The sequence below is a fragment of the Coregonus lavaretus genome (genome assembly GCF_964263955.1).
Source record: "Coregonus lavaretus genome assembly, chromosome: 21".
NCBI classification, from domain to species: domain Eukaryota; kingdom Metazoa; phylum Chordata; class Actinopteri; order Salmoniformes; family Salmonidae; genus Coregonus; species Coregonus lavaretus.
The window spans coordinates 40,875,642-41,019,820 of record NC_140008.1 but is presented as its reverse complement, the minus strand read 5'-3'; the positions used below and the strand labels follow the sequence as shown (position 1 = coordinate 41,019,820).

The 144,179-nt window shown below is 43.5% G+C and overlaps 2 protein-coding genes and 3 long non-coding RNA genes across 5 annotated transcripts in view; 2 read left to right on the top strand and 3 right to left on the bottom strand.

The window, feature by feature from the left end:
• Positions 1 to 29,451: 29,451 nt before the first annotated feature.
• On the top strand, positions 29,452 to 131,396 carry LOC311148544 (VWFA and cache domain-containing protein 1; the record flags this gene model as incomplete). The annotated part of the gene is made up of 26 exons (XM_084185527.1): positions 29,452 to 29,703; positions 66,337 to 66,399; positions 75,205 to 75,353; positions 90,086 to 90,192; positions 103,563 to 103,689; positions 106,560 to 106,704; positions 106,980 to 107,196; positions 107,444 to 107,593; positions 109,213 to 109,446; positions 109,846 to 109,995; positions 111,451 to 111,574; positions 111,834 to 111,951; positions 115,392 to 115,560; positions 115,733 to 115,875; positions 116,361 to 116,542; positions 116,947 to 117,057; positions 117,720 to 117,842; positions 118,856 to 119,072; positions 119,377 to 119,537; positions 119,757 to 119,843; positions 122,555 to 122,671; positions 123,191 to 123,342; positions 123,744 to 123,905; positions 124,314 to 124,382; positions 126,828 to 126,929; positions 128,683 to 131,396. 26 exons carry the CDS (start codon positions 29,452 to 29,454, stop codon positions 128,922 to 128,924), a joined length of 3,873 nt encoding a protein of 1,290 aa, XP_084041653.1. The 3' UTR covers positions 128,925 to 131,396.
• On the bottom strand, positions 79,361 to 80,563 carry LOC311148645. The gene is made up of 4 exons (XR_014614939.1): positions 80,515 to 80,563; positions 80,252 to 80,423; positions 79,991 to 80,118; positions 79,361 to 79,864 (listed from the first exon to the last, which is right to left on the bottom strand). It is a non-coding gene; the product is annotated as an uncharacterized lncRNA (long non-coding RNA).
• Positions 80,570 to 81,116, bottom strand: LOC311148644. The gene is made up of 3 exons (XR_014614938.1): positions 81,029 to 81,116; positions 80,827 to 80,938; positions 80,570 to 80,738 (listed from the first exon to the last, which is right to left on the bottom strand). It is a non-coding gene; the product is annotated as an uncharacterized lncRNA (long non-coding RNA).
• Positions 82,837 to 84,883, bottom strand: LOC311148586. The gene is made up of 5 exons (XR_014614922.1): positions 84,808 to 84,883; positions 83,742 to 83,830; positions 83,343 to 83,489; positions 83,077 to 83,222; positions 82,837 to 82,968 (listed from the first exon to the last, which is right to left on the bottom strand). It is a non-coding gene; the product is annotated as an uncharacterized lncRNA (long non-coding RNA).
• An 11,497-nt stretch (positions 131,397 to 142,893) lies between the features above and the next one.
• Positions 142,894 to 144,179, top strand: part of LOC311149155 (uncharacterized protein) — a 42,757-nt gene continuing 41,471 nt past the window's right edge. Inside the window, exon 1 of the mRNA XM_084186241.1 lies at positions 142,894 to 143,146. Within this exon, the coding sequence (XP_084042367.1) occupies positions 142,898 to 143,146 (249 nt within the window). The 5' untranslated portion in view covers positions 142,894 to 142,897. The remainder of the gene's footprint in view (positions 143,147 to 144,179) is intronic.

Sequence of the window (144,179 nt, the reverse complement as noted above, 5' to 3'; positions counted from 1 at the left end):
TAGGTCAATGGAACATTTCATTTTCTTATCATAGCTCAAAATCATATATTTATCAAAGTGTATACACAAATCTTAGCCCTAACTGCACAATTATCAACACCACTGAATATAGTTGGTTTGATTGTATGTTTTTTATATGTTTTACTTTAAAATATGTGTTGTGGTGGAAATGACATGGCGTGGCGGAAGAGACAGTGTGTGGCGGAAATGACAGATAGGCAACTTCCAATTAAAAACAATTTTTCTACTGCTCTATGTGGTGAACCAGAGCAAATCAATAAGCAACAGCATTTGTGAACAAAAACATATCACCAATATTTTTAAATTAAAAACAATCCAAAAAATGAAAAAACATGAATTTGTGTTAAAAATCAGCAAATCATTTCTTCACTGTTTTCTACATGCTGAACTAGAGCAAACTAGTACAAACTAGAGCAAACCCTTTATGTCATCATTACCTTAACATAACCTTAATATAACCAGTTGAATAACAGATAAAATAGGCAATATATTTTGAAATTGAAAACTTATATGCCTATGCTGAACCAGAGCAAACACTCTGTACTTAAACATTACTGTCATGTGTGTTATATCGTAAATCCATGTACTGTCAAACGTAATCATGTGGAATAACAAGTTGAATCTGACTAAATAGACATTGTATTTGCTAAATACTGTATCTGTCAAACTTGCATATGGGCCAGAGGTTCAGTTATGTTTCATGGTCAAGAACAGAGCATATTTCTTTCCAAACTGTTGGCTCCACCATCACATGCCTCTTTGTTACTGGTTGAGGCTCTGGGACCAGCCTGATCACATCTTCTGGCCGGTACCAAATAACATCGTCTCTCATAGGCCAGAAGAACTTGTTTTTGCCAATATGACTCATGGTTCTCACCAGAGCACAACCCTCAGGGTCCACATCCTGTATAATGCCAGGGTAAGGATCCCCATCATACCGTACCACACACCAACTTCCAATCAGTCCCTCATGCAGGTCTATGATGGGTTGAGATGTGCTGGTAAGTGTGCTTGTTATTCTTTCTCTGTATGATCTTGACCTCTGTGCTGTGGTATTGCTTGCTATCTTAAAGAAAGAGCCAAGACATCATGTCAAACCTACTTATCTATTGTTCTCTTATTTACCAACAATATTGTAATATTGTTAAAACTGTTTTTGAATTTAGTATCAGTATTATAGCCCAAATAATTTGCTGTTTAGCACGAACAATGTCATTTCCACCACAACCTGTCTTTACCACCACAATGAACACCGTGGTGGAAATGACTGTGGTGGAAATGACATTTCCCCACTTTCCCTCTAAAATCTCATGCTATGTTAGCCTGCTAATATTAGTTTTAGAGTTAGCATTAAATATACACAAATTACACATTATTAAATTAAATGTATCCAGTTATTTTTACGTCCATGTGAAATATGAGCTGTTTGGAAATGACGACCAATAAACATACTCTCAGTTTTACTCATATTTACCTTGATTTTTCTTCTTTTCATTACCCCCTGTAGAGGACACCATTTCATCCAGCCATGTGTTCCACTGTGGAGTTTCTGTTGCTATGGTTACTAAATATACAAACCTAAAACACTGATCCCAGGATTCTATTTTGTACAGTGTGGTGGAAATGACAGTGACCCCAAGGGACAAGGGTTCTATTTATGAAAAATATAGGAAAATGTGAATATGTATCACAATATATAATATGTAGAATTGAAATAAATGGTATTTTATCATTTGTACTTGAAATCTACATTATTTAAATATTTAATTTAGAATTAAGCGAGGTTGAAGATACAAAGTCTGGCTTAGGGACAGAGGGAAAACAGTGAAAACCATGCATAAAAGGCCTCATATTATATAATAAAAAGAATGATTGAGCCATGATACATTTTTTATAAGTTCCCCTTAGGGTGGAGTAAGTATGACAAAAACAAAAAAGAAGAAATGTTTTTTAGTTTTTATTATTTCATCCAGGGACAAGAAAAGTACCATAGTTAAAGAATCACCCATATGTATCCACACACATACTATTAGCCATTCGCCTTTATCAACCCTAAACAGCAGGAAAGCCAAGCAGGCTAATCATCTGGCTGTGGTTTGTAGTTCTGCACTCCCGCACGCGCACGTCAGAAAAAAAGCACACTGTTCCAAGTAGTCCATGGGGCATCCTTTTTATCCATGCCAAACTTGGTGCAATACGACGCCCACGAGTAACCTAGCAACATTCAAAGACGCGCTGATAGGTCAGAGTTCGGACGTTCCCTGTGACGAAGGAAATGCGCGTGAGCGAGGAAGAACCCTGGAGAGAGAATCCCCGCGAACGGGGAGTTCGGAGTTTGCTGTGCCTGCGGTGCCACGAAGCGCGGGATATGCGCAGTTTTGCGGCCTCGTTTGAAATGAGCTAAACGAAAGGCAAGCAACCAGTGACTCTGTAGATAGCTAACATTACATGATTGTCAGTAATATTGAATCAATGGAGCTAGCTTTGCCCATTCAGCTAGACCTAGCTATGCAGCATCTGTTTTAGTTGGCAACTAAAACAAATGTCATGTAGCTAAGTATCTCAATAGTCCTTTTGTAAACACTTACATAACCACACTAAGCTAAGGCTAGAAGATGCACACTACTAGACAGCTTCAGCCCAAAATGGATTTACACATGTAAATATTCATGGCTGTGGGCTGATTAAAATGATATACAACCTTATCCTATTAACTGTTTTCATAAAACAGAGGAATAGAAACGTGTAAAATTCCATAGGAATGCCAATACGTTTTAACCTAATATCTTGATGATGAGCAGCAAACCATTACACATAGTTAGTCTAAATGAAGATGTATTCTTACTATGGGGCCATAGCAGGTTTGTCTGTTAGTAGAATACTAAAGTATGAAGTAATATAATTGGCCTCAACAGGCCCAACATTGGATTTTACTACATTGTAATGTACAGGGCAGGTTTATAGACCCCATAGTGAAAACTGTTAATAGGATAGATAACATTGAATATAATTTTAATCGTCCCCATCCATGAATATTAACATGTATAAAACCATTTTAAATGTTTAAAGATGACCTATTGCAATTATGGATTGTAACATCTTCAGAAATCAGCGATTCTGACAGCTTTTTGGGCACATTCTTAGGACAATTCTGTGAATAATTTAACACCTTTATACACTGAGTGTACAAAACATTAGGAACACCTTCCTAATATTGAGGTGCACCCCCTTTTGCACTCAGAACAGCCTCAATTCATCTGGGCATGGACTACAAGGTGTCGAAAGCATTCCACAGGGATGCTGGCCCATGTTGACTCCAATGCTTCCCACAGTTGTGTAAAGTTGGCTGGATGTCCTTTGGGTGGTGGACCATTCTTGATACACATAGGAAACTGTTGAGCGTGAAAAACCCAGCAGCGTTGCAGTTCTTGAAACACTCAAACCGGTGCGCCTGGCACCTACTGTATTACCATACCCTGTTCAAAGACACTTCAATCTTTTGTCATGCCCATTCACCCTCTGAAAGGCACACATACACAATCCATGTCTCAATTGTCTCAAGACTTAAAAATCCTTCTTTAACCTGTCTCCTCCCCTGATTGAAGTGGATTTAACAGATGACATCAATAAGGGATCATAGCTTTCACCTGGATTCACCTGGTCAGTCTATGTCATGGAAAGAGCAGTTGTTCCTAATGTTTTGTACACTCAGTGAATATCTGGCACACCTGGCTCATTTGGTTGTGTATTCTAAATCACTATGAACATTTTAAGACATTATTGGGCATACTACAATTATATTTTCATACAGGTATGGTCATGCAAAATGGATCCTATAAGACCTAATTGGGTTGTTTGGTGGCCATATTGGAAAAAGGCTTCTGTGGGGTTAATGCGTGAATCCTGTGATGGCCCTCTATCTACAAACATTCCGAACATGTGTCTGATGGATAGCTGTGAATCTAAGCTTTCCAATTATACAGTATATGATTAAAGGGTATGTGTGTTGTATACTGACATTGTTTGTCATAGGGTCAAATCCCAATGGGGGAAATGAATGGGATGGAGGGTATTTGGTATTTTGGTATTTTATTAGGATCCCCATTAGCTGTTCCAAAAGCAGCAGCTACTCTTCCTGGGGTCCATACAAAACATGAAGCATGACATAATACAGAACATTAATAGACAAGAACAGCTCAAGGACAGAACTACATACATCTTTTTTTTAAAGGCACACGTAGTCTACATATCAATACATACACACAAACTATCTAGAGGGATGAATGAAAGAGTGATAATACAGAGATAGCTGCCATTGCTGCACTGCTATCACACATTTTCCAACTCTAGGGAGATAGACCTTCAAGAAAATCCCTATGAGAGAACACCACCCTAAATGAGCCCGACTGCCCAAATCTGGGGGTCTGGCCCATGGACTAAAGCCAGAGCCTCGGTCTTAAATACAGACAGATTATAGCAATGGCTTCGACTGGGAATCGGCTTAGTCTTCAAAGGCAAATGCTGATGTAGATAAAGAGAGGGGGAAATGAGGGGATCTGGATATATTCTTCTGTAAAAATATAAAATATTTTAAAAAGATCCAGAATCTCAAAGAATCGCATTGTCATGGCAACTGGGCCTGCTTTCCTTTAAAGTGTCCCTCCCCCCAAAAAATATACAAATTGAGGGTAATAGAGGATATTTTGTGGGGCACAGATTTGTCCTAAAAAACCCTCAGACTGACTCGGATACTTTTCCACTCTTCCTCCACAGCAGTACTTCAACAATGTCTAAGCAGATCATATCCATGTGTGCATTATTTAAGCCTAGCGTTGCGGCTAACTCAAACCCATAGAGCAGTAACTCCTCCAGTTTCCCCTTTGAGGTGAGCAGCTCTGCAGCCCTCTCTGATCTAGCAGTGGAATGGTTACTGTCTAGGGATGTACATCTTTCCCTTTCGAGATGATTCGGTATGTATCTAGATACATGGTCTCCGATACGATGCAGGAACGATACGTTTTAGTTTGAAACAATTCGGTGTGATTCTGTTTGATTCGAGGAACGAATCGATGCGATTTGGTTCAATGAGATATGAGTCGATGCACTAACATTTGTTGCATAAACACATTCATTATTCCATTCTAAATTAAAACCTGTTGCTGATGGAGCTCATGAGCTGCGCCTCTCTGAGCTGGATCTGTCTGAGCTGACTTCTGTGTGTGTGTATATATAAATATGATGTATATGTCTATGGTGTATGTAGACACCTGAGCTGAGCCATAAGGGAAACTGGGCATCTACCACCCCACTATTAGTTAGGAGGGGGGAGGGGGGTGGCAAGGACAGACTGAGTTTGATTCTCTTCTCTTGCTTTGACCATGCAGTGCGGGTAGCAAAAGTGATTGCTGTCCTCTTTATGAAATTATCAACTTTAGCCTGTATATCTAATGACCATATATACTGATTGTTTAAAGCAAAACTACCAAAACTATTGCTGATGGTGAACCTGAACAATTAAAATAAAATCTAATGTAAGCCCCAATCAGAACGTAGCCTACCTATAGCCAGATTATTCCAGTAAAACAAAAGTTTCAACAGCGCATTTGATAAAAAGAACATAGCAAATGAAATTGGTTGTCACTCAACTAATAAAGCCTAATATTGCGCAAGCCATTTTACAAACATTTGAATGCTGAAGGTGACGCTCAGATTTCCCAGATCAGGAATAGGCCTGCCTCTCGTTAGACAGCGTGCGAAACAGCGCACAGCGCGGAGTTTGACTAGGCTACTGATTGATATTGCCTGGGGTTGGTCGGCATGCAAAGATCAATGACTGTCAACATAATTACATGCTTAGTTTGACACTGAAGGAGAGGACGCAGTTGTCACAAAAGATGAGAGGTATTTTCAGAAGAAAGTAATTTGAGAAAAAAACGTTAGCATTGGTGGAAAAAGTACCCAATTGTCATACTTGAGTAAAAGTCAAGATACCTTAGTATAATATTACTCAAGTAAAAGGGAAAGTCACCCAGTAAAATACTACTTGTGTAAAAATCTAGAAGTATTTGGTTTTAAATAAACTTAAGTATCAAAAGTAAAAGTAAAAGTATAAATCATTTCAAATTACTTATAGTAAGCAAACCAGATGGCACAATGTTAATTTAAATTTTTATTGATAGCCAGGGGCACACTCCAACACTCAAACATCATTTACAGATTAAGCATGTGTGTTTAGTGAGTCAGCCATATCAGAGGCAGTAGCGATGACCAGGGATGTTCTCTTGATAAGTGCATGAATTGGACAATTTTCCTGTCCTGCTAAGCATTCAAAATACTGTTGGTGTCAGGGAAAATGTATGGAGTAAAAAGGACATTATTGTCTTTAGGAATGTAGTGAAGTAAAAGTAAAAGTAGTCAAAAATATAGATAGTAAAGTACAGATACCCCCCAAAAAACTACTTAAGTAGTACTTTAAAGTATTTTTTACTTATGTACTTTCCACAACTGAACATTAGTGAACCAGTGATTCCTAATGTTTGAATCGATTTTCTGACCGATGCATGCTACATTTGAATCGGTTTGGGGTCCTGCAGACCAATCCCACTGGGCACAAACGTCAATTCAACGTCTATTCCACATTGGTTCAAAGTCATTTCATTGAAATGACGTGTAAACAACATTGATTCAACCAGTGTGTGCCCAGCGGGATGCACTCATATCTTAAACATTTGAACCAGGGACCGATGCGTTTTGGTGAATTGTTACATCCCTATTACTGTCCCATATAGGCTTTTTATTGTATCTGTCTGGTTAGATTTGCCCCCTCCTAAAATCTGAGTTAAATCAAGGCTTGGACCAATCCCTCCCTAGACGAAAATAATAATCCTGATACCTAATGGAGGACAAAAAACCCAACTGAAAACCCAACCAGTGATAGAGCGCTGCATGCCAACCAATGGCTGCTGATTTTGATACTGTACATGATTGGCCATGATCCCAGATGATACCAGCCTTACTATTGGTAACTGTGGCTGTCACTCAGCCATGTTGTTATAAGGGGAACCTGTCTGAAGGAGAGGGGAGAGGTCATTTTTAGGAAACCCTCCTCCCTTCCATTGCCAGGAGGAGAGGACACTGTGCCTGTCATCTATTAAGTCCTGGTGTCCTCTGAGGTTTTCCTGTCTGCTGATGTATCACCACGTGGGAGAGTCTGAAGTACTGTAGTCGAAATCTGATCCCTGGCCAGCTGAGAAGGAAGAGGAGGAGGATGGCTCATCATCATGTCTGTGGCAAAGAAAAATACTGACCGACTCAATGTCTATTTATTTTGTGATTACTGCAATCCAACTTCAGATATGTACTGTATACAATGCAGTTCTGCAAATCATAAATCCAATTTGTAAGTCGCTCTGGATAAGAGCATCTGCTAAATGACGTAAATGTAATGTAAATGTAAATAAATGACTTGTCTCTAGCTCTCTAAAAGGTTCACTCAAACCAACTGTTTTGGTAAACATTGCTTTACAGAGCCTCTATTGACTAACTGTCACAACTTCTCTCTAGACTGGGATAGTGAGTAAGACAGAAATAGAATGAATGGCTTGGAAACTCTAACCCTAGCAATTTTACTACATTTACATTTTAGTCATTTAGCAGACGCTCTTATCCAGAGCGACTTACAGTTAGTGAACACATATATATATATATATTTGTATACTGGCCCCCCGTGGGAATCGAACCCACAACCCTGCCGTTGCAAATGCCATGCTCTATCAACTGAGCTACATCCCTGCCGGCCATTCCTTCCCCTACTCTGGACGACGCTGGGCCAATTGTGCGCCGCCCATGAGTCTCCCGGTCGCGGCCGGCTGCGACAGAGCCTGGATTCGAACCAGGATCTCTAGTGGCACAGTTAGCACTGCGATGCAGTGCCTTAGACCACTGCGCCACTCAGGAGGGTACACTCGCAATGTATGGGTACACTCGCAATGGCTGCCTGGTATTGTGACGCCATAATTTCCATGGTAATGTGGAATGTTCATTCAAATGATGCTAACTGATGTGGCTCATGCAATGGAATCTATTTTTTGTAATGTCAGTTGATTTAATTCAACAAATCACAGCACAGATTGATGGGCACAGATTTACTTCCTGCTTTTACTTCCCGCTTTCCCACATAAAAAAATATTACAGTTTACTATAGAATACTACAGTACTTACTATAGAATTCAATAGTAAACTGTAGAATACTATACTACACATTGTAGTATCCCTCGATCATGTATAGTATTTACTATGAAATATTGTAGTATACTGTAGAATACTATAGTAAATACTACATACAGTATTATCCACACAAAAAACACTGTAGTAAATACTACATTAGTGTTCGCAAAAACACTACAGTCCGCAAAAACACTTCACTTTTTAAACTATAGTAAATACAAAAGTATTTATTTTCATATACCCTGCCCATTCCCCTCCCCCATATCGCAATTTGTGCCACCCATAAGTGAAAAACCTATGTGCCAAGTATATACCATATATTGTGTTCCCTACAGGTTATAGAAAAATGTGCTCTTTTAATATTTCTCCAGTAGGTTTCCTGAAGGAAAAAGCTTCCACTTCTATGTCAAAGATAGTAAAACAAAAACACTATAGCAAATACTACGGTAATGTCTGTAAAAACACTGCAGTAAATACTACAGTTTGCAAAAACACTACAGTATACTACAATCTGCAAAAACACTGCATTATTACTATAGTATATACAAACGTTTTCTTTAACTACAGTTTTTATACTATAGCTAACTGTATATACTACAGTATACTACAGTAAATACTACAGTATTCACTGTAGTGTTTTTGCGGACTAAAGTCTGAATACTACAGTAAAGTCCGCAAAAACACTACAGTGAATACTATAGTATTTATACCATAGTATACTATAGTATTTTTTTTATGTGGGTTGCTCCTATGGGTACATTCGCAATGGACACCAGACCACCCATTATGCCATCATTGACTTGAATAGTGACAACCGTTCTATTAATTATATTTCTATGGTGTTACAGACATCCCAAAATGTATCCACCCCTACAAAAAAACCATGAATTATAATCCACATAATAATTCACATTTCCTGTTGCTGCAGGATTATTTTCCTGCTGTAGCAAACTATCTCAAATTAAGATCATACATCTGTAGCTGGGTTGGTAGAGGTAACAATGGAGCATTCAAGCAGTCACAGCACCATGATAATACAAGGTCTAACAAGACTCTACTAACTGCTCCTATAAACTCTCCTAAGTATATGTCCTACTGTGGTCAGTGGTCCGCTGCTTTTGTTATGATGTCTGAGAGAGAGAAAGATAGAGAGAGAGAGAGAGAGAGAGAGAGAGAGAGAGAGAGAGAGAGAGAGAGAGAGAGAGAGAGAGAGAGAGAAAAAGATAGAGATAGAGAGAGAAAAAGATAGAGAGAGAGAGACAGAGAAAGAGAAAGAGAAAGCGAGATAACCCCATCCCTCCCAATCTTGATTATTGTTGTTACTGATTGTTTTTGACAATCTTGATTATAATTTTGATTATAATGATGTTGTTATTGATATTGTTAATGAATCATTATCACGTCAAGCCATTGAAATGTAATTGAGAAAGAGAAAGAGAGCGATAGAGATGAGCAGAGCAGTTTATTCTGCCATTCCATGACTGCCTGTCCGTCTCTCCTCTCCTCAGATCTGGGCTAATGTATTCACGGCTCTAGGATCCCGTGCTAATCAGCCACACTTTCTCTCTCTCACTTCTTTCTCTCGCTCTCTCCCTTTATCTTCCCCAACCAGGTGGCTTTGTAGCCGCGCGGGATAATTACAATTATGCAAATGAGATAATCCTACAAGACAAATCCCTCCCCCTTAACGAGGACCCCTCCCTGGCTTCTTGTGTAATTAAGTATTTCCCCCCAAATAAACGACTCGTCAGTCGTCTGAGAAGATAGGCCAGCCAGACATTAGGATTAGTGTTTTATACACTACACTCTTAGAAAAGAGGGTTCTGAAAGGGTTCTTCGGCTGTCCCCATAGGAGAACACTTTTTGGTTCCAGGTAGAACCCTTTTGGGTTCCAGGTAGAACCCTCTGTAGAAAGGAACCAAAAGGGTTCCACCTGCAACCAAAAATAGTTATCATATGGGGACAGCTGAAGAACCCTTTAAGGTTGTAGATAGCACCTTTCTTCCCTAAGAGTGTATTTAGGGAGTGTGTTGCTGTCTGAAAACTATCCAATTTATAAACTGTCAGTAGCGAATAACTCCAATGTATTAATGAATAGTGAAAGGGATATTTGAATTGACTGTCAAACATTTATGACATGGTTGCTATTCAAATCATGTACTGTAGATCACTGTAGCAGCAGTTCAAAGGCAGGCTGGCATTTCTGTTTCATGTGTGTTCCAACTACCAATCAGTGGAGTGGAACTAATGCAGGGGCTGGAAATTGTGCTTTCTAAAGGTGATCGTGAGATCCAGCTTGTTAGTGGGACATTGTGTGTGTGTGTGTGTGTGTGTGTGTCTGTCTGTCTGTGTGTGTGTGTTTCATCTCTTCTGAGAGAGAAAGTGAGGTCTCTGTGTGTAAAGGTGCTTAGTCCAGAGGATAATCGTGTGTGTGTCATAATGTGTGTGTTTGCTCATATGTGTGTAAGCTTGGTGCAGAGGACATCACACAGAGACCCCAGCATGCGACAATGCACAGATCCACAGATCCTATGTTTGTACATGTGTTTGTCGAATATGTGTGTTTGTGTGTCACTGTGTTTGATGTGACCCAGTCTTGGAGCGATAGTACTGGCTAATTAGGCATGGGGTGTATAAGGTGTACACACGCACACACACACACACACACTGGTTGTGCTGTGTCCCATAAGGGTGTGTGATTAAGTGTGTGTTTGTGTGCGTACGTCCGATGTGTCAAAACAGTGTGTCTTCACTGTCTTCATCTGTCTTCTAGTCAACAATAAGCATGCACTCACAATTAACACTAACTATGTGCATACAATAATGAATGTCAGCCTCTTCCTATCTGACACAGCCTACAGCTGTAAAGTCCATGCTTTGGTCTTGGTCTGGTGCCTACACATCCACTGGATCAATCCCTGATTCACTGGAATCCACAATGGAGCAGGTCTCTCTCTCTCTCTCCCTCTCTCTCTGGGATGCACTTGACTGGCTGGGCTCTTTTTCCATAATATACATGATCTGTTTCCACTGTTGTTTTGCCTTCGGTGTGACAGCCTGCCTGTTACTGACATGTCTCAGGCTCATACAGCTTGGGTGGCTTGACACTGGAGGTACAGTGAGGGAAAAAAGTATTTCATCCCCTGCTGATTTTGTACGTTTGCCCACTGACAAAGAAATGATCAGTCTATAATTTTAATGGTAGGTTTATTTGAACAGTGAGAGACAGAATAACAACAAAAAAATCCAGAAAATCGCATGTCAAAAATGTTAGAAATTGATTTACATTTTAATGAGGGAAATAAGTATTTGACCCCCTCTCAATCAGAAAGATTTCTGGCTCCCAGGGGTCTTTTATACAGGTAACGAGTTGAGATTAGGAGCACACTCTTAAAGGGAGTACTCCTAATCTCAGTTTGTTACCTGTATAAAAGACACCTGTCCACAGAAGCAATCAATCAATCAGATTCCAAACTCTCCACCATGGCCAAGACCAAAGAGCTCTCCAAGGATGTCAGGGACAAGATTGTACACCTACACAAAGCTGGAATGGGCTACAAGACCATCGTCAAGCAGCTTGGTGAGAAGGTGACAACAGTTGTTGCGATTATTCGCAAATGGAAGAAACACAAAAGAACTGTCAATCTCCCTCGGCCTGGGGCTCCATGCAAGATCTCACCTCGTGGAGTTGCAATGATCATGAGAACGGTGAGGAATCAGCCCAGAACTACACAGGAGGATCTTGTCAATGATCTCAAGGCAGCTGGGTCCATAGTCACCAAGAAAACAATTGGTAACACACTACGCCGTGAAGGACTGAAATCCTGCAGCGCCCGCAAGGTCCCCCTGCTCAAGAAAGCACATATACAGGCCAGTCTGAAGTTTGTCAATGAACATCTGAATGATTCAGAGGAGAACTGGGTGAAAGTGTTGTGGTCAGATGAGACCAAAATGGAGCTATTTGGCATCAACTCAACTCGCCGTGTTTGGAGGAGGAGGAATGCTGCCTATGACCACAAGAACACCATCCCCACCGTCAAACATGGAGGTGGAAACATTATGCTTTGGGGGTGTTTTTCTGCTAAGGGGACCGGACAACTTCACTGCATCAAAGGGACGATGGACGGGGCCATGTACCGTCAAATCTTGGGTGAGAACCTCCTTCCCTCAGCCAGGGCATTGAAAATGGGTTGTGGATGGGTAATCCAGCATGACAATGACCCAAAACACACGGCCAAGGCAAAAAAGGAGTGGCTCAAGAAGAAGCACGTTAAGGTCCTGGAGTGGCCTAGCCAGTCTCCAGACCTTAATCCCATAGAAAATCTGTGGAGGGAGCTGAAGGTTCGAGTTGCCAAACGTCAGCCTCGAAACCTTAATGACTTGGAGAAGATCTGCAAAGAGGAGTGGGACAAAATCCCTCCTGAGATGCGTGCAAACCTGGTGGCCAACTACAAGAAACGTCTGACCTCTGTGATTGCCAACAAGGGTTTTGCCACCAAGTACTAAGTCATGATTTGCAGAGGGGTCAAATACTTATTTCCCTCATTAAAATGCAAATCAATTTATAACATGTTTGACATGCGTTTTTCTGGATTTTTTTGTTGTTATTCTGTCTCTCACTGTTCAAATAAACCTACCATTTAAATTATAGACTGATCATGTCTTAGTCAGTGGGCAAACGTACAAAATCAGCAGGGGATCAAATACTTTTTTCCCTCACTGTAATCTGCAATGAGTGTTCAGCCAGCTCCCTCACCTCATTCACACTGTCAGACACACAACATTGCTGTAGCCAGGACACAGATACACACATTTTTTGGAGTTTTAAATTAATTATATGTACCCAATGATTCTTGAAGAATATAACTTATAAATGCCTGATACACCAATGTTTGTAAACAAAGTAACTGCAAACAAACACTATATAGGGCTCTATTTTTGGCTGTCGTTAAGGTGCTGCTAGTGTCAAACGCATCCTCTTTGGCAATTTCGACTGGTAAAAGCCAGCGCTCTGCTATTTTCCAATCCTGGCTCCAGCATTGGTAATTTACCTGTCGTATATCAGCTCACTTGTGCTGAGGTGGGAGGGGTGGACATATTTCAAGTGTGTCCTTAAAAACATGCGCCAATGTGCCAATTTCAAGCAGCGCTACTGGTGATATTTTAGCGGTAACGCAGTTGGTTATGACATCGATGTTGCCTGCTGAGGTGCACAGTAGCCTAATAAGTAGCCTTTAACCAATGTTTTATTAAAATATCATGAGCATCAAAACAGTCAACAGACATTCCCGTTTTTTCTTTATATTGGACATCATTCTTCTCCATGCTGCTTCTGTGAAAGGTTTGGACTCATTAGGCCTATGTGTAATGTCCATCAAATGAAAGGTGTCAGTGATGGTAGGAAGTCTGTTTAGGAACATCAAGTTATTATAATATTATATTACAATAGAATGCTTACTGTTTTTCCTTTATCATTTTGGGAAAGAAATTGCATCTTCCACTTTCATCTGTTGGACCTAACTGTCAAATTGTGGGAATTCTGATTGCTGTCTTTGGTGCTGAATCTGCTTGTAGCCTAGGCTATTTGCCTGTTCCTTTACTTACCTTTCACGTGGTAAAGTCACTAACAGGCCATATCAGGCGATGGTAGACTAACCTTATTATAACATTTGCGCAATGTCAAATTGTTCATGGCTCAAATTGTTCATGGCTCAAACATGTAGAGCAGTTTTGAAATACGAATGCAATGTGTATACATTTTACATTTACATTTACGTCATTTAGCAGACGCTCTTATCCAGAGCGACTTACAAATAGTATAGACAAATATTTCCATGTTGAAGCCAATAAAAAAAACTAGATTTGCTACATGTTTGTTATAACTAGGCCTATTGTAGGGTTAGTGTATAGGGTACTAGGGGGTAACTAGCCCCCTGGGGTAACTGCCCCCCCCACCCCCTGTAATTCACATTAAGACCACAAGATGTCACCAAATTAGTTTCTCAACACTTTCCCTGGCTGCCACTGCTCTTGCTCAACAAAAAAATGTCCTCTGTGTCAGCACAACATTTGGAGATATTTCAACAAAACGATTTTGTGGTAAATTCATCAAATTTTTTGAAATGTTGAAAAAGTTGTAGATATATTCCAATAAGGTTATATCTAGAATTGTTTTAAAAATATACAAGTAGGAAAGCCTTAAGATAAATAATCCACTTGTTTAGAGAGAAAAATGTAGATCATTTTTGAGTAAAGTAGTAATATGTTGGATGAGTGTGTTGGGTGCAACTTTTCCATTGGCATCTCTCCCCCTGTTTTCAGTCACAGGTGGGGACTGGATTAGGTGTGAGCAGTGCAGGAGGTGGGCTCATGAGTTGTGCTCCAATTTGACTGGAGATAGCCTTATTTGTGACCTATGTACAAATTAGATACGTGCATTAGCAGAGCATAAGAGAGTTGCCACATCAATGTTACTGTGATGCGTGTGATAGAAGGAGTCAGGCGCAGGAGAGTAATACGCATCCAAAGAGTTTATTCCGTCGATAAACAGTTGCACACGCATGCGACAACAACACTCAGGCACAGGGGAAAATACTGTCATGTGAATTTCTATCTCTAATTCAACCTAAGCTTGAATCATTACCAGAGGTTGTAAAGCTCTGGTTTTAATCATCAATGATTCAAGGTCCACAATCCACAAGTAATTATCGGTAACTTTTATTCAAGGAGAGCTCTGCTCAAAAACACAAATATCCTGTTTTTTATACCCCTTGACAAACAAAGACACTATGCTCCTCCCACCTTTAGGTGGCTTTCTTAAACAGTTCCCGCCTTCCCCCTTGAATGGTTAGTAACGCCCCCTCTGTTAGTGGGTTGACACTACATGATAATTCTAACATTTATACTGTGTTTGGGGTGAAATTCTTTAGTCATTATTCTTAAAATCCAAATTAATCTAACAATCCACCCCTTTGACTAAATATTCCCACATTCAGGATAAATGTATTTTACAAGCATGATTAATCTCAGAGATCACATCAGAACTAATAAACATTTCATCCAATTGCGGTCTTTCAGGGTCCAAATCCTCGTCATCCACCAAGCCTGGAGGATTGTTTTTCACATTCCCCTGGTCAGAGTCCGGAGTCAGTCCATCTCTCATCATTGTTTAGATACTGCATTTCACCAACGCCTGACTCACCAATCCTCGGACACAGGGAACAAGACAACAACCACATAATACAAGAATACCCATACAAACACTGATCGCTCCTAAGATGGTGGCTGCTAGGGTTTTCCATTTACCAAATATTTAATCAAACCACCCTATCCACAATGTACTAACTTCTGAGTTCAGTTCATCCTTCACTTAGTGCAGTTAATTCTGTAAGAGCTCTGGTGACTGTCCCATCCGGTGTGGTGTTGTTAGGGATAAATATGCAACAATGGCCTTTACTGCATCTCTAGTCTTGTCAATAAATCGCTGTTGGTTGTAATATATATAATTTATCCAATCCATATTTTTGTTTGTCCCCCACCAGAAAAATGTTGTAGTAAAACTCTCCCATATTTGATTTATAGCTTTGTATTAGTCTGGAACACCCCTGGGGATGCCTATACCATCTATCCAAATTGGGCTATTTCCTTCCTGACTCATTTATTTTTCTCCTAATTATTCTTCCTGTCACTGGTCTTTGATGACCAATTCTTACAGGTTGGACCAACAATACTGGTGCACAAGTACCCACCCATCCCTCTGGTAATGTCTGCCGAATGCTCCCTTTTTTAGTGCATGCCCACCACACATCAGTCAAAGGGATGGTTAGGTTCCTAATTTTTTTCCCCTTCCTTCCTTATCTAAATCAGTCACATTAATTATCTCCTTACAGCCATCAAAATCACCCAAGTTACGGGTGCCATTTCTATGTCTGTAACACTGGTATTCGCCAGGAGTTAAAGTGAATCTAGGTGGGCTGGCCGAGTATGTCAATTTTGCCAGCCCAATCCCTGTGCAATTTGGCTCTTTTTGATTGGACCCCAGGTCTAATACACAGAGAAACATTGCCTTTGGCATTGGGGCGGTCAACATTGTTGGTCGCCCAATGGAGCATGCATAACAATTGGTCTCCCCCAAGGCCCTAGCGGTGTATTTCATCCACTTTAACCAGAGATTCTCATCAGGGACCCCCTCCACTTCCCCATTGTTCCATTCTTGGAGGAGAAAATCTTTCATAGTGGACGGGTTAGTCGAATTGACTCCGTCATCCCTTGACTGATTTACTCGGTCTATTGCTGTTAGTGGATTAATGACAGTACCTGCTCCCGCTATATCTTTTGACTCCATCAAATGTAATCTTAGACAAGTATCCCGTCCGTATTCGTCCGCGCAAGCCCAGTAAGTTCTTCTCATGTCCTCTTTAGTGACTTTTACTATTGTTACTACCATTTCCGTGGGGATGTAGTTATACCTTCTTATCCTCCATCTTGACGTCCAGCCCCCCCCCCCCCCCCCCCCCCCCCCGTCTCATAACTCCGTCCCCCAGTATATCTAAATACCTGAGCCCAGGAACAATCTGCCGAGGGAGCTGAACATAAATACAACGGGATCTTATAATCCCCTGTTGCTTGCTTATCCGCTCTGATAAGATCCCTAATCCTAATTTTGAATCTTACTCCCCACCCCTCTCTGACTCCTATTTTGTAGATCACTCGCCCTTGACGGTCAGTATGTCGGGTCGCTTCCCTTTTTTCTTAATAATGGTAAGGCCATAGCGTAATTGGTGCGAGGTGGTGGTGGATCTTGACATACCACGACTATTGCCGAGACTATGATGCAGCTCAGGGTCACCCATATTCCCCAAAACCGCCAACCCTCTCCTGTCTTGAGTCCTTCTGCTCGGTACCACCCCATACTCACACCCTAGGAACACACTACAGTGATGATAGGTCTGGGTAGGAGATCTTCGTTGACAGAGATGACCCCCGCACCCTGTGGCGCAATTCCGCTCGTCAACTCTGCGTGTGCTAAGCGGTGCTTGTATGTGGTCCTACCTTCTTGCAGTGGGTAACATGGACCCAGGTTCCTCTCTCTGCTATTCTAATGGCCAAGGTGGTTACCAACATAACCTGATAGGGCCCTTCCCAACAGGCCTGCTTCCAGTTTTCCTTCTAGTGACTGGATGCTCACCAGTCACCTGGTTAGATAGTGGGTCACCTTCTCCTTTAGTTCACCTGTGGGGCACAAAACCTCTGACATACGGGTGTGGTTAATAAACTATCTTCACACATGTTCAGATTAATGTAACAATTTCTGACTGCATTCTCTTTTTAGACTATCTAAAAAAAAATTTTTTTTTAAGTATTTTGTCCTCTCCTTCGTATATTATCTAATACAATTAGCCTCTTCCCCCCTCTTGACACATAGTTCTGCTTATGTGTCAATTTTTTCCACCTTCCTAAACATTCCCTTAGGTTATTTATCAACCAATTGCCATGCCTTTCATTTTTGAGATTGTCTTTTGCTTCTTTATTGCTCCTCCCACTTCCTTTGTCTTTATGGCGGCTAAATTCGACTTTCATTCAGTTCAGAATCAATTAGTAATCCAATCAAACAATCTCTTATCTTCTAAAAACACTTATGTTTAGTTCAACCTCTGTTCTACCCCGGCTCCCCCGGGCTTGACCTGAAGACTGATTGTTGGACATGACAAGTCCATTTTTTTTTTTAGGTCACCTAAGTATTCTGCCTAACAACAAAGAATAAAAACCTCTATGTTCGTGATTAACCCAGTTATCTCTAATAGCCAACCAAAAAAAAACTCATCATCTTTAAACCACGACCAATGTCATCCCTCTTTACTCTCTACCATTTGGGTAACATCCCTGATATATTTATGAAAAGCTAAGACTGTTTGGGAAGAGAGCAACAACATAACCTGTTCTTCCTCCTCAGAGTTCCAAATGATTTTACCATGGGCTGCCATTGCCTTCCCATAGATAAGATCACTTAATTTACCCGTATGCAGTACATAATGACGACCCAAGCTTTACAGCAGTCTATCCTTACCAAAAAGCTCATCATTCTTCATCTAATTTTTTTTTCCTTTTTTTTTCTAGTCCTTATCTACCTGACCCTATTGCTAAATCAATGATCTAGGCAATAGTTGTCTCGCCTTAGATTGTACATTCTTCTGATTACTGCAGCTTATTCCATGAATTTAGTTTCAAATATCACCCAATAAACCGTTCCATCCCACAGCATAGTAAACACCACCTATGAACTGTTGAAAATTCCCTAAATTCAACATAACAACCCTTTATAAACATCATGCTGGGTGTGTTTTTATTTTATTTGAAAAACCCAATTGAAAAATAACAATCAAAGATAGTTAGGCTCAACTTAATTTGGTAGCTCCCTCTTATGACCTAAATACTGCCTAACTTCATAAAATCCCTCAAAATTCCTCGAGTATACAATGATTATTTAATTGATTACTCTAAATCTGCTACATGTGATCTCATTCAAATGATCCATTATCAATTATTTGATCCACCCCCTAGTAAAATCTCTCTCCCCTCCTATCCTGGAGTTCTACCTCTCCCAGCTATTTCCCCTAGTGGCCATTAAATACTCTGCTCTCGTCTGTTCCTTTTCTTACTCTGTTAGTCTCTGCTTTTCAAGCTCCAGAAACTGTTATCTCTGTCTCTGAGCCTGCTTGTTTTTCAAACCTAAACAGTTTCCTTCTCTCTTTTTCTTTTATTCTCTCCCTCTCTAACTTCCTCTGTCTCTCTAAGTCTGTCTCTGCCTCTCCTTTTTCCCGCCAACCAGAGCCACAAATCATTATCCTTGTCCTCAACTCAACCCTCACAGCTTTATCGCTACTTCCCTCCTATCATTACTGAATCAATGATAATACATTTACATTCTAGTCACCCAGCAGACGCTCCTATCCAGAGCAACCTAGTGAATACATTTTTATTATTTTAATCTTTTTTTTTTTTTTTACTGGCCTCCCCCCGTGGGAATCGAACCCATAACCCTGGCGTTGCAAACACCATGCTCTATCAACTGAGCTCCATCCCTGCCGGCCATTTTCCCCCCTACCCTGGACGACGCTGGGCCAATTGTGCGCCGCCCATGAGTCTCCCGGTCGCTGCCGGCTGCGACAGAGCCTGGATCCGAACCAGGATCTCTAGTGGCACAGTTAGCCCTGCGATGCAGTGCCTTAGACCACTGCGCCACTCAGGATAATAATAACTGCAATAACTATCAATAATAATTATAATAACTATTACGAATTATATTGTCCTTTTTCTGATGTTCCAATTGTAGTCTATTCATTTTAGTTTAAAATATAAAGTTATTTATAACAAATCCAGAACCCACCACAGGCTGGCGCTATTCCCCCAGCACAACAGCCAATGCCACTTGCTTCCTTGTAACGAAAATAAATTATCGTTTTAAAAATTTCCAATCATTTGTATTTCATGCCTTTCATTTTCAGTTCGCTATTCAATATCTTTAACAGTTTTCTCTGATTCGGCCCCAATCAATAAAACAAATGCTTGATATTATTTATCAGCATACACTTAATGACATTCCTACCATTTGAACGATGTCCTGTCTCTCACTCCTCCCCCCCTCCTGCTCCTTCCTACATTATGGGGGAGGCGCGGGAAACTTCCCTACAATCTATCTTCTTAGGAAATAATGTCATTCGTACTTGTAACATATTTTCATAGATTATTTAGAATACTACTAAAGTTATCTTATGCAACTTTTAATACACGTAAAAACTCTCTCTCCACCCATTCTCTATTGAATAAGTGCGTCTTCCTAGTTACCCCATAACCACGCCTCAACTCTTTTATTTAGCATTTAACCAACCAAATACTAAGTAGTATCCGGTTATCATTCATACCCGCCGTTGAATTTCCTCATACACACATATTTCACCTTATGCCATTCAAATGCCCAACACGACAGAATAGTTCCATGCAAACCTCTATTGGCTCTTCAAATCGCTCCGGATTAGAGCGTCTGCCAACTGACCAAAAACGCAAATATTCTCCACCTTCTCACCCATTACGTACGTCTACGTTTGAGTGCGAAAGTTCAGACACACGCATAATAATATGCCATCTAGCAGACGCTTCCATCCAAAGCGACCTACAGTCATGCGTGCATACATTTTTTATTATGGGTGGTCCCGGGGATCGAACCCACTACCTTGGTGTTACAAGCGCCGTGCTCTACCAGCTGAGCTACAGAGGACCACATCGTTGGACTTTATAGGTACCTCTCAAATAATCGCTTTGTGGTGTTTTTAGCCAATTCTTAATTGACACGAATCATTTTTTCAAACATTTGTTCGAACCAAAAATATTGACTGTCATCCTCCTTTTCCCCTGCAGTCACGATAGTTAAATATTCCTTTGTCCCCGTTAAAGCATTTTCGCGCTTAAAAAAACACACTCGCTGTCTCTAGCCCCTCCTTTCGCTGTTCTTTCAAATTATTTCCAGTCTACATGCATCTGTTTGATCATAAATTCTAATTTTTCTACTTCGAGATGCCCAATAAATTCATACCTCTTCTCCCACATGGATCCATAAAACATATTTCTTTCATCTCCCGTTAATTCTCGGACTTGTTTAGAAGATGTCTTTCCCATGGCGGAACAATAAGAAATCCCTCCCCCCCTTGTGAGAGGGATTAAGTCTCACACATATACGACCTTATCATCTGTTAAACTTGTTTGCAAAGTTCTAGCAAATGCCCAGTCGCATATAGAACTCCTGACACATCCCTCTCACACGATGATAATTATTTCCCTGTTTATACTGTCATACTGCAATTCGTACAATGACAATATCAACTAGTTTACATTTGTGATTGCAATTCACTTTCATGTCATTTCGGACTAGTTTTTTTTTGTAATAGCTATTTACCTCTAGGATCAATTGCGGACCCTCCCTGTCGTAATAATTATTACCTTCTTTGACTTTGGTAACTAAGTTCAACTCATTTTACCAAAATCCATGAATTACTGACCTTTTCCTCGCAGTCTGGATTAAAATGCTTTTTCAAACTTGTTAACGTCTTTATCGTTCATAAAGAGTAATCACCGGCCTGTCTTATAACCTTAACGTCGAAGGCCAGGACTATTTTTCACGGATGCGATCACCCGGCCGTGCACGGATTTCGGTGTCTCTAGAACGATAAAGATGTATTAAGATCCGGCTCGAAGGACCAATCTGTCATGTGAATTTCTATCTCTAATTCAACCTAAGCTTGAATCATTACCAGAGGTTGTAAAGCTCTGGTTTTAATCATCAATGATTCAAGGTCCACAATCCACAAGTAATTATCGGTAACTTTTATTCAAGGAGAGCTCTGCTCAAAAACACAAATATCCTGTTTTTTATACCCCTTGACAAACAAAGACACTATGCTCCTCCCACCTTTAGGTGGCTTTCTTAAACAGTTCCTGCCTTCCCCCTTGAATGGTTAGTAACGCCCCCTCTGTTAGTGGGTTGACACTACATGATAATTCTAACATTTATACTGTGTTTGGGGTAAAATTCTTTAGTCATTATTCTTAAAATCCAAATTAATCTAACAAATACTACCCTGGCAACAACAAGATAATGGTAGCTCAACCGAGCTACACACAGCTCACAACAAACAATCACCCACACAGACAAGGAAGCAGAGGGAACACTTATACAATGACTAATTGGGGATAAGGACCAGGTGTGTGTGATAAATTAGACAAGACAAGTGGAGTGATGATAAATGGATCGGCAGCAGCTAGTAAGCCGGTGATGACGAACGCCGAAACCTGCCCGAACAAGGAGTGGAGGCAGCCTCGGTGGAAGTGGTGACAGTACCCCCCACCCCATTGACGCGCGGCTCCAGCAGCACGCCGACCCCGGCCTCGGGGACAGCCAGGAGGACGCGGAGCAGGGCGAGCCGGATGGCAACGGTGGAAATCCCATAACATGGAGGGATCGAGGATATCCCTCACCGGGACCCAGCACCGTTCCTCCGGACCATACCCCTCCAACTCCACGAGGTACTGAAGGCCCCCCACCCGACGCTTCAAATCCAGGATGGAACGGACCGAGTACGCCGGGGCCCCCTCGATGTCCAGAGGAGGTGGAGGGACCTGCCGCACCTCAGACTCCTGGAGTGGACCAGCTACCACCGGCCTGAGGAGAGACACATGAAACGAGGGGTTAATACGGTAATCAGGGGGAAGTAATAACCTAAATGTGACCTCGTTGACTCTCCTCAGGACTTTAAACGGCCCCATAAACCGCGGGCTCAGCTTCCGGCAGGGCAGGCGGAGGGGCAGATTCCGGGTCGAGAGCCAGACCCGATCCCCCGGTACAAAGACGGGGGCCTCACTGCGGTGGCGGTCAGCGTTGGCCTTCTGATGACGCACGGCGCGTTGGAGGTGAACGTGGGCAGCATCCCACGTCTCCTCCACGCGCCGAAACCAGTCATCCACCGCTGGAACCTCGGTCTGGCTCTGGTGCCACGGTGCCAGAACCGGTTGGTAACCTAGAACACACTGGAAAGGCCAAGACCTGCGGATCGAGAGTCTGAGAGAGGAGGCCACCACGTTACGGGGGCTGTTAGATCAGAGGGAGCAGGGGGTATCCGTTCAGAGGGAGGCGCTACAGGAGGCTCAAAGGGAGAAGGAAGTAGTGGAGGCAAGGAGAGAGGAGCTGGTCAGGCAACAGAAGGAGCGTGTGTTCATAGAGGAACCTAAGTATGCGGAGATACTCACTGTGTCGCCAGTGCGCATGCACAGCCCAGTGCGTCCTGTGCCAGCGCCCCGCACGTGTCGTGCGAGAGTGGGCATCCATCCAGGACGGGTTGGGCCAGCTGTACACTCCAGACCTCCAGCACGCCTCCACGGTCAAGTATATCCTTCTCCGGTTCTACGCACTGGGTCACCAGTGCGCCTCACCAGCCCGGTAAGCCCCGTACCTGCTCCCTGCACCAAACCAGTGGTGCGTGTATCCATTCCAGTACGGCCCGTACCTGCTCCCCGCACCAAGCCAGTGGTGCGTGTATCCAGTCCGGCACGGCCCGAGCCTGCTCCTCGCACCAACCAAGTGGTGCCTGTCGCCAGCCCGGTACGCCCCGTACCTACTCCCCGCACCAAGGAAGTGGTGCGTGTCGCCAGCCCGGTACGCCCCGTACCTGCTCCCCGCACCAAACCAGTGGTGCGTGTCTCCAGTTCGGCACCGCCCGTTCCGGCTCCTCGCACCAGACCTGTGGTGCGTGTCCCCAGTCCGGCCAGGCCCGTTCCTGCTCCTCTCACCAGACCTGTGGTGCGTGTCTCCAGTCCAGCCCGGCCCGTTCCTGCTCCAGAGATGGGGATGGATACGGGTCCGGAAGTTTGCTCCACTCCGGAGCCAGAGCAATCCGCTCCACCGGTGCCTGATCCAGCTCCGGTCGGTTGCTTCACTCCGGCGCCAGAGCAATCCGCTCCACCGGTGCCTGATCCAGCTCCGGTCGGTTGCTCCACTCCGGAGCCAGAGCAGTCAGCTCCACCGGGGTCCAGTCCTGCTCCGGTCAGCGTCTCCACTCTGGAGCCAGAGCATTCCGCTCCACCGGTGCCCAGTCCAGCTCCGGTCAGCGGCTCCACTCCAGAGTCAGAGCAGTCCACTCAACCGGGGACCAGTCCAGCTCCGGTCAGCGTCTCCACTCCGGAGTCAGAGCAGTCCGCACCACCGGTGCTCAGTCCAGCTCCGGTCAGCGGTTCCACTCCTAGGGCAAAGCAGTCCGCTCCACCGGGGTCCAGTTCAGCTCCGGTCAGCGGTTCCATTCCGGAGCCAGACGTCAGCCCTTCTCCAGGTTCGGGGTCTCCCACACCAGGGTCCAGACAGGGCCTGGTGCATTGTGGAGGGATTGCCGATCCAGGTCCAGACGTCAGCCCCTCTCCAGGTTCGGGGTCTCCCACACCAGGGTCCAGATAGGGCTTGGTGCATCGTGGGGGGATTGCCGATCCAGGCTCAGACGTCAGCCTCTCTCCAGGTTCGGGGTCTCCCACACCAGGGTCCAGACAGGGCTTGGTGCATCGTGGGGGGATTGCCGATCCAGGTCCAGACATCAGCACCTCTCCAGGTTCGGGGTCTCCCACACCAGGGTCCAGACAGGGACCCCTAAAACTAATACTACTACTTTGAATGTTGTAGCTATCAATTGTCTCATTAACGTATGCACACATACACACACACACACACTGAGAATGCAGCTGTAGCTCTCTCCCCATGCAGGTGTGAAGCAGAGAGCTGTCTGTCTATGTTCTAATCCTCTCCATTAATAAACACCTCTCCCTGACATTAAAGCTCAGATGAGGTCTCCTCACTGTGGCCTGGACACACAAGGAGAGGAGAGGAGAGGAGAGGAGAGGAGGAGGAGGAGGAGGAGAGGAGAAACATTTTCCTGTACTGCCTTTGTTAAAATGGACCGATATTTTTGCCATGGTTTGTTTACTGTTCAAATATATGCTACTATGCACTGTGCATATATTTGACCCTTCTTCAGCAAACATCCTTCTGTTTGGAAGTGTCTAAAAGCATCTCACGACTATGAAAACATCTGACAGGTTCTCAGGCCAAGGACACAAAAACAGACGTCCCATTCATGCTGCGTGTCAGTGCTCTCCATCTGCCCACCGGCTGACTCCCCTGACCCCGGCTCTGGCCCTCCCACAGCAGGCTCTGAGGAGTGGGGCTGGGACTTCTCTCCCTCTCTGGGCCTGGGCCAGGCAAACACTTATCAGATCACTTGGAATGGGAGAGAGGCTAGTTCCAGGCTACACTCTTAGGAAAAAGGGGTCCAAAGAGATTATTTGGCTCTCCCTATAGAATTACAGGTACAGTAGAACCCTTTTTGGTTCCAGGTATAACTATTTTGGGTTCCATGTAGAACCCTCTGTGGAAAGGGTTTTACATGTAACACAAAAGGTTTCTATCTGGAACCAAAAGGGTTCTACCTGGAATCAAAAAGGGTTATTCAAAGGGTTCTCCAATGGGGACAGCCGAATAACTGTTTAAGGTTCTAGATTGCACCTTTTTTTCTAAGAGTGTATATCCGTATAGACTGAAAAATGTCCTCCCCTCCTTACCTCTGACCATGGATGGTAGCTACTGTATATGAGCAAATTGTTGAAGACTTATAGATAGAGCATCCACCATATTTGTGTCAGCTACCCAGTCTTGCTCAGTGTTACTTTTTATCATCCAGACTAAAGGGCAAAGGAGGAGACTACAGTTGAAAATTAGCTGGCTAAATCTGGCATATTTACAAAAATGCTGATTAAATGTAACAAAGTAGCCTAAAGTAAAATCCCGATTAAGACATGGCTTCATTGTTGAAAATACACTGCTCAAAAGAATAAAGGGAACACTAAAATAACACATCCTAGATCTGAATGAATTAAATAATCTTATTAAATACTTTGTTCTTTACATAGTTGAATGTGCTGACAACAAAATCACACAAATTATCAATGGAAATCAAATTTATCAACCCATGGAGGTCTGGATTTGGAGTCACCCTCAAAATTAAAGTGGAAAACCACACTAGAGGCTGATCCAACTTTGATGTAATGTCCTTAAAACAAGTCAAAATGAGGCTCAGTAGTGTGTGTGGCCTCCACGTGCCTGTATGACCTCCCTACAACGCCTGGGCATGCTCCTGATGAGGTGGCGGATGGTCTCCTGAGGGATCTCCTCTCAGACCTGGACTAAAGCATCCACCAACTCCTGGACAGTCTGTGGTGCAACGTGGCGTTGGTGGATGGAGCGAGACATGATGTCCCAGATGTGCTCAATTGGATTCAGGTCTGGGGAACGGGCGGGCCAGTCCATAGCATCAATGCCTTCCTCTTGCAGGAACTGCTGACACACTCCAGCCACATGAGGTCTAGCATTGTCTTGCATTAGGAGGAACCCAGGGCCAACCGCACCAGCATATGGTCTCACAAGGGGTCTGAGGATCTCATCTCGGTACCTAATGGCAGTCAGGCTACCTCTGGCGAGCACATGGAGGGCTGAGCGGCCCCCCAAAGAAATGCCACCCCACACCATGACTGACCCACCGCCAAACCGGTCATGCTGGAGGATGTTGCAGGCAGCAGAACATTCTCCACAGCGTCTCCAGACTCTGTCACGTCTGTCACGTGCTCAGTGTGAATCTGCTTTCATCTGTGAAGAGCACAGGGCGCCAGTGGCGAATTTGCCAATCTTGGTGTTCTCTGGCAAATGCCAAACGTCCTGCACGGTGTTGGGCTGTAAGCACAACCCCCACCTGTGGACGTCGGGCCCTCATACCACCCTCATGGAGTCTGTTTCTGACCGTTTGAGCAGACACATGCACATTTGTGGCCTGCTGGAGGTCATTTTGCAGGGCTCTGGCAGTGCTCCTCCTGCTCCTCCTTGCACAAAGGCGGAGGTAGCAGTCCTGCTGCTGGGTTGTTGCCCTCCTACGGCCTCCTCCACGTCTCCTGATGTACTGGCCTGTCTCCTGGTAGCGCCTCCATGCTCTGGACACTACGCTGACAGACACAGCAAACCTTCTTGCCACAGCTCGCATTGATGTGCCATCCTGGATGAGCTGCACTACCTGGGCCACTTGTGTGGGTTGTAGACTCCGTCTCATGCCACCACTAGAGTGAAAGCACCGCCAGCATTCAAAAGTGACCAAAACATCAGCCAGGAAGCATAGGAACTAAGAAGTGGTCTGTGGTCACCACCTGCAAAACCAGTCCTTTATTGGGGGTGTCTTGCTAATTGCCTATAATTTCCACCTGTTGTCTATTCCATTTGCACACCAGCATGTGAAATGTATTGTCAAATAGTGTTGCTTCCTAAGTGGACAGTTTGATTTCACAGAAGTGTGATTGACTTGGAGTTACATTGTGTTGCTTAAGTGTTCCCTTTATTTTTTTGAGCAGTGTACATTTTCCAAAGGTCAAAGAAACAGTGATGACTAGGAGGCTAATGGGGTGTTCACATGCTATAGGAGTTATCGGAAGTTTGGAGTTCCGACTGGGAAGTTTCACTTGAATGACCCTCCAAGTCGTAATTCCAAGTGGGAAACTCAGAGAAAATCTTGTTACCCGAGTTGCTGAATTGTGACGTTTCACCACTGACCTTTCAACTTTTCAACCAAAAGATGACCACGAATCCATTTTTGACAATTACAATGTCAATGTGGATAATGTGTAGCTTGTTTGACCTTTTGTCAATGTTAAGCAAACTTTATTAGTGTAAAAGCCGATTTATGCTTGATCCAGCAATGAGGTCCGCAGGCTCCGTACGGAATTGTATGCAAATGCTGAGCCTCCGGAGTCTTGCGGAGGCCATTTCAAGCTCCGTACCGCATCGCTGTGCGCCTCCCAAATTTTGTAACAATGCGGAGGGCTCCGTATAGCGCCATATAGCTCCGCGTTAACATGATTGGTTGACGGTAGGTGGGGCGGTATAAACACAAACTTCCTTCACAACAGCTCTGCAAAGCGCAATAAGTATGAATGCCCTGACATCTGCAGAGGCCGCATCACAGTAAATGTGGCAAATGCAGAATCCGGATAGACCACACTACATCATGGGAGCTCTGAATGATCTTCTACCAAGAAGCCCTTGATCTAATACAGGAGCCAATTAGAATACAGGTATGGATGCATGTCACAATAAAAGTCCTATACACATATAAACATCACATTCCAGTACCACTTTAGCAACGTTAGCTAGCTTATCAAGCTAGCTAAAATATTACTGGTTGAAGAATTGCCTGACTTCAAAAGCACTTGAACACAATTCGAACTTAGGACTTTCCATGAGCACATGAATGTCCCAAAAGACCTCAGCTGGGTCAGAATTAGTTTGCGTTCCCCTGCTCAGACGTTGCATGCATCAACCAATGGTTGCGTGCCATGTCATCGACTGTGCAGTCGCCAGTCGGGCACCAAATTGCTATAACATATAATGTGGTTAGCTGATACCTAAAATACCTATCCAGACATTGTACGATCTGGCATGCGTCAGCAACGTCTGAGCAGGGGAACACGACTTTACGCTCAAGTGTACTATTCTCCAGTCAGGACTTGGAACAGAGCAAGGCCCTTTTTAAAGGCGGCTGCTGATTGGAGGTCATCAACTGGATGGAAGTAGGCATGTGGCAGCCCTTCTAAAGAATCACATGAAATGTATATTACTCTGAGCAGGCCTTTACTGTCATTAGAAACCCATATTCTTCCAAACACAGACACGTCTTACTATCAGATCTCAGTTACAATAATAAAATAAAATAAAATACAGAGATCGTTTAAATAACATACTGTATATTATCTGGAGTAGCCTAGAACCCAGTGTGTCTGTTCTGTGAATTACATTATGGACACTGAAGACATTGTGTTCTATGGGAGACTCTGGCCCTGGTTTTACTGGCTTGTTTCAATTTCACAAATGAGAAATGTAGCCTATGGGTGAGTTCCAGACCGATTAGATAAGGCTCCTGCACAGGCAGTTGGCCCTCCCTCACATGCTGCCTGCCTCACCTGGGACGACTTTAGAGATCACTGTTTTTCTACAGTCAAAAGACTACAATAGCCACCATTACTGCAGTGACATGGCAGTCAACCTATTGAAAAAAGAGCTTTAGCTCTAGAGAATGCAATTTCTATGTGCTTGATGAACATTTAAATAAAAACGACATTCCACAGTGTTTGTTGCTTTATAAAATACTATGTTGCTTCTGCAGTAGCTATTGGTAGATCATATGTCCAGCATATTGTTTTACAGTAGCCTAGTTGTTTTGGGAGATGTTCTCCAAATAAAATCCCAATCCATTCCAAACTCAAGCGCCATGCCGTTGTTTTGCTCGCGTCCTCCTACTTTCACCCCCATTGTGGATCTCCGGCTCACGTTTTACTGGAGTTGGTGCGGAGTGAGCAGGATCTATCGAAAAATGCGCAACTATCAGCGCTTTTATGGATTGTAATTCTTCTACCTTCGTGGATTTCCAAAATATGCATTGATGTCGTCGTTTAAAGTCGAGGATTTTTTTCTTGAAAGAAAGGGCAGGTTTAGCTACGAAGTTGTGAAGTAGTTCCCTTGAAGTTTTTCTCAGGGCTGCAAAGCGAATTTCCAGTTTACTATTCAACTACACCAGCCATCATATGGCGAGGCGAGAAGGGGGAGAAGGATCCGTGATTTTAACACGAATTCCATACACGAATTGGAATAATCACTCGAGACTCCACTGGTGTAACTTCATGGCTGTTTTTTGGAGCTTTGTGGCAGTCTTGTCGCTTCTATGTTGTGGATTTTGTGGCGCTGAAACTGAGTTTTCGATCTTGAAGGAGGCACAAGTTTTAGCCGTACAAATGAATAAACTGTCCTCGCAGGAGCTTGGAGTCTTCACCATGCAGGTAACCACAATTTTTTGTTTCGATTTCTATCAACATTCGACATTATTTTTTAAACATACATTCGACAACATTATTTTTTATATTTTTTATGTAGTCCTAATTGCACATTGTATCATGAATTGGTTCAATTACAATCACTAGGGTACAATTGTTAAATTATTTTTACATTATCTTTAGTTGGTACATTGTTGCAGTGCTGCACTATTGTAACTTTGTTGTCAGAAATGTAACTAATGTTCCATCAAACTATATCAATTACAACCACGTTCTTTCTTAGCTTGCGGCATATTTGCCTTTGAATGGCTCAGTAGCAACCATTCTGAAAGGCGCTCTGTTTGAAGGATATTGACAATGTCGCAGTGTAACAGCATCTTGAAATAGTTGGTGTTGGGACACATTATCTGGAACTTTATCGCTTATAGGAAGGATTAATTGAAGGGTTCAGAGGATCAATTATTCTGATAACATTGTTTGCTCGCAGGATTTCAACATTGGTTAGCCGCATTATCTTCTCAGAACCTTTTTATTGGCGTGACAAATGTTTTGACGGCCTATAGCATAAAACAGCCAAATTGGTGTGTGTGTGTGTGTGTGTGCGTGCGTGAGGAAGAAGGTTTCTTTGAACTTCAGACACTGGGTTCACATTTCCCCTGTCACCACTGCTCCTATTCTAATGAATAGTATGGCACTGATACATATTAATGAATTAGAAATGCCGTTAATTTGAAGAAAAAAAACAATCATATTTTTGCTGGAAAACATTTAACAAATTGATCGGCCTATACTTATTTTCCATTTGCCTGATAGTAGGCTATGGTGAGAACACCAGTAATTAGCTTGGTTGTTTATTTGATTGTTGTACAATTTAATTATAGATGGTTTGAAATTAGTAGGCTACCTTAATTTTGCCTCGACATTTTTGTGGACTGTGTAGTTATTTTTTGAATACAAAGTGTATTGTACACAATAGCACACCATTACAGATTGATTCTTAATTTTTTATAAACCTTCCTAAATATCCCAGAAAATAAATCTGTGTTATTTTAAATATAACCCAGGCTACTTCTGTAATGGGAAACACTGTTTTGTGTTGTTAATTTTGAAGGTAGTCTCTCTTGATCAACAAATGGCTAACCAACTATACTACAGTGGTGGCTGTGAGAGGTATGGTGGTGGTGCAGGGGGTTACTTCAGAGGCAGGGCCCATAGTTCTGGTCAGTAGGGGGCCCAGCCCAAATTGTGTTTCATCTCCCCACTACCCATCCTACCACTGAGACCCAGCTTTCAGGCCTGCTCTGATCCCCAGAGCCTCCTTAGTCACGATTTCTCTCTTCTTTCTCTCTCCTTCTCTTGCCCGCTTCACGATTTCTCTCCTCTCTCGTTCTCTGTTTTTATTTTGCTCACTCTGTTTCTCTCTCTTTCTCTAATTGGCCTCGCAATATCATATTATCCATTTTATTTATCCAAATATTCATGCCTTAGCTGTGGTGTACTTTTAATGAGTGCACTGAATGAAAGCTCATATTCTCTGTCTTGTGGTTTGAGGCGGAGGTCTGTTAGTTTCTGATTCATCCCACCCAATCATTTCATGCCAAATGTATTTTCAGCATTTCCCTTTAAAAAAATGCAATATTCTACGTTGACTCATATTATTTTCCAAGCTGTGAAAATCTAACTTGGCATTTAGCTAATTTCACATTTAATTCAGGCGTTGCTTTGCTATAAAGCTGTGTGTTTGGTCAGACCTCTTTGACCACACAGCTAGGTGATGTGAATCCAGTTAAAACAGGAATCTGCCCATGTAAATAAATGCAGAGATGTGGCTATGGGATGGCAGCTCTCTGCCCTGACACCTGTGTGTTTGCTGCTCAGTCAGACATGCTCTGGCCCGGGCCTGTTGCTCCAGGTGTGTAGAGCGGTCTCTAGCAATGCTAGGCTATGGCTAGGCTGGGATTTTCCATATACTGTGGTTAGGATGAGGTGCTCCAGCCAAGGGGAATATGAAAGGAAAAAAAGACACGATGCACAAAATAATCGGATAAACTGTACAAAATTCCTGTGCTCATGGTTTGGTTTCTAACAGTGGTTTAGGCTAGACCATTCTTGCTGCTCTTTAATTAACCAAACCTCACATTGTCCTCTTAACTCCTAATCTGTGGATGTAATGCAACACCAACCAAATCCCCAAACCCTGGTCTTGTTTATAATTTGATGTGTGCCACTGTGCTGTCATGGTCTCTTGAGTCAATGGGTCAAATTGATACAATCTGTCAGTGAGTTATTCAATTATCAAGGGAGCCTGGTTGAACAGACAAACCCTATGTTCTCAATCGTGTTTGTAACTCAATGCGTAGATAATCAAGTGCTTCTGTGGGTAGAAGAGGAGCTTTGGTGATTAGTGAGTAGGCCTACCCCTACAAGCATTTGTAGGGCATTCAATGGTTGAAATTGTTTTAATTTAGAATGAAAAATTATTGATCCAATTTTAGCTGGTTTTGAAGTTTAAAATCTAAAGTTAAACAGATGTTGTGGTTGATATTTTATATACTAGTGCAGTGGTCACCAGCTGGCCGATCGACTGGTCGATCTTCAAGGCATTCCTAGTCAATCACCAAACAGTTCTGTAGAAAAGCCAACGTTAAAGGCTTGTGCTCCCTTTCTTTTTTTGTGTTGTGCTGTTGGTGGTAGGTGCACTTAATTCGGAAACCCTGGGTAGGCAAATTGTTCCCATTTTTAACCATTTAATTTGTCTGAAAGACAAACTTCGCCTACCTGGCGGACTGGGAGAGCTGTGGCTAAATCGGATAGCTCAAATCACTGTGCCTACAGCTTTCCCAACCCCAGCCACAGCTAAGTTTGTTACTAGCCTACTTGACATTTCATAACTTTTAAAATGATGACCGCTGTTTTTATGAGTGAGTTTATGTTAAGTTTTTATTCAGCACTGTCAACACCGTTTTTATTCAACACCTTTACAAAACATAAAACACACTTCTCCCTACTTCAACTCGCGCTGCAAATGGAATTAATGAGTAGCCAAGTGTATCGATATGCCTGCATTTTTATTATTAGCAGCTCATCGTGTCTATTTTAATATCGAAGAGTATTTCACTTTCTCTGGTCAGAGGAACAACATGAATTTGTGCATAAGGCAGATGCGGTCTGAATTGAGTTTCGCCATCAGGTGGAGGACAGTGTCCCCTATGGTCAGTCTCACCAGAGAAAAGTAGTGAGCAGGGACTGTGAGAGGCAGACCCTCTGCTGCTCTCTCCCTCCGCTCAGACTAATGCTGTGTTCAAAACAACTGGGAACTCAGAAATCTCAGACTTCAGTGCGTTCAAGACAACTGGGAACTCTGGCATCTTTCTAGAGCTCCGACCTGAAGATCTCGGACATCATGATTTGACCTCGTTTTTTTTCCAGAGTTCCCAGTTGTCTTGAAAGCACCATGACCATCAGATGCAGGTACCATCAGACCAGTAAAATACCAAAGCAAATTATTTCAATTTATGCTCAGCTGTGCCTCGCAAGTGCTACCTGAACTGATCTATTTTGTTATCAAAGCTCGAGTTTTGAAATATGATATGGTCTGAGAAGAACAATATTGGCGGGCCAAGCATATAGCCAATATGTTGTGATAATGTATTCCTACAGAACAGTTTTTAATAGGTTAATGGAAAAAAAAATTAAAGTCATGTTTTTTAAAAATTCAGAGCGGTAGATCTCTGCTTGCTTTTTGACTGCGAACGTGATCTTGACACAGTAAAGTTTGGTGACCACTGCACTAGTGGATGTATTCTCTCTCAACTGTTGAGACACACCAACCCAGGCCTACAGTATAGCCTTTAGTTACAGCTAGGACTAGCGACCAAAGCAGAGCAGAGGGAATGCATTATAAGCTTGGTTAGACCTCTGTCGACACGTCTATCTCTCCTCACTCTCTTTGTCTCTCCCATTGGTCAAAAGACAAACTAAAATAATAAAATGCACCAAAATAATCAGAATTGCTGATGTTTCTCTGCAGAGCAGTTTCAAAGCTGGCTATGCTGCTCTTGTAATAGCTTAGGTTGCTATCGACCCTGCAGACACAAAACCCAGTGCTAAGCTACATGTGAAGCCCTGGTGTGTTTTGCTAGTTATTAGGAACGCCTCTCTGTGTGTGCATGTTCTGTTGAGGAAAAAACATCTATTGCTTTAAATTATGACACATTCATTTTCTAAATTGCAATGTAGTAGACAATGCAGAAATGTCCCCCCCCAAAACGCCCACGTACACTCAGAAAGATGGCTTCATCTAGACCAGTATTGCCTGATCCTGTGGTGACTATGTTGCCTTGGTTCTGGGCTCCTTAGTCAGTGTCTGGGTGGGACCCATCTCTCACGATGAGGAGCCCCATTGAGAAGGCCTCTACTAACCAGCCACACGGTCCGGACGGTTACCGGCCCTGGCCCTCACATCCATCACACTTAGCCGTGCTGGGGTGGCTGGGTCTCTGTGGTGGGCCTCCGTCTGTTGCCCTCCTCCCGGCCCCCCGGCTACTTTACTCCCTGGCGCATGTTTCTATGACAGGATGAGCTGCTACTCCTTTGTTCCAATGCCTGAACTCCCACTGACCTCCCCTCTTAAAAGCTGTGTTCTGTTTTTTCACAAGTTCTAGAACGTTGTTATGGGGTGATCTTCCTTTTCGGTTTATGGGCTCTCTGTCATTGTACAGAAGTCTCCCTTCATATTCTATTGATTTTACGTTTAAGCAGTTGTTTACAATTCCACATAGCATTTGTTCATAGGCAAGGTTTTGGGACCAGGGACCAGTCTTGTTTACTTATTGGAGCACTTTAAGAAGTGTGTAAAGATGTTTGACGTGTCCAGAAGAACCTAGTGAAATAGCTCAGCTCTGAAGCAGTATGCTTCCTCGCTTCCAATGCTGCAGGAGACTAGCCATGGCAACATTTTCATTACCTGTGGGTTGTTTTGTGTGTTTTAGCCTTGCTCCAGGTGGTGAGGTACTCAAGCCCCCTTGTTTCAGCCCCTTTTAACTCCCCATCTCCCCTCGCCAAGGCCAGGAATGAATGAAATGGTGAACAGCGTTGTTCCAGATGAAGGACTGACGGTCCAGTCTCCAGAATACGGCTGTGTCCCAAATGGCACCCTATATAGGCCCTTTTCGATGTACTATAAAGGGAATAGGGTGCCATTTGGGACACACAGTATATTTTCTCTTCTGGTCTGGACAACAGTAGTGAGTTACAGTATTTCCCTACAGTATGACCACAGAGTTGATCTCCTTTCCTTCCCTCCTGAGTTGACTGGCCTGGGCCAGCTGCTGGGTTTAAATCAGTTGGTACACTACGGCGTGGTAGACTAGATAATTTATCTGCTCGGTTCTAATGGGATTCCCACATACCTTATTTGTAAAAGTATTTTTTTGTATGTTCTCAGACCAAATCGGCTTTCAGTGTTTATAAGTTAGCTAGCTACCTCTCCTTCTGTTTTTGCTCTTATCCTCTTTCTTTTTTTTCGCTCTCCCACCTTCCTGGTCTCTCGTACAAACCTTCCCCTGGGATGCCATGCTGAGAGTTAAAAATCAGGAGGGAATGTTCCTCTGCAACTATCTCACTTAAATAGACCAAAACATTGGGCTACAGTTATGTTTTTCCTTAGTCATAGAACACCACTTTGGCCTCTTCACTTCCCTGAATTTCCCGACTTTTATCAGTTCCATCAAAGCTATGGTCCCTTAGAGCGTCAGGTGGTCAGTTAGTTAGGCCCAGAAACTGAAGTTGTACGGCCAGTAGCAAGAAATGGAACAACCCAGTTAGCCTAACACTCTCCTCTCGCTCGCTCTCTATCTCACTCTCAGAAAATGAGCTTTATGGTAGCCTGTCTTTGTGTGTGTCTCGGGGGATCCCTGTGTGTAAATCCAGCACGCATGACCCAGTATAGCAGGGCAGAGACCTCTCCATACCCACCCCTTCACTCATCACAATGGGGTCGGCTAAAATGAACTGAACTCCCCCAAAAAATAAAGAGGCAAAGAATAAGGAAGGGGGGGAAGAAGAGGCACACTGTTGAGGGAAGTAGGGAGATCAATGGCTACCCTCCCTCCTCCTACAGCCCTGTATGTTTGTTAGCTCTTGAGAATTCCCCCAACCCCCTCTTCTATTCTCTTCTCACTCTTCTGCAGCAGGCTTTGCATTCCCAATGAGGGGAGAGTTGGAGCCCCTACTGTTAACAGGCTGGTTTTCAGTCGCTAGCTTTGGCTCTATTCTCACGAATGAAGGAGAATTTTGAGAGATTCTAGAGGTATCGATTCTCGAAAGACATTACTGTAATGTAAACTTGCGTATTTCTCACGTCTCAAATGCTACCTCCGGAGGTCGCGCACAACACTTGCCCGGCAGTTGCCCCCCTTAAGCAGGGCAGTGTAAACAGAATTGTCTCGTTCAGCTCAACATTCATAAAGCAAAAATACTAATAGAGCAATTTTTTTCAAACAGCTGTAATGTATAGACATTTTCCCTATATTTGAGAGCTGTAATGTATAGACATTTTCACAATATTTGAAACTTGTTTTATTAAGTTTTACCTGAAATTGCTGTGACAGCCTGTTACGTTCTAAAATTGTTGCTGTATCTTAATTGATGTAAAGTCCCTGTTTAGGGGACCTGCGTGGTTCTGGTACCGGTTAAAACAATTTTGTGACGTATGATGTGAAACCACTTGAAGCTGGGATGTCCCTGCTACCATTTTATTCGGTCTTCCGACTGTGCATCAACTCCTGGCTTAACCCTACCCCACAGCCACTGACAAAGCACATGCCTGCAGTCCTTACATCGTAACTCAGCAGGAGAGAGTGGTTTCATCACTGTAACACATCCAGAGATCGATTTTATAGCCATTAATCTAAAGTAGTTCATAGATTTATGTTTGTCATAGATTAACATGAGATCAAAGGCGAGTTTCTAACGAGTTCAGGAAGCCAAGTTAGAGCTCTGTGAGACATTCACAGCGATGAGGGCAGATGTTTTGATCAAGAGAGACCTTTAGAAAATATGCAGATTTTCTCTAAAACTAAACATACATATATGTATTTAACAGTTATAAGGAAGGTGACATCTTATAGTTAGTCATTTTATAATTAGATTATACTATATTCAGAAATCATATCATATATGTAATTTCAAGCAATAATAATAATATGCCATTTAGCAGACGCTTTTATCCAAAGCGACTTACAGTCATGCGTGCATACACTTTTGTTTATGGGTGGTCCTGGGGATCGAACCCACTACCTTGGCGTTACAAGCGCCGTGCTCTACCAGCTGAGCTACAGAGGACCTTATCAAGCCTTATTCATAGTTTTGTTGAATAGGAAATACGTCATATAAAATATTTCATTTTTTATTTTTATCATATTTGTACTGTGTACTTGAGCTTGTGTCCTCAAAAGTGACTACACCTCAGACATTTTAAAAACATTTGACAAGAAAGGTGAGATTTTAACCTTTCTTGGAGTATGCAGCATTACTAGTTATTGTTTATGGCCCTCATGATAAATAATTACTTTTGGGGATTACATATGACATTTTCAATTACATTTAGTTACATTTAACTGGTTTTAAGAAAGGGTGTTTTCCCCCCCTTTGGCTGCTCTGAGCCCCCATCCAGGTAAGAAGCATGCAGCAAGAAGCTGATCAACTCACCTGGGGAATTAGCGACGTTTTCAGTCACAGTGTTGCATTTACCTCCTAAAATGAAGCCTGGATTGTTCTAAGTTAACTTAAATACACTGAAACTGTACTTTCATATTCGAATGAGAGGGGTAAATGTTGATGTTTGATATGGTAACGTTATTAGCTAGCATAGCTAGTTGTGTTGTCTTGCAAGCTACATTTAGCTAGGCTAATGCATTTATGAACGAAAAAATAAACCCTTTAATTGTCTGAACATGCTTGTGAATTGTTGCATTATTCAAGAATGTAATATGGTTTCGTTGCATTATTCAAATGTAGAGAGTGTTGTAGAGGAAACGCTGCTCGCATTGTTGAATAGTTTGCAATCTTACTGGCTAGTCAGTGGCTACTGATATTTATGGTAAATTTGGAGCTGCAGAGCAAGAATGTCACGTTGGCAGGCAGGTAAGGTAAGGATGTTATGTAAATTGAAAAGTTTATGTACATATTATGTAAATGTAAATCTTGTTGCGCTGCCTCTCCTTAAATGTTAATCAATGAGAATAGCCTCTTTCTCTCCATTAATACCCTTCTTTCGTGCTATTGCTCTCTTTTCAAATTCCACATTCAGTCAATAAAGCTAGGCCTACATAAAAAAGGTTGTTCTTGTCTTAGATTTAAATGTTTGTTAAAGGTCAACTGCCCCTTAGGCCATTTTAAAACCTGAGAAGTTGGGTCTATGTGGCATTGATATGAGTCAGAAATGTTAATTCTAGTGTCAAAATGGAACGATGGAGGCGGCTTATGGTAGAGAAATTAACATTAAATTATCTGGCAACAGTTCTGGTGGGTATTCCTGCAGTCAGCGTGCCAATTGCAGGTTCCCTCAAAACTTGACAGTGTGTTGTGTGACAAAACTGCACATTTTAGTAGCCTTTTATTGTCAGGAGGGCAGCTCCCGCTCAGTCGAGTCCAAGCTCTTCTCTGTCCTGGCACCCCAATGTTGGAACCAGCTTCCCCCTAAAGCTAGGACAGCAGAGTCCCTGGCCATCTTCCGAAAACATCTGAAACCCTACCTCTTCAAAGTATCTTAAATAGGAAGTGACCCTGGCTGATGTCTGAACTCTGACCCCTTGTCTCGCTGTAGCACAAGGTTGTTTGGCAGATGAAAGGATAAAAGGAGGGGTGGTCTTTTCTTTTTTAGAAAGGAGAGTGGGGGGAAAAAATAGCTCACTAATTCGGAGTACACAAAGTTTCCAATAAGTTACCACGTCTGCTTCTTTTGAACTGCTTTTTGGTATAAAGGGGTAGGGGCTAAAAGACCTCATGATTCCTGCATTTTCAGAGTCTTTAACCAAAATACAGGAATTGGGTCTGAGTGAATGGTTCTCTGCTTTTAGGCAGTAAATTCATTAACACTTCAATTGTTTAACACCTCCCTAATTTGAAATGCAAACAGTCCAAATGGTTTAACAACACCTCCCACCACTCCCAATTTTCCAGTTTCCCACTGGTATGTGTATATATGGCATATACATACAAGAAAGTGGGAAATAACCGGCTGTTTGAAATGGGGTCATATAAACATTGCCTTCTATTTGGTAATATACCACATCTTCTTTCTGAAATGGGTAAGACCTTTGTGTTGGGTGCTTTGAGTGAGAGGGGAGACCAGGTGTGAGAGAGACACCCACCCACACACACAGCAGCTGTGTTTGGCTATCAGTGTCTCTAAGCTCAGAGCTCTGTCTGCTGAGGACTGGGTCATGTTATCTGGACTGACTCACTGGCTGGTTGGGTAATGCAAAACGGGCATTAGCAGCACCAAACGGGCCCTCTGCTCAACATTACACTGTACATTTCCTCTTGCTGCTATGTCAACATTACATGACATGTCTCTCAGAAGAATACAGCTCCTTTTGGGTTGGACAGTATGGTCTGGCTGCTTTGTGTCCCATTACGATCTGCTGGGTTGAGACTTTTCTCTTTCTGTGACTGTGTGTGTAAGTTTATGACCTGACGAGTGAGAGGTGTGATTTATTTAGATGCTGAAAATATATTTGGCGTAGATATGCCTGTGTGGCTGCTTAGTGAAAGTGTGGTTATACCACCCACCCCTGTGTTTTATTGTCCTACTCCAGTCTCCCTTTCAGCACATTTATCACCTGATTTACTTAACAAAAGGCACATCTCAGTAGGTGGTCCAGGTATCCTCAAGGCACACGTGGGTAGGGAGGCATTTCCTCTTATGGTCCTCAAGCAAGAGGGAGGCAGATGACATCAAGAATTCCCATCAGACAGTCTCCTTGAATGCCCTATTCCTTGAAATGTGCAGTTGTGTAAAAAACAACACTATTTTGCTTTTCCCCTTTTACTGTGTGTACTTTACGGTATTTATACTTGGGATATCGTTTTTAAAACATTAAAATTGATGGATGTCTTTAAGTACCAGGCTGTGGTAAACTGGCAGTATATGGGTATAGCCTGGTACCCAGAACTACCCTCTGTGTCATTTATTTTCAGTATGTGGGTTGAGTAGGCTCTGAGTTGGGTTGAGTACCCAGTCTTTAAGAGGCTGGCAGGGCAGTAGTTAGGTAAAGCAGTGTCTGTGACTAGGCTGGCCAGCTGGCAGTGGTGTGGGCTGGCTGGTCCTGTGCCAGCGTGCCTCTAGCAGAGCCTTGGGGACAGCTTGCCTCAGTTCCTGGTCCCTGGCGACTGCTGAAAGAGGTGGCGTGTAATGGAGGTCTAGAGAAAGAGGGGAATGATACACTGTGGGAATACAGGTGGGCAGTAAAGTGTGTGTGCGTGTGTCTCTGTGTTCCTTAATGAGGCCTCTATCCTGGTGTTTTGGTTCATTGCAGTGTGAGGGACAGCCATATGGAGTATTCATACATGAGAGGCTAGCTGTCATATGTTTCCTGCATGATCAGAATAGAAGCACAGGCTTGCTGTCTCTCCCTCCTCCTCCTCTGTCTCTCCCTCTCTTTCTATTGCTCACAGTGTGAAATCCTTTCATGATTTGCATTCCAGAAATGTGTTGATGTCCTTGGATTCCCTTTTGGTGCATTTACATTGAGAAATGTACTCCAGTGTTTTACCCAAAAGGCTTAGACTTTTCTTTTCCATCTACGCGGGCCGGCAGCCGTGTCTCACTGGGCCATGGGTCCAGCGGACCTGCTCGAACTTGGAGTCAAGGCAAGGTCCTGGGAACTTTTCAGCTGGCATTTACATAATAATTGCTAGCTCTTCAGCTCCACTATATGTGCCGCATCAATGTGACGTTTTACCTGCTACACAGAGTGCGTTGTTTTGAAAGCGGAAGAGCATCTTTATTCTATTTTGCCTACTGTACTGTAGCATATTCAACGATTATACGCAAGTACAATAGCTTTGGTCCAGTTTTTCACAAATACTCATTCAGTTGTTGCTAGTGGTTGTACTAAATTATATTCTAATATCACAAGTTGCTTTTGTTTACATTGTGAACTTAGTCGATATAGCTAGCTAGTAGTAGCTTCTTGACTTCGAAAATCTTAGTAAAATAACCAGTGGTGTATAGTCGAGGCTATATACAACCAAGAGAGAAACGCGCGTGTCATCCATCGAGAATTTAACCTCTGTGCTTCTTGAGCATGGACACTGCCATTGGACGTGACGCAACACGGGCAGTAATGCAGCTTTGATTGATTTTGAAGGGAAGCATTTCCTCAATGGCTGATGGCAATGCCGGACGCCCGATGGCTATAGTGTAGAAGGGCTGTAACTGTGAACTTTAACACCTTACAAAGCAACAGTCTTGAATGATGCAGAGGTTGTTGATTCTGCTCGCCACAAGTCTTTAGTGTCATACTCCTGATGGAAACAATAACACTAGAGCTTACATTAATATAAAACACTGGTGTGGGGGTAAGTCTCAATGGAAAAACACAATTTCTGTCTCAACTCACTCTCTCTCTCTCTCTCTCTCTCACACACAAACCCACACTGACAGTGTACCCACAATAATGATTGTGACTGAATAGCGGAGAAAACACTGCCTATTTTGGGAGATTTCCCTGTATGCTCGCTGTCAGTAGACTGTGTTTGACACATGTAGACACAACAACAGCTCGCTTCGGCTCACATATCTCATGCCACATCTTTGTGTGTGGGTGCGTGTGGTGAAATTATTCATTCATTTATTCCCCCTCGCTTTGCTCCCTAATGTGTTCTAGCTACCTGGAACGTAGTGAAACACTACTTCTCCATTCAGCTGGTAATCCAATGTTGAAGGACCTTAGCCATGGGGTCTGGTGTGGTGCTTTATAGATTGTTAGTCTGTTTTATTTGCCTCTCTTTTCTCTGCATTGGTTATCTCAGCCGGGTCTGGCTCCCGCTGTGTTCAACTGGGTTAAAACCAGGATTTGGCAGGTCTTACCGTCCTTCATCCAGACGCCATTGTTGTTTTGGTTTAGAACAAAGGATTAGGTGTGAGTGAGTTTGTCAGAATGCCGGTGCTTCCAGTGGGCATTTCAACTCACGCCAAAACCAACAGCTGGTCATTTCCATGTAAAAGGACCCATGAGCACCAATGTGAAGTTAATAGGAGAATATCAAATTGGGTGTCAAATGAAGCTAAGAGTCTATATTTTTGAGAAATTAAGGCATAGATACCATTTTTCATCTGAAAAATGTGGCATAAGTAATGGCTTTGATTTCTGGTCAAACAGATGGAAAAGAGGTCTTAGAAAATATCTACCAGAAAATCACAATAATGTTGAAGTAAAGACCACTGCCAACTAATATCCACACTTTTTTTTGAGAAATGCGTTGTGTTCTGTAAGTTAAAGAAACATTGCCTTGTAATGCGTTACCAAAAACCCACATAAATGTGAAAATATCTTAAGGTATCTCTCTCATGAGAAGGGAGGATAATGAAAGTTAACAGAAGTAACAAGTAAAGGTCAACCTACCAATTAGTTAGTGTTTTTACTGATCAAAATTTTCGTTACAAAATCGGTAACAGAATTACTGAAAAATCAGTAACTGAGCACCGGATGTCCATGGACGTTGAAAAGTAGTTATTTGGTCAGTCCGGACCAGCCTTGATTTCAACTTGTACAGGCGTTGATTTTAGGTCCGGACCAGCTATAGATTTGGCCAAAACATAGACGTCATGATTGGTGACTGGAACCAAATCTGAACCAATCATAGACGTCTATGTTTCACAAAGTTTGGATAGCACAGTACAGCAAAGCACAGTAGAGTACAGTAAAGAAACGTACAGTATGGTAGAGTTCAGTACGGTAGAGCACACTAGAGTAAAATATAATGTACTGTATTGAACTGTACTCTGCTGTACTGTGATTTCCAAACTTTTGAAACATAGATGTCTATGATTAGTTCAGATTTGGTTCAGTCCGGACCAAACAAATTAGTTCTTGTTTGGGTGCGGAGCTTGTTAGAATAATAGCCAGTGTGTAGAATAATACCATATACACTACCGGGCAAAGGTTTGGACACACCTACTCATTCAAGGGTTGTTCTTATTTGTACTATTTTCTACATTGTAGAATAATAGTGAAGAAGTCAAAGCTATGAAATAACCCATATGGAATCATGTAATAACCAAAAAAGTGTTAAACAAATCAAAATATATTTTATATTTGAGATTCTTCAAAGTAGCCACCCTTTGCCTTGATGAGAGCTTTGCACACTCTGGGCATTCTCTCAACCAGCTTCACCTGGAATGCTTTTCCAACAGTCTTGAAGGAGTTCCCACATATGCTGAGCACTAGTTGGCTGCTTTTCCTTCACTCTGCGGTCTGACTCATCCCAAAGCATCTCAATTGGGTTGAGGTCGGGGGATTGTGGAGGCCAGGTCATCTGATGCAGCACTCCATCACTCTCCTTCTTGGTAAAATAGCCCTTACACAGTCTGGAGGTGTGTTGGGTCATTGTCCTGTTGAAAAACAAATGATAGTCCCACTAAGCCCAAACCAGATGGGATGGTGTATCGCTGCAGAATGCTGTTGTTGCCATGCTGGTTAAGTGTGCCTTGAATTCTAAATAAATCACAGACCGTGTCACCAGCAAAGCACCCCCACATCATAACACCACCTCCTCCATGCTTTACGGTGAGAAATTCACATGCGGAGATCATCCGTTCACAAACACCACGTCTCTCAAAGACACGGCGGTTGGAACCAAAAATCTTTACATTTGGACTCCAGAACAAAGGACACATTTCCACCAGTTTACTGTCCATTGCTCGTGTTTCTTGGCCCAAGCAGGTCTCTTCTTCTTATTGTTGTCCTTTAGTAGTGGTTTCTTTGCAGCAATTCGACCATGAAGGCCTGATTCACACAGTCTCCTCTGAACAGTTGATGTTGATGTGTCTGTTACCTGAACTCTGTGAAGCATTTATTTGGGCTGCAATTTCTGAGGCTGGTAACTCTAATGAACTTAACCTCTGCAGCAGAGGTAACTCTGGGTCTTCCATTCCTGTGGCGGTCCTCATGAGTCAGTTTCATCATAGCGCTTGATGGTTTTTGCGACTGCACTTGAAGAAACTTCTTGTAATGTTCCGTACTGACTGACCTTCATGTCTTAAAGTAATGATGGACTGTCGTTTCTCTTTGCTTATTTGAGCTGTTCTTGCCATAATATGGACTTGGTCTTTTACCAAATAGGGCTATCTTCTGTATGAAGAATCTCAAATATATTTTAATTTAACACTTTTTTTTGGTTACTACATGATTCCATAAGTGTTATTTCATAGTTTTTGATGTTTTCACTATTATTCTACAATGTAGAAAATAGGAAAAATAAAGGGAAACCCTTGAATGAGTAGGTGTTCTAAAACGTTTGACCGGTAGTGTATGCAAAGGATGATATTGTATGTTTCTATATTATCCTGTTCAAGATGCATCACTTTGAAGAGATTTACGTTCATATCCATAATTATGCATTTCTGTATAGTGCAGATCAGGGAGCATTATGCAATTCCATTACTGTAATTCTGTTACTGGGTGTAAATCACTTCACTTACTGTTACACTTGTGTATGATGTAATATTAGGGGAATCGTTTCCATAGCTGGAATTGTTTAGAGCAGAATCAACAACCTCTGCATAATCAAAACAGTTGCTTTTTGAGAAGGTGTTAACCATCGAATGTGTAAACTCTTGTTCACAGTTAGTCATTGTTATGTAAATGCAGCCTGAAAAGCCCCAGAGGCCTTGACTTTGCCTCAAGTCAGAGCAGGTCCACTGAGGCCATGGCCCAGTGAGTCCCAGGAGCCGGGCTGTGGAAGTGGAAACACGAAAGTCTGACACCCCGTTCTTTCTGCAGACATCTTTTGAATCTTAATTCGGACCAGATATTTAAAGGGATACTTTGGGATTTTATCTACTACCCCTCAGTCAGATGAACTTGTGTGTACCATTTCTATGTCTCTGTGTGCAGTATGAAGGAAGTTATAGGTAGTTTGGCGAGCCAATGCTAACTAGCGTTAGCACAATGACTGGAAGTCCATGCTAGCAGATACCCATAGACTTCTAGTCACTGCGCGAACGCTAGTTAGCAATTGCGCTAGTTAGCAACTTCCTTCAAACCGCACGCAGAGACATAAAAATGGCATTCCCTGGGGAATTGGATAAAGGGCCTCATTGGCAAAATCCCAAAGTATCCCTTTAACAGAGTTTTTGGGAAACTTGGTCGCATAAAAAACTGAGGGAGATTTTGACTTTGCATCTGGACAGTTCTGTGTAAGTTGTTTAAAGTAGTCGTTGTGCATAGTTGTATGGTTTGTTAAACTTTAAAATTACTGGTTTTTGTTTGGAATACATTTTAAAGTGCACATTTACATTTTAGTAATTTAGCCGATGTTCTTATCCAGAGCAACTTACAGTAGTGAGTGGATACATTTTCGTACTTTTGTGTAATTCCGTTACCATGGAATTTCCCAGCTGCAACACCTCTCTAGGCTCCCAGCTCTCCCGCGTTCTCTCTCTGAAGGGAGAAAAGCAAACATGAGTTTATTTTGATTGAGAAGCCTGGTAAAAATGTTGGGAAATGTTGTTTCAATACTAAATGTCTCACAGCCGTGCAATATGGAGCTGTGTGGTTTGGTTGTTATTGCTGCTGTACTAGTTCTGAAGCACAGGCCCCTTCTCTGCCTCCAGCTCTTCCCCTGCCTTTCTCTGTCCTTCCTTCCTCTATCTCCCTTTGTTGTAGCATTTAGGTTGGTCGAGATGAAGCTCATTGTCCCATAGGAAACAGTACGGGTGATGATAGTTTTATCTTTGTACGACCATCCCCTCAACATCTGTCAATGTTCCTGCTGTCTGGCGGGTGACTGTGAAGTAGACAGGTGTCTTTCCATGCAGTTGCTTGGTTGATGAAGTGCTTCTCTCTGCTCAACCATGGCCGGGTGGATGGAGATTCTGTGTGTATGCGCATTCATTGAGTGTTTTATGTGTGTTCATTGGCATTGTGGTTTCCTGCCGCATACGGAGCTCGCCGCTCATAAACCTTCTCTGAAGCTCTAATTCATTTATCTGTGTGTGTAGATGTGTGTGTGTGTAGATGTGCCGCCAACAGCAGTCACAGTCTAGTGGCTGCATGAACAGGTCAGAGTTGGAATGACCAGCAAACGTCTTCTAGTGATGTCTAAGGTCTTCAAGTGATGTGTGTGTGTGTGTGTGTGTGTGTGTGAGCGGTGCGTGCGTTTCCTTTATTTGCCTAGACTGGGCTGATGTTTTCCTTCCTCGCTCACCACAGTCCCTTTCCTTTCCCCCTCCGCACCCTCGCTAGCCAACACAAATCTTATGGGGAGTTAATCATGTCTTGTACAGTGCTAGGCTAATGTCAAACTAGGGCATGCAGCAAGGCAAGGCCAGGCCAGGAAATGCTATGCTAGGCTATCGAAGGCCAGGAAATGCTACAGTAAGCAAGCTTTTGCTATCAAGGCCAGGGAAGGTTGTCTATGTTTTGGGAATTTCTTGCAGGCTAAGTCACAGTAGGTTTAGTGTTGGCAATGCCAGACTAAGTATGACGAAGCAGTCAAAGCTCCTCTGTAGGGTGGATCAACTCTTCTCGTGATCATCAGCGTCCAGAACTTCATTACTGGCCTCACAGTGCGTGAGTGAATCCTAAAGAACAAAGACCCTGAAACTACAGCCAGACAAGATCTCAAACCACACACTGTAAGTTGAAGACGAGGACCACCCCAGCACTACTGCTCATCCCTTTCTTCTCTCCCTCCCTCTGTTGCTCTTTCTCCTTCTCACATGTTCTGATGATCTCTGTTGGGCTTCAGAGAGAGGGAGAGAGAGAGAACTTTAGGCCAGTACTGTGATAGAAAGATCTGCCTTTCTACTTCAGAAGAAGCTAAGTGTTGATATGGTAGGAGAGCTGTTAGTTTTGGCCTCTGAGGTGGTTTGAGCCGGGGCCATTAACAAGCCTTCAGACACTGATTGCCTTGTTAGACTGGTTTTAAACACATTATCTGGGACATTTGATCAGAATTACTCTTTATCTGTAAAAATGCTTACTTCCTCAAAGTATGGTGAAAAGTTACATTTCCCACGTAGGCCGTATAGCATGATGGATAAATGCCATTTCTGTTCTCTTTCAACCTCTCATTCCTCCTCTTTCCCTCCATCCATCTTTACTCACCTTTCATTCACCTCTATCTCTCTCACACACATACATTATCTCACACACTTTCTCTCTCCTTTCACATGTACTCCCTCTCTTCACAGTGAAAGTCTTCAGTATAAGGCCTCTATGGGGTGTGTCACCAGGGTGTGACTGTCTGGCACTGCCAGGGCTGCTGGCTGGCTGGCTGGCACGGGGTCTAGCTAGCGGCTGGACGAGGTCTCATCTCCAGGAGGTGTGGGTGAAACACTGAGCACAGGGTACCCTGACCTGGCGGGCCCTGGGCATAGTTTAGTCAGAGCCAGGAGGTGCTGGGGTCAGGGCAGGGATCAAGAGAGAGTGACCCATAATGTCAAACACATGCGCTTGGTCAGGCATAGTAAGTGTGCACATGCTGAACACATGCGTCTTATCAATCACAAAAACGGATATATACACTTAAAAGCTGCTCTGCAATATAGTATCATGTGAAATACACACCCTAGCATATGGCGTGCAACGTCTTTTAGCCCTGCTGTGCTAACAGCAGACACACCTTTTTTTTTTTTTTTTTTACAATTCTTGGCATTCCAATATCCAGGACAATATTATACACGGCTCCTTGTAAAAAGTGCCAAGTAGTCTCATTATCTTTGCATTCCTAGATTGTTGCCAAACTCCATGCAGTGGGAGGTTGTTTTGGCCTCTCAACGATTTTATCAGCTTAATGGAAGGGCTTAGGTATTTGGTTTTGATCTTGTATTGGAACAGTTTCAACTCTGTTACACTTTAATGACACGCTGTTATTCCCATCCAGACTTGATCAGTGTGTGATAAAGTCTGAGAAGTTGGACGGAGTTCAGTTGTTGTTAGACTTTGAGAGCCGTAGTGGAAAAGTGCAACGTTATCAATAATAAGTTAGGGTGTGGAGTAGGGGTCTATATTAGGTCCCCATCTGTTAGGTCCCTTACCCTGACATGAAAGGGATATCTCTGTAAGGAGCATGGTAACCCTAACGGCCTGTAGGCTGTCTCTAGTAAAAGAGCACTTTAGCAGAGGACGACCCCAGACATTACAGAAGCCTCAGAATTCTAACCTCACCAGCTGTGTCATGTGTCCTCCTTGAGAGCACTCCCTCTTATTCCAGAACACTGTATTATTTTATATATATATATATATTATTATTTTTTAACTCTAGGCTTAATGGATTGTTATGTAGCCTATTTATGAGAATAGTCTCTTCTTCCAAACCACTAGGGTTTATGTTACGATGGTACAGATTAGCCTGACTCCCTCTGACTTCTCTGCCTGATTGCAGACACACTCTTTAGATTACATCCCTACTCTGAGAGATAATATGGCTGCCTTGATCACTCCTCTATCTCTCAGACATCTTCTAGACCACTGCACTGTTTTCTCTTAACTCTGTCACTCACTTATTTAAGTTTATCATTCAGATCATTGGATTGGTTGATGTATCTTTTAAAAAAAGTCCTTGGTTACAGATTGAGGGCTAGGTCTGCCCTTCTCCCCTCTCAAATGGCAAGCCCAGGGGGAAGGGTGGAAAATTCCCAGGATGAGGTAGAATCCCTCCACTTTCCACCCCTCTGCTCCAGTTTTACAACCCCTCATCTATCTACACCTCTCCTCCCCTGGCCTACACCCACTACAACCAGCCTGGTCCTCCCTGTTGGCCCCCTTCTACAGCACTGCTGCTATCTGGGTTTGATAGGATCCCCATCCACCCAAAGCTCCTGACTGCATGGTAACAGACAGTAGTTGGATGGACACTACGGTAGGGGGGTAGTCCTGGCCCAAGCCCAGCCCGGAGCTCTGTCTGTGGGGCAGGATGCAAGGGAGGGGGGGCTTTGTGATCCATCCGGAGAGATTGATGAGCACGGGGAATGTCAGACGGAGATGTGAGCTCTCTTCGTTCTCTCTCATTTTCCATTCTCTCCACTTGTCGCCCTATTGCGAGCAGTGCATTTCTCTTTGAAGCTCAGAATTCGGCACTGGCGCAGAAGCAATGTTCACCTTGCAATTTCTAACACCTTCAGAAGGAAGAGATCAGACGCAGGCGCCGCTGCTTTCACTCTCCCATCAGCCACTGCAGCAAAGCAGCCTTACGACTCACAAATTCACAATGTGCTATTTTTGGACGGGAGCAGAGAACTATTAATCTCATTTGTGTTTGTGTGTCTGTGTACACATAAGACAGCCTTATAGGGTGTCCAGTAAGACTTTTAAAAAGTGAATTTGAGCTCCAGAGAGATGGAACACTGAGCTGTTAATTTGGGACTGCAGTTGGCATTTCTCTTCCATGTTTACTGATCATTCTCGCTCTCCCTTCTTTCCCTTCTCTCTCCTTTCTCTCCTCATCTCTGTCTGTCGGTCTGTGTCTGATCTTGAAAGAATGTGTGGATCTTGTTAGGGTCAACATTCACATCACCCCATTTTTCTGTTCATATTCAGTTGCCACCAAATAAAAGATGACAAAACATTTTTATTACCACTACAGTTTCCCTTGAGGACAAATTTTTTTGCTTGTAGATTGAGTCTTTTGTTTCTTTGTTTCTGAAATGTCCCTGTACACATCCTTTCTCAGTTGGACACAGTTTTTCCACTTTACAATAAGCATGTGTAGCTGCAGAGAGATGTGAATCGGGAGAGATGTGGATAGAGAAAGATTGTAATAAAACACCAGCCTCCACTGTTGTCGTTGTTCTCCCCCCTCCTTTCCCTCTCTCCATCCATCCTTCCCCCGCTCTCCCTCACATGTGGAAAGCATTATATTCTTTCTACTGGAGCAGAGCAGTGAGTAGAGCAGCAAACAGTGTCTGTGCTGTGGGCCTGGGAGGCTGGGACATGTCTGGGATCAGTGTAGGGGATCTGCTCTGTGCTGGGTGTCCTGGCCTCTCTAGGGCCCCGCTGTTTGCACAAAAGGGGGTTTGTTATTTCAAAACCGCACACTCTGACAGGCCTCTCTCTCTTGACTGGGGGAGGAGAGGCAGGGGGAAGGGAGGCCCCTCCAGAGTTCACCAAAGTAGAGAGCAGGCCTACAGGGCAGGCTAGTCTAGGCTGCTACATGGGTGTGATCATGATATAGCTTGATTTCTGCTGTGGTTATATTTTTAGGAGCCATTTAGTTTTTTCAGGGAGCCTGTATTGCTATATACTGCATGCTCTATTCTATAACCGAGGCTCTTAACATGGTGGTTTATGAGGGTATCCCCATGCTGAGATGCCATCATATGTGGCTACTCGGAGCGAAGTGGTTCTTTGGGTCCGAGGCCTTGGAATGGCATGGTGTAATTTATGGGCTTTCAATGTTTAGGCCATGCCACAATAGGTTGGCGTAGCAACGAACTGGAATCATTATTCTACCAGACGTACTCAGTATTTCTGTACTTAACCATGTTTTTCAACCTAAATTGAGTTTTAGATTTTTTTTCTCTCCAATAAACAGCCACTTGACCTGTCATCTATTATGGTTCAGTCAGAGTACCATGACAACTGAGCCATATTTTCAACAATACAGAAGCAAATGTGGAACTAATTGCATGTGAAACTAATTTTGCTGTGTTTTCTTGCCCTCTCTGCATAGCTACACACACACAGTACTCCGTACTCCGACATTGTCCTAACATTTCTATATTTCTTGATTCTATTGTTTTACTTTTAGATTTGTGTATATTGTTAGATATTACTGTAGTGTTGGAGCTAGGAACACAAGAATGTCGCTACACCCGCAATAACTTCTGCTAAATATGTGTATGCGACCAATACAATTTGATTTGACACACACCCCACACACACACACACCGTTCCCAAAAGCCTCCTTCTTCAGTGCAGAGACAAAAGGGGGTGTGGATTTAGAGAAGTGGTCAGAGGGTTCGTTAGTAAAAGCTCAGACACATCGGTAGGATTGTTAGTAATACCTGCCGACATTACTTAGCACCTCTGAACAGTGTCGGCAGTCAATCTCTTTTGTGTTCACACAGCAAAGACCTTGGAAGTCGTCAGCCACTCAGCCTTGCTAAAATACTCCAAACCAGAACGTGGCAATTGCGTTGTTTGGCAATGCATATCCGTGCGTATTGCTTATGGTTTAGATTCCAAGCTATCTGCCCTAACACCCTTGTTGATACCTAGCAAGATGTCGAAGAAACAATTGAATTCATTCTCCATACTGCCATTTCCAGCCCATAGCAAAATGTTTAGCTAGCTAGCTAACATTAGCATATTCACTAGCTAGCACAACATAGCTAGCTAGCTAAGTACACTGCACTAACTTGGCAGCTATGGAACGCCGTTTGGGTGTTTGCGTGTCAAAAAAGATACACCTCAAATAACACTATTTGACGCGTCAAATAATCTTGTTGACCAATTAGGACCTGAATATGACTGTACGTCACATAATAATTTAACACGTTCATAAATTTTTTCCCGTAGTTATTACACATTGATTACACTATCACTCGTATTTCATATGTCACAACAATTCACTGATACGCATGCTATGATGCTGGTAAAGTTTTGTCTCGCGCACCTGCCGCACGAGCGCAGACACACTTCCCCAAGCTCTGGACAGTGCTGGTCATAAAAAAGCTAGGTAGCTGATGGATGCAAACAATGTTCTTCCCCCAAAACTTAGCAAAACGACAAGGTTGGAAGGTTCTTTATATAAATTCAACTATTGTGGCTAAAGTTATTAGACTTTAGAATTGCATTGGGGGCAAACTTATTTCACTGTACAGCCTTACCTATGGATTGTGGATCAATGACATGGGGTATCAGTCTACTCAATGACACCCAGAGAACATTAGCGTCGTAGCTCTTATTGCGGGACTCTGAAACCACTGTGAATTGAGCCGCATTTATTGTACCAGTCAACCTACTATGTGTATTGAACACTATTCCAGAGGAAAAACGGTACAACATGGATGTTTTGGAGTCTGATAACTCTGAGGAGGACTTTGAGGAAAAAAGCACTTTAGTACTGAGTAGACTGATACCCCATGTTATTGATCCCCAATCCTTAGGTAAGGCTGTACAGTGCAATATGAATGTCAATACAAACAATAGGCTGACTGAGGAGGTGATTTCCCACAAAGTTCCGCAATAAGAGCTATGACGCTAATATTTGCGTAAACTCTTCAGTTGTGTTCTGTGGCTGTCACCGAGTAGACTAATACCCCATTTTCATTGCTCCACATTCCAACACTCCAACCTTGTTTAACATAATCTAGTCTAAATATGGCATGATTCCACCAATTGTAACCTTCGGCGTCACTTTCAAAGAGGGACTTTTATTTTGAAGGTGAAACGCAAATTCCACTATTGTGGCTAATCCTTATTGTGGCTAGCTTCACAACACTTAACCTGGTCCGTTCAAGCCAAACTAGCCAGATGATGCTAGGTGGCTGCTTATAATGTTAGTTTTGGGCAACAGTGTTAAGTAGTTGGATAGCTAGTTATTTCAATAGGAGAACAACAAGTGCTAATATTACTCACATGGATTTCTAAATCATTTCTAAGAATATTGAAAATGACTGCAGTTTCTACTGGTCATTGTTTTCAGGCTGGTTGCATTGGTGCTAGCTAGGTACCAAGCTAAAGCTAGCCAGATACCCCAGAAGTTGCACATGCAAATTCAGCACACACAACATTCTATAATAGAATCGTGTTATTTGTCAAATTAAAAGCTAGTGTTTGACGTGTATCTTTTTTGACACGCAAAGACCCAAACGGCGTTCTATAGGCATCTAACATAGGCAGCTGTTTCATGGAAACTAGCTAATCCATTGATTTAATTATGTCAATACTAGTTACAGTTGTTAGCTATCTTGGAGGAAGTATTTAGTATTGTGCGCATTGCATCTGTGCACTTAGCTAGCTACCATCCCATAGCCTACATTGCATATGAATTGTGACTGGCTCATCCGTGGATGTATGGAGAAAATGCCCTCTTTTTGCTTTTTGTTGTTTACTCCCCCACGTGGGGGTACCGCTTTTGATTTAGTAAGAGAAGGAACGCCCTCCGACTGTGAAAAGTCCCTATCGGCAGTGAGATTCTCGGTGCGTTTCATACTTAAGATTGACCAAATTAAATTGATTGCAGCCTTAATACATCTGGCATTTTGCTGACAGGCAGGGACACCCAGTCATTTAATTAGAAAACCTGCTCTGTATCTGTGGTGCTGACTTGAAATGCAGACAAATTAATAAGCTAGAATATGTTTTGATGAGGTTTTTAAATGTCGCATTTTGGACTTTATGGACACGTTCTCCTATAGTGAACCCTTTGGTTTCTCCAATACTCCCAAGATATCGGCATGTAGAGATAGAATGCTCCAAGTAACAACTTCACTGCAATATGGAAATTAACCCTACAATCAAAATGGTGGATAGCAGTGAATCTAAGTTATAAACTCAGCAAAAAAAGAAACGTCCCTTTTTCAGGACCCTGTCTTTCAAAGATAATTCGTAAAAATCCAAATAACTTCACAGATCTTCATTGTAAAGGATTTAAACACTGTTTCCCATGCTTGTTCAATGAACCATAACAAATTAATGAACATGCACCTGTGGAACGGTCGTTAAGACACTAACAGCTTACAGACGGTAGGCAATTAAAGTCACAGTTATGAGAACTTAGGACACAAAAGAGGCCTTTCTACTGACTCTGAAAGATGCCTAGGGTCCCTGCTCATCTGCGTGAATGTGCCTTAGGCATGCTGCAAGGAGGCATGAGGACTGCAGATGTGGCCAGGGCAATAAATTGCAATGTCCGTACTGTGAGACGCCTAAGACGGCGCTACAGGGAGACAGGACGGACAGCTGATTGTCCTCGCAGTGGCAGACCACGTGTAACAACACCTGCACAGGATCGGTACATCCGAAAATCATACCTGCGGGACAGGTACAGGATGGCAACAACAACTGCCTAAGTTACACCAGGAACGCACAATCCCTCCATCAATGCTCAGTCCGCAATAGGCTGAGAAAGGCTGGACTGAGGGCTTGTAGGCCTGTTGTAAGGCAGGTCCTCACCAGACATCACCGGCAACAATGTCGCCAATGGGCACAAACCCACCGTCGCTGGACCGGACTGGCAAAAAGTGCTCTTCACTGACGAGTCGTGGTTTTGTCTCACCAGGGGTGATGGTCGGATTCGCATTTATCGTTGAAGGAATGAGCTTTACGCCGACGCCTGTACTCTGGAGCGGGATCGATTTGGAGGTGGAGGTTCCGTCATGGTCTTTGGCGGTGTGTCACAGCATCATCGGACTGAGCTTGTTGCCATTGCAGGCAATCTCAACGCTATGCGTTACAGGGAAGACATCCTCCTCCCTCATGTGGTACCCTTCCTGCAGGCTCATCATAACATGACCCTCCAGCATGACAATGCCACCAGCAATACTGCTCGTTCTGTGCCTGATTTCCTGCAAGAAAGGAATGTCAGTGTTCTGCCATGGCCAGCGAAGAGCCCAGATCTCAATCGCATTGAGCACGTCTGGGACCTGTTGGATCGGAGAGTGAGGGCTAGGGCCATTCCCCCCAGAAATGTCTAGGAACTTGCAGGTGCCTTGGTGGACTAGTGGGGTAACATCTCACAGCAAGAATAGGCAAATCTGGTGCTGTCCATGAGGAGGAGATGCACTGCAGTACTTAATGCAGCTGGTGGCCACACCAGATACTGACTGTTACTTTTGATTTTGACCCCCCCTTTGTTCAGGGACAAATTATTCAGTTTCTGTTAGTCACATGTCTGTGGAACTTGTTCAGTTTATGTCTGTTGTTGAATCTTGTTATGTTCAAACAAATATTTACACACATGTTAAGTTTTCTGAAAATAAATGCAGTTGACAATGAGAGGACGTTTCTTTTTTTGCTGAGTTTAGTATGTGTAGAGAGCCTGAAAAAAAAAGTTCACATCAGATGCAGAACTAGGGTGCCTCACTCCCAGCTCTAGCCCTTTCTAGTGCAATGAGCGAAGCGTTTCTAAGAGTGGTGATGGAGAGGAGAGAACCAGCGTACCAGCAGCAGGATGCAGCAGCTACCTCAATTTATCTCAGCCTCCTAAAGGCTGTCTTTTCATCTGTTGATGTTTGTACCATGCTTCGCCCGTCTGTCCTTCCTGCCGCCCCCTGGGCTCCCACATGCTCCCACCCCTGCCTCACTCTGCAAAGCATGTGGAAAATACACTCCCATACACTCACATGCACACATACATACAGGCACATACAGGCATGTACATACAGGCACATACAGGGGGAACTTGGTGCACCACACCGAAGCAATGCGTTCACCCCTTCAGGGTGTCAGACAGACCGATAGACGGACAGACCGACATGGCCAACCAAACCCTGGTCCACTGATCAGTCAGCCCTAAAGAGAGGATTAAATCCTGTAGTTGTCTGTGACTGCAAACCCCCCCAACAACCCACTCGCCCCCTCACCCGTCCAATCTGAAATGACTGTGGCTCAAGGCTCCGGACTGGCCTTTGAAGATGACTGAATTGCTAATAGGTTTATTCTCCCCACTCCACCTCAACCTTCCCTGGTCACACCCTTCTAATGAAAACGCTTTGCCGCCTGTGTCCGTTCCCTATCCCCAGCCTGGATGATTTGAGAGGAATCTCTATTTTCTGGCTGTGGTGTGTCAGCTGTTTTTAAACTGTCTGCATTGTTGTGTGCATGTAACTGTGCTCAATGTCAGATTTGAGTTTTCACTGAATCTCCCGTTTGGAAATTGGTTAGGCTACAATTAGACTGTGGAAATGTTAGCTAAGTTGAGGTGAGTGCTGCTCATGATTATATTAATCTAGTTGGCTCATTTATTAGCACTGATCAGAACATTTTGCTATCATGTTATGTAGCTTAACACGTGGATTATTTTGCTCTTCACTTGCAGTCACTTAGTAGCCTACTCCCGATCAAAAGCCTGTGACTTGTCTGATAATCAATCAAAGTGACTTTGTTTCACTGAATCTCCATCTGTATATATTTTGTTAATTGGTCTCTGGCTGGGCAAATAAGAGGTGGTATAGCTCATCTATTAGTTTGCTCATCTGTCACTGATCAGAAACATTTAGCATGCAATAATATAGCATAAATCAAGTGTAGGACTATTTTGCTCAATTGTGTTTAGGCAACTCCAAAAGCCTGCGGAGGTTGTGAAATATGAACATGAGACTCAATTGCATTTGAAAATATAGATTACTTTTATTTTCTATTGGTATCATGAAGATACTCTCAATTTAAGACCCTAAGCCTGCTCCCTAACAAAGTGGAGTGATGGTAGGACATTTTGTTGTTGTTTACTTTCTTAAATTATCCTACAGAGGCTCATCCAGGTCAGATGTTTTGTTTCTTTACATGATTGGAAAGAGCAAATTCTAAGGTTTCTAAAGCAAATACAGGCACCTAAAGCCTCTAAAAAAGGAGAGGGCATTTTTGTTATGACAGTGTTTCCACATGTTCCTGTGACACAAGTTGTGTGGAGAAAAAAAAATATTTTATTATTTTATATTCATTATACTCTTACTATAAAATATATGTGTGTTGACTGATCAGGGCAGGGGAACGTAATTGTGTCTTGTCTATTTAATGAAAAAAAACCATAACATAATTTAACTCAAAATATGCTATATAAAATATGCTGTACACATATTTTTTTTTTAATGCATTTTATTAGTCTTATGTTTCTTAGGAACTGCCTTTGTGATGGTGTACATTCAATGGAGGGTAAATCCATTTTAATTCAATAACTTTTTTGCAGCACCCCTTTTGATTTGAACGAAATCTTCCATACTTGCACTATATATACTCAAAAGTATGTGGACACACCTTCAAATTATTGGATTCGGCTATTTCAGCCACACCCGTTGCTGACAGGTGTATAAAATCGTGCACACAGCCATGCAATCTCCATAGACAAACATTGGCAGTAGAATGGCCTAACTGAAGATCTCAGTGACTGTCAACGTGGCACCGTCATAGGATGCCACCTTTCCAACAAGTCAGTTCGTCAAATTTCTGCCCTGCTAGAGCTGCCCCGGTGAACTGTAAGTGCTGTTATTGTGAAGTGGAAACGTCTAGAAGCAACAGCGGCTCAGCCGCGAAGTGGTAGGCCACACTAGCTCACAGAACTCATTACGGAGTTCCAAACTGCCTCTGGAAGCAACGTCAGCACAATAACTGTTCTTCGGGAGCTTCACGACATGGGTTTCCATGGCCGCACACATGCCTAAGATCCCCATGCGCGATGCCAAGCTTCGGCTGGAGTGGTGTAAAGCTCGCCGCCATTGGACTCTGGAGCAGTGGAAACGCATTCTCTGAAGTGATGAATCACGCTTTACCATCTGGCAGTCCGACTAACACATCTGGGTTTGGCGGATGCCAGGAGAAAGCTACCTGCCCGGATGCATAGTGCCAACTGTAAAGTTTGGTGGAGGAGGAATAATGGTCTAGGGCTGTTTTTCATGGTTCGGTTAAGGCACCTTAGTTCCAGTGAAGGGAAATCTTAACGCTACAGCATAGAATGACATCCTAGTCGATTCTGTGTTTCCAACTTTGTGGCAACAGTTTGGGGAAGGCCTTTTCCTGTTTCAGCATGAAAATGCCCCGTGCATCAAGTGAGGTCCATACAGAAATGTTTTGTCGATCGGTGTGGAAGAACTTGACTGGCCTGCACAGAGCCCTGAACACCTTTGGGATGAATTGGAACTCCGACTGTGAGCCAGGCCTAATCGCCCAACATCAGTGCCCAACCTCACTAATGCTTTTGTGGTTGAATGGAAGCAAGTCCCCCCAGCAATGTTCCAACATCTAGTGGAAAGCCTTCCCAGAAGAGTGGAGGCTGTTATAGTAGCAAAGGGGGGACCAACTCCATATTAATGCCCATGATTTTGGGATGAGATGTTCTATGACCAGGTGTCCACATACGTTTGGTAATGTAGTGTATTTGCTAGGGATGTGCATCTTTCTCTTTCAAGCTGATTCATTACGTATCTAGATACTTGGGCTCTGATATGATACAAGAATTATACGTTTTTTATTTTTCGGTTTGATTAGAGATTCGATGCACTAATTTATTTTGCATAAACACATTTTCCATTCTAAATTAAAATCTGCTGCTCATGGAGCGCATGAGCTGGGCCTCTGAGCTGAGTGTGTGTGTGTGTATATATAACAATTATGTACAGTGTATTCGGAAAATATTCAGACCCCTTCACTTTTTCCACATTTCTTTACGTTACAGCCTTATTCTAAAATGGATTAAAAAAAAGAAGTCGTTATCAATCTGTACACAATACCCCATAATGACAAAGCAGAAACAAGTTTTTATGAATTTCTGCAAATGTATAAAAAAAATACCTTATTCACATAAGTATTCAGACCCTTTACTATGAGACTCAAAATTGAGGTCAGGGGCATCCTGTTTCAGTTGATCAGCCTTGAGATGTTTCTACAACTTGATTGTAGTCCACCTGTGGTAAATTCAATTGATTGGACATGATTTGGAAAGGCACACACCTGTCTGTATAAGTTCTCACAGTTGACAGTGCATGTCAGAGCAAAAACCAAGCCATGAGGTCGATGGAATTGTCCGTAGAGCTCTGAGACAGGATTCTGTTGAGGCACAGATCTGGGGAAGGGTACCAAAAAATATCTGCAGCATTGAAGGTCCCCAAGAACACAGTGGCCTCCGTCATTCTTAAATGGAAGAAGTTTGGAACCACCAAGACTCTTCCTAGAGCTGGCCGCCCGGCCAAACTGAGCAATCGGGGGTGAAGGGCCTTGGTCAGGTAGGTGACCAAGAACCCGATGGTAACTCTGACAGAACTCCAGATGTTTTTCAGCGGCACAGTGTAATTTACTTATGTAAATGTACTTTGTTTTAAATGATATTTTAGGCATTTTCAAAAAAAAATCAAAACCTGTTTTTGCTTTGTTATTATGGGGTATTGCGTGTAGATAGATTTTAATTGTTTTAATCTATTTTAGAAGAAGGCTGTAACGTAACAAAGTGGAAAAAGTCAAGGTGTCTGAATACTTTCTGAATGCACTGTATGTGTTGCCACCCTAGGGTCACGCACTACTCATAAAGCAAATGTAGAACTTTTATTACTCAAAACATAAAATACCGTCATATACGTTATACTATATATATATATTTTTTATACTTTGATATGATATTTTGGCCATATCTCCCAGCCCTAATTGAAATGACACCTACCCTGTATTCAAGAGCATGTTGTGTCTCAACCGATGGCGGCCACAACACAAAAACCTCAAAGGTCTATGCTACAACATATGCGGATATGACAAAAAATCTGAGGTGAAGCATTTTTTGATAATTGACGTTAAAGGTTTGAAAATGAAATAATTTATTATAAAAAATCACGAAATAACAAAATAGTTTGAAAACACTAAGCTTTTAAACGATATCAAACTAAACCAGTTCTCTTTTCCAGTGATGAAGACATGGATGTCTTATGGTGGGGTATGGGCATTTCCATTGAAAATAACCTGTGTGCACCAACATGTGAAGTTCATTGAAGCATGTCAAATGAAAGCTTATAGTCTGTTTTGGGGAAATGAAGGCATAGATAAATGTTTCTACAATTTTCCATCTTAAAAATGTGGCATAAGTAAAGGCTGATTTCTGGAGAAACAGATGGAAAAGGGGTCTTAGAAAACATCTACCAGAAAAAGTTTTGCAGCATCAGAAATGTATCAAAACACATTGTTAACTGAAATACCCCTGCCAACCAATATCAACACTTCTATTTAGTTTTGGAGGTATTGTTTACCTTCAGTAAGTTTAAGAAATATTGTGATGTGCCTTCTAATTCCGTTACCAAAAACCCACATATCTTTAAGATGTTTTCTAATTTCTAATGAAGAGGGAGGATAATGAAAGTTCACAGCTCTTACTGCCACCTACCCATGAGCCCCCTCTTTCCATTGACTGTAACCAGCATCCTCGCCCACTGAGCACTGACAGACACCGGACGTCCATGTAATGGTAGACCTACCAATTAGTTATAGTGATTTGACTTATACCAATTTTGTTTGAATTATTAAGTGTTTTAATACTCGTAATTCCGTTACCAAATTGGTCATGGAATTACCAAAAAATCAGTAATGAAATTACTGCAACTGAATTTGCTACAATGAGAAGTCAGTCACAAGCCACAGCCCGGTCACCTGCTACTGTGATCTCTTCCACTGGCATACTGTTATGTTCAGCTCATAACAGTTTTCTTTGTCTTTCTGTCATCGTGGTCAAACCAAAAGTCTGGACAACCTCTTTCTCTCTCACTCTCCAGTTAATGTCACCTCTTACAGCTCTTACTGACACCTACCCATGAGCCCCCTCTCTTTCCATTGACTTTAACCAGCATCCTCGCCCACTGAGCACTGACCGACACCGGACCTCCATGGACATCAAAAAGTAGTTGAAGTTTGGTCAGTCCACCCTGGCCTTGATGTTAACATTCACAGACGGACCGGACTGGACCAAATCTGAACCTATCATAGACGTACACTACCAGTCAAGTTTGGACACACCTACTCATTCAAGGGTTTTTCTTTATTTTACTATTTTTTACATTGTAGAATAATAGTGAAGACATCAACACAATGAAATAACACATGGAATCATGTAGTAACCAAAAAAGTGTTTATATTTGAGATTCTTCAAATAGCCACCCTTTGCCTTGATGACAGCTTTGCACACTCTTGGCATTCTCTCAACAAGCTTCATGAGGTAGTCACCTGGAATGCATTTAAATTAACAGGTGTGCCTTAAGTTAATTTGTGGAATTCCTTTCCTTTTTAATGCATTTGAGCCAATCAGTTGTGTTGTGACAAGGTAGGGGGGCTATACAGAAGATAGCCTTATTTGGTAAAAGACCAAGTCCGTATTATGGCAAGAACAGCTCAAATAAACAAAGGGAAACGACAGTCCATGATTACTTTAAGACATGAAGGTCAGTCAATACAGAACATTTCAAGAACTTTGAAAGTTTCTTCAAGTGCAGTCGCAAAACCATCATGCGCCATGATGAAAATGGCTCTCATGAGGACCGCCACAGGAATAGAAGACCCAGAGTTACCTCTGCTGCAGAGGATAAGTTCATTAGAGTTACAAGCCTCAGAAATTGCAGGCCAAATAAATGCTTCAACATCAACTGATCAGAGGGGACTGTGTGAATCAGGCCTTCATGGTCAAATTGCTGCAAAGAAACCACTACTAAAGGACACCAATAAGAAGAAGAGACCTGCTTGGGCCAAGAAACACGAGCAATGGACATTAGACCGGTGGAAATTTGTCCTTTGGTCTGGAGTCTAAATTGGAGATTTTTGGTTCCAACTGCCGTGTCTTTGTGAGACGCGGTGTGGCTGAATGGATGATCTCTGCATGTGTAGTTCCCACCGTAAAGCATGGAGGTGTTGTTATGGTGTGGGGGTGCTTTGCTGGTGACACTGTCTGTGATTTTATTTAGAATTCAAGGCACACTTAACCAGCATGGATACCACAGCATTCTGTAGCGATTCGCCATCCCATCTGGTTTGGGCTTAGTGGGACTATCATTTGTTTTTCAACAGGACAATGACCCAACACACCTTCAGGCTGTGTAAGGACTATTTTACCAAGAAGGAGAGTGATGGAGTGCTGCATCAGATGACCTGGCCTCCACAATCCCCTGACCTCAACCCAATTGAGATGGTTTGGGATGAGTCGGATCGCAGAGTGAAGGAAAAGCAGCCAACAAGTGCTTAGCATATGTGGGAACTCCTTCAAGACTGTTGGAAAAGCATTCCAGGTGAAGCTGGTTGAAAGAATGCCAAGAGTGTGCAAAGCTGTCATCAAGGCAAAGGGTGGCTACTTTGAAGAATCTCAAATATGAAATATACTTTGATTTGTTTAACACTTTTTTGGTTACTACATGATTCCATATGTGTTATTTCATAGTGTTGATGTCTTCACTATTGTTCTACAATGTAGAAAATAGTAGAAGTAAAGAAAAAACCCTTGAATGAGTAGGTGTGTCTAAACCTTTGACTGTTACTGTATGTTTGGATAGCACAGTACAATACAGTGGGTAGAGTACAGTACAATACAGCAGAGTATAGTACATGATAATGATAATATAATTTGGGGGGTGGGGTGTGTGTTTGTGTCCTGTTACAGTGTGAGACATCTGCAGGGAGTGGGGTCACGGCCAGGGTCGCCATTGTATCTCACCCTTGGAGCAATTAGGCTCAAGTGCCTTGCTCAAAGGCACAGCAACCGTTTTTTTTCTAACCAGCAACCTTTTGGTTACTGGCCCAACGCTCGAAGCTAATTGCTGCCCCTATAGAGTAGAGTACAGTATTTTGTGCTGTGCTGAACTATATTTACTGTACTGTTATGTACTGTACTCTACCCTACTCTTCTGTGCTGTATTGTACTGCACTGTATTCTACTGTGCTCTACTGTGCTGCACTGTGATGTCCAAACTTGTGAAACATGAGGAGAATGACATTAATACCCAAAATTATGCATTTCTGTGTAGTACAGATCAGGGACCCATAATGTAATTCCATTACTGGGTGTGAATCCACTTCACTTACGTAGTTCAATAACCAAAATAGATGTATTTAAACTCAAGATGCCATATCATAGCTGACACACCATTCTTTCTGCAGACATCTTTGAATCTTAATTCGGAGCATATATTTAAGAGTTTTTGGAAAACGTGGTCATATAATAACCTGAGGGAGATTTTACAGTAATTCCGTTACCAAAGTTTGCATCTGCACATTTCTTCCACTAAATTAGTTTTTTAAAATGTTTCAGTGGAAATTGTTTAAAGTAGTCCTTGTGCATAGAGTTGTATGGTGTTCTAAACTTTGAAATCAATGGTTTTTGTTTTCAAACCTTTTAAAGTGAAAAAACTGAGTCAAAGCGTAATTCCGTTGCCTTGGAATTGCCTGTATGCAGAATGGGTCTACTTTGAGCACCTTTATCTCCTGAATGTTTTGGCATTCAGGTCCAAAAAGTAACTTTCTGGCCACTTCTTCAATGTGCAAACATGTATGGACAGTTTTGTTTAAATCAAAAGGGATGCTGTCAAAGTTATTGATTTCAAATGGATTTACCCTGGATTTAGTAAAATAGACGCCCACCCACATCTGCACACCTCTCCCACTCATCGCCATCATGGCATGTATAAAAGGCTTATGTGGTAAAAATTGGACATTTTGAAAGGGGGTCATATAAATTGTAACACATTTTTTTACAGGCAACATACTGTAAATCCTATGTGAAAGGTGCATGAGACTCATTTGGGCAAATGAGGCCGTGGGTGGGTTTGGTCATTGAAGAGGCCTTTCCAAGGTTTGGTATAAGTCAGAAATAAGGGGTGTCACATCAACTACCCAGATATCCAACTTTGTCACACTAATTTGTTGATATTGAATTGGCTTTCCAGGCGCACCTTCTCAGAGCTCACCCTGCCCTAGTAGGATCCTGACGTGTGTGTGTGCGCCTCTAGTCTGTTTCCCCATGGACTCTCTGGGTCAGGGGAGCCCCGGTGGCCCAGCCAGGGTGAGCCGTATTGAGTTACAGATGGAGGCATTCCTCCCTGCCCAGGGTATAGCTGGACCACATCCAAAAACAAACAGCCTGCACGGGGGAAGATAGCTAGCCGTGGTGGTGGTTCAGTTTTGTGTTTTGTGCTTCATGTGTTTATTTCACAATTTAATTAAACATCCAGGGCCCTTTTCCACGAAGGTTGGGGTAGTTTTCCAAATAACACTGTGGGTAAAATGTGCAGCTTTTTGACTTTAACTACAGTAGAGAGAATAAAACCAGCTCAGACAGGACTATTCTGTACCTGACAGCCGGCTTTCCAGCTTTCTCTTCTGTTGATATTTAGGAACCTAGTTCAGCGTGACAAGTCTCCTCTTGATTGTGTGAGGTCCCGTAAATCATTCCTTGTTTTGACATCTGGGGTGGTGGTGGGTTACCATGGTAATGCAATAAAGTGGAGTGAACTCTGGGCAGAGTGGAGTGAGGCATGCTGGGTAGTTGGTGCCCCTCTATTCTGTAATGTGTCCTACAGTAGGTGTGGACAGGACTGGACAGGGGGTGGTCTGTATCTGTAGTGAGGCAGTGGAGAAGCTTACAGTGAAACACCTGCCACAAAGTCAACATTTATTTAACTGTTGTTTTAGTGTGCCTCCCTGTGTGTTTGTATCTTGCACTAAATGTTGTGCCAGATGTTTGGGGGGTGTGTGTGAGCGCCACAATGTGTATACTACTCAGGAGACAAGCTTGCTTAAAAAGTTTTGTTCGTGGGTGTGCGTTTTTGTATGTCAGTGTGCATATAGCGAACCAAACCATACCAGTGCAGGTGTTAAGTTTTCTTGTGGGATTATGGAGTTTGTGTTGGTGCTGAGGTCATAGGACGTCTATTATTGCTTCAAAATATGGGTTTATGCCTAGGCTTACGTGTTTAATGATTTGTAGAAGATGTGGGGCGGCAGGTGGCTTGGTGGGTAAGAGCGTTGTGCCAGTAACCGAAAGGTCGCTGGTTCTAATCCCCGAGCCGACTAGGTGAAAAATCTGTCTATGTGCCCTTAAGCAAGGCACTTAACCCTAATTGCTCCTGTAAGTCGCTCTGGATAAGAGTGTCTGCTAAATGACTAAAATGTAAAATGTGTATTGTACAGTATGTTGCCTACAGCAAGTGTGTTGAATGGGTTCAGGTTATTTTGCAGTCAGTCAGCCTGTAGGCAGCATTTTACCAAAGTGGAAAGCATTTGATAATGGTTGTAACATGGCAGAACTGACCTATGAGAGAGTAAAATTCCTTGTAACCAATTATCTTCAATGGGCAATAGCAGGCAGGTTTGATTTCTGAAGGCATAACACAATCTTATTACTGTAATTTACAGTGAGGGGAAAAAAGTATTTGATCCCCTGCTGATTTTGTACATTTGCCCACTGACAAAGAATTTATCAGTCTATAATTTTAATGTTAGGTTTATTTGAACAGTGAGAGACAGAATAACAACAAAAAAATCCAGAAAAACGCATGTCAAAAATGTTAGAAATTGATTGGAGTTTGAATGAGGGAAATAAGTATTTGACCCCTCTGCAAAACATGACTTAGTACTTGGTGGCAAAACCCTTGTTGGCAATCACAGAGGTCAGACATTTCTTGTAGTTGGCCACCAGGTTTGCACACATCTCAGGAGGGATTTTGTCCCACTCCTCTTTGCAGATCTTCTCCAAGTCATTAAGGTTTCGAGGCTGACGTTTGGCAACTCGAACCTTCAGCTCCCTCCACATATTTTATATGGGATTAAGGTCTGGAGACTGGCTAGGCCACTCCAGGACCTTAATGTGCTTCTTCTTGAGCCACTCCTTTGTTGCCTTGGCTGTGTGTTTTGGGTCATTGTCATGCTGGAATACCCATCCACGACCCATTTTCAATGCCCTGGCTGAGGGAAGGAGGTTCTCACCCAAGATTTGACGGTACATGGCCCCGTCCATCGTCCCTTTGATGCGATGAAGTTGTCCTGTCCCCTTAGCAGAAAAACACCCTCAAAGCATAATGTTTCCACCTCCATGTTTGATGGTGGGGATGGTGTTCTTGGGGTCATAGGCAGCATTCCTCCTCCTCCAAACACGGCGAGTTGAGTTGATGCCAAATAGCTCCATTTTGGTCTCATCTGACCACAACACTAACCCAGTTCTCCTCTGAATCATTCAGATGTTCATTGGCAAACTTCATTATTGTGGGTGTAGCAATGCTTGTAAGTACCTTATTTAAGTACCTTACTGTGATTGCTTTCAATTAAAATGGTCAAAAAGAAACAAAAATAGCTTCTTATCAAAGGGCAATTTCTCAAGCAAGAATTTTGCTAGGACTTTCTGGGAGTGGTCTGACTGGGGAGGGGAAAACTGAAAATGTGCTGTTATTGGCAGAGAGGTTTGGAACTCTTTCTTATTGGTCTATTAAGTTATTTACCGCATAGTGATGTTACCATGGAAGGCCAAAACCCCATACCACCAAAACAGGCTGAAATTTCAGGTGGTCTTTTTAAACAGCTCTTACGCTAAAAGTTTCGCAGTATTATTCCAACCTCATAGTGTGGAAATATACATAAAACACAGGAAAAGCATGTTTTTGACTGCAGTGGGCCTTTAAGCTATCAGAAAAAATCCCATGTGGATTTGCATCTGTATGCAGTGATTTTGTTTTTAAATGAATGACTGCAGTAAGTCTTTCTACAGCATACTAACAATGTTTCTCTCTCTCTCTCTCTGCAGAGAATCTTCAACTCGTTTGTGTACACAGAGAAGACATCAAACGGAGAGACAGAGGTACAGCAGGTGAGTCACTGGGTGCTCTTGCTTTTATAGGCTTGTGCTATCTTCCTGTGTGTGTGTGCACGCGTGCGTGTATGTGCGCTTGTGATTGTCTGTGCGGCAGTAACACACACACACACACACACACACACACACACACACACACACACACACACACACACACACACACAGCCATCATCAGAGGAAAGGAGGGCTTATTAAAATTCTACAGCTGCCGTCACATTGGCTTTGAAGTTCTTTTTCTGTTTTTCACTCCTCGACTCCATTCTCTCCCCCATTCTCGCATGCACTACACAGTGTCAGTGCAGTAAGGCTTCACTCTGACAATTTGATGCTGGAATAAAAACATGGCTCCTCTACCTGTACTCTAATGCAGTATTAAAGACTGAAATAATGTCATTTTATCTGCCCTCTCCCATTGTTGGCAATAAAGAGGCTACATTAGAATCCTAGATCTGTTTAAATAAACTTTATTAATCCCCTGGAGCAATTCAGAAAGGCAAAGTCCACTGTGCCCAGCCCAGTGTGTTGAGAGCACCGTAATATACTGTGGGCTCCAAAAGTACAATGACTATGAGGTTAAAGTGCGGACTGTCACTTATATGTATTAAAGTAGTTAAACGTTTAGTATTTGCGCTATGTACGAAAGTGTGTGTATATATTTGTATATATATGTACAGTGCTATGAAAAAGTATTTGCCCCCTTTCTAATTTTCTCTACTTTTGTGTATTTGTGATACTGAATGTTATCAGATATTCAACCAAAACCTAATATTAGATAAAGGGAACATAAGTGAACAAATAACACAACAATTACATATTTATTTCATAAACAAAGTTATGCAACACCCAATTCCCCTGTGTGAAAAAGGAATTGCCCCCTTACACTCAATAACTGGTTGTGCCACCTTTAGCTGCAATGACTCCAACCAAATGCTTCCTGTAGTTGTTGATCAGTCTCTCACGTCGCTGTGGAGGAATTTTGGCCCACTCTTCCATGCAGAACTGCTTTAACTCAGTGAAGTTGTGGGTTTTCAAACATGAACTGCTCGTTTCAAGTCTTGCCACAACATCTCAATTGGGATTAGGTCTGGACTTTGACTAGGCCATTCCAAAACTTCCAATTTGTTGCTTTTTAGCTATTTTCATGTAGACTTGATTGTGTGTTTTGGATCATTGTCTTGCTGCATGACCCAGCTGCGCTTCAACTTCAGCTCACAGACCTACCATTAAAATTATATATGTGTATGTATGTACACTGCTCAAAAAAATAAAGGGAACACTTAAACAACACATCCTAGATCTGAATGAATGAAATAATCTTATTAAATACATTTTTCTTTACATAGTTGAATGTGCTGACAACAAAATCACACAAATTATCAATGGAAATCAAATTTATCAACCCATGGAGGTCTGGATTTGGAGTCACCCTCAAAATTAAAGTGGAAAACCACACTACAGGCTGATCCAACTTTGATGTAATGTCCTTAAAACAAGTCAAAATGAGGCTCAGTAGTGTGTGTGGCCTCCACGTGCCTGTATGACCTCCCTACAACGCCTGGGCATGCTCCTGATGAGGTGGCGGATGGTCTCCTGAGGGATCTCCTCCCAGACCTGGACTAAAGCATCCACCAACTCCTGGACAGTCTGTGGTGCAACGTGGCGTTGGTGGATGGAGCGAGACGTGATGTCCCAGATGTGCTCAATTGGATTCAGGTCTGGGGAACGGGTGGGCCAGTCCATAGCATCAATGCCTTCCTCTTGCAGGAACTGCTGACACACTCCAGCCACATGAGGTCTAGCATTGTCTTGCATTAGGAGGAACCCAGGGCCAACTGCACCAGCATATGGTCTCACATGGGGTCTGAGGATCTCATCTCGGTACCTAATGGCAGTCAGGCTACCTCTGGCGAGCACATGGAGGGCTGTGCGGCCCCCCAAAGAAATGCCACCCCACACCATGACTGACCCACCGCCAAACCGGTCATGCTGGAGGATGTTGCAGGCAGCAGAACGTTCTCCACGGCGTCTCCAGACTCTGTCACATGTGCTCAGTGTGAACCTGCTTTAATCTGTGAAGAGCACAGGGCGCCAGTGGCGAATTTGCCAATCTTGGTGTTCTCTGGCAAATGCCAAACGTCCTGCACGCTGTTGGGCTGTAAGCACAACCCCCACCTGTGGACGTCGGGCCCTCATACCACCCTCATGGAGTCTGTTTCTGACCGTTTGAGCAGACACATGCACATTTGTGGCCTGCTGGAGGTCATTTTGCAGGGCTCTGGCAGTGCTCCTCCTGCTCCTCCTTGCACAAAGGCGGAGGTAGCAGTCCTGCTGCTGGGTTGTTGCCCTCCTACGGCTTCCTCCTTCGTCTCCTGATGTACTGGCCTGTCTCCTGGTAGCGCCTCCATGCTCTGGACACTACGCTGACAGACACAGCAAACCTTCTTGCCACAGCTCGCATTGATGTGCCATCCTGGATGAGCTGCACTACCTGAGCCACTTGTGTGGGTTGTAGACTCTGTCTCATGCTACCACTAGAGTGAAAGCACCGGCAGCATTCAAAAGTGACCAAAACATCAGCCAGGAAGCATAGGAACTGAGAAGTGGTCTGTGGTCACCACCTGCAGAACCACTTCTTTATTGGGGGTGTCTTGCTAATTGCCTATAATTTCCACCTGTTGTCTATTCCATTTGCACAACAGCATGTGAAATGTATTGTCAATCAGTGTTGCTTCCTAAGTGGACAGTTTGATTACACAGAAGTGTGATTGACTTGGAGTTACATTGTGTTGTTTAAGTGTTCCCTTTATTTTTTTGAGGTGTGTGTGTGTGTATGTATGTATATATATATATATATACACATGTATATACATATGTATATGTATATATACACATATATGTATATTTGTGTGTGTGTGTGTGTGTGTGTGTTCTTATGGGTCTGGTTACCGTTGGCAGAGCAAATAAGCTGGCACTGTTAGCTTACTGCCCATTCCCATTCCTCCACTGCAGTGGTCGGTGATGTTTCCACTGCATGGTTTGGTAGACTTGCTACTACTATTTCCACTGGCTCAGTATAATATACAGTGCAGTGGTTGGTTCTGGATCAGTTTAATCAATAGGTCATTTGATACATTGTCTTACTCTCTGTTTCTGCCCCACAGCTACTGTTCTCATTCATCTAATCCATGCTCATTAGGTAGAGGGAGAGAGGTGAAGGTTTATTTCTGATCGTTTCCAAAACCTATGAAGATGTCCAGTGAAAGCAGATATGCAATTTGTTGACACTACAACACAGTAAATATTTGGATACACATTCTCCTGAATGCTAGTCAATAAAAACGTCTGTTAAATTCACTGCTCTGTTTAGCTTGTTTTCAGCAGGTCCTTTCATTGGGAATTGTTGGAGGCACTCTCCTATTGTTACAGCACCAACAGTCCAAGAATAAAGTTCTATATGGGCGCTAACTTGGCAGCCATTCTAAAACCTGGCCTAACTCTCTCTCTCTATATATGGCTCTGGTAGTATCCATCTGTAGACTGCATAGGTTACCACTCCTTGTGTGTGGACATTTAGTAACAGTATGTTTTTATTTCAAAGGTTCCAGAAACCATGCTAACGCAACCGGCCAGTAGATACCTCGGTTGATTAGAATGTTTTCTGTCTTGTCCGTTTCCTTGGAGGTAGGCTGGAGACTTTTCCATGTAGCAGTCTTCCGTTTTTTGTTATTTTCTTCAAAGAATGTTTCTTAACCTGTTTGAATTCATAAAAAATATTGACATGAAGTACGATAGCAATTGCATGCCTCTAAGCCTCCTGACAATTTAGCATTACTAAGACCAGACGGTGCCAGCCCTGGCATTGCTGGCATGGTTCTCCCTGGGTAGGAGGCAGGAGGGAAATGACACTTTGGCACCATGGCAGCCAAACAGCACCAATTAGAGTTGAATCCACAGTGGGGAGGAAGCCGAAAGAAAAAAGACTGACAGAAAGACAGGCAGAGAGACAGAGCCTGGCTTTGAGACTGGCTCCCCTTCTACCTCCCTCTCATTACTCAGCCAGGAGAGGAGCAGGGAGAGGACATCTGCCACTGAAAAATGACGTAGGCTGGCCCTCGCCACTCATCCCAAAACGTTTAAAGTGTAATGAACATGATTGTAGATGTTTATTTGGGTTAGGAGGTGTTTTTACGGTAATTGTATAGTGCAGGTTACTGCTCTCTTCCCCGAGAGCCGTGTAAGGAAGTTGTGTGTTATCAGGAAATGAATCTCAGACCAAAATGAAGAGGGGGTCTTTGAAGAGCCCACTCGGACTGAGCCAGACAGTGGAGTGGACATTTCCTATTAGAACTCCTCAGTGTTATTGTCTATTGTTTGGTCCTCTGGGGAGATGAGATGGACTCAGCAAAGCGAGAGAGACGGCAGACGATGGCAGCTAGCCTAAGGTCAAAACGGCCTGTAGATGGACGCATTGTTGTATGTACGTGTGTGGTAGCCAGTCTAATAGCCCAGTCTGTCTATCAGAGTGTGCCTGAGCCCCCAGGGACTCAGGAGACTAGAGGTGGAGGCAGTGGTCTGACGGTGACATTTATGTAAAAGGCCAGTCGGGGCTAGTGGAGGGGTTTCTGTGTTTTCTATTCAGTTCCATGGAATGACCTTGATGGGCTATTTATTCTCTAACATTCTCCCAGTCTACCCTGGTACTGACACAGGTCACAGCTCTCCTCCCTAACCCAGACCTAGCCGTAACCGTCCTGAACCAGAGCCACACAATAATACTGCATGGTCTGGGACTGGCTGGGCAGGGCCCAATATGTGTTATAGTGAAGGTGGGAGGAGTGAGCGGTGAGACCGGGGTAGGCGGGAGGGTGGTTGGGATTTGTGGGTACAGAGGTGGCAGGTGGGGAGGGAGGGTGGTTTTGGCTACAGAAAAGTAGTCCTAATTCACTAAACCTGTGCCTTGCAGGACTTTGGTTTCTAGTTCCTCTGGACTCATGAATGGGTATTTCTCAGTCTTACCCCCACTGTGCTGTGGCTAGGGCTGTGAAGGCACTTGGACAGCTCAACAGTGATTGAGACACACCTAATAGAGAGTCCACATTGGGGCTAATTGCTGTGTGAGCGTGCTGTTCCGGCCCAGTCTGTGAGGGGGTGTACAGTATGTCGGCGAGTGTCCCAAATTGCAACGTACTACCTACATAGTGCACTACTTTTGACCATAGCCCTATGGGCCCTTGTCAAAAGTAGTGCACTATATAGGGGATAGGGTGCCATTTGGGACTCGTGTATCGGGTGGCTGTGTAATTCAGGGTGACTCAGCTGGCCCTGTATAATGCCATAATAGGAGCAGCGGCTGGGCTGTCGGATTAATAGGAATAGCGACTGGCTGATTAGGTGTAGCGCGGTCAATGGGTCACAGCACATTTCCCTGTTCCTGGCCTGGGCCAGGGCTGTGTTGGCAGGTATGCCTCATTATGGGATGTGGACAGACATGGAGACTGGTTGCAGTAGTAGAGACTGGTTGCGGTAGAAGCGGTTCTTCCAAGTTCTTTTTTCTCCAGGCAGTGAGTGAATGTAGTGACTTGATGCGATTTTAGTCTTTGAGTCTTGGTAAAGCCTACTGTACAGTGGGTTGCGAAAGTATTCACCCCCCCTGGCATTTTTCCTATTTTGGGGGTTTGTATCATTTGATTTACACAACATGCCTACCACTTTGAAGATGCAAAATATTTTTGGGTGTGAAACAAACAAGAAATAAGACAAAAATAACAGAACTTGAGCGTGCATAACTACATCAATACTTTGTAGAGCAACCTTTTGCAGCAATTACAGCTGCAAGCCTTTTGGGGTATGTCTCTACAAGCTTGGCACATCTAGCCACTGGGATTTTTGCCCGTTTTTCAAGGCAAAACTGCTCCAGCTCCTTCAAGTTGGATGGGTTCCGCTGGTGTACAGCAATCTTTAAGTCATACCACAGATTCTCAATTCGATTGAGGTCTGGGCTTTGACTAGGCCATTCCAAGACATTTAAATGTTTCCCCTTAAACCACTCCAGTGTTGCTTTAGCAGTATGCTTAGGGTCCTTGTCCTGCTGGAAGGTGAACCTCCGTTCCAGTCTCAAATCTCTGGAAGACTGAAACAGGTTTCCCTCAAGAATTTCCCATGTATTTAGCGCCATCCATCATTCCTTCAATTCTGACCAGTTTCCCAGTCCCTGCCGATGGAAAAACATCCCCACGTGATGGTGTTCTCGGGGTGATTAGAGGTGTTGGGTTTGCGCCAGACATAGCATTTTCCTTGATGGCCAAAAAGGTCAATTTCATCTGACCAGAGTACCTTCTTCCATATGTTTGGGGAGTCTCCCAAATGCCTTTTGGCGAACACCAAACGTGTTTGCTTATTTTTTTCTTTAAGCAATGGCTTTTTTCTGGCCACTCTTCCGTAAAGCCCAGCTCTGTGGCGTGTGTATGGCTTAAAGTGGTCCTATGGACAGATACTCCAATCTCCGATGTGGAGCTTTGCAGCTCCTTCAGGGTTATCTTTGGTCTCTTTGTTGCCTCTCTTTTTAATGCCCTCCTTGCCTGGTCGGTGAGTTTTGGTGGGCGGCCCTCTCTTGGCAGGTTTGTTGTGGTGCCATATTCTTTCCATTTTTTAATAATGGATTTAATGGTGCTCCGTGGGATGTTGAATTGTTTTATAACCCAACCCTGATCTGTACTTCTCCATAACTTTGTCCCTGACCTTGTTGGAGAGCTCCTTGGTCTTCATGATGCCACTTGCTTGGTGGTGCCCCTTGCTTAGGAGTGTTGCAGACTCTGGGGACTTTCAGAAAAGGTGTGTAAATATACTGAGATCATGTGACAGATCATGTGACACTTAGATTGCACACAGGTGGACTTTATTTGAACTAATTATGTGACTTCTGAAGGTAATTGGTTGCACCAGATCTTATTTAGGGGCTTCATAGCAAAGGGGATGAATACATATGCACGCACCACTTTTACGTTATTTATCTTTTAGAGTTTTTTTAAACAAGTTTTTTTTTTCTCCATTTCACTTCACCAATTTGGACTATTTTGTGTATATCCATTACATGAAATCCAAATAAAAATCAATTTAAATTACAGGTTGTAATGCAACAAAATAGGAAAAACGCCAATTGGGATGAATACTTTTGCAAGGCACTGTATGTTCTGAGTTTGTGAGTTATCAGTGCTTGTTTGTGTTAATTTCTAACCTATCTTGTCCTATGCAGGCTATGTAGCCTGTGCTTGAATGCATGGGAGTGGGTGTGAGTTGCCACGGTCCCGTAGGTTCTAACTAGGTTGGTTCTCTGTGGGGGTTTTCCTTGGCTCCAGAGTAGGAACAGGAACCTGTTGTGAGGAGCTGCTAGTGCGCTGGTTATTAGTGTCCCCCAGGTGGGAACCCTTTTTGAGTGAGGCTCAGAGATGCGTGCAGTCAGCCATAACTCCCCTTCTGAGAGCTGTAATGTATGCCTAGCGTTAGCTGACACACTAACACAGGACAGACGGGGGCCATAGGGGCCTAGTCAGGCCTAACACTAACCAACACGATTCAATTATCTGCCCCTTTTTTAAGGAACTACATTTTCCTTTTGAGTGATTCCTTACGAAACCTTGACAAAAAAAAGACCATGGGGATTTTCACAATTTCATCCATAGAATGGTCTTTTGGGGGAAGGATTGTTTACATATATTTTACATTTGTATCTAAAAGCATTTATGACATTTTGGCCTTACCCAGGGCTCCTTTAAGACTCCATAATGTTTAATCTGTAGGTGCTACAAAGCAAAAATTGGTGTCATATGAAGCTGTACTGCTTGCTCTGTAATATGACTAGTATTTTTATTTAATACGTTTGGGGGTGTTGGAGGGCCAAGAGACCAGAAGTGGCAGAACAGAGTGCTCAGGTTGGGATTTAGGGTTTGAGCATAGCCTGAAGGTAAGGCAGGGGTAGTTCCCCTTGCTGCTCCGTAGGCAAGCACCAGTTTGAGATAAAGGGAGTTCCATGTGATCATGGCTCTATTCAGCGTTTCCCAAACTCGGTCCTCGGGACCCCAAAGGGTGCACGTTTTGGTTTTTGCCCTAACACTACACAGCTGATTCAAATTATCAAAGCTTGATGATTAGTTGATTATTTGAGTCAATGGTGTAGTGCCAGGCCAAAACCAAAATGTGTACCCCTTGGTGTACGTTGCCTTGAATTTTGGGTTTGGGGACTGTAAAGAGACCCCTGGTGGCATGTCTGTAGGTGTAAGTATGTCTGTCAGAGCTATATGTAAGTTGAATCATGGTCTTTTTTTGTCCTGGTTTCGTGAGGAATCACTCTTTTTCTTTTCTTTTTGGTTTGCATACATTTGACTGTGTAATGCAGGCTTATTCATCATGATTTCTTCTTAAGGTTGACAGCTTTCACACAGAGTCTGGTTCTGAGGTCTTTGATGTTGTTCTCAGCTCTTTGCCTTGGTAATTCAACCAGAATGTATGAGGACTTTATGTGTGTTATACGGGCCTTGCTCAAATCGGAATAAAGAGGAGTAGCCTATCTGACTGCGTTTAGACCTAGGCCTAAAGAATGTGAGGGTACTCGTACGTGCTTCAACCCTGCTTGAATAAAAGGGAATAGATACTCAACAAAAACATAATCGTATTAATCGTGTGACTGTGTGTGTGTGAGTGCTATTGTGTTTTCCATAAGTAATTCCACCATGATAAGGAGAACCTTACGTATGATGTGTGCTATACAGAATATATCTAACTGTGTGTGTGTGTGATTGGTTGTAGCTTGCGAAGAAGATCCGTGAGAAGTTTAACCGCTACCTGGATGTGGTGAACAGGAACAAGCAGGTGGTAGAGGCATCCTACACAGCCCACCTGACGTCCCCCCTCACCGCCATCCAGGACTGCTGCACCATCCCCCCCTCCATGATGGAGTGAGTATATACACACACACACAACCCCTTACCCGTTTCCTCTGTTTACATGTATTTTAATCCTTTCTAACAACAGTCATCTCCATGTGTGCAAAATCTGCAAATAGAATTGACATTTTAGTCATTTAGCAGACGCTCTTATCCAGAGTGACTTACATGAGTAATTAGGGTTAAGTGCCTTGCTCAATGGCACATCGACAGATTTTTCACCTAATCGGCGCATGGATTCAAACCAGCAACCTTTCATTCACACATGCATGAGCAGCAGTGGTGGGATGATCTCCACTGCGCTGCTCGGCGGCCATTTAAATCTCCCAGACAGATGTTTATGGGTAATGGAGTTGTCTGAAGGCCTATTTCCACCAATCTCCCACTACAGCAGGAGCAAACGCACCTCAAACGAGCGAGAGATAGTGGCGAGAGAGAGAGCGCTACTTTCAACCCTAATCTCTACAGCTCCAGCTGTCTACATCCCGCTCTCTCTCTCCCTCTCTTCCTCTCTTTTTCTGCTTCTCCCTCCCTCTATCTCTCAGTCCTAATGTAGTTTTGATGGTGTTTTCTATCTCTCTGAAGTTTCTCCACTGACTTATCTGGAGTTGAAGGGTCTGTCTCTGCTTCTCCCACAATCAGTCTGGCTCCGCTCCAGTATAATACCTGTGGAATTTAATCAGAATTGAGTCCAGTCCAGGCTTTTCTCTCACACACTTATTCTGGAGGAGAGAGAGAGAGCTGGGGTGGACTGAGTGTGAAGAAGATGATATAAGATGATGGGGTGTGGAGGGAGGCAAAGAGGGTTGCACAAAATTGAGGCTCACTTCTGAGGGCTGTCTGATAGCAGGGCATCGCTCCTACAACTTCAAAGGATCCCACTGGGAAAAAGCTGACAGCTCTCACTTTGAGAAAGTTCATTTGGGAGCATGACCGTTTGGAGGAGTGCAGAATAACCTTTCCTCTCCCAAGGCTCACCCAGTCCCAGCCAGGGAAAGTTAAAGAGCCATACATCTAATCTGTGCCAGTGCAATACCATAGGGCCTGTTTTCAGACTAACTCAGTGCCGTGCTGGACCCTCCAGAGAGGCTGGTGCCAGACCCACGCGTCCTTCAGTGGGCTTAAAGTCAGCTGCTGCTGCCTGCTCCTGTGTCAGATGGCGGGTCATAGCTGGCGGTGTCAGGTGGTTCACAGGATTTCCCATGTCACTCAGCCATCACGCGACCACTGGTGTCAGCTAGCCCATACACAGTAAAAACAGAAGTGTTAATTTAACTCCTATCGAGTTGAATTTAACTCTGTTTCAGATAACATTTGGTCCCACTCAAAATCAGTGTAAAATGTACTCTTTGGTCAGTGTAAAACTTTTAGAGTTAATTCTACTCCATATTGTGTAAAAAATAACAATGAAATGTGTCAAAATATTTAACACTGTAGTTTAATCACACTGTTGAGAGTAATATGATTACACTGTATAGAGTTAAGTCAACTACAATTTTACTTTAAAAAATGACACTTTAAAGTGTAATGATATTTACTTTTCATTTCTCTACAGTGTTTTTTTTTTTTAAATTTAAATCATATGATGTAGTGTTACTGAATTATAGAAATATCAATACTATCAAATAAAACAAAGCACAATAATACAAGATGAGAGCACCCACATTTATTGAAAAAAAAAAGTATAATTTCAATGTCCGTGAATTTACATTGTACACCCATTGCCTTGTCTATGACAGAAGTATAACATCATAAAAATGTTCACCAGAGAAAGCAATATGGCACAACAAGGAGAGCTGTGTCATTTCCTCCATATGACCTTTGTATGTCAAAAGGTCTAGGGTAGTGCAGGTTGTCGACATGAAAAAAAACTAAATCATGCTTTGATCTGATCACCTCATATGCATGGAAATGTTCTTGAAAAGTTATGTAACTAAAGGCACTGTGAGTAGTAACAGTTTTTCACACATTATCAGAACTGACTCAATCTGATAAAACAAGGGCACTTCAGAGTCAACTTCGCCACAGATAACCAAGTGTGGGCGATAAACATACCCATTATGTTTAGCCCAATTAACCTTCATAACCTGAATGCTACTGGGCACTTGCATTGCCAAAGCAATTTCAGAACCTCCTTTTACCATATTTAAAGCCACCATTTTTCCTGGACCAATATCTAACCGACTAAAAGTTGTTGATCTTCGCCAACTATATGCCATATGATTCTGATGCTTTTTTGCCAGCGTTTTGGTAATATTTTTAAACGATTTAAGCTGTTTTTTGAAAAAATTATGTTTGCCTTCATACACCAACTATGAAGTACAGGCCCTATTTTCTGGATGCAGCGGGGATAGTGGATAAGAAAATGGTGCTTTGGTAAAAGTTTTTTCTGAGGATACAACTTCTTAAACAGTGTATGGTGATCAACAATCAAATGTTTTAAATATACATATAGACCTTGAGATAACATGGGCGAGAATATAATGTTAATTATTTGCAATAATAAAAGAAGCAGGCCCCAGTGTTGGTCAGTAGAAGTTACCAAATCTCCAAAGATAAGAGGAACATTCCTAAGTAAGCACCAGGACTGAATTGCATTCAGTCCCAGATCATTAGATCCTTCACTTAAATTAACAGTCACAGGCCTGTTATTTCTCTCTGTGAAACCATAATCAAAACTTTGTATTCTTGAATGTATTTCTCCTGATGTAACATGTTTTTCATTCAAATACAGAAATAATAACTTCAATTCGTACTGGCCAACCCCTTCTAACACATCATGCATCACATCAACTGAGAAGTTCTCAGTTGTGTGAAAATACCTCAATGAATTTAATATGCATGAACTTTTCACACCAAAAACATACGGAAGGGATGGATTACAAGCCATTTCTTGACAGTGAGCAGTATGCATATCTTTGGTGCGTAAAACTATTTTGGAAGAATCTTCAGAGAATTCTGTTTGAAAGTCCTCCTTTTCTGCTAAACAGAACCTGCAACAGTACCTTGCACTGAAAGACTCCACCAGACCAAACAAACTATGCAAACCCAAATTATCACCTGTTACCTGTACTACAGTGCCACGTACATAACCACTGTATAATGGAATCTCAATACCATCGCTCTCTAACACTTTAATGTCTCGAACAATGGGAGCAAAAATTTCACTAAAACCATATCGTTTAACATCTTGAGTATGAAATAAGGCGCACAGGTGTATGTTAGCCAAAAAAGAATTCCATTTTGGAGAGAAGTTTCTTAAAGTAAAATATACTCCACCCAATTTATGAATACCTCGCTTGGAACCCAATGGGTTGGCGACCTCAAAATCATCATAGAACATCTGGACCTGTATTGTCTGCTTCTCAGTTGAGAACAGGGGGTGACTTTTAAAAAAAGATCCATCACAAATATCTCTCAGTCTAGAGTTGCTGGTAGCTGAGCTTTGCAACATTTCTGCAAAATACTGACTTTTAAATATTGACTGCAGTGTAGATACAATTGGAATATACATGAATTTATCTTGAACTACTACCTGATCATATGTTCCAGTCTTTTTATTTCGTCTTGTGTCAAATCTTGAACCAATCACACATTCAACTGGTTCTACTATTTCCCACTTGGCAGTCATAAATTTTGATCGCTTGTATTCCGAATTTAGAACTGTGAAAGGATTCTCTAACCCCTCAAAACACGCCTCAACTTTCTTGCACATTTCTGTTTCTCTTTCATTACTAAATACATGCTTTATCACTGTTTCTTTAGCATGCTGATGAATATCTTGAACAATCTCTTCCATGGAAATCACTACAGTATTTACTGTACTTTGACCAACACCTGCTGCCTTTAGATCAGAAATAACAGCTGCACAACTATTTACAATGTATGGCGAAGATAACTCTGACTCAGCCTCTAAACATTCAGTCGACACTTCAACATGAGAAATATTACTGGTGTTGACGGTACTTTGAGGGTCTGAAAGATCATCTTCTATAGAATCTACTAAACTTTTTCCGTGGCACTTGTTAAGATGTTTTCTAAAACCAGAAAAGCTACCAAAAGAACGTGAGCATCCTTCTTGACCACATTTCAGAAAAAGAGTCCTGCCTGTACATAGCCCATGAATTATCTTAAGGTGCTTAACAAGGTTGTTTGGACTTCCATGGTCACTTTTGCAAAGAAAACACTTCATAGTTTTATCTCAACTAACGCACCATTCTTGCTCGCAACTCAGCAACTCTAGGAGTCTCCTTTGTTTCCCCCATGTCGATGTTATAGATGGTTGTTTGCACAAAAGTGAAAAAGCTGCTCAAGGAAGAACTGTATGACGTACCAAATACGTAATGGGCTTTAAAGACTTCGTCAAAAGCTCCTACTGAACCTGTTGCCTTGCATGGAAGAGCATGCTTGTCAACCACAATGAAGTAGGAGTGAATGCTGCTCTGTGTGGATCCCTGGGCGAGAAGGTAGGGCTGACTGCTTTGGGTGATGTTGTCAAGATGCTGCTGCACACTGGTTCCAACCTACAAAAAAAACACATTCAACAGAATTGTTTTGGTGACTAACCTCTGACAATAGATAAGATCACCTCAAACTGTGCACAAGATTGAGATGATGGAATATATATTTTAAACAACTGTTAAGCATACCTTTTGAAATCTGATGAGCTGATCTACAGCTTGATATGCAGACATCTTTCCCGGCCTCTTTCTACCTTGTGCAGATGGTGGTAGCAAATGTAGCAGCAGCAAGATGGCAGACATGTCACTGTCCCAGCCTACAAATAAGTAAATAAAAACCTGGTTAACATTGTGCCGTAGCATAACATTCTTATTCACAACTTGCACCATTATGGACATATAATGCACACCTACATTATCCACATAAAAAGTAAAACAGTTCATTCATACCATTCTCAACTTCAGCAGCTGACTCAGCATTGCGCATCAAATCCAAGAGTTCTGTGGTGGATACAAGTCCATGGCTTTCCTTTATTACTTTTGCTTTGAAAGTGGTTGGCCACTTCTCCAAGAATTTGTTGGCTGTGGCCTCACCAAACAGAAGTCTGAAATCTTGTTCTATCTGCAATGTAACACACAAAGACAGAAATAATGAGTGTTACCTTATTCTTCATTGGATATTTTTGGTGATGCAGTGAATTAAGTTGTCATACCAGTCCTGGTGTGTCCAGAAATCTTGGGAAGACCGAGAAGACATCTGATGATTTGGCTTCATCGTTGACCATTGCTTGCCGATATATGAAGGTCATTTTCATCTTCTCACGGACAGTGTTTTCATCAGCAGAGTGTCTCAAAACAGCAATAGCTGCTTCCACATCCTCATCAGATGGCTCTCTGTCATAGGTGAAGGGCTGACGATCACGGCCTGGCCCACCAACTTAAGACAAAATACAGTGTTAAGAAATCCTTTCTGTACAATTCACAGGTCACCATTATAATTACATGTCACTGATCAGAAAACATACCTTTAGGAGATTTGCTGACTGAGGCACCTCTTTCCTCTGCTGTTTTTCTTTGTATGGTCTTCAATCGCCATGCAAGGTATCCGGAACCACTCTCCGGATCGTAGTAATGATCCTATATTATTATAAATAAATTATAAAGGAGTACTATTCCCATTTCATAGAGTGAATATGTGCATAATGTTGCAATAACCCATTTACTTACATATCCATGTTGTGAGTATGGGTCTTCTAGATAGGGAAACAAAGCTACTATCCCCTGTGCATACATCACTCTGACACTTTTGGGGGGGGGATGTCCTAGCATATGAATTCAAAGTTAACATCACACTGAATTGATATTGCACAACACATTTTACATAATTAATAACCGGAAAATAATAACAATGTTTCTTTACAGCCCATCTACAGTGGGGAAAAAAAGTATTTAGTCAGCCACCAATTGTGCAAGTTCTCCCACTTAAAAAGATGAGAGAGGCCTGTAATTTTCATCATAGGTACACGTCAACTATGACAGACAAAATGAGAAAAAAAAATCCAGAAAATCACATTGTAGGATTTTTAATGAATTTATTTGCAAATTATGGTGGAAAATAAGTATTTGGTCAATATCAAAAGTTTCTCAATACTTTCTTATATACCCTTTGTTGGCAATGACACAGGTCAAACGTTTTCTGTAAGTCTTCACAAGGTTTTCACACACTGTTGCTGGTATTTTGGCCCATTCCTCCATGCAGATCTCCTCTAGAGCAGTGATGTTTTGGGGCTGTCACTGGGCAACACGGACTTTCAACTCCCTCCAAAGATTTTCTATGGGGTTGAGATCTGGAGACTCCAGGACCTTGAAATGCTTCTTACGAAGCCACTCCTTCGTTGCCCGGGCGGTGTGTTTTGGATCATTGTCATGCTGAAAGACCCAGCCACGTTTCATCTTCAATGCCCTTGCTGATGGAAGGAGGTTTTCACTCAAAATCTCACGATACATGGCCCCATTCATTTTTCCTTTACACGGATCAGTCGTCCTGGTCCCTTTGCAGAAAAACAGCCCCAAAGGATGATGTTTTCACTCCCATGCTTCACAGTAGGTATGGTGTTCTTTGGATGCAACTCAGCATTCTTTGTCCTCCAAACACGACAAGTTGAGTTTTTACCAAAAAGTTCTATTTTGGTTTCATCTGACCATATGACTTTCTCCCAATCCTCTTCTGGATGCACTCTAGCAAACTTCAGACGGGCCTGGACATGTACTGGCTTAAGCAGGGGGACACGTCTAGCACTGCAGGATTTGAGTCCCTGGTGGCGTAGTGTGTTACTGATGGTAGGCTTTGTTACTTTGGTCCCAGCTCTCTGCAGGTCATTCACTAGGTCCCCCCGTGTGGTTCTGGGATTTTTGCTCACCGTTCTTGTGATCATTTTGACCCCACGGGGTGAGATCTTGCGTGGAGCCCCAGATCGAGGGAGATTATCAGTGGTCTTGTATGTCTTCCATTTCCTAATAATTGCTCCCACAGTTGATTTCTTCAAACCAAGCTGCTTACCTATTGCAGATTCAGTCTTCCCAGCCTGGTGCAGGTCTACAATTTTGTTTCTGGTGTCCTTTGACAGCTCTTTGGTCTTGGCCATAGTGGAGTTTGGAGTGTGACTGTTTGAGGTTGTGGACAGGTGTCTTTTATACTGATAACAAGTTCAAACAGGTGCCATTAATACAGGTAACGAGTGGAGGACAGAGGAGCCTCTTAAAGAAGAAGTTACTGGTCTGTGAGAGCCAGAAATCTTGCTTGTTTGTAGGTGACCAAATACTTATTTTCCACCATAATTTGCAAATAAATTCATTAAAAATCCTACAATGTGATTTTCTGGATTTTCTTTTCTCAATTTGTCTGTCATAGTTGACGTGTACCTATGATGAAAATGACAGGCCTCTCTCATCTTTTTAAGTGGGAGAACTTGCACAATTGGTGGCTGACTAAATACTTTTTTCCCCCCACTGTATATGCTTAATGCTTACCCATGTGTTTCTGTCATCTCAGCAGCAAGTATGTTGATCATCTGTCTTCTGGTGGCATCTGTCAGAGATTTGGTTTTTCCATACTCTTGCATAATGCGTTCACCACCAGGCTTTGATGTTAGGATTTTTTCAATCAGCTATAGGTGGAAAGAAATGTGCTTTCCGTAATTGTAAAACAATATGTAATGCTGTCACATGATGAAACAACATTCAGATTGGACTTAACAGCAATGTTCACCACTTACTGCTTTTGCCTCATAGTTTATGTGGCATGGCCTTTTAGGCTGGCTTCCTTCGCCAGCCGCTACTTCTTCAACATCGTCACACACAGTGAAATTCAGAATGATGGTGTCATCAGATGTACCCGAGCATGATGATGAATGAGAGGTATCTGTTCATTATGAAATTTGTGCAAAACATAGAAACATATTACAATAAACTGTTATTTTTAAGACAATAAAGGTTCTCATTCTGGCCTTTAAACTAAAAAACTAATTGAATGAATGAATACCAAGTCCATTGCCCAGCATGATTCTGAAAGTTCCAGGTGACTCCTTTACTAATTCTTCAAAAACATCTGAGTCAACTTCTGTGTCAGACTGGTCATACACCTTAATGTCTGGCTTTCTGCTTTCTGGTATGTTGAATTTTAGACACACTGTTAAAAAAAGAAGAAAAAAAAGAAAAACATGCATTCCCTTCTCACAAGAATCCAAGTTCATACTTAAGGTTGCCTCATGTGTTCACAAAATGATGAAAGACAAGGATCTGCACCTGATTTTATGTTACTGAAAATATAAAGGACAGCAGAAATGACTATAGACCTAAATAGATATCATAAGATAATAGCTTAATGCTGTATTATTTTGTCATTAGGGTGATATGTATTGCTTTAACCTATTATACCTACCTTCTTTCAAGAAAGCATTGAATGTCAGCTCAGACAGCTTGACGTATTTCTGCTCTTCCCCGAGCTGAACACGCAACAGCATTTTGCCTCTGTTAACAAAGAAAATATATATTCAAAATCATCATTTAGTGCTGGTTCAACTAAGCGTTAGCTAACTATCCATTTATCTCAGTAGTACTAGCTACGCAATGCACTATGCATTACTTAGACGTTACACTGCAATTACAAAGGCTGAAGTAGACAAAGTTGTGCTGGTTGAATATAACGTTAAGCTGCCATTTTCTGCAGCAAATGGGTGTAGGCTAGTTCAAGTTTAGAGGCACATTGTCCCATTAGCTACCAAATAACTAGCTATGTGTCAAAGTTAGCTAGCTCATTAGCCATTTTAGTTCGAACAGTAGCTAACCATTAAAATGGTTAAGCAATGTTAAACAAACCCGTCATGCAAATCAGTGATCTAAGTTATCGTTTTATAACACCAACATTAGCTGGCTAACTATCAGAAGCATGCTAACATTACCGTTATATATAGCTTTATAAAAAACAGTTAACGTTAGTGTAAGGAAGCCTGGGAAGCTATACAATAACGTTAGCTAACAATACTATCTGTATAAATGTTTTGTTGTTAGCGAACGTTATTTTACGTATTTACCATTCTGACAAACTTCATTCGTGAAAATATTGCAACACAAAGAAAGACAGTTACCGATACTGATTGCAAGCTAGCTAACCGCATGACAAGCACAATCTGCGCTCATGCCAAACGGTGGTGTCCTTCAAACGAACTGATTAGCTAAGTTAACGTTACCTATTTTTAGACATATGAAACAGCAAGCCATTCACAAAAATATCAAACATATTCCATGGGTATATCATATAACAGTTATTACTGTCAACCATCTGAACTTACAAGCTAATTTAGCTGGCTGATGACAAGCTCACTGCAAGGGGGACCGCCGCATGGAACTCGTAACTTAAAATATGACCTTGACATCAGCACAACTCTAAAATTATGTAAAGTTAAAAAATACCGGTTTGGTGTTGAAAAAACGGGGATGTAACTTACCTAGCAATATCTGTGGCCTAGCTACTCCTTCGCAATCTTCCTCCACCAACGTACGTGCCAAACTTCAGCAAAGCAGTGTGGCGGGTATTCATCACTGCTGTAGAGTTGAAATTGTCACTGCGTATCTGCAGATTTTTACACTCACTTTTAACTCCACTGATAGAGCAACTTTACTCTCAAAAATGTTGAAAATACTCTATCTGGGTTAAAATAACTTTACTCTGAAATATTAACACCCCATTTTTTACTGTGTAGGCCACCACACACACACCACGCTGCAATGCTTTCATCAGTGTTTGGTCTGGGGGCCAGGTTCCCGGTCTCTCCAATCAATGCCTGAAAATAGCATGCGTTTCGGTTTTAGTGACTGATCTTCAGGTACCAGCTAGATCATTTTGAGGTGTGGATGACAAGATCCATTGGCACGTCTGATAATTCATCATAGCCATTCATTCCTGCCTCCAGTGTAAGCTAGCTGAGTGTAGTGTACATGGAGGTAAAGCTGCCATAACTGTCACTACTACCGCAGCGCTGTCCCCAGCGCCAGTCAGTACAGATACACATACACCTCCTCCACACACAATGTAGGCCTATACACTGACTATACAAAACATTAAGAACACTTGCTCTTTCCATGACATACTGTAAACTGACCAGGTGAAAGCTATGTTCCTTTATTGATGTCACTTGTTCAATCAGTGTAGATGAAGGGGAGGAGACAGGTTAAAGAACGATTTTTAAGCCTTGAGACAATTGAGACATGGATTGTGTGTGTGTGTGAGCCATTCATTGGGTGAATGAGCAAGAAACAATATTTAAGTGACTTTTGAAATGGGGTATGGTAGTAGGTGCCAGGCGCAACGGTTTGTGTCAAGAACTGCAACGCTGCTGGGTTTTTCATGCTCAGCAGTTTCCCGTGTGTATCAAGAATGGTCCGCCACCCAAAGGACATCCAGCCAACATGACACAACTGTGGGAAGCATTGGAGTCAACATGGACCAGCATCCCTGTGGAACGCTTTCGACACCTTGTAGAGTCCATGTCCTGACGAATTGAGGCTGTTCTGAGGGCAAAAGGTTGGGGTGGAGATAAGAACAGGCATTTAGCTGGCCAGCTGCGTGTTTAGATAATGGCAGGGGTTATACAGGGTTGTATTCTTATAATGGGTATTCCTTCCAGGTTGTCATTTACTACTACTACTGGAGGAAAGCCTGTAGTCCACCCAACCATTTCTGCTGTTCTTGTCTGGCTACAGTCTCCAGTGAGGTGGTACAGTAGGGATGCTTGAGGGATAATATGAGGACACACTACTTACTGTGCATTGTTATGACTTTATAGTCAATGGGATAGGAAATGGCTGCAAAATGGTACAGCTATTCAATGTTTGGATTTTGTTTTATTCCTAGAATTGCCCACTGGTGACTGTTGAGCCCCTCTCCTCTGGCTGTGTTGTGTTGATCCTGCACTGATCTCTGTGAGGGAGAGCCAGAGCTGGGCTCTGGTCTGAGCTGAGATCAGGGATGTGGGGTCTGCTTGGTTTTCCGTTTGCTCCGAGTGAACTAATGAAGCTTCTGTTTGAGCGTGAGGTAGCGTGAGAGAGAGGGGTGAGAAAAGAGGAGAGAGTGGCTTAACAGGCTTTAAACCCTTGGCTGATAGGAGCCCTCTCTCTCTCTCTCTCTGACCAAATGCTTCTGTCCATATCGGGAGACCTTCCTCCCCCCTCACTCCCTGCTCCTCCGCTCCCCAAATCCCCATTGAGCCCCCCTCTTAGCCTCCCCGACGGCTACACTAATGAAACGCAGTGCTATGTGCACTGATAGATTAAAAGAGGGAGCAGGCCTGGGAGAGGAGGGCTTGGGAAAGGGGGGCGTTGGGTTGCTTTCTCTCGGCAGGGCTATAGCAATACTGTAACTCACTGTGGAGATGTAGAACACTCTTGGAGAAAAAAATAAACCGTATTCCTTACGGTCAAATTGAATGCTGTAGCACAGCAAGATCTTTAGAAGCAGTAGTGCATACTGGCATCATACTGTAATACAATCAAGTATTTCAATGTTCGTCATGCTAAACTCTCTATAACAGCACTACAGACTTTCAATACAATGGTTTGGTTGATTCAGTACCAATGGTTCTAAATCAAATGTTACATACAGTGAGGGAAAAAAGTATTTGATCCCCTGCTGATTTTGTAAGTTTGCCCACTGACAAAGAAATGATCAGTTTATAATTTTAATGGTAGGTTTATTTGAACAGTGAGAGACAGAATAACAACAAAAAAATCCAGAAAAACGCATGTCAAAAATGTTATAAATTGATTTGCATTTTAATGAGGGAAATAAGTATTTGACCCCCTCTCAATCAGAAAGATTTCTGGCTCCCAGGTGTCTTTTATACAGGTAACGAGCTGAGATTAGGAGCACACTCTTAAAGGGAGTGCTCCTAATCTCAGTTTGTTACCTGTATAAAAGACACCTGTCCACAGAAGCAATCAATCAATCAGATTCCAAACTCTCCACCATGGCCAAGATCAAAGAGCTCTCCAAGGATGTCAGGGACAAGATTGTAGACCTACACAAGGCTGGAATGGGCTACAAGACCATCGCCAAGCAGCTTGGTGAGAAGGTGACAACAGTTGGTGCGATTATTCGCAAATGGAAGAAACACAAAATAACTGTCAATCTCCCTCGGCCTGGGGCTCCATGCAAGATCTCACCTCGTGGAGTTGCAATGATCATGAGAACGGTGAGGAATCAGCCCAGAACTACACGGGAGGATCTTGTCAATGATCTCAAGGCAGCTGGGACCATAGTCACCAAGAAAACAATTGGTAACACACTATGCCGTGAAGGACTGAAATCCTGCAGCGCCCGCAAGATCCCCCTGCTCAAGAAAGCACATATACAGGCCCGTCTGAAGTTTGGCAATGAACATCTGAATGATTCAGAGGACAACTGGGTGAAAGTGTTGTGGTCAGATGAGACCAAAATCGAGCTCTTTGGCATCAACTCAACTCGCCGTGTTTGGAGGAGGAGGAATGCTGCCTATGACCCCAAGAACACCATCCCCACCGTCAAACATGGAGGTGGAAACATTATGCTTTGGGGGTGTTTTTCTGCTAAGGGGACAGGACAACTTCACAGCATCAAAGGGACGATGGACGGGGCCATGTACCGTCAAATCTTGGGTGAGAACCTCCTTCCCTCAGCCAGGGCATTGAAAATGGGTCGTGGATGGGTATTCCAGCATGACAATGACCCAAAACACACGGCCAAGGCAACAAAGGAATGGCTCAAGAAGAAGCACATTAAGGTCCTGGAGTGGCCAAGCCAATCTCTAGACCTTAATCCCATAGAAAATCTGTGGAGGGAGCTGAAGGTTCGAGTTGCCAAACGTCAGGCTCGAAACCTTAATGACTTGGAGAAGATCTGTCAAGAGGAGTGGGACAAAATCCCTCCTGAGATGTGTGCAAACGTGGTGGCCAACTACAAGAAACGTCTGACCTCTGTGATTGCCAACAAGGGTTTTGCCACCAAGTACTAAGTCATGTTTTGCAGAGGGGTCAAATACTTATTTCCCTCATTAAAATGCAAATCAATTTATAACATTTTTGACATGTGTTTTTCTGGATTTTTGTTGTTGTTATTCTGTCTCTCACTGTTCAAATAAACCAACCATTAAAATTATAGACTGATCATGTCTTTGTCAGTGGGCAAACGTACAAAATCAGCAGGGGATCAAATACTTTTTTCCCTCACTGTATAGGGCTCCATTGTCAGGAGCGTGTAGAAGATGTCTGTCAAACAGCGCAGTGCTCTAGTACCAATACTATCTGCAGTATTCCTGTATCTCCCTGATATCTCCCTGATCGAGGCAAGGAGAACTCCTCCCTGTGGGATATTTAAATAAAGCATAGCAACCCCTTCATTATTGAACATTATGCAGGCAGGGGCCTCGTCATAAACCAGCTAAAGCTTCAAGTAATGGAAGAGCAGTATTATATGTAGGTCTACGTGGTTCTGGTATAAGGAAATGCTCTGTATGATCTGTGCAGCTTCAGGGGTTATTTCATATATATATATATATTAGCCCTTTTAAAAGCAGGGATGTTTTTCAAGACCCTCATTTGCATGTTGAATCCAAATCAGGGCTGGAAAGTTTTCCTTCTTGCTCATTCCCCTTTCTCTCTCGCTTTACTCTATCTCTCCCTACTCCCCATCTCTCATCCATTCTCTCTCCATCTATCCCTCTCTCCTGCGCCACTCTCGTTCTCCTGGTTTTGATGTCAAATTCAAAGCGCTTGCAAATGTATTTTTTATCCGGCACATTTGCTTAGCCACCACATGTAAAGTGTGTTGAAGTAAAATAATAATGGAAGAAGCCTAATGGGAATTTTAATGTCTGAAGTTCAAAGCAGCTGCTACATCAGAGCAGCTGTCAATCAAATACACTCTCACAAGCTCCCGAGGGGAGAGGGGGGATGAGAGGAAGGAGTGTGTGTATATGTGTGTGTTCGGTGAGGATAGCGGCCTACTATGTGTGTGCGTCTGCAGGCATGCATGGCTGGATGTGCATGTGCATTTGTGTGTGTCAGATAGCAGGTTACTGGTGGTTGGTTGTGTTTCCTGTGTGCAAGGAAGGGTGTAATGTGAGCCAGCAGGGGGACGGGGTTTAGAGGGGGTGGTGGATTTGGGGGGGGAGGTCAAAGCGACCCAGCCATGGTGCAGTGTGGAGCAGGCTACTCCCCTAAGACCCCCCCCCCCCCCCCCCCCCCCCCCCCCCCCCGCCTCTCCTCTCCCCATCCCTCTATCAGCTCTTCATTAGTGAAGCTGAGGCACTCTGGAAGCTAGCTGCTATGAGATGGGCTCCTATGACTGCATGGAGGTACCAGGGGGCTGCCCAACCCCATGTAATACTGTGATATGGGATCTACTGGGCTTAGAGGAACCAGACACCCACCATCCCCCAGAGGACACCACGCACGCACACACTACATGTACCCCACCTATACATGCAGGGGGTGCATTACTGGAAAGATGAGAGAAGCATATATTCCACACACAGCATGGGCAGCATTGAGATGGTTGCTGCAGTTTGCATCAGCCCTCTCTATGCATCTCAGATTCAGTCCTCTCCTTGATGTCCTCGCTTTCTTTTTTCTGTTTCTTGTCTCTCTCCATCTCCCTCGCTGTTTCTGAGAGATATTACTTCTATGGTAGACAAGTGAAATATACTTTGCGGTAGTGCTGTTGTAAATGTGATGTGTTCTGTCTCTTTTCAGGTTTGACGGTAACTTCAACACCAACGTGTCCAAGACCATCTGCTGTGACAGGCTGTCTCCCACTGTCAACAGTCGAGCCTTTAACCCTGGACGGGACCTCAACTCAGGTGGGTCATCCCCTCTTCATGTTTATCTCCTATACATCCCCATTGAGACCTACAGTACAAGTCAAAAGTTTGGACACACCTACTCATTCAAGGGTTTTTCTTTATTTTGTACTATTTTCTACATCAAAACTATGAATTAACACATATGGAATCATGTAGTAACCCAAAAAGTGTTAAGCAAATTCTTCAAAGTAGCCACACTTTGCCTTGATGACAGCTTTGCACACTCTTGGCATTCTCTCAACCAGCTTCACCTGGAATGCTTTTCCAACAGTCTTGGAGTTCCCACATATGCTGAGCACTTGTTGGCTGCTTTTCCTTCACTCTGCGATCCAAGTCATCCCAAACCATCTCAATTGGGTTGAGGTCGGGGGATTGTGGAGGCCAGGTCATCTGATGCAGCACTCCATCACTCTCCTTCTTGGTCAAATAGCCCTTACACAGCCTGGAGGTGGGTTGGGTCATTGTCCTGTTGAAAAACAAATGATAGTCCCACTAAGCCCAAACCAGATGGGATGGCGTATTGCTGCAGACTGCTGTGGTACCCATGCTTGTTAAGTGTGCCTTGAATTCTAAATAAATCACTGACAGTGTCACCTGCAAAGCACCATCACACCACCTCCTCAATGCTTCACGGTGGGAACCACACATGCGGAGATCATCCGTTCACCTACTCTGCGTCTCACAAAGACACAGCGATTGGAACCCAAAATCTCAAATTTGGACTCATCAGTCTAAAGGACAGATTTCCACTTGTCTAATGTCTATTGCTCGTGTTTCTTGGCCCAACAAGTCTCTTCCTCTTATTGGTGTCCTTTAGTAGTGGTTTCTTGCAGCAATTCGACCATGAAGGCCTGATTCACACAGTCTCCTCTGAACAGTTGATGTTGATGTGTCTGTTACCTGAACTCTGTGAAGCATTTATTTGGGCTGCAATTTCTGAGGCTGGTAACTCTAATGAACTTATTTTTTACATGTAAGTCATTTAGCAGACACTCTTATCCAGAGCGACTTACAGCAGAGGTAACTCTGGGTCTTCCTTTCTTGTGGCGGTCCTCATGATAACCAGTTTCATCATAGCGCCTGATGGTTTTTGCGACTGCACTTGAAGAAACTTTCAAAGTTCTTGAAATTTTCCAGATTGGCTGACCTTCATGTCTTAAAGTAATGATGGACTGTCGTTTCTCTTTGCTTATTTGAGCTGTTCTTGCCATAATATGGACTTGGTCTTTTACCAAATAAGTCTATCTTCTGTATACCAACCCTACCTTGTCACAACACAACTGATTGTCTCAAACGCATTAAGAAGGAACGAAATTACAACAATTAACTTTTAACAGGGCACACCTGTTAATTGAAATGCATTCCAGGTGACTACCTCATGAAGCTGGTTGAGAAAATGCCAAGAGTGTGCAAAACTGTCATCAAGGCCACTTTGATGAATCTCAAATATAAAATATATTTTGATTTGTTTAACACTTTTTTGGTTACTACCTGATTCTATATGTGTTATTTCATAGTTTTGATGTCTTCACTAATATTCTACAATGTAGAAAATAGTAAAAATAAAGAAAAACCCTGGAATGAGTAGGTGTGTCCAAACTTTTGACTGGTACTGTAAGGCCATAAGGCTCCCTTTACTTCCTGTCCACTTCTTCCTCTTACCCAAACCCCTGCCCGAACCTTCTAACCCACCATTCATACAGCAGTCTTCCCCTCTAACATGGACAGCTATGGCCTTGCTTATGAACAATTGCCATGCCAACAGCAACCCGTAGAAGTTAATATTCCTCACCATATTGTTCAATCTTAAAAGGAAAAGGTCTTTGGACCCAGATAGAAATAATGATCTGTGCCTGTTTCACGCATTATAAGACCACTTTGTATTCTGTTTTCTCACTCCTACGCTCTCTTCCTCTCTCTCCCCTCCTCTTTCTCCCACTCTCTCTCTTTTTCTCTTTCATTCAAGAATAGTGATTTGTTTTCTACGCTGAAAATTCTGATGTCAAATTAGATGTTTTTTCCCCCCTTGATCTCTGGTCTGCATCTCCATTTAGTAAGAGGTTGTTTTTCATTCTACATTAGGAGGCTTTGTCGAGCCTTCCCATCTGCCCCTGCTGCACCACTGTTGGCCAATCACTCGAAATCATAATCAGACGTGATTGACGTCCTACATTTTACCTCGGCATGTGAACACTCCCAGTCAAAGTCCCTACTCCATTCAAACAACAATGATCACTATTAATGCAGTTAGATGTTCTGTTCTTTAATGACATCTATTCATATCATGGCAGAATATTGCTGACTGTACTGAACCGGCTGCAGCATTTGACCAATATTTTCTACTCCTAATCCCACTCTCGCTAATGGTCATTTTTGTCTCGATGGGGAAACACTGGCAAAGCAAACCGCTCTCTCACATACACGACCCCTTCTCCTCTATTAGGACTGTAGAAACTCTTAACAGCCCCTTCTCGTACCTGTCTCCTTGTCTCTCACACCCTCTCCGTCCAAATTCGAGGCCACTCTGAGCAGATTAGGATGATTCATCATCATCCCATAGTTTATTTTCTCAAGGCAGCCATCAGGAGTTCATGTTACCACCATGCCTCCATTTCTCAGGCTGTCTTGACCTCAAGCCTCTGCTAGCATTCATCGTCCCCATTTTGTCTGGACCCAGTCTAAACAACCAGGGAGGGAGGGAGAGAGGGAGGAGGAATAGGTGGATTATCCAGAGGAGGACAGAGAGGATGGTTGGGAGAGAGAAGAGGAGAAGGACCGTAATAGAGGAAAAAGAGAAAGTTGGAGTGCGAGAGGCAAAGAGAAGGAATAGACAAATTATCCAGGGAAGGAGAGAGAGAAATGACTGGGGGGGGGGGCAAGAAGTGAGTGAATAAATGAGGGTAGAAAGAGTGAGAGAGGTTGTGAGGTGAGAGATGGCACTGGTTGTAGTAAATACTAAGAAGGTGTTGGGTGAAGTTTCACATCTGTTTTTCCTGGACTCGTCCTTTCCTTCTTGTTCTCACTCCTTTCTCAATCGTAGTTCCCACGTTGCTCCAGGCACTGGTTTGATGTGAGTGTAGTTTGTTTTCCAGCCCTGCCCAGTGGACACATTAACCCCTCTGCACTTAGCCAAAGTGTTACTGAGCTGTGAGGAGGGGAGCTGGGAAAGGGAAGTGTGATTGAGTACGGATGGAGAGGGTTAGAGGAAGCGGCGGCCCCTCAGCCTGTCTGTGGTTCTAGTGTTTTCTAAACACTGGTGGCAGGATTAAGCGCTGCAGCCTAGCAGATGTATACATACTATTTTAGACTGTCAACATCCCAAGTGGTTCCTGTTTATACCAGGCCTGGAGATGGATGAAGTGGCCTAGAGTGCAGATATATGGCAAGCTAGCATGCCTCTGGTCAATAACCAACGCCATAAGAAATACTAGCATGCCTCTGGTCAATAACCACCGCCATAGGAAATAGTAGCGTGCCACTAACTCGTATCCATTCTCATGTTCTAGAGTGTAGTGTTGGTCTATATTGGGTACTGTGTGTTCATGTTGTTGATTCTGTATGGTTAGTGTTGTAGTGGTCTGCTTGCTAGTTGTTCTATATTGGGTAGTGTGTTAGGAAAATACTGATGAGATTGGATTAGCATGTGTGGAGTGGGGTAATGAACTCTAGTGTGTCGCTAGCGCCGACATGCCTGTCTTTTATAAGGTAGCGCGGCTAAATACTTTCAACGGTGACATGTTTGCTATTATCGATCTTAAGGGGCCTACTTTGTAACACATACACACACACACACTTTTGTTGACACGGGTTAAGGAATATGGCTCTATTTGTCTCTCTCCCGCTCTCTTCTGTCACGTTCATGTGATTGGCTGTTTTGTGTTCCTCTTTTTCTCTGCTCCCCCCAGACAGGAAGCTGCAGGGTTTTGTGATCGGATCTCTCTGAAGATTCTCCTGACTCCTCTGACCCAATAAAAGTCTGTTTGTTTAGGCAGCTACTTTGGCCCTGTTCCCTGGCAGATGCTGCCGTTATATCAGCCTGTAGTGCAGTAATATAAGGAACCACTGAAAGTTATTATATCAGCCTTTATCTGTTGATAGTGAAATTCTTAAATTCTCTTGATCTATTTAAAGTTACATTTTGTTGATACTCTGAGTGAGAAAGTGTAGCTTAAGTTGAGACTTATTAAAATAGCTAGACCTTATGTTGTCGTGTGAGCATAGTCACACTATAGTGAAACTATTAAAACCATGTCAGTTATACAACAGGAATAAACAGTTTAATCTGATATCCAGTCTGACACATGCACACAGGGAATGTGAGTTTATGCAGGGCCTTACAACATCATGTGATCTCACACTCACTTTTCACACACAGACTAGAGGAGATATGGTTAACCCTTTAAAGCCTCGCCATCTACCAGTTGGCTTTGACAGGTGTCTGAGAGACCAGAATGAATCCCCCTTGTAGGGTAATTCATGTTAAAGAGTGGGTGAAGGAGTGAGAAATGATAGACCTCTTTCTTTGTTTCGCAATATTTAATCTCCCAGAATCCCTCCAATTTTATGCTGTATCAATCCTACCTCCATCTCTCTCTCAGGATTTCTCGATTGCACTTATTGTTTTAGTGGTACTCACTTTTTTTTGTTCAAAGTTAGGGAGGAAGAGGACAGAGGTTTAGTTTCCTGGGGTTTTGATCGGTGAGGTGTGAGCAATGGCTTCGCAGCCCAACAGCCTAGCAGCCTAGCGCGGAGGAGACGCTGTCGTTACGGCATGGATTCAGGTGTGTTCCCGAGAATGGAATTAAGGTGGAGGAGGTTCTGCTCGCGGTCGGCGAACAGGTAGGAGCTGAATTTATACATTCCGCTTCCAGAATGAGCAAAGCTGTGGTTGTGTTCATGAAATGAGAACATTTGGTGGGTAGGCTCATTTCTAGTGGAATATTTGTAAGGGGTGTGTTGGTGCCAATTTCTCCTCTTTCTACCCATTCGACTAGGGTGGTAGTTGCAAATTTGCCTCCGTTTATTACGGATGATCAAATCAGGAAGGAGCTGAGTCGTTTTGGTATGTTTGCTAGTGGTTTTTGTGTACTGTCGGCAGGTTTTCAGGCAGATGCCGTCAAGCATGTTGTTTCGTTCCGGAGGCAAGTGTTCATGTTTCTGAATAACAATGAGCAACAGTTAAATGTGCATTTTAAAGTGAGGCATTGGGAGGGGCTCTACGCAGGGTTTGCCAGCATAGATAGTCTGCGGTGCTTTGAGTGTGGGTATTTGGGGCATAAGAGCTTTGCGTGCCCACATAAAGGCCGTAGACAAGGTGATGGTACAAGCACCAGTGAGGGAAATCGAGGTCAACGTGCCGGGGGCCATGAGACACAGGCAGCAGAGGCTGGGCCTAGTCATGCTGCAGATGGTGGGGTATATGAGGCTGGGTCTAGTCATGCTATAGATGGTGGTGTAGGTGAGGCTGGGTCTAGTCATGCTATGGATGGTGGTGTAGCTGAGACTGGGTCTAGTCATGTCATAGATGGTGGTGTAGATGAGGCTGGGCCTAGTCAGGTTATGCTAATGAGGGAGGAGACTATAGTGGGGAAGGGTAAGCGACTAGTGGGGGTGGAGGAGGGTGTCAAGCGGAAGAGGAAAAAGGTGGAGAAGAAAAGAGGTGGGAGGGGAGAGGCTGGTGTGGTGAAAGGCACCAAGGAACCTTTGCCTGGTTCTGGGGGGGAGGTCCCGACTAGAGAGAAAGGGCAGGTGGTCAGGTTGGGAAGAGGAGGAGGAAGGTGAGACTGAGGAAGAGGATGATGAGGAGGATTTATTTTCAGACTCCTCCTCAATGGGTCCAGAGCTGACAGCCAGTCAGTCAGAGGGGTCAAAGTACACGGTGAGGGAACTGTCAAGGTTCCTGAATGAGACAAAGGGGGAAAAAGTTAATCTTGAGTCTTTTTTTTGCGATCCGGGAAAGTTTGTAAGATCAGTACAACATGCAATGAAAAATGACGGGCATGGTGTCCTCTCACCCAGGAAACGGTTTAGGTTGAGGAAGTGGGTCACAACCGTGCGTAAAGGTCTACCTTCAGACAGTTTAGATGAAAGTTTTCTTTCTGGCACTGGGGCTTTTTGAGCTTTGCTATTGGTCTCTTTCTTTGCTGGCTTTTCTCCCACTTCTTATGGAGACTCTTTGGGTAGGCTCGCTTAATATTAATTTCTGGTGGAAAGGGGCAAGTGTGCTGAGCCATGGGACAAATGGTAGTGCAGGGGTGGCAGTCCTTTTTGTACCGTGTCTGTCTGTAAAAATTTGCTCCTCAAAAGAGGTGTGTAGGGGTAGACTGCTTGTAGTAAAAGCAGAAATTAACAACAGGGGTTTTGTCTTTATAAATGGGTGTCTTAGACAGGAACTCTCACAGGTATTGCTTGAGCCTCGTTCAGGCTCAGTGGGGGTGTTAAAGGACATCATTAATCAGTTTGACCTAGTGGATGTTTGGAGAACTAGACATCCCATCACAAGACAGTATACATGGGTGAAGGTCTTTGGGGCTAGGGTGAGTGCAGCCCGGCTTGATCGATTGTACATGTCCAGGAATCAGAGCAATAGGCTGTTGGGCGCTACCATTCTCCCGGTGGGTTTTTCGGATCATCTCATAACCATGGCTCGGCTGTCTATTTCACCAGGGCCTCGGCAGGCATCCTATTGGAAGTTTAATGTAAAGCTCTTACAAGATGTCACTTTTTGCTCAGGTTTCCATACTCTTTGGGAAAGGTGGGGGCAGCGAAGATAGAAGTATGAGTCTCTGAGTCAATGGTGGGATGTTGGAAAGTCAAAATTCGTCTTTTCTGTCAACAGTATACAGCTCTCTCATCCTCAGAGGCTAGGAGAGTATTGGGGGAACTCGAGCGTCGTATTAGTGAGATGGAGGTAGAGCTGGTGGGCCAAGGCAATGTAGGCCTCCAGGCTAATTTAGCTGAACTACGTAGGGACCTGGGCAGTTTTTCACAGGTTAAAGCAAAGGGAGCACTTGTAAGAGCTAGGTTCTCCATGCTCAAGGAGATGGATGCTCCCAGCTCCTCCTTCTTTGGTTTGGAAAGACAGAGCGGTGAAGCCAAGGGAATGCATTGTTTACGGCTTTTGGATGGGAGGGTGACCTCTGTGGTGGGGGAGATGCGGGACCGGACTGTGGAGTTTTATACTTAGTTGTATAGGGCAGAACTGTGTGATCCTATGTGTGCTCAGGTTTTGCAGAACTCCCTAAGCTCTCTCTGGCACAGAGGGATTACATTTTACATTCCCCTGTTGTCCCATGAACTGGCAGAGGCCGTAACCCAGATGTCCCCCGGCCGTGCACCAGGGGTCGATGGACTCCCAGTGGAGTTTTATAAAAAATTCTGGGGAATAATTGGACTGGACTTCTTTTGCGTGTTGCGTGAGTGCATTGGGGTAGGAGAGTTGCCGATGAGCTGCTGTCGGGCGGCTCTGACTCTCCTGCCCAAAAAAGGGGACTTGTGTGAACTTAAGAACTGGAGGCCTGTGGCATTGCTCTGTGCGGACTACAAGATATTTGCCAAGGTCCTCGCTAACAGACTGAAGTCCCATCTGGACTCTATAGTACACAAGGACCAGACATATTGCATACCAGGAAGCTCAATCACAGACAACTTCTTCTTAATCAGGGACATGTTGGACTTATCGAGAGGTTCTAATGTGAACTTTGGACTGGTCTCTTTAGATCAAGAGAAGGCTTTTGATAGTGGACCATGAGTATCTGTTTAATGTGATGTCTGTGTTTGGGTATGGGAAAAGGTTTTTGGCCTGTGTGAAGATGTATGCTGGGGTGTCATGTACAGTGGGGAAAAAAAGTATTTAGTCAGCCACCAATTGTGCAAGTTCTCCCACTTAAAAAGATGAGAGAGGCCTGTAATTTTCATCATAGGTACACGTCAACTATGACAGACAAATTGAGATTTTTTTTCTCCAGAAAATCACATTGTAGGATTTTTTATTAATTTATTTGCAAATTATGGTGGAAAATAAGTATTTGGTCACCTACAAACAAGCAAGATTTCTGGCTCTCACAGACCTGTAACTTCTTCTTTAAGAGGCTCCTCTGTCCTCCACTCGTTACCTGTATTAATGGCACCTGTTTGAACTTGTTATCAGTATAAAAGACACCTGTCCACAATATCAAACAGTCACACTCCAAACTCCACTATGGCCAAGACCAAAGAGCTGTCAAAGGACACCAGAAACAAAATTGTAGACCTGCACCAGGCTGGGAAGACTGAATCTGCAATAGGTAAGCAGCTTGGTTTGAAGAAATCAACTGTGGGAGCAATTATTAGGAAATGGAAGACATACAAGACCACTGATAATCTCCCTCGATCTGGGGCTCCACGCAAGATCTCACCCCGTGGGGTCAAAATGATCACAAGAACGGTGAGCAAAAATCCCAGAACCACACGGGGGGACCTAGTGAATGACCTGCAGAGAGCTGGGACCAAAGTAACAAAGCCTACCATCAGTAACACACTACGCCGCCAGGGACTCAAATCCTGCAGTGCCAGACGTGTCCCCCTGCTTAAGCCAGTACATGTCCAGGCCCGTCTGAAGTTTGCTAGAGTGCATTTGGATGATCCAGAAGAGGATTGGGAGAATGTCATATGGTCAGATGAAACCAAAATATAACTTTTTGGTAAAAACTCAACTCGTCGTGTTTGGAGGACAAAGAATGCTGAGTTGCATCCAAAGAACACCATACCTACTGTGAAGCATGGGGGTGGAAACATCATGCTTTGGGGCTGTTTTTCTGCAAAGGGACCAGGACGACTGATCCGTGTAAAGGAAAGAATGAATGGGGCCATGTATCGTGAGATTTTGAGTGAAAACCTCCTTCCATCAGCAAGGGCATTGAAGATTAAACGTGGCTGGGTCTTTCAGCATGACAATGATCCCAAACACACCGCCTGGGCAACGAAGGAGTGGCTTCGTAATAAGCATTTCAAGGTCCTGGAGTGGCCTAGCCAGTCTCCAGATCTCAACCCCATAGAAAATCTTTGGAGGGAGTTGAAAGTCTGTGTTGCCCAGCGACAGCCCCAAAACATCACTGCTCTAGAGGAGATCTGCATGGAGGAATGGGCCAAAATACCAGCAACAGTGTGAGAGAACCTTGTGAAGACTTACAGAAAATGTTTGACCTGTGTCATTGCCAACAAAGGGTATATAACAAAGTATTGAGAAACTTTTGTTATTGACCAAATACTTATTTTCCACCATAATTTGCAAATAGATTCATTAAAAATCCTACAATGTGATTTTCTGGATTTTTTTCCCTCATTTTGTCTGTCATAGTTGACGTGTACCTATGATGAAAATTACAGGCCTCTCTCATCTTTTTAAGTGGGAGACCTTGCACAATTGGTGGCTGACTAAATACTTTTTTCCCCCACTGTATGGCGAAGGTGGGAGGGGGGCTCAGTAGGCCAGTCTTGGTGAGGCGGGGCATTAGACAAGGATGCCCTCTGTCAGGGCAGTTATATACACTAGCCATTGAGCCTTTTTTGGGAGACTGCAGGGAGTGTGCTGGACAGGCATGGGTGTGTTGACAGGCATAGCAGTGTCACCGTATGCAGATTAAGTTTCTGTGATGGTCAGGATATGCAGGCACTAGAGACTAGTCTGAAGGTGTACGAGGGAGCTTCATCAGCTAAGGTAAACTGGGGCAAGAGCAAAGCTCTGTTATATGGGGCATGAGGGGATAGGGCCCCTCTGCTTCCAGGGGGTTTGCAGTGGGGTAGTGAAGGGCTTAACATTTTGGGAGTGTACCTGGGCTCGGCCACCCTGCACTGATGGCAGTGGGATTACTAAGGCTGGGTGACCTGCGACTGCTGGGAGAGGAGGGGTGGAAAACCCCAGAAGTCCTAGCACAACAAATAGGACTAACATCTCTTAGGCTGCTGGAGAGATTCCTGGGGGAAGTCCAGGAGGCACTGTCTGAGCCGGTAAGGGGGGGGTTTGAGCGACCAAAGGGAGAGGGGCCACCAATGTTTCCGCCACTGTAGGTGACGGCAGAGACTGGGGAATGGCAAGGGGGTCTGGAGGACTTGTTAGATTATAACACTCTGAGCCTGGGGGAGTTTGAAGGGGTGGGAGGTAAAGCCCTATACAACCTCTGTATTAAGGTAAGGAACATTAGGAGCCTAGCAGGAGTGAAGGCACATCAGTGGCTGGGGGTATGTGGGGCGGAGAGTATGGTGGTTTTTAGATGGAGGGGGCTCTACAAACTCCCAATGCCAAAGAGGTCAGGGGACCTCTAGTGGAGGGTTCTACATGGAGCTATGGTGTGTTGGGGCGGCTGTCTGTATAGCTGGGGAAGATGGTCTGGATATACGGTTGTAGAAGTGGTGAGGTTTGGGTTATTGTGATGTGTAGTGTTGTTTTTGTATCGTGGGGTAGGGGGCAAGGTGAGTATTCAGTACAGGGGATATTGGTATTTTTTTAAATGTTATTTTAAGGGGGGGGGGGGGGCGTTGAGGTTTTAATGAAATTAAAATGTGTCATTAAAGAAAGACAAAGTCAGTCTCTCTCAGGATTTCTCTCTCTCTCAGGATTTCTCTATCTCTCTCTCAGGATTTCTCTCCCTCTCAGATTTCTCTCTCTCTCAGGATTTCTCTCTCTCTCTCAGGATTTCTCTTTCTCTCAGGATGTCTCTCTCTCTCAGGATGTCTCTCTCTCTCTCTCAGGATGTTTCTCTCTCTCTCTCAGAATATTTCTCTCTCTCTCTCAGGATATTTCTCTCTCTCTCTCAGGATATTTCTCTCTCTCTCTCAGGATATTTCTCTCTCTCTCTCAGGATATTTCTCTCTCTCTCTCAGGATATTTCTCTCTCTCTCTCAGGATATTTCTCTCTCTCTCTCAGGATATTTCTCTCTCTCTCTCAGGATATTTCTCTCTCTCTCTCAGGATATTTCTCTCTCTCTCTCAGGATATTTCTCTCTCTCTCTCAGGATATTTCTCTCTCTCTCTCAGGATATTTCTCTCTCTCTCTCAGGATTTCTCTCTCTCTCTCTCTCTCAGGATTTCTCTCTCTCTCTCAGGATTTCTCTCTCTCTCTCTCAGGATTTCTCTCTCTCTCTCTCATGATTTCTCTCTCTCTCTCTCTCAGGATTTCTCTCTCTCTCTCTCAGGATTTCTCTCTCTCTCTCTCTCTCTCTCTCTCTCTCTCTCTCTCTCTCTCTCTCTCTCTCTCTCTCAGGATTTCTCTCTCTCTCTCTCTCTCTCTCTCTCTCTCTCTCTCTCTCTCTCTCAGGATTTCTCTCTCTCTCAGGATTTCTCTCTCTCTCAGGATATCTCTCTCTCGCTCTCAGGATATCTCTCTCTCGCTCTCAGGATATCTCTCTCTCTCTCAGGATTTCTCTCTCAGGACCTCTCTCTGTCAGGATATCTCTCTCTCTCAGGATCGATCTCTCTCTCTCTCAGGATCGATCTCTCTCTCTCTCTCAGGATCGATCTCTCTCTCTCTCTCAGGATCGATCTCTCTCTCAGGATCGATCTCTCGCTCTCTCTCAGGATCGCTCTCTCTCAGGATCGCTCTCTCTCAGGATCGATCTCTCTCGATCTCTCTCAGGATTTCTCTCTCTCTCAGGATTTCTCTCTCTCTCTCTCAGGATCTCTCTCTCTCTCTCTCTCTCTCTCTCTCTCTCAGGATCTCTCTCAGGATCTCTCTGAGGATCTCTCTCTCTCTCAGGATTTCTCTCAGGATCTCTCTCTCTCAGGATCTCTCTCTCTCTCTCTCTCTCTCTCTCTCTCTCTCAGGATCTCTCTCAATTCAATTCAATTTAAGGGCTTTATTGGCATGGGAAACGTATGTTAACATTGCCAAAGCAAGTGAAGTAGATAGTAAACAAAAGTGAAATAAACAATAAATATTAACAGTAAACATTACACTCAGAAGTTCCAAAAGAATAAAGACATTTCAAATGTCATATTATGTCTATATACAGTGTTGTAACAATGTGGAAATAGTTCAAGTACAAATGGGAAAATAAATAAACATACATATGGGTTGTATTTACAATGGTGTTTGTTCTTCACTGGTTGCCCTTTTCTTGTGGCAACAGGTCACAAATCTTGCTGCTGTGATGGCACACAGTGGGATTTCACCCAGTAGATAAGGGAGTTTATCAGAATTGGGTTTGTTTTCAAATTCTTTGTGGATCTGTGTAATCTGAGGGAAATATGTGTCTCTAATATGGTCATACATTTGGCAGGAGGTTAGGAAGTGCAGCTCAGTTTCCACCTCATTTTGTGGGCAGTGTGCACATAGCCTGTCTTCTCTTGAGAGCCAGGTCTGCCTACGGCGGCCTTTCTCAATAGCAAGGCTATGCTCACTGAGTCTGTACATAGTCAAAGCTTTCCTTAAGTTTGGGTCAGTCACAGTGGTCAGGTATTCTGCCACTGTGTACTCTCTGTTTAGGGCCAAATAGCATTCTAGTTTGCTCTGTTTTTTTGTTAATTCTTTCCAATGTGTCAAGTAATTCTCTTTTAGTTTTCTCATGATTTGGTTGGGTCTAATTGTGTTGTTGTCCTGGGGCTCTGTGGGGTCTGTTTGTGTTTGTCAACAGAGACCCAGGACCAGCTTGCTTAGGGGACTCTTCTCCAAGTTCATCTCTCTGTAGGTGATGGCTTTGTTATGGAAGGTTTGGGAAATCACTTCCTTTTAATTGGTTATAGAATTTAACGGCTCTTTTCTGGATTTTGATAATTAGCGGGTATCGGCCTAATTCTGCTCTGCATGCATTATTTTGTGTTTTTCGTTGTACACGGAGGTGTTTGTCCCATTGTAGTGTTTGTCCCGTTTTGTGAATTCTTGGTTGGACCCCAGACCTCACAACCATAAAGGGCAATGGGTTCTATAACTGATTCAAGTATTTTTAGCCAGATCCTAATTGGTATGTCGAATTTTATGTTCCTTTTGATGGCATAGAAGGCCCTTCTTGCCTTGTCTCTCAGATCGTTCACAGCTTTGTGGAAGTTACCTGTGGCGCTGATGTTTAGGCCGAGGTATGTATAGTTTTTTGTGTGCTCTAGGGCAACGGTGTCTAGATGGAATTTGTATTTGTGGTCCTGGCAACTGGACCTTTTTTGGAACACCATTATTTTTGTCTTACTGAGATTTACTGTCAGGGCCCAGGTCTGACAGAATATGTGCAGAAGATATAGGTGCTGCTGTAGGCCCTCCTTGGTTGGTGACAGAATCTCGCTCTCGCTCTCTTTCGCTCTTTAAGGATCTCTCTTTCTCTCTTTAAGGATCTCTCTGAGTATTAATCCTACCTACTGTTTACAATACTGACCTCTCTCTCTCCTCCTCTCTCCTCTGTAGTGTTGGCAGATAACCTGAAGTCCAATCCGGGCATCAAGTGGCAGTACTTCAGCTCAGAGGAGGGCATATTCACTTTGTTCCCCGCCCACAAGTTCCACTGCAAGGGCAACTACGAGCACCGCAGCAGGTAATGTTACACTATCACACAGCATCACTCAGATAAACAGTACAATCAACTAGCCCAAAACACATGGTCAAGAATGGAGTCATTATTGTTACATAAATCATCACTGACTGCACATTCCTCACACATGAAGTTTTGTATGGCTACATCAAGGATATTGTTCTTGACTATCCAAGATGGTCGTCACCTACTAGGCAAAGAGGAAACAGAAAACCACTATTCTTCTATTCCACTTCCTCCCTCTCCTTTGTTCCTGTGTGGCACAGTGAGAGGACATGTAAATATCATTTTTCCTCTACTCTGGTGTTGTTGGGTTTCCTCTCCTCTCTGAGACAGACAGACTCCCTGACCACACATGCCCTTGATGCCCATGGCAGGAATGTGTTCTGAGACCAGTAAAGACCACTGGAATCTCTCACCCACTGTTGTGGTTTCTCTGGCTTAGCCTGGTGAAAGACATCTCTCTCTACTCTCTCGCTCTCTGTCAGTCTCTCTCTCTCTTTTTCTCACCCCCTCTGACTCTCTCTTTCATCCCCTCTCTCACCAAATACTTAAAGGCCAGTCTCTCTCAACCAGCCAGCTGGCATTCAGCGCTGAGAAAAATGATGTCACCCTCACCCTGGCTCGCTACAAAGACAAATGGGGACTTAAGACTAGAACCGCCAAGACAGTCATTCTATAAGTTAATTTCAATAAAAACCTTGAACCCACCTTTCCCTGACTTTTCCTAAATTCGTGTATTTTACAGTCTAGCAGTACTTTGAGATAAATATCATAAAGACATTCTGAGCATTCCTACCTCAAAGCGCCATGACGGTCAAAATTACATCTGCATATTTAACAGTAGAATAGCTGGGCCTCAACGAGTACAAATAGCAGCCAATCTAACATTGAATATACACAATCACAAAGAATTCCGTTAATATTTTGTTTAGGAACATCATAAAAAACATGATACAAAGACAATTTATTTCAAAAGAACAGAATAGCATGTTTTGAGTTGTATTTATCTGTGCTTAATAGCCAAGGCTATATGGCTGTGCCATGCCAGTGAAATCAACTTGTTCATTTAGCAGACATCACACGCTTATATTCCCCTGCCCTACCACAGTCAACACACATATATTATACAGGAAGAATATAACAGAATAAAATAGAAAGGCCCGTTGCTGATTGTCGCCAGGACTCACATGAGGAACCCGCCAAGCCGCGGTTATTCTAGGAAAAAGTGATATTTCGAAACAAAGCCCATCCTCACAATTTTGAGTTGTTTGGAAGAACTAGATTACTTAGTTTACCTTAGAGTATTGCAATCGTTCCTTTTGTCAATGCACGCTGCACTGGTCATCAGTCTCTTTACATTTACATTTAAGTCATTTAGCAGACGCTCTTATCCAGAGCGACTTACAAATTGGTGCATAACCTCTCACTCAACGTCAACAAAACAAAGGAGATTATCGTTCATTCTCAATTTGACAATAGATAATATTGTCACCCATCAGACTATTGTCAATTTAATATTGTTAAATTGTTAAATTAGGCCTATTATTATCTATTATTATACAGTATGTGTGAAATTTGTTTCAATATAGTTCAGGTGTAGTTTGGATGTGACATTAGCTGGGCAGGCAACTGTGGTCTTAGTCAGAAAATACACGTATCTTATTTTAGTATTTACAGTGTGCGCTTCTGGATCAATCAATCAATACATTTTCTGATTGATTACAATTTACATTTGGTGTCATGAGGTTTCTTATGACCTATTGTAACATAAATTAATGCATTTATTATCATTTATTCTGGAATATTTAAACAATTGAAATATCAGTGGTCAGAATGACCATCATGGTCATTCTAGTAGTTATGGAATTCCGGTGCGCCGAACACAAACATGCCCTTTCCCCCGTCTGTGCCTCCTAGTGCTGTGCTACCACACTGAGCTATACCAGACACAAAACCAACCAAACAATGCAGCTTGGAATGTTGCTACACTCTAATACAGGGGTGTCAAACACACATACACTACCGGTCAAAAGTTTTAGAACACCTACTCATTCAAGGGATTTTATTTTTACTATTTTCTACATTTTAGAATAATAGTGAAGACATCAAAACTATGAAATAACAGATATGGAATCATGTAGTAACCAAAAAAGTGTTAAACAAATCAATATATTTGATATTCTTCAAATAGCCACCCTTTGCCTTGATGACAACTTTGCACACTCTTAGCATTCACTATCATTCCACTATTACTGCAGATATAGTATGGACATTTTCAGAAATGACAATGCAAAAATTCTACATGTAGCTTCTTTTAATAGGAGAAGAAAACAGATGGCTTCGGTCACTTCGACTCTAGACTAGTTTTGTCTGACACAAACGGGTTTGGCAATAGGAGCTTGACAAAGGGAATGGTGGTGATGGTTGGATAAGTGGTGGTGGTGGTGATGGTTGGATAAGTGGTGGTGATGGTTGGATAAGTGGTGGTGGTGGTGGCGGTGCCTCCCAAAAGCAACAGTAGTCCTGGGAATGGGATCTCTTGTGAAAACAGTGTGTGGAGGGCTCAGGGCAGCCGGACGTAGAGGGGACAGCCCTGGGAACTGCAGTTCAGCTCAGGCCACCAAGAAGCAGGGGGGATATAAGAGAGGGTTAGGGTTACCAGCCTGGGTCAGACAATGGGAGAATAATTCTCTGGTGTCAATAAACCACCATTCTAAACAGATGATTGTGTTTGTGTATGTTTTTGAGTGGGATTGTGTTGTTGAGAGTTTGAGTGTATGTGTTAGATTTGTGTATACAGTACATGTGATTTGTGTGTATACCGTGTCCTCATCACGAGTGTGTGTCTGTCTGTGTGTTTGTTCTCGCAGGCCAGTGTACGTGTCGGCAGTGCGGCCCCAGTCTAAACACATTGTGGTGATCATCGACCACGGAGTGACCATTACAGACACACAGCTCCAGATCGCCAGAGATGCTGCACTCGTCGTCCTCAGCTCCATAGACGAACATGACAAGGTGAGGAGCACTCCTCTGATTTTGATAACTTCCTGCCCTAATTCCCCTTCGCCCCCTCTGATACATCCCCTATTATCCCCTGACACGTCATCCATTTTCTTTTTCCTCTCCCTCTAAAGCTACAAAGTACATATGCCCAGTGATTACAGTGTCGATCCCAAAAGTTGTTGTTGTTTCTGTTGTGTTTGTTGGTAATGAATGTGTCTGTGATGATACTAACGTCTGTCTGTCTGTCTGTCTGTCTGTCTGTCTGTCTTTGTTTCCCTGCCCCCCAGATTTCGATCCTGTCCTCAGCGGAGGCTGTGCGGTCCTGTTCTCTGGACCAGTGCTATAAGAGCTACCTGTCTCCTGCCACCAGCGAGACCAAGAGGAAGATGAGCACCTTCATCAGCAACCTCAAGGCCTCTGACAGCCCTACCCAGCATGCACTGGGCTTCCAAAAGGCCTTCCAGCTGCTCCGGAACACCAGCAACATCACCCGCCAACTCACCAGTAAGAACAGGGCACCATGGGAAATGCAGTCTTTAGCACTGGCCACTGATGCCGCAGGCTTGTTCTACAGGAAATGCCAAATTCGTTATTTTTCAACACGTGGCAATGTATTTGTAACAAAAAAAACAATTGGTAGAAATGGCTCAATAAATGTGACTCGAGATCAAGGATTTGGGAGATGAAGGGTTTATGAACAAGGAAGTGTGTTATTAGTTTTTTGATCTCTCTCTGTTTTTGTTCCTGTCAGACACAGACATGGTGATCATCTACCTGTCGTCTGGCATCACGTCCCGAGACGCGTCGGAGCATGAGAAGAGAGACACCCTGCGCGTGGTCAAAGAGGAGAACCGCCACCTCAACAACTCAGTCATGATCCTCACCTACGCCCTCATGAATGGTAGGAACCCTCCACCACACACAGTTTGTCTGTGGTCAAAAATCACCCTCAACCACACAGGGTCGACTACGGTCAGAAATCAAATTGAGATTTACTCAATCAAGAGAAAAGGAAATGTCATGGTTATGACTGAAAGTGTCACGAGTATGTTTAAAATTGGAATTAAAATCCAATATGTTTTGTAATATGACTAATATTGTAACAATCATTATTAGTGGTGGATATGTTTGTCATGGGTACTATTGCTGGACCTACCCAGCCACCTGGATGGGGGAGGAGGAAGGGGTGAGAGGGGATTGGGGGTGGGTTTGGGATGGATGTGTCAAATGGGAAGGGGGATGGGTGAATGGGGGGAGTGCGGACTGGAGAGGTGCTCAGGAACCTCAAAGGCTTTTTGTTTTCTGCAGTGTGTCTATGATGTATCCACCTCCCCCTCTCTATTTTTCCGTCTCGCCTCGCTCCCCTTCTCCTCATCCTTCGCTCCATGTCCGACCCGGAGACCCCTCCACAGTGCATGCATTAGCCTGGCATTGGCACAAATACATTTTTCATTAGGAAATTCAAATGAGGGACATCTGAGAGACTCGGTGAGAGCCTGAGTCTAAAGACTTCAAAGGGAGTGTGTGTGAGAGACAGTCAAGCGTCGCTTGTTTAAAAGGGTCCATGATGAAAAGGATTCAGAAATATATAATCATCCTAAATTGAGTAGCATTGTATCCAGAAAGCACTGTACTGAAAGTGTACTGCAGGCTATTGTAATCAGTTGATAGAGGTCCGTGTGTGCCAGATGTGAACTGTTCATTGTTAAAGATGATCAATGGTCTTTTCTCCAACATCAACTCTGATGTTTGAACTTTGTGTGTGTGTGTTTGTTGATGAGATGCTAGAACTAGAAGGTCCAAATGGCTGGAAAGTGAAATCTTGAGTTATGGGCTGTACTGCCAAAACCTCTTGATTTTCCCTGTTCTGTAGCTGTCTAATAATACTTTCCAGTCTCTATTGCCTGATTGTGGATCACGGACCAACTTAATCTCTCTAAAATGCCCTTATCAGATATGAAAAAAAACTGGAGAATGATTTAAAGATATGCTTTAACAGTAACCAGTAAATCAGCCACATATTCTTTCATGGAGTTTACAGAGAATGCCAAACGTTCATCTATGACCAAGCTGGCTCTGATGTCCAGTTTGACCCTGCAGTCCACACATACCAGGCTGTATTGACTTGACTCCTTTCACCTCCTATTGACTCCAGTCCACATTCCCATGTGTCTATCATCTGAATCTGATCATACCAGGCCCTAAGCATAAGGCTTGATCCCTCTTTAATCCAATCAGTGCTATGGCTGGCATGCATTCCATATTAAATCCTGTCAAATGTGCCCAGTGGCAGCTGTCGGGCCAGCCATGTTGGAGAGGTCATTCTAGGGTGTCCTCTATTATAAAGTCAAGGAATATTCTAGAGGACTTATGCATGGTTTTCTTACATTGATGTTAATACATTCAGAAGGATCGTCAGAACGAACGATGGGGATGAGTGAGTGGGTGTGTCAATATATCAATTACTTATATTGCTTTGAGTCATGTCATGAAACCGCAAATATAAAATCTCTCTTGCAGAGGGTGTGACGGGTCTGAAGGAGCTAGCGTTCCTGCGGGACCTAGCGGAGCAGAACTCGCTGAAGTACGGCGTGCCGAACCGCTCGGCGCTGCCTGTGGTGAAGGGGAGCATGATGGTCCTGAACCAGCTCAGTAACCTGGAGACCACCGTGGGACGCTTCTACATCAACCTGCCCAACCGCATGATAGACCTGGCCCGCTTCAGCCTGTCATACCAGGACCCCATGGGAGACGGTGGGTTTATATACTGATCTAGGGCCAGTCTTACTTTTAGGGTCATTATGGTTAAGGTTAGAGCTAGGGTACAGTGATCTGATCCTAAATCAGTGTTAACAAATAGATGCTAGACTTGTCCTGCTTTTGCCTGCCCTACCAGGACCCCATTGGAGACGGTGGGTTCCTGACAACTGGTCCTGGGTCAGTTTCTGTTATGGCCGTTATCATTTTTTATGTTATAGTCGGGACCTAACAACTGATCTGGGACCAGATGTGCTCTTAGGTGCGCATAATGAAGCTATGGTACAGTGAGCTGCTGATCAGTGGTAATGAAGGATTATAAACAGAATCAGAGTGATTTTGGCTCTTGATGATCAATTAGTGTGATGTAAAACTATCTGTGTCTTCTCCCTTCAGGTTTCATCATGACGGTGAGCCGGCCGTGTTACTTTGGCAACTTGTTGCTAGGCGTGGTGGGGGTAGATGTGAACCTAGCCTACATTCTAGAGGACGTCACCTACTACCAGGACTCCCTGGCCTCCTACACCTTCCTCATAGACAACAAAGGTACATTGTATATCTCTTTCTATTCTACTGTCATTTACTTTATGTTCGTATTCTTATCTTTTATTATTTATTGTTGTTTCATTGTTGAAGGAACCTGCAAGTAAGCATTTTGTTGGACGATGTCTACCATGTGTATCCCTTACATATGACTAATAAAACTTGAAACTCTTTCCTCTCCCTCTCAAACACACACACACGCACACAACTCAATGCAAATAGTCCGGGTAGCCATGATTAGCTGTTCAGGAGTCTTATGGCTTGGGGGTAGAAGCTGTTGAGAAGTCTTTTGGACCTAGACTTGGCACTCCGGTACCGCTTGCCGTGCGGTAGCAGAGAGAACAGTCTATGACTAGGGTGGCTGGAGTCTTTGACAATTTTGAGGGCCTTCCTCCAGTAGGTGTTTGAAAGTGGCACTGCCAGTCTGAGTGAGGCAGGTAAACAGGCCGAAGAGGGAAAGTAATTAAGTTTATACCCCATTAGGGGAACTACCTGGCTGTGACACACAGCCAGACTGACAGGCCATGAGGTGACATCACCACAGCGGAGCAGGGCAGGTCTGTCCAGGATAACAGTGGTTCTGTTCACACAGAGAGAGATACTGAGTCGGGAGCAAGAGCTGGAGTTTTGGCTCGCTACTGATCTGCCACTCATTTTAGGCTTGCCTTTAGAGGTTTAGCATCACCACAGGCTGCATTTAAGAAGTACATGTTTGTGGATGCTTTTCAAATAAAGGAGGATGTTTGCTTGGCTGGTTTGGGAAGGTTAGGTTTTTGAAAAACAATCTCAATGGTTGGCAGTATTGTTATTGTAATGAGTATGTTGTCAGATGACAGCTTATTGCTGCATGGTACTTATTACACTGTCACTTGATGAACAAACCATGATTAATGACTCTATTAAAGTTGTTAGGTGTGTTCTGACTAATAGGGCACTCAATTAGACAGAAGGTAAACAGTTCAGTGGAGAATAGAATGCTGCTGTAGTGTTAATTGACTGTTATAGTGTGGAGGTAATGAGGTCAGAGATGAGTGATTCTCCTCTCTCTCACACCCCCTCTCTTTCTCTCACTCCCCCCCCCTCTCTCTCTATGAGCACCTGCTCCCTCCCTCCGGCTGGCTGCTAGAGATAAACAGACAGCCATAGAACTGGTACTAGACATGTTTGTTTACCCTCCTTAAAATACAATCCCTCCCCCTCCTTCCCTCCTCCCTCGTAAGGGCTTTCACTCTTCCATAGCTTACTATTACTGCTGCTCTGAGCTCACTGGTGCCTGCCTGGAGAATCCTTAGGGACCACAGCAGTAGGGGAGGTCTGGCCTTGCCCTGCACAGGGAGCAGTAGCCCGTCCCGGGGGTAAGGTGGGTTCAAGGCCCCTTGGGGCCGGGGGCTCCATTGACGGCTGCTCCTGTGAAGAGACCCTGACGCCGCTGTTCTGGTGTTGTTTTTGGTTCCCCAGGTTACACCCTGATGCACCCGTCCCTCACACGGCCCTACCTGATGACAGAGCCTCCGCTGCACACTGACATCATCCACTATGAAAACATCCCAGGGTTCCCAGTGGTACGGGACAACATACTCCGGTGAGTTAGGGTCAAGGGTTAAGGGGCTATGACCGAGAGGAGGGGTTTCACCAGTTTTGTATAGATGCTGGAAACTCAAGGTGGGCTAGTAATGTAGTAAGATGCCTTTTCATCCACTCTCTTTGTTGTTGCAATCTTTATTTACATATTGTAATCTGAGGCATTTTGTTGAATGGACTGCAGTTCACGCTATTGTTATCGTATGAACAATATTCATTTTTGTTACTAACGCTAACCCTCCTGCTCCCTGTCGCGCCAGTCTGCCTCTGGGTAGTCAGGTGATAGCTGTGCCCACCAACTCCTCTCTGTCCTGGCACACCAACCGGCTACGAGACCCCAGCAGGGAGGCCTACAACGTCAGCTACGCATGGAAACTGGTACGATGCACTGCTGTCGCTCACTGTCTGTTTAACTCTGTCTCTGACTCTTTATTTCTCCTCCTAGAGCTCTCTTTTCTCTTTCGCCCCCCCCCTCTGTCCCCCTCTCTTTTTCTTTCGCCCCCTCTCTCCATAATACTGCAAGCATCTGTATCTTCTCTCCCTTTTCCTCTGGCTCTCTCAATCTAGCTCCAATTAGCAGAATTTTCATCTTAGAAATGTCTCAATTGTCTCCAGGCTTAAAAATCTGTCTTTAACCTGTCTCCTCCCCTTCATCTACACTGATTTGAAGTGGATTTAACAAGTGACATCAATAGGTATCATAGCTTTCACCTGGATTCATAATGTTTTTTACACTGTGTATATTCGCTGTTGCTATCGAAGTCATTCCTAAGGGTAGGATCATCATTGCTACTATTTAGGCCTGTATAGCATTTGCAGAGTCATAATTGTTTAAATTCAACCCAGGTTTGAACTAAAATAGACAATACACATAGGCCTAGGGTTTCAAGCATTGTAATCTTCAAGTTAATCATTATGTTGGATTCACGTCTCCAACTAAACCAAAAATAAAAGTTAAAGAATAGGATTAAGCCAGTGGCTCAGATGAAACTATCCAAGCATTAGATATCCTTTAAATGTTTATGTGGTTGTTGTCAACCAAACACAATTCAATATTTATTTTGTAATATAGTAAATATCTAAAAGTTAAGGTTATATTACAAACTAATGTTACAGTATTTATTCAACCTTAAAATGAGTAACACATCCATGGTCACATTTTGAGGTTAGTGTACTGTAACTATAAATGACTTATGTAATCATAGAAAGCGTGCATGTTCAAGATGGCATGCAAAGGTCGCAGGTAGGGCCGGAACAATACCAGTATCACGATACTCGTTAGTATCGTGGCAAAGAAAGAAAACACGAAGCAGATTTAACCTCTTTAGGAAAACAGCCCTAATGTTGGAATGAAAACATCATGTTGTCATCCAGAGTCACATTTATTTATTTATTTCCCAAGCTATAGCACACCATATTTTACATACAGCAGGTTTTTAAAGGACCAAAGAGTTTCGTCTGCTTCGTGTTTTCATTTTTCCATTGGAAAATATCGCAATACTGGTGTCATCACAGCCGTAGTCGCAGTTCTGTGGAGATCTTCATGAATAATATAATCTGTACAGAATCTCAAACAGTATTGATCACTTGCACTATGTACTTTTAATATCATCTCAACTGCAATCCATGTCATTTGGTTGTGCTATTAGATGAAGCACAGTGATAACACATGAACTTGTTTTATAAATACAAAATATCTGACATTAGATTCCCATTTGAACTTAGTTGTGCTTTTAAATGGTTGAAAGTGCAGTGTGATAACACATTAGGAATTCAACACACTTATTTTTGAGTGAATAAAGGTCGAAATCTCATTGATCAACTTAAACAAATATTACCAAAATGTCCACGTTGAAATGTGGTGTGCCCAGTGGGATACAAGGACGGACACCACACCCTAATAGAGTATGTCTTTCTCTTTATGTACACCACCATTCAAAAGTTTGGGGTCACTTAGAAATGTTCTTGTTTTCTAAAGAAAAGCAAATTTTTTGTCCATTTTAAAATAACATCAAATTGATCAGAAATACAGTGTAGACATTGTTAATGTTGTAAATGGCTATTGTAGCTGGAAACGGCTGATTTTTAATGGAATATCTACATAGGCGTACAGAGGCCCATTATCAGCAACCATCAGTCCTGTGTTCCAATGGCACGTTGTGTTTGCTAATCCAAGTTTATCATTTTAAAAGGCTAATTGATCATTAGAAAACCCTTTTTCAATTATGTTAGCACAGCTGAAAACTGTTGTGCTGATTAAAGAAGCAATAAATCTGGCCTTCTTGAGACTAGTTGAGTATTTGGAGTATCAGCAATTGTGGGTTCGATGACAGGCTCAAAATGGCCAGAAACAAATAACTTTCTTCTGAAACGCGTCAGTCTATTCTTGTTCTGAGAAATGAAGGCTATTCCATGCGAGAAACTGAAGATCTCGTACAACGCTGTGTACTACTCCCTTCACAGAACAGCGCAAACTGGCTCTAACCAGAATAGAAAGAGGAGTGGGAGGCCCCGGTGCACAACTGAGCAAGAGGACAAATACATTAGTGTCTAGTTTGAGAAACAGGCACCTCACAGGTCCTCAACTGGCAGCTTCATTAAATAGTACCCGCAAAACACTAGTCTCAACGTCAACAGTGAAGAGGCGACTCCGGGATGCTGACCTTCTAGGCAGTGTATATCAAAATGAACCTTTACCAGTGGAATGTAGATGTGATACAACAATATCCATCACATCCACAACCGTTATGGATGTTAAGGACACCATAATGCTGAAAAAAGGATACTGACAATGAAAAGAGAAACAAATTATAGACCATAAAACCTTTGGAGGGCAGAGAGAGAATTTCAAGAGCTGAAAAACATTTCCTGAAAAATGTTATGGATGTTACATTGCCTGTCCCAGTCACCCCTCTATCTTTACAAGACTGTAAAACACACAAACAAAACTCAACACTTCAATTTGGTTTGTATTGTGTCATTAACATCTCAACTTCATAACTAACAGTGTGAGCTCTTTCTAAAAGCCATGAATATAATGGTCAAAATTCATACAATTTCCTACAACATATAGATCTTAAGGGTTATTATGAATGTGGTTTCATTTGGAAATTACTAACTATTTGGTCATGCTCAGGTTGACCTTCCTGTCTCTATATTTTTGTCAAGGTCAGTGTTAAAATGATAACTTGGCTTAGGAAAGTTGCACCAGGGTTAAAGGGTTCTGGTGTGTCGCAGCCTCCCAGACAGATCCACTCCACGTGTTACATTGAAAATCTGGATGAGGCCAGGCATGTCGCAGCAGTCACTCTGCTCTGTCTGTCGTTGGTGCCGTTGTTAAGCACAGCACATTTATCTGTTTATCTCATTGGCAGCATCAGCAGTGCTGGGAAAGGACCGCCTGTGTGTGTGTGTGTGTGTGTGTGTGTGTGTGTGTGTGTGTGTGTGTGTACGCTCGCGCAGCAGGGTCATAAAACACTCGCAGTGACGTCTGTCGGTAAACACACTTGAGGAGAAGCTGGACAGGAGCAAAGAGTAGGAGAGTGTGTAATGTCACTGTCTGAGTTCTGGAGTTTTTAAACCTCAAGTCTTTTAGAAGTTCGGATCAGTCATATCTTATCAATGGATTGTACAAATCTCTGAGGAAAATATATGTATCTAGCTTTGTCTCTGCTCTGTATGTCTCTATTCTAAGTAGAAGCTTCTACACAAAACGGCCATTCTGTTCTCCCTCCATCTCTCTCCGTCCCACCCATGTCTATGTTATACAGCTAAGGGATGTCCATTAACATATTAACCCCTTCCTCTCCTCTCCCCAGGTCCAGGACACATCATTCATCCTTTGCATAGTGTACGTCCAGCCAGAGATCCCAGTGAAACACCTGAAGAACCTGAACACTGCTCCCAGCTCCAAGCTGCTCTACCACCGCCTGGATCTGCTGGGACAACCCTCCTCCTGTCTGCACTTCAAACAGCTGGCCACCGTCGGTAAAAACCAAGGCTAAGGCCATACAGTCAATGACTGGGGCAGAGGAATCAGGCTAGAGGCAGAGGTTTAATTTGGAAGATGGTTACGGGCTGTTTAGCCCTCCTTGTCTCACAGTTGGCTATGTTTGAAGAACTGTAAGTCATTTATTTTGTCTCTCTCTCCCTCCCTCAGAGAGCCCTACTGTGATGCTGTCTGCAGGGAGTTTCTCCTCTCCCTACGAGCACCTCAGTCAGCCAGAGACCAAACGCATGGTGGAACACTACACTGCCTACCTCAGTGATAACACACGCCTCATAGCCAACCCTGGCCTTAAGGTACACACACACCAAGTTATGGAAACGTATCGGTAAATGGAGGAAACAAGTTCCTGTCAAAATGTTAGTCGTGAAACGGCAACGGCCGTCGTAGAGAGAAGCAGCATCAGTATCAGACACCAACAAGCAGACATCTTCCGGAAAAAGACTTGTGAGCCAAACCACACTAGCTAACACCACCAAAAGAAAGAAAATGAACTGCCCCTCAAGTTTCTTTCTTACACTCCCTTCTGTGTCTTTGAGGAGAAACTAGAGAAAAGCTCCATGTTTTTGGCAGCCTGTGTTCATAGCATTCTTAGCTCCTCTCTGTACGGGGTGAGAGAGTGGGGGAGAGACTGAGAGACTCTCGGTAAAGGGTGAGGGGGGAAAGAGAATCTGAGCTCCTGAGCTGGGCTCTACAGCTTAAAGAGAGAGCTGGGCTCCTCTCCTCTTCCCAGGCCCATCTAAACGAAGCCCTGCTATGTCACTCTTTGTTCCCCCTACAGTCGTCGGTCAGGAACGAGGTGATGGCGACCAGTCACGTCACAGATGAATGGATGACACTCATGGAGATGAGTAGCCTCAACTGCTACATTGTGCGCCGTTACATAGCAACGCCCAATGGGGTGCTGCGGATTTACCCCGGCTCGCTAATGGACAAAGCCTTCGACCCAACCCTGAGACAATGGTGAGGTTTATTTAGGGGGGAGGGGTGGGGGTGCTTTGAAATAGTTCCAGGCTCCTAGAGAGTGATAGAAAGTTATGTCCTACTGCACAGTGTTTTGGCCCAGCTTTAGTACATAGCTTTCTCTGTTTTTGGTTAGAATGATTCATTTCTCTGGAAAAGTTTGGATCTACTAAATCCTCCATGACACTTTTCATTTTGCATGGCAGTTGTAGAGAAGGCCGATTTTATATATTTTCACCCTAGAATGTTTGGGTATAAATGTTTGTCAGTCATCTTTTTTCTCTTTTATTTTCCCAGTCTAGTTAGTACCGTATCCACATGTATTGTCATGGAATTAGCATGTTGTTTGTTAGTTTTACAGTGACCCTGCTCTCTAACCTCGAACTGACCTTTGATCCATACAGGTACCAGCATGCTGTGGCCAACCCAGGCCTCATCACCTTCACTGGGCCTTACCTGGATGTGGGCGGGGCTGGCTACGTGGTCACCATCAGCCACACCATCCACGCCTCAAGGTACTTCATTTTAGGCCCTTCAATGAATTACATGATAAGACGAAAATAGCGTGTCATTATTTCAAGCAGGTACAAGTGACCTGCACATAAAGACATAGTGTGAAATGGCTTCCAGAGACTGATGTTTTATGTTCAGTCATGCATCTGCATGTGTAATGCAGTTACTGTGTAATCTCAGTGGAGGCTGTAGACTGGAGACCATCCCAGGCTGTAACACTAACACAAGGCAGCAGTTTAAGATGTGTGTGTGTATATATATATATATATATATATATATATATATATATATATATATATATATATATATATATATATATATATATATATATATATATATATATATATATTCTGTTTATCTTTAAGGCACACACACACACACAGCTCTGATAATGCAGGTGTGTAAGCGTGAGCGTGAGTACGTGTTTGGGGTACAGGAGGTTGGTGGCACCTTAATTGGGGAGGACGGGCTCATGGTAATGGCTGTGGTGGAATGGTATCAAACACATTCATGCCGTTCCAGCCATTATTATGAGCCGTCCTCCCCTCAGCAGCCTCCACTGGTTTGGGGATAGGTTTGCATCCACAAGCAGGGAAGGTAGGTAGAGAATATGAAATGTGTACCGTTAAATACTTTTTCTCTCCTCTCCGGTCTCTCTTTGTAGTTCTCAGATGGCCTCAGGGTATGCAGTAGCTGTGATGGGCATAGACTTCACTCTGCGCTACTTCTACAAGGTTCTGCTGGACCTGCTACCCATCTGCAACCAGGACAAGGGCAACAAGATCCGGTACATCTTTCTTTGAGGGTCCTTCTCTCTTGTCATAAGGGTTTGTGGATATGGCTATGCCTGATAGCGTTACTGAGGGATGACCCACTGATGTTTTTTAAGACTCTGAATCAAGCTAATCTGATTTGAATGGCACGTATACATAGTTCGCCAGCATCCCAGCATGCCCTCTGCTCAGTGGGAGAAACCATATAAAGAGACTGGCGGAAGTTCTCTGTTGTGGTCCAGAAATAAACTCTATGCTGGTTACAAAGAGGCGGAGCGGGAGAGAGGGAAAGGGAGACAAAAAGAGATAAGCTGATTATAATTGCATTCCAGAGACATCCTGTTATGTTAGATGCTGCTGCTGCTACATTCTCTCTCTCATTCTCTTTTGTCTCTTTCCCTCTCCCTTCTTTCCTCTCCCTCCCTCCCTCTCTCTCTCCTTCCCCCTCCCGCCTCTCTCTCTCGCTCTCCCCCCTCTCTCTCCCCCCTCTCACTCTCGCCCCCCATCCTCCCTCCCCCTCTCTCTCGCCCCCCATCCTCCCTCCCCCTCTCTCTCGCCCCCCATCCTCCCTCCCTCTCTCTCTCCCCCCATCCTCCCTCCCTCTCTCTCTACCTGTCTCTCTCTCTCCCTCTCTCTCTGAGAGTCTTGGTGTTCAGTTTAACAGGATTAACCCAGGGTAAGAGGACTGGGGTCTAGCAGGGGTCGGTAGGGGTTGAATGGGTTTGGATCAGGCAATATGGGCTAATTTTGCGCTCAGAGGAACTGGGGTGGGTTTGGTTGGGGTTGATTGGGTTTGCATCTGGCAGGATGGGGTAATAATGGGCCTCTCTCTCCTGACTTAACACTGCCCTCTCTCCTCTCGACAGCCACTCTGAGCTTTGGGTTCTATTGTGTTCAAATCAGATGGATTTCAGGGGGCATGTGTTCAAGTTTTTGGTTTATGTGTATTAAATCAAATTGATTGTACTGTTCAGTAAAAGGAATAATACTTTAACTGGATTTTCGCTCTCGCTCTCTGTGTGTTTAGGTGTTTCATCATGGAGGACAGGGGTTACCTGGTGGCCCACCCAACCCTCATCGACCCTAAAGGCCATGCCCCCGCCGAACAGCAGCACATCACACACAAAGAACCACTGGTGGCCAACGACATCTTGAACCACCCCAACTTTGTAAAGAAGAACCTCTGCAACAGCTTCAGTGACCGCACGGTCCAACGCTTCTACAAGTTCAACACAAGTATCATTGTGAGTAGAAGGGTTAGATGGGTTATGACACAAACAAGAGTGAAAGTCAATTCGACAGGTAGACAGATACAGTGTTGTCCTCCTAAAACCACTTGTCCGGACCATTTATTCTAATATGTGTAGTATTTATCAGTATCATAGCCCCACCAAGTGGTGGGAAATAATATAGCAACCTCACTGTTGCTTACTCTAAAGAAAGAACAGCAAAATACTGTAGACCCCAGTGCTTTCTTCATAGAGCCATTGATAAACCATAGTATAGTAGCATAATTTCTCTCTCGCTTCATCCACCGTCTTTCCTCAGGGTGACCTGACTAACCTTGTCCACGGGAGCCACTGCTCCAAGTACCGTCTGACCCGTATTCCAGGGACCAATGCTTTCGCTGGCATCGTCAACGAGACGTGTGATTCGCTGGCTTTCTGTGCCTGCAGCACTGTGGACCGCCTCTGTCTCAACTGTCACAGGTCAGACACAGTCACAGAACACAGAGTAACATAGGAGATGAGATGCAGTGTTTTCTTATTACTATGAATTAGTGATTTATCTGTGTAAATAGTTGTATTAACAGGGTTGAATAGTACGCATTAAATTATTTAAATTCTCTATCAATTTTTTAATCATCTTTGTAGATAATGTAATTATATTTGAAAACGTTTTTAATAGTTTGTCTGACTGTTGTACAGGATGGAGCAGAATGAGTGCGAGTGTCCATGTGAGTGCCCCCTGGAGGTCAATGAATGTACTGGCAACCTTACCTACGCTGAAAACAGGTGAGTGCTAGGATCCACAATTATGGTTCTGTATTGAATAGCCTACCACCAACAACAACAATTAAAGAGTAAAGAGATGTGTGTGTGTGCTGTATATGTGCCAACTCTTTAGTACCTGCAGACTCTGTAGTAGCCACATGCTCTGTTAGTCACGTTTAGTCAGAATCGTTCCATCAGGCTGTCTGTTTGTCATAATAATCAAATAGCTGTGATGATTGCTCAGGTACCCCGATGGTGGAACAAGCTTCCCCCTAATGTCAGGACGAAAAAAATGTCTCTCTCCCCAAAAAACAATTGTCTTTTGGTCATTGCTATCCGGGATCCTTGGGACGTCCCTACCCTAACCCCTACCCTAACTATAACCATAACCCTTACCTAACCCTGACCATTACCTTGACCATTTTAAATTTCAACTTCAGTGGGGTAGGGATATCCCAAGGATCCCGGATAGCATGGACCCTTGTCTTTTCCTACAAGCACTGACTGCTGATAACTACTTTTACTGAGGAAAAATGTGCTTGCAATGACTGTGAAATGTGGTTATCTCGTCTAGCTATCTTAAGATGAATGCACTAACTCTAAGTCGCTCTGCATATACAGTACATTTGGAAAGTATTCAGACCCCTGGACTTTCCACATTTTGTTACGTTACAGCCTTATTCTAAAATTGTTTTTCCCCCTCATTCATCTACACACAATACCCCATAATGACAAAGCAAAAACAGGTTTTTAGAAATGTTTGCAAATGTATAAAAAATAAAAAACTGAAATCACATTTACATAAATATTCAGACCCGTTACTCAGTACTTTGTTGAAGCACCTTTGGCACCGATTACAGCCTAGAGTCTTCTTGGGTATGACGCTACAAGCTTGGCACACCTGTATTTGAGGTGTTTCTCCCATTCCTCTCTGCAGATCCTCAAGCTCTGTCAGGTTGGATGGGGAGCATTGCTGCAAAACTATTTTCAGGTCTCTCCAGAGATGTTCGATCGGGTTCAAGTCCGGGTTCTGACATTGAGACTTGTCTCGAAGCCACTCCTGCGTTGTCCTGTTGGAAGGTGAACCTTCGCCACAGTCTGAGGTCCTGAGCGCTCTAGAGCAGGTTCTCATCAAGGATCTCTCTGTACTTTGCTCCGTTGATCTTTGGCTCGATCCTGACTAGTCTCCCAGTCTCTGCCGCTGAAAGACATCCCCACAGCATGATGCTGCCACCACCATGCTTCACCGAAGGGATGGTGCCAGGTTTCCTCCAGATTTGACGCTTGGCATTCAGGTCAAGGAGTTCAATCTTTGTTTCATCAGACCAGAGAATCTTGTTTATCATGGTCTGAGAGTCTTTAAGTGCCTTTTGGCAAACTCCAAGCAGGCTGTCATGTGCCTTTTACTGAGGAGTGGCTTCCGTCTGGCCACTCTACCATAAAGGCCTGATTGGTGGAGTGCTGTAGAGATGGTTGTCCTTCTGATAGATTCTCCCATCTCCACAGAGGAACTCTGGAGTTCCTTCAGAGTTACCATCGGGTTCTTGGGCACCTCCCTGACCGAGGCCCTTCTCCCCCGATTGCTCAGTTTGGCCGGGCGGCCAACACTAGGAAGAGTCTTGGTGGTTCCAAACTTCTTCCATTTAAGAGGAGGCCACTGTGTTCTTGGGGACCTTCAATGCTGCAGAATGTTTTTTGCCACCCTTCCCCAGATCTGTGCCTCAACACAATCCTGTCTCGGAGCTCTACGGACAATTCCTTCGACCTCATGGCTTGGTTTTTGCTCTGACATGCGCTGTCAACTGTGGAACCTTATATAGACAGGTGTGTGCCAATTGTGCGCCTTCTCATGGGTCTCCCGGTCACGGCCGGCTGTGACACAGCCTGGGATCGAACCCAGGGCTGTAGTGACGCCTCAAGCACTGCGATGTAGAAACAATTCAAGGATGATCAATGGAAACAGGATGCACCTGAGCTCAATTTCGAGTCTCATTGCAAAGGGTCTGAATACTTGTGTAAATAACGTATTTCTGTTCTTTTTTATAAATGAGCAAACATTTATAAAAACCTGTATTCGCTTTGTCATTATGGGGTATTGTGTGTAGATTGCTGAGAATAAAAAAAAAATCAATTTTAGAATAAGGCTGTAACGTAACAGAATGTGAGGAAAGTCAAGGGGTCTGAATACTTTCCGAAGGCACAGTTAAGCATCTGTTAAATGACAATGTAATACACAGTGAGACACCTGTCTTCAGCCAACCATTTCACTGTGACTGCAGCATTCCACTGACGTACTCTATGTCTGGCTGGCTAGGGCTTTTTGTGAAAAGAAATGGAGGGATGTGTGGGTGGATAGAGGGTGGCATAGAATAAATCCTCCACAAAGCTGTCATTCTGCAGTCAGTCGGTCATTCATGTAGTGTTGTGTTCCCTCTTTTGACAACATGACTCTGTAATGCTAGTTTCTCCCTCATTTGAGCTGTTGAAAGCTGTAGCCTAAAAGGAAATTCAACAGTCATTATCTCTGTCTTTTATGTTCACGGATTGAACTGTTTTGACCATACCGTTTCTCTACTTCATTGGCTTGACTGCCGTGCCAGGTGTTTTTCATTATTTGGCTTGTGTACTCATGTGTATTGCTGCTGTTTGACCGTGCCGGTCGTATATTTCTGGGGTCCGACCGTGTGGTCATGGTCATCACTGTGGTCTGACCGTGTGGTGTTGTTCTTTAGGAACCCCAGCTGTGAGGTGCACCAGGAGCCCCTGTCTCTGACGGTGATGGACTCCAGTCTGCAGGACACCCTGCCCCAGTGTATCAACACCCGCTGCAGCCAGCGCTTCACTAGCAGGTAGAGTACATTTAAGGGGTAACACTTTATTTGGATAGTCTATCTGTAGATGCTCCAGAGACTATCAGTAACATTTCAACTAACTATCGACAACTAACTATCTACTAGCCCTAACTCTAACTCTTACCCTAACCCTTATTCTAAACTTTACCCTAAACCTTACCCTAACGGAAACCTTTAGAAATCAGTTGCTTATCAACAGATAGTTTGTTGATAGTGTGACCATTTGTAGATCATCTACAACCCATTACAGCCCACAGCACCAACCTGGAGGAACGACAGGGGGAAGAAATACTGTCCTGGAGAATGAACTCTTTAATTTAGGCCTCACCTTTGTCATCTCTCTGTACATAGATGGATTAAAGCATGTAGTGATACTGATTTATAAGGAGAACGTTTCAGATCAAAATTCATTTCCAAAATACAATTGCTGAGATTTACTGTGAAGAGAATCCCTTACGTATGTCATAGTCTTGACCAAGACTTTATTAACTCTTACCTTTTCTCTGTGATCCTCAGTGACTGTTTTGGCGTGCTGGACTGTGAGTGGTGCATGGTGGACAGTGATGGGAAGACCCACCTGGACAAGCCTTACTGTGCCCTGCAGAAGGAATGCTTCGGGGGCATCGTGGGGGCCAAGAGCCCTTACATGGACAGCATGGGGATGCTGGGTGAGTCTACACATTCCTTACTGTCGCGAGGTCATGCAAACAGAATGGGCTAATGGGTTAGACTTTGAGACTTTGTGGAATGATGTTTGATTTCCCACAGCTATGTGGTAGTCCTCCAAGAATAATATTTTGTCAACTTTAAGGCACGGACAGACCGGTAGAATTGTTGAGCGTCTTACAGCCTATAATACTTGGCACCTCTGAACAGAGTGCCGGACGTAATTTGAAAACGGATTCTAGATGTAGAAATGGGCGGGGTGGTCCCGATAACACACCACGCTGACAGCAAGCGAACGGCGAACGAACGGCCCCGTGCTGTGCAGACCGACAATCGGTCTGGTGAGTTTTCTCCTTTTATAGATGGAATGTAACCCTTTTCCTCACTCTCTCCTCCCCTCCAGATGAAGAGGTAGTGTCTCTGAACATGATGAAGAGTGCCCCGGTAGGGCCGGTTGCCGGGGGTATTATGGGCTGTATCATGGTGCTGGTGTTGGCTGTCTATGCCTACAGACACCAGATCCACCGACGCTCACACCAGCACATGTCCCCTCTGGCTGCACAAGGTAAGACACCACGACATACTTAAGATGAATGTTACCTAGAACAACTGACTATGTAAAAGCAGCTAGTTAGTGCATGCAAGTTGGACAAGATCGGTGACACAAGTAGCCTTTGATTTAGGTTTGATTAAAATCTCATGAATAGGGAATGTTATTGACATTCAAGACCATTTTGTTATTGCCTAAGTCTGCAATGAAAGTACTCAAACTCAAAGACCGTTATTGCTCCAATGTTGCCTTAGGTATTAGTATTGATCGAGAAAGCGGCTACTGCTGCTGTGGGAATGATCGAATTAACGGTTGACCTTTCTAGACGCCGCAACACAGAGCCTCTTCTTAATGGTCGTATAAACACTCATTATTAACACTGACTAAAGAGACTCTCTTTATCGCTCTCCCTCCTTTCTACAGAGATGTCCGTGAGGATGTCTAACCTGGATAATGAGAGGGATGAGGACAGCCATGAAGACAGGGGGATCAGTAAGTACTGAGTGGACAAAACATTAGGAATTTTCTACAACACCCGGAAATCTGCCCCCTTTATTCTATGTACCCAATGCACTAGAAGACCAGTTCTTAAAGCCTTTAGCCGTATCCTTATTCTAGTCCTCCTCTGTTCCTCTGGTGATGTAGAGGCTAACCCAGGCCCTGCAGCCCTCAGTATCACTCCAACTCCCCAGGCGCTATCATTTGCTGACTTCTGTAATCGCAAAAGTCTTGGTTTCTTGCACGTAAATATCAGAAGTCTACTTCCTAAGTTTGAGTTATTCACTGCGTTAGCACACTCCGCCAACCCTGATGTTCTAGCAGTGTCTGAATCCTGGCTCAGGAAGGCCACCAAAAATTCTGAAATTTCCATCCCCAACTATAACATTTTCCGTCTAGATAGAACTGCCAAAGGGGGTGGAGTTGCAATCTACTGTAGAGAGAGCCTGCAGAGCTCTATCATACTATCCAGGTCTGTGCCCAAACAGTTTGAGCTTCTACTTCTAAAAATCCACCTTTCCAGAAATAAGTCTCTCACTGTTGCCGCTTGCTACAGACCCCCCTCATCCCCCAGCTGTGCCCTGGACACCATATGTGAATTGATTGCCCCCCATTTATCCTCAGAGTTCGTACTGCTTGGTGACCTAAATTGGGATATGCTTAATACCCCATCCTACAATCCAAGCTAGATGCCCTCAATCTCACGCAAATTATCAACGAACCTACCAGGTACAACCCTAAATCCGTAAACATGGGTACCCTCATAGATATCATCCTGACTAACATACCCTCTAAATACACCTCAGCTGTCTTAAACCAGGATCTCAGCGATCACTGCCTTATTGCCTGCGTCCGTAACGGGTCCGCGGTCAAACGACCACCCCTCATCACTGTCAAACGCTCCCTAAAACACTTTAGCGAGCAGGCCTTCCTAATTGACCTGGCCCAGGTATCCTGGATGGATATAGATCTCATTCCGTCAGTAGAGGATGCCTGGTTGTTCCTTAAAAGTAATTTCCTCTCAATCTTAAATAAACATGCCCCATTCAAAAAATACAGAACTAAGAACCGATATAGCCCCTGGTTCTCCTCAGACTTGACTGCCCTTGACCAGCACAAAAACATCATGTGGCGTACTGCATTAGCATCAAATAGCCCCCGCGATATGCAACTTTTCAGGGAAGTTAGGAACCAATATACACCAATATTTCGCAAACAAAGCCTCCTTCACTCATGCTGCCAAACATGCCCTCGTAAAACTGACTATCCTACCGATCCTTGACTTCGGCGATGTCATTTACAAAATAGCCTCCAACACTCTACTCAGCAAATTGGATGTAGTCTATCACAGTGCCATCCGTTTTGTCTCCAAAGCCCCATACACTACCCACCACTGTGACCTGTACGCTCTTGTTGGCTGGTCCTCACTACATGTTCGTCGTCAAACCCACTGGCCCCAGGCCATCTATAAATCACTGCTAGGCAAATCCCCGCCTTATCTTAGCTCATTGGTCACCATAGCAGCACCCACCCGTAGTCTGCGCTCCAGCAGGTATATCTCACTGGTCATTCCCAAAGCCAACACCTCCTTTGGCCACCATTCCTTCCAGTTCTCTGCTGCCAATGACTGGAACGAATTGCAAAAATCTCTGAAGCTGGAGACTCTTATCTCCCTCACTAACTTTAAGCATCAGTTGTCAGAGCACCTTACCGATCACTGCACCTGTACACAGCCCATCTGAAATTAGCCCACCCAACTACCTCATCCCTATATTGTTATTTATTTTGCTCTTTTGCACCCCAGTATCTCTATTTTCACATAATCTCTTGCACATCTAGCATTCCAGTGTTAATACTATTGTAATTATTTTGCACTATAGCCTATTTATTGCCTTACCTCCATAACTTGCTACATTTGCTCACACTGTATATATATTTTCTGTTGTATTTTTGACTTTATGTTTTTTTACCCCATATGTAACTCTGTGTTGTTTTTATCGCACTGCTTTGCTTTATCTTGGCCAGGTCGCAGTTGTAAATGAGAACTTGTTCTCAACTGGCTTACCTGGTTAAATAAAGGTGAAATAAAATAAATAAAAATAAAATCTACACTGATTGAAGTGGATTTAACAAGTGACAATAAGGTATCATGGCTTTCACCTGGTCAGTCTGTGTCCTCATGTTTTGTACACTCAGTGTAGGTTATTGTCAGTGTGCGTTACCTCACCAATGGGTTTGAATAATAATAAAAGTGTTCTGTAAGGTTGTGAGCTATTGCAATCCTGAAATAAACTACTGGAGCATTCAGTAAAGGCACAATCCTTGATTAGTTTTCCACTTGAAATGACCATTGAACAGCTATAAATATTGCATATTGACCTTGTGTTCGCTAACCTTTGAGTTGACCTGGATGTTGTCTTGCTGTTCCTCGTCTTGCAGTCAGTAACACCCGGTTCATTGCGGCGGTGATCGAGAGACACACCCACAGCCCCGAACGCAGGAGGAGGTACTGGGGACGGTCAGGGACGGAGAGTGACCACGGTAAGACCACCAGACGACCAGAAGATGACCACAGAGGAAACAGGGCACTGTACTCCCCTTAAAACCGCACATATTCTGGTTAAGGGGGAGAAGAGTGGTATAACTCTGAAAAGCCACATAACAGATAGCACACACTGCCTTTGTGTTCCCTCTCTTGTCCTCTGGAGATGAGTTTCGTTCTAGCTAACGCTGGTTGTGTAACCACTGATCAGAGAGGGAAGTGAAGGGGGGAGAAGTGAAGGAGAGGCAGTTGAAAAATGGAGAGGGTGTGTAAGAAAGAGGGCGGAAGCGCTTCAGGGCAAACGGCAAAGTGTTAAAAAGTTGTTGGTTCTTTTCCTCGGCTCAGTCGGAGGTGTCCTCCCACAGTCCACGCACTCCCACAGCTGAAGGGTCTCTGAACACACACACACACACACACACACACACACACACACACACACACACACACACACACAGTTTAACACACACACAGCTGAAGGGGCTCTGTAGAAACACTGAGCTTGTATCTGTTGGTACACACGCCAGGGAATTGGAGGAGCATTTGGTGTTTGTTCGGAGTCAAGGATGTTGTCTAACAGCCTGCATGCAAACAGACATCCTGCTATGGGCATTAGTAATTCAACCTTTCTCTGTGTATTATGTCTCTGTAAGTTATTACCTCAGTCCTGACCTTTCAGATCCTCTGTTTCGGTCCCTGTCTCCACTGTTATGCACTGTTCATGACCTTTCAACTGTGATTACTTTGTTCACTCACGCTCTGTGCTACTCCGAAAAACAGATGACAAAAGGAAACAGCAGTAGCACTGTTTGAAATGACTTCTCATCAGGAGATGGAAGGAGTTGAGCTGAGGGTAGGGGATAGGAGCTATGCAGTCAGTGCTGCTGAAGTCGGCATTTTTCCTCTCCTCCGGATCCCATTGAAGTCATCCCCATAGTTCCCTCTTTTAGAGAACATTTCGAAAGCCCAAATCACATTCAGAAGCTCTGCTAGCAAGTCTAAATCAGTACCTTTGTTTCGCTTCGATAGATGCCCACTCCTAAACCCATCATCCACTCCTATCTACCTTCCACTACACTCAGCAAGTTTCTCCTCCTTCTACAGTTCTAGTGTTTTATAAGAGTTTGTTTTATCTTCTGAGTCTAAAGTGCCTGAGGGCTGCTGAGTGTTGGGCTTTGACAGTATCAGAGGCAGAGATGAGATGTACGATGTTCTAATGTCAATGATCTGCGGGGATTCAGTGGAGGCTGGAGAGATGGAGAGAGGCATTGAAGATGGAGGGATTGATTCAAACGTGTAGGCAATCCCCCTCTTGATTGCTCGCGCTTTCTCTCAACTGCAGGGGCACAAACTTTCCCTTAGCTCACCCTTTCAAACCACCCCACGTGCAACGTGCACGACTCACTGCACATACAGCTCTCTTTCTCCAGAGATTCCTACAAAGATTGAGATTTCACACAAATTGTAATTAATGAGGTGCGCTGGCTTAGAATTGTGTTTCCTAAACTGTAATTATAGATCGACGTAAGTATACTCTGGTGTGTAAAGTCTTGCATATTTTCTTCTGACGTTTCTACTGCTCTATAGTAGTATGCTGTTCATATAACAGTAAGAGGCAGAGAAGCAATCACAAAGCCTCCAATTTTGGGACAAATCTCTGTGATTCTGTGTGCTTTTATCCTTGTATGTGTCTTGTACATATATATGTGAATTTAATGTGTATTAACATGTGTATTCCTGTGTTTGTCACATCAGGCTACAGCACCATGAGTCCTCAGGAGGACAGTGAGAACCCTCCCTGCAACAACGACCCCCTGTCGGCCGGCGTGGACGTGGGTAACCACGACGATGACCTGGATTTGGACACGCCCCCTCAGACGGCGGCGCTGCTCAGCCACAAGTTCCACCCGTACCGCCACCCCCCCTACCACCACCCGCTCCACACACACCACCTGCAGGCAGCCGTCACCGTGCACAGTGTGGACGCAGAATGCTGATCCTAAACCTCCCTACCCCTTCACCTCCCCAGACCTTGGCTCTCCTCCACCCCCACCAGCCCTCTTCCTCGCCTGGCTGCACCACTGTGGGCCCCTGACATCCAACGCTACCACTACCATCACCTCCAGACTCCACCACCATGTAGGCTCCCACTGGGCCCAGCCAGGGTGAGGGGAGGTGGGCTGAGAGAGAATAGGGCAGACCCCCTGCTGTTGGACCCTGCTGGAAGTCTCCTTGGAAGATCATACACTGTAGGAGGAACACTAGCTTCTGTAGCCCAGCAGAGCTCTGCTCAGAACATGGGGGGATGAGTTGGAGCTGCTGGCCTTCTTCTAAAAGGGTCTGAACTTGTTTAAAAGTGTAAACAAAGCATCTCAAATGTTTAAGATGAAAAAAGAAAGGATTATTTTTCTACTATTTATTGAACTGGATTTGAGATGGATCAGATGAGACTGACCGTGTGGCTGGAGCTGAATTGAAAGGACTCTGGTTGCTAAGGTAACCAGAGTGGCTGATAATGGACCACAGAGAGCCTCTGCTGCACACTTCCCTCACTTCCTGTCGAGGATGCATCATATCCTGTGTCACCGCAACGAAGAGGAAGTGGTTATTCAGCACATATCTGATACGTTATCATTTTGATTATTTTCAATTGAGAATCAGAAATCATTGTGAAGATGAACTCTTTGTGATGACTGGACAAGCTGAATATAACACATTGAGAAACCCACCCACTTGTTTAAACTAGATGTGTCATACTCAGATCACCTAGCCTACCATCAGTCTAGGGCTGGTTTGTGTCACTGGGGCTGCTGTATGACTGAATAAGGAAGGGGCAGGCAAGGACCCTGGCAGAATGACACAGGAAGTACAGTGCCCATGCTTTGGTGCCCTGTTATCTGCCTGAACAGAAAAGTATAATTATGCTTGGTGGAATTGGTTGGTCTGCCTTCGGAATTCACAATGGCATCTGGACCTGGTGGACCAAGCTATGGCTCTCGCTGTCTCTATGCCTGAGTGGGACCTATTTAGTGTTGAACAGAGGTGTGTGTGTGTGAGAGAGTGAGAGCTGGATCCATCTCTATGTTCCTTTGTGGTCAATTAATAAAAACACAGTCTTCTGTACACTCTGCTTGTGCAACTGTAATGGTGTGTGTGTGTGTGTGTGTGTGTGTGTACACCACTTGTGTGTGCGTGTGTTTGGTCTGATTGTATGAAAGTGGTCAAAGCATCTCCATTGAAGGCGTTATTACATGGTTTAATTGTTTTGAAAGTGTAATTAGAAAATAGAGATGAAATTATTTTTGTTTAAGCAGTCCGCCTGATTTTCTGGTGAGTAATTTGACCCCTATGACTATGTGCTTTTTTTAGTCATGTGATTCATGGTTGAACTGCTCCAAATCAAGTCAGTATGGTATTCATTTAGTTTGGGTAAAGAATGTCTAATGTTTTTTTCCCGAACTAAACAGTATAAAGTGTACATATGTTTTAAAAAATATCACAAATAGCTATTAATGTGTTACAATCCATATGTCTATGCTGAAAATGAAATATTGTGTGCTCAAAATGATGCTCAGATATTTGGGTTTATTTTGATATTTTTCAGTACATAGTATCTATCTGACTATACACTGCGATGCCGATGTTATTAGGTCTTAACTTTCTTTAGGTCCATATTGGATGGAAAGCAGACTGGCATTGTGGTATTTTACACACTTAAAGTTGGAGATCAATCGTCTTTAAAAGCCTCATATTTTTTTATACACGTAGGGTCCAAATGTCACATAAGACGATATCAATTGACAGGAAGAGATTTTATTTTAGACTGCATTGGAACTTTCTCCCTGTTCGTTGAGTTGAATTAGTTCTAGACAGGGTATGGGTCAATTTCATTTCAATTAGAAATTGAATATCCGTTTACTTCCTGAAATAGAATTGACCTCAATGTCGCCTAACCCTAAAGCTGATATGGGATATTGTGGTACTCTCCTCTCAATGTAGTTAAAAGCAGTAATTTGTTTTAGTCACAATTAGCATCTACTGTCCTCTTCCTAACTACCACCACTGAAATTATAGCACTGGATTTTATTCATAACACTACACAGCTCTGGTGAATGTACCCCCTGATTTTGTAATGTCAGATAGTGCATATTTCCTACTCAGGATGGTACCAAAGCATAAGTGGGTGTGATGTTTGATTCTGAAAAACAGGAACTAAATTTACTGAGACTAGTGTTGCAAATAACTCTGTTTTTACATTTGTTTTTTTAGTTCCGTTGTAATGACATTTTTAACAGGAGAGAGCATTAACAGTATTTACCAGCTGTTGTAAGCAAGTATAATTTTGTGTATTCCGAACACTATGAATTGTATTAATGTACTGAAGGAACTTCAATGTGTGTATCATTCCTTTTTTCCAGTGTAACATATACAGTTATTATATGGAGATTTATTGCAATGTGAATGTGATTAAAAAAAACAAAAAAAACATTTAAAACCCCTTGCCTCTTTCAATGTGTTGTCCATTTACTATGCTACTGTACTGCCTCAATATTTAATTCACTGTGTACCGTCTTGTACTACTCCCTTCAATATTCAATTCAACATAGTAATTTTAGTTTAGACAACATTCATCTTAGTTCAGCAATAACATTACACCTTAAACACCACCCCACAATCACAATACAACATGGTAGGCCTACGAAATGACACATTTTACAACTGGATCATCATGTTCCCAGGTCAGTCAGTGGGGCACCATGTCATGTCTGCCAGTACAGATACAGTAGGATTAACTGATAGATGATCTACTCCTTTATTCTTTATTTTAGGCCCATATTGCTATGTGTCACCAACCCATATTTATTGTTGTTGGATTAGATTGGGGTGTGAAGGTAATTTAGGTAAACTGAAAGGTACGAGACAAAATGGCTTTTCAATCCCAGACAGCACTCAGTTTTCAGGGTGTTTTAGCTCGCAGTAGGTCATGGTGGGGGGAGGTAGGAGAAGAGCTATGCATTGAAGCCTGAGAGCATCATTTATTTATCTGAATTTCTATATAGAGTTCTGTAACCAACAGCCTTGGATCTGAAGACATGTTTTGATACATGTAGATTTAAGAACACACAAGTTTCATTATAGTCAGTCTCTTTTAGAGGTGGTGAATGCATACAGTTCCTTCGGAAAGTATTCAGACCCCTTGACTTTTTTCACATTTTGTTACGTTACAGCTTTATTCTAATTTTTTTTTTTTCTTGATCTACACATTTGTTTAATTTTTTTTTACTGAGTACATTTACATAAGTATTCAGACCCTTTACTCAGTACTTTGTTGAAACACCTTTGGCAGCGATTACAGCATCAAGTCTTCTTTGGTATGACGCTATAAGCTTGGCACACCTGTATTTGGGGAGTTGCTCCCATTCTTCTCTGCAGATCCTCTCAAGCTCTATCAGGTTGGATGGGGAGCGTTGCTGCACAGCTATTTTCAGGTCTCTCCAGAGATGTTTGATCGGGTTCAAGTCCAGGCTCTGGCTGGGCCACTCAAGGACATTCAGAGACTTGTCCCGAAGCCACTCCTGCGTTGTCTTGGCTGTGTGCTTAGGGTCGTTGTCCTGTTGGAAGGTGAATCGTCGCCCGCAGTCTGAGGTCCTGAGCGCTCTGGAGCAGGTTTTCATCTAGGAACTCTCTATACTTTGCTCAATTAATCTTTCCCTCGATCCTGACTAGTCTCCCAGTCCCTGCCGCTGGAAAACATCCCCACAGCATGATGCTGCCACATGCGTCACCATAGGAATGGTGCCAGGTTTCCTCCAGACGTGACGCTTGGCATTCAGGCCAAAGAGTTCAATCTTGGTTTCATCAGAACAGAGAATCTTGTTTCTCATGGTCTGACAGTCTTTAGGTGCCTTTTGGCAAACTCCAAGCTGGATGTCATGTGCCTTTTACTGATGAGTGGCTTCCGTCTGGCCACTCTACCATAAAGGCCTGATTTGTGGAGTGCTGCAGAGATGGTTGTCCTTCTGGAAGGTTCTCCCATCTCCACAGAGGAACTCTACAGCTCCTTCAGAGTGACCATCGGGTTCTTGGTCACCTCCCTGACCGAGGCCCTTCTCCCCCGATTGCTCAGTTTGTCCGGGCGGCCAGCTCTAGGACGAGTCTTAGTGGTTCCAAACTTCTTCCATTTAAGAATGATGGAGGCCACTGTGTTCTTGGGGACCTTCAATGCTGCAGAATGTTTTTGGTACCCTTCCCCAGGTCTGTGTCTCGGACCTCTACGGACAATTCCTTCGACCTCATGCCTTGGTTTTTGCTCTGACATGCACTGTTAACTGTGGAACCTTATATAGACAGGTGGGTGCATTTCCAACAGGTGGACTCCACTCAAGTTGTAGAAGCATTTCAAGGATGATCAATGGAAACAGGATGCACCTGAGCTCAATTTTGAGTCTCATAGCGAAGGGTCTGAATACTTATGTAAATAAGGTATTTCTGTTTTTTATTTTTAATAAATGTACATACATTTATAAAAACCTGTTTTCGCTTTGTCATTATGGGGTATTGTGTGTAGATAGCTGAGGATTTTTTTAGAATAAGGCTGTATGTGGAAAAAGTCTAGGGGTCTGAATACTTTCCGAAGGCACTGTATGTCCAAAGTGATGTATTGGCATCACTGTATGGAATGTTATTTTTTATAAGAGTATAATGTATAGGTCTATGAATGTAGAGAGGTTGAGGAAGAGATGCACACATACATACAGTACATACATAATTCAGCAGTTATGAATAATGGGTGAATGCTGAAGTGTTATCCGGTCTGTATCCTCTATCTAACCAGGTCTCTCCACATTTCTAAACAAAGTTTCTCCTTCAGATGCAGAGAAAGACATGGTGAAGGTTTTTCCTTAATGATCATGGGCAGCAGGACAGGAAAGTGGACCAGCTATAGTTCTGTAGTGCTAAAGGCTGGGCCAGGGCCATCAGGGAGAAGAAGAGAGGAGCTCCACTCCCTGTCTCACTCTTTCTCCCTCTCTCTGCCAGGGATCAGCTCTGAATTAGAGCACTCTCACTGTTCTCCAAGTTTCCTCAGGCCATTATTCCATTCTGGGTGCACCCAAGGCATTCCCAGCCAACTTGGGAGTTAGCATATTGTACACATGAACAAACAGGCCAGAATATTCTGAAGTAGGGCTATACTTATTTGCCTCCTGCTCCTGCTATTAATCTATGTAGTTTAGGACCACTGGTTGAGGCTAACACCATTATTAATTGTAACATCAGGGAACACAGGGAAAGTTGTGTTGAAGGGCATTGGGTAGATGACAGAGGAGTGTTCATGCTCATGCATCATCCATTCTGTGATCTTGTTAAAATCAGCGATTTTCTCTTCTTAAATCCCATAAATGTGCAAATGTACAGTGAGGACAACCATCCAATGTCCTGGATTAAAAGCAAGGAATGTCCGATGACCGTGTAAATGAATGAAGTATATATATTTTTGGTCCCTGGATCGCAAATTGAGATAACCGTTCCTCTTCCACTCCCACACACTCAGCACACACACACACACACACAGCACCTCACTCACAGCCCTTCAGGGTTCAAGATTCTGTCCGCCTACATCACTTATACATGCCTCCCAGGTACCCGCTTTGCCCGCTCAGCCACTCGCTGACACCCACTCACAGGTCCCAACAAGCACTGAAATTTCCTCATGTCTTCTCATACTCCCACTCGGTGGAGCTGTGAAACATTCTCATAGCAGTTCAGCCCAGCACCCCCATCCCCATTTGTATCATTGTATCTATGTAGTTGGGTTGCCTACCTTGCCTTTTACATGTGCAAAGAATCTCTGATTTGCATGGGTGAAAATAGTGACAGACTTTGATGGGGAGTTTAGGATGAGGGGAGATACAGTGTGTGTGTGTGTCTAACTGAGAGAGAGAGAAAGAAAAATAGATGAATTAATTATTCTCTTGAGGGGAGTTTCTGTTGTTTATCACTGATTTGAATGAATCATGGCTGTTCAGCATCTTGTTACTGACAAGCATCACCGACCATCATTTCAGAGAGAACACTGTTCTCAACGATTCACGTCTTCCAATTTGTCAGTATATTGAGACATCATTCTGCAAGTAGGTCCACATACAGTACAGTTTAGAGAATGCTCTCATTTAAGCCCTCGTGTTATAGCCTATATCCCTGGAATAGGCCTATTATTTCACTCACCCTCCCGTCAGACGTTAGGTGGGTTAGTTTGATTCCTGTATTTATGCATAAATGAGGTATAGTTCCGCTTCAGTCTAAAGCCTGTCATTTAATTTACCAGCGGAGTGCAGGATGTTTCCATCCCCTAATTGTGATAGTGTGTATAGCCCTACATATAGAGCTGCCAAAAATCTCACGAGGAAAAAGGAGCATCATCTCTATTTTGGAGGATGATGGTGTATTTCATCCCTTTTTATAAACATAATTGTGATGTAAATATTTCCTAAGTGGGTTGCAATGTGTTCATTCAGATCTGAGGCACACACACACACACACACACAGTCACAACATATACAGTGAGGGAAAAAAGTATTTGATCCCCTGCTGATTTTGTACGTTTGCCCACTGACAAAGACATGATCAGTCTATAGTTTTAATGGTAGGTTTATTTGAACAGTGAGAGACAGAATAACAACAAAGTAATACAGAAAAACGCATGTCAAAAATGTTATAAATTGATTTGCATTTTAATGAGGGAAATAAGTATTTGACCCCCTCTGCAAAACATGACTTAGTGCTTGGTGGCAAAACCCTTGTAGTTGGCCACCAGGTTTGCACACATCTCAGGAGGGATTTTGTCCCACTCCTCTTTGCAGATCTTCTCAAAGTCATTAAGGTTTCGAGGCTGACGTTTGGCAACTCAAACCTTCAGCTCCCTACACAGATGTTCTATGGGAGTAAGGTCTGTAGACTGGCTAGGCCACTCCAAAACCTTAATGTGCTTCTTCTTGAGCCACTCCTTTGTTGCCTTGGCCGTGTGTTTTGGGTCATTGTCATTCTGGAATACCCTTCCACGACCCATTTTCAATGCCCTGGCTGAGGGAAGGAGGTTCTCACCCAAGATTGAACGGTACATGGCCCCGTCCATCGTCCCTTTGATGCGGTGAAGTTGTCCTGTCCCCTTAGCAGAAAAACACGCGCAAAGCATAATGTTTCCACCTCCATGTTTGACGGTGGGGATGGTGTTCTTGGGGTCATAGGCAGCATTCCTCCTCCTCCAAACACGGCGAGTTGAGTTGATGCCAAAGAGCTCCATTTTGGTCTCATCTAACCACAACACTTTCACCTAGTTCTCCTCTGAATAATTCAGATGTTCATTGGAAAACTTCATACGGGCCTGTATATGTGCTTTCTTGAGCAGGGGGACCTTGCGGGCGCTGCAGGATTTCAGTCCTTCACGGCGTAGTGTGTTACCAATTGTTTTCTTGGTGACTATGGTCCCAGCTGCCTTGAGATCATTGACAAGATCCTCCCGCGTAGTTCTGGGCTGATTCCTCACTGTTCTCATGATCATTGCAACTCCACAAGGTGAGATCTTGCATGGAGCCCCAGGCTGAGGGAGATTGACAGTTATTTTGTGTTTCTTCCATTTGCGAATAATCGCACCAACTGTTGTCACCTTCTCACCAAGCTGCTTGGCGATGGTCTTGTAGCACATTCCAGCCTTGTGTAGGTCTACAATCTTGTCCCTGACATCCTTGGAGAGCTCTTTTGTCTTGGCCATGGTGGAGAGTTTGGAATCTGATTGATTGATTGCTTCTGTGGACAGGTGTCTTTTATACAGGTAACAAGCTGAGATTAGGAGCACTCCCTTTAAGAGTGTGCTCCTAATCTCAGCTCATTACCTGTATAAAAGACACCTGGGAGCCAGAAATCTTTCTGATTGAGAGGGGGTCAAATACTTATTTCCCTCATTAAAATGCAAATACATTTATAACATTTTTGACATGCGTTTTTCTGGATTTTGTTGTTGTTATTCTGTCTCTCACTGTTCAAATAAACCTACCATTAAAATTATAGACTGATCATTTCTTTGTCAGTGGGCAAATGTACAAAATCAGCAGGGGATCAAATACTTTTTTCCCTCACTGTACATGGCCATTGGACATTGTGAGGGTCCTGAAGGAAAGCTGCCATTTACTGCTCAGTCTGACTCAGTCACAGCCTCCACCCACAGGAAAAGGATTGACTGACTTTGGCTGGCTGAGAGAACGGTCCTGGCCATTCATGTTTATAATCTGCACAGCAGGGGGACATGGTATTCCAATTTCCTCCTCCTGGTTTAATTTTAGGCCTATATATTTCCTGTTTATGGGCTAAATAAAGTATTGCCTGTGGCCTTTATCCTACATTGCAATGTATACTGAAAAATATATATAAACGCAACATGTAAAGTTTTGGTCCCATGTTTAATGAGCTGAAATAAAAGATTCCCGAAATGTTCCATAGACACAAAAAGCTTATTTCCCTATAATTTTGTGCAAGAATGTCTTTACATCCCTGTTAGTGAGCATTTCTCCTTTGCCAAGATAATCCATCCACCTGACAGTTATGGCATATCAAGCTGATTAAACAGCATGATCATTACAAATCAAATCAAATTGTATTTGTCACACGCGCTGAATACAACAGGTGTAGACCTTACAGTGAAATGCTTACTTTCGAGCCCTTAACCAACAATGCAGTTTAAAAAAAAACACCCCCGTGCTTCACAGTTGGGATGGTGTTCTTCAGCTTGCAAGTCACCCCCTTTATCCTCCAAACATAACGATGGTCATTATCGCCAAACAGTTCTATTTTTGTTTCATCAGACCAGAGGACATTACTCCAAAAAGTATGATCTTTGTCCCCATGTGCAGTTGCAAACCGTAGTCTAGCTTTTCTATGGCGGTTTTGGAGCAGTGGCTTCTTCCTTGCTGAGCGGCCTTTCAGGTTATGTCGATATTGGACTTGTTTTACTGTGGACATAGATACTTTTGTACCTGTTTCCTCCAGCATCTTCACAATGTCCTTTGCTGTTGTTCTGGGATTGATTTGCACTTTTCGCACCAAAGTACGTTCATCTCTAGGAGACAGAACGCGTCTCCTTCCTGAGCGGTATGCGTGGTCCCATAGTGTTTATACTTGCGTACTATTGTTTGTACAGATGAACGTGGTACCTTCAGACGCGTCAGATTTGTTTAAAATCTTGTTTCTATTGAACATGCCATTCTAATAAAGGCATTTTAATTAATATATCATATATATATATGAAGAGTGCCTTGGTCCTCCTTTCTTTGTGGTACCTTCAGGCGTTTGGAAATTGCTCCCAAGGACGAACCAGACTTATGGAGGTCTACAAAAAATGTTCTGAGGTCTTGGCTGATTTCTTTTGATTTTCCCATGATGTCAAGCAAAGACACACTGAGATTGAAGGTAGGCCTTGAAATACATCCACAGGTACACCTCCAATTGATTTAAATGATGTCAATTAGCCTATCAGAAGCTTCTGAAGCCATGACATCATTTTCTGGAATTTTCCAAGCTGTTTAAAGGCACAGTCAACTTAGTGTATGTAAACTTCTGACCCACTGGAATTGTGATACAGTGAATTATAAGTGAAATAATCAGTCTGTAAACAATTGTTGGAACAATTACTTGTGTCATGCACAAAGTAGATGTCCTAATCGACTTGCCAGAACAATAGTTTGTTAACAAGAAATTTGTGGAGTGGTTGAAAAACAAGTTTTAATGACTCCAACCTAAGTGTATGTAAACTTCCGACTTCAACTGTACATGTAGGTAGAGTTAAACTGACTATGCATAGATAATAATCAGAGTGACAGCAAATGGTCCGGTTAGCTGTTGATTAGCTGTTCAGGAGTCTTATGGCTTGGGGGTAGAAGCTGTTAAGCCTTTTGGACCTAGACTTGGCGCTCCGGTACCGCTTGCAATGCGGTAGCAGAGAGAACAGTCTATGATTAGGGTGGCTGGAGTATTTGGCCATTTTTAGGGCCTTCCTCTGACACCGCCTGGATGGCCAGGTCCTGGATGGTCCTGGAAGCTTGGCCCCAGTGATGTACTGGGCCGTACACATTACCCTCTGCAGTGCCTTGCGGTCGGAGACCGAAAAGTTGCCATACAAGGCAGTGACGCAACCAGTCAGGATGCTCTCGATGGTGCAGCTGTATAACTTTTTGAGGATCTGATGACCCATGTCAAATGTTTTCAGTCTCCTGAGGTGGAATAGGCTTTGCGTGCCCTCTTCACGACTGTCTTGGTGTGTTTGAACCATGATAGTTTGTTGGTGATGTGGACACCAAGGAACATGAAGCTCTCAACCTGCTCCACTACAGCCCGTCGATGAGAATGGGGGCGTGCTCAGTCCTCCTTTTCCTGTAGTCCACAATCATCTCCTTTGTCTTGATCACGTTGAGGGAAAGGTTGTTATCCTGGCACCACACGGCCTGGTCTCTGACCTCCGCCCTATAGGCTGTCTCATCGTTGTCGGTGATCAGGCCTACCACTGTTGTGTCGTCGGCAAACTTGTTGGAGTCATGCCTGGCCATGCAGTCATGGGTGAACAGGGAGTACTGGAGGGGACTGAGCACGCACCCATGAGGGGCCCCCGTGTTGAGGATCAGCGTGGCAGATGTGTTGTTACCTACCCTTACCACCTGGGGGCGGCCCGTCAGGAAGTCCAGGATCCAGTTGCAGAGGGAGGTGTGTAGTCCCAGGGTCCTTAGCATAGTGATGAGCTTTGAGGGCACTATGGTGTTGAACGCTGAGCTGTAGTCAATGAATAGCATTCTCACGTAGGTGTTCCTTTTGTCCAGGTGGGAAAGGGCAGTGTGGAGTGCAATAGAGATTGCATCATCTGTGGATCTGTTGGGACGGTATGCAAATTGAGGGTCTAGGGTTTCTGGGATAATGGTGTTGATGTGAGCCATGACCAGCCTTTCAAAGCACTTCATGGCTACAGATGTGAGTGCTAAGTGTCTCTAGTCATTTAGGCAGGTTACCTTAGTGTTCTTGGGCACAGGGACTATGGTGGTCTGCTTGAAACATGTTGGAATTACAGACTCAGTCAGGGACAGGTTGAAAATGTCAGTGAAGACACTTGCAAGTTGGTCAGCGCATGCTTGGAGTACAGATCATGGTAATACGTCTGGCCCTGCGGCCTTGTGAATGTTGACCTGTTTAAAGGTCTTACTCACATCAGTTACGGAGAGCGTGATCACACAGTCGTCCGGAACAGCTGATGTTCTCATGCATGCTTCAGTGTTGCTTGCCTCGAAGCGTGCATAGAAGTAATTTAGCTCGCCTGGTAGGCCTGTGTCACTGGGCAGCTCGCGGCTGTGCTTCCCTTTGTAGTCTGTAATAGTTTGCAAGCCCTGCCACATCCGACGAGTGTCGGAGCCGGTGTAGTACGATTCAATCTTAGTCCTGTATTGACGCTTTGCCTGTTTGATGGTTCGTCTGAGGGCATAGCGGGATTTCTTATAAGCGTCCGGGTTAGAGTCCCACTCTTTGAAAGCAGCAGCTCTATCTTTTAGCTCAGTGTGGATGTTGCCTGTAATCCATGGCTTCTGGTTGGAGTATGTACGTACGGTCACAGTGGGGACGACGTCATCAATACACTTATTGATGAAGCCAGTGACTGATATGGTATACTCGTCAATGCCATCGGAAGAATCCCGGAACATATTCCAGTCTGTGCTAGCAAAACAGTCTTGTAGCTTAGCATCTGCATCATCTGAGCACTTCTTTATTGACCGAGTCACTGGTGCTTCCTGCTTTAGTTTTTGCTTGTATGCAGCAATCAGGAGGATAGAATTATGGTCAGATTTGCCAAATGGGGGGCGAGGGAGAGCTTTGTACGCGTCTCTGTGTGTTGTGTAAAGGTGGTCTAGAGTTTTTTTTCCCTCTGGTTGCACATTTAACATGCTGGTAGAAATTAGGCAAAACGGATTTAAGTTTCCCTGGATTAAAGTCCCCGGCCACTAGGAGTGCCGCCTCTGGATGAGCGTTTTCCTGTTTGCTTATGGCCTTATACAGCTCATTGAGTGCGGCCTTAGTGCCAGCATCGGTTTGTGGTGGTAAATAGACAGCTACGAAAAATATAGATGAAAACCCTCTTGGTAAATAGTGTGGTCTACAGCTTATCATGAGATACTCTACCTCAGGTGAGCAAAACCTTGATACTTCCTTAATATTAGATTTTGTGACCCAGCTGCTGTTTACAAATATACACAGACCTCCACCCCTTGTCTTACCGGAGGCGGCTGTTCTATCTTGCCGATGCAGTGTAAACCCCGCCAGCTGTATGTTATCCATGTCGTCGTTCAGCCACGACTCGGTGAAACATAAGATATTACAGTTTTTAATGTCCCGTTGGTAGGATATTCATGATCGTAGCCCGTCTATTTTGTTATCCAATGATTGTACGTTGGCTAACAGGACTGATGGTAGAGGCAGATTACCCACTCGCCGTCGGATCCTTATGAGGCTACCCCGACCTACGTCCCCGATATTTCCGTCTCAGGGATTTGGGCCTTGTCGGTGTCTAAAGTAAATCCTTCGCGTCTGACTCATTAAAGAAAAAATCTTCAGCCAGTACGAGGTGAGTAATCGCTGTCCTGATATCCAGAAGCTCTTTTCAGTCATAAGAGACGGTGGCAGAAACATTATGTACAAAATAAGTTAGAAATAACGCAATAAAACACACACAATAGCACAATTGGTTAGGAGCCCGTAAAACGGCAGCCATCTCCTCCGGCGCCATTCTGGAGATGCACCTTGTGCTGGGGACAATAAAAGGCCACTCTAAAATGTGCAGTTTTATCACAAACACAATGCCACGGATGTCTCAAGTTTTGAGGGAGCGTGCAATTGGCACGGTCACTGCAGGAATGTCCACCAGAGCTGTTGTCAGATAATTTAATGTTAATTTCTCTACCATAGGCCGCCTCCAACGTCGTTTTAGAGAATTTGGCAGTACGTCCAACCGGCCTCACAACTGCAGACCACGTGTAATCACACCAGCCCAGGACCTCCACATCCGGCTTCTTCACCTGCGGGATTGTCTGAGACCAGCCACCCAGACAGCTGATGAAACTGAGGAGTATTTCTGTCTGTAATAAAGCCCTTTTGTGGGGAAAAAACTCATTCTGATTGGCTGGGCCTGGCTCCCCCATTGCTACGCCCCTGCCCAGTCATGTGAAATCCATAGAAATCCATTTTTTATTTTATTTATTTTTTGTCATTTTTTAGCAGACGCTCTTATCCAGAGCAACTTACAGTTAGTGAGTGCATACATGTTCATACTGGTCCCCCGTGGGAATCGAACCCACAACCCTGGCGTTGCAAGCGCCATTATTTCAATTACTGATTTCCTTATATGAACTTTAACTCAGTAAAATCATTGAAATTGTCGCATTTATGTTTTTGTTCAGTTTATATTTGAGCAATTTCTATTTTAAATAGAGTATATGTATATTTTTTTACATTTACATTTTAGTCATTTAGCAGACACTCTTATCCAGAGCGACTTACAGTTAGTGAGTGCATACATTTTCATACTGGCCCCCCGTGGGAAACGAACCCACAACCCTGGCGTTGCAAGCGCCATGCTCTACCAACTGAGCTACATGGGACTCTGATTTGATCATAAAACGAATTATGCAACCTGTAGATTCGTTTCCTCTTCTCTGTATTGCTATAGCCTCTCTATGATGTGCTTATTTACAGGTAACATTTAGTTAATTAGCCATAGAGTATAGTCTACCACAGGATGGCGATACAATATTCTATATGGTTTCATAGCCCCCCCACTCCCCTCCACGTACCTTTCCCTTCTGCTCTGCTCTCCCTCATTCAGGAGCGACAAAAACGCAGACGCCCACCTACCGCTGCCTCCACTCACTTTCTTTCACAGCTACTCAAGATGGCGGCAGCTTCCTCCATACAGCCGCCGAGCGTTCACTCTTTAAACCAGGAAAATGCACCTTTCCTGGATTCTGACAGCCCGGAGATCCGGCAGGATGAGGACGCAGCTTCCGAGGGGACCAGTCTCCGAGACTTACCCGATTTGGAACCGGAGGAAATTGAGAAGAGGCTGGAGAAAACTCGCCACGAGCTGAGCAACAGGAGGAAAATCCTCATTAAAAACCTGCCACAAGATACAACCAACCAGGTGCGCTATTCTATTTTTTGACAGATGGAGTGAAAGGTGGTTTGTTGTAGGCTAGGCTAATGTTTTGCGTCTCTCTCAAAGTAAAAAATAATTTCGGGCGTGCTCTTATGCAATACTTTGCTATACTTAGTTGTAGTTTATTTGCAGAAAAACGAGCATAATAAACTTAAACGGTTTGAGAGAACCATTAATGTTGCTGCGAGTCTTGTCTATGCTATGCGATCGGGAATTATCATATTCATATGCAAACAGCAGCATTTATAGCAGGCTAATTCCTAGAAAGAATGTTAAGGCTATACAATGTAAATTCTGAAAGGCAGTTAACGACGACCGCGCTCCAGGCGCGTTATTTTGGGGGGTTTACATGCAGCGAGGAATTATATCAAACAGACAACTGTGGCCTCAAGTTTGTTAATCATTTCTACAATGTGACCGATGCACCCAAATATTTGCCACTAGAGATAACTCCTGCCGTAGCTTAGGCAACAATTTATCAAACAGAAGTGAAGCCAATATAAATGGTAAAAAAAAAAAATTTTTGCCTAACTGCGCAGACATGCACTTGATATTAAACGTTTTATTTGTAAGGTATACGCGACTCGTTTTTGATGTTGCGAAATGACAATCAACTCGCTACAATATGGCATTCTCTACTACGACGTTCAACGGACATTTGTATTTGCACATCAAACAGTTGAAAATGATTAAACGCTTATAATATTTTATTAAGATATTATAAACATTTAACATGAACTGTTTTTATAGTAGGACAATAGGCTTATTTGAATTCAGCAGGTGGGAAAATGTGTTGGTATTCATTCTCTTGCACTGTCCATAATGTTTAGGCTATAGCCTAATAATAGCCCTGTACTAACATTATTACTAACAATACACTTCAATTCTGCACAAACCTATAGGCCTAGATATATTGATCAAATCAGGATTGGAATTTGTTTATGAACTTGAGAATTCCCAATGTAATATCCCATTTCTGTAACTGCTTGTATTAAAGTGGGTCCATTATTATTATTTT